The 142,485-nt window shown below is 41.9% G+C and overlaps 8 protein-coding genes, 1 long non-coding RNA gene and 1 pseudogene across 15 annotated transcripts in view; 4 read left to right on the top strand and 6 right to left on the bottom strand.

The window, feature by feature from the left end:
* LOC311273056 (lysophosphatidic acid receptor 6-like) overlaps window positions 1-5,305 on the top strand; it is a 10,914-nt pseudogene extending 5,609 nt beyond the window's left edge. The window contains exons 4-5 of the transcript XR_014624920.1: window positions 2,497-2,873; window positions 4,251-5,305. The product of XR_014624920.1 is annotated as a lysophosphatidic acid receptor 6-like (transcript). The remainder of the gene's footprint in view (window positions 1-2,496; window positions 2,874-4,250) is intronic.
* A 1,840-nt stretch (window positions 5,306-7,145) lies between these two features.
* Window positions 7,146-9,499, top strand: LOC311273008 (P2Y purinoceptor 14-like). Its single transcript, XM_084379842.1, has 4 exons — window positions 7,146-7,166; window positions 7,481-7,643; window positions 7,831-8,081; window positions 8,841-9,499. The coding sequence occupies exons 2-4, from the start codon at window positions 7,494-7,496 to the stop codon at window positions 9,427-9,429; spliced, it is 990 nt and encodes a 329-aa protein (XP_084235968.1). The 5' UTR covers window positions 7,146-7,166; window positions 7,481-7,493; the 3' UTR covers window positions 9,430-9,499.
* A 14,586-nt stretch (window positions 9,500-24,085) lies between these two features.
* LOC311272618 (noelin-2-like) lies at window positions 24,086-57,075 on the bottom strand. Of its 2 annotated transcripts, XM_084379151.1 has the most exons (9): window positions 56,911-57,075; window positions 55,603-55,920; window positions 45,435-45,584; window positions 41,923-42,078; window positions 35,234-35,453; window positions 34,008-34,114; window positions 26,475-26,651; window positions 26,218-26,391; window positions 24,086-24,987 (listed from the first exon to the last, which is right to left on the bottom strand). In XM_084379151.1, exons 2-9 carry the CDS (start codon window positions 55,699-55,701, stop codon window positions 24,667-24,669), a joined length of 1,404 nt encoding a protein of 467 aa, XP_084235277.1. In that variant the 5' UTR covers window positions 55,702-55,920; window positions 56,911-57,075; the 3' UTR covers window positions 24,086-24,666. The 2 variants fall into 2 exon arrangements, with proteins under 2 accessions (XP_084235277.1, XP_084235276.1); XM_084379150.1 differs by lacking the exons at window positions 55,603-55,920; window positions 56,911-57,075 and adding an exon at window positions 52,192-52,732.
* Window positions 57,076-59,769: 2,694 nt separating this feature from the next.
* LOC311271490 (uncharacterized protein) lies at window positions 59,770-100,485 on the bottom strand. 3 transcript variants are annotated; one of them, XM_084377187.1, is made up of 67 exons: window positions 100,395-100,465; window positions 99,778-99,834; window positions 84,413-84,583; window positions 84,207-84,298; window positions 83,828-83,949; window positions 83,532-83,694; window positions 82,409-82,531; window positions 80,827-80,946; window positions 80,603-80,731; window positions 80,454-80,501; window positions 80,023-80,064; window positions 79,805-79,867; window positions 79,648-79,722; window positions 78,906-78,989; window positions 78,730-78,786; window positions 78,050-78,103; window positions 77,663-77,716; window positions 77,478-77,531; window positions 77,333-77,386; window positions 77,194-77,247; window positions 77,073-77,117; window positions 76,584-76,637; window positions 75,648-75,692; window positions 75,324-75,377; window positions 75,190-75,234; window positions 74,468-74,521; window positions 74,295-74,339; window positions 73,514-73,567; window positions 73,097-73,141; window positions 72,756-72,917; window positions 72,622-72,675; window positions 72,473-72,526; window positions 72,337-72,381; window positions 71,407-71,460; window positions 71,224-71,268; window positions 71,084-71,137; window positions 69,982-70,035; window positions 69,809-69,862; window positions 69,615-69,722; window positions 69,435-69,524; window positions 69,269-69,322; window positions 68,896-69,003; window positions 68,578-68,685; window positions 68,432-68,485; window positions 68,286-68,339; window positions 67,986-68,093; window positions 67,815-67,868; window positions 67,648-67,701; window positions 67,501-67,554; window positions 67,361-67,414; window positions 67,132-67,239; window positions 66,559-66,612; window positions 66,354-66,407; window positions 66,213-66,266; window positions 65,928-65,981; window positions 65,736-65,843; window positions 65,592-65,645; window positions 65,414-65,467; window positions 65,219-65,326; window positions 64,794-64,847; window positions 64,644-64,679; window positions 64,498-64,551; window positions 64,057-64,378; window positions 63,775-63,887; window positions 63,503-63,571; window positions 60,565-60,798; window positions 59,770-60,477 (listed from the first exon to the last, which is right to left on the bottom strand). In XM_084377187.1, the coding sequence occupies exons 3-67, from the start codon at window positions 84,534-84,536 to the stop codon at window positions 60,331-60,333; spliced, it is 5,106 nt and encodes a 1,701-aa protein (XP_084233313.1). In that variant the 5' UTR covers window positions 84,537-84,583; window positions 99,778-99,834; window positions 100,395-100,465; the 3' UTR covers window positions 59,770-60,330. The 3 variants fall into 3 exon arrangements, with proteins under 3 accessions (XP_084233313.1, XP_084233312.1, XP_084233311.1); XM_084377186.1 differs by lacking the exon at window positions 99,778-99,834 and having other exon boundaries at window positions 84,413-84,580; window positions 100,395-100,485; XM_084377185.1 differs by lacking the exons at window positions 99,778-99,834; window positions 100,395-100,465 and adding an exon at window positions 97,291-97,596 and having other exon boundaries at window positions 84,413-84,580.
* LOC311271527 (retinol dehydrogenase 8-like) lies at window positions 100,469-106,290 on the top strand. The gene is made up of 6 exons (XM_084377242.1): window positions 100,469-100,582; window positions 103,746-103,907; window positions 104,022-104,201; window positions 104,475-104,568; window positions 105,230-105,413; window positions 105,534-106,290. The coding sequence occupies exons 1-6, from the start codon at window positions 100,477-100,479 to the stop codon at window positions 105,759-105,761; spliced, it is 954 nt and encodes a 317-aa protein (XP_084233368.1). The 5' UTR covers window positions 100,469-100,476; the 3' UTR covers window positions 105,762-106,290.
* Window positions 100,514-107,588, bottom strand: LOC311271532. Its single transcript, XR_014624434.1, has 3 exons — window positions 107,494-107,588; window positions 102,735-102,821; window positions 100,514-100,591 (listed from the first exon to the last, which is right to left on the bottom strand). It is a non-coding gene; the product is annotated as an uncharacterized lncRNA (long non-coding RNA).
* Window positions 107,589-107,596: 8 nt separating this feature from the next.
* On the top strand, window positions 107,597-114,930 carry palb2 (partner and localizer of BRCA2). 3 transcript variants are annotated; one of them, XM_084377211.1, is made up of 13 exons: window positions 107,597-107,667; window positions 107,936-108,027; window positions 108,104-108,163; window positions 108,247-108,421; window positions 108,699-110,192; window positions 110,735-112,050; window positions 112,150-112,302; window positions 112,475-112,557; window positions 112,745-112,894; window positions 112,981-113,097; window positions 113,551-113,638; window positions 113,739-113,911; window positions 113,996-114,930. In XM_084377211.1, exons 2-13 carry the CDS (start codon window positions 107,950-107,952, stop codon window positions 114,207-114,209), a joined length of 4,101 nt encoding a protein of 1,366 aa, XP_084233337.1. In that variant the 5' UTR covers window positions 107,597-107,667; window positions 107,936-107,949; the 3' UTR covers window positions 114,210-114,930. The 3 variants fall into 3 exon arrangements, with proteins under 3 accessions (XP_084233337.1, XP_084233338.1, XP_084233336.1); XM_084377212.1 differs by having other exon boundaries at window positions 107,620-107,720; window positions 108,702-110,192; XM_084377210.1 differs by having other exon boundaries at window positions 107,620-107,720.
* Window positions 114,931-115,936: 1,006 nt separating this feature from the next.
* plk1 (polo-like kinase 1) lies at window positions 115,937-121,330 on the bottom strand. The gene is made up of 11 exons (XM_084364903.1): window positions 120,608-121,330; window positions 119,995-120,163; window positions 119,541-119,685; window positions 119,330-119,423; window positions 118,784-119,009; window positions 118,576-118,618; window positions 118,114-118,211; window positions 117,911-117,988; window positions 117,319-117,473; window positions 116,993-117,175; window positions 115,937-116,861 (listed from the first exon to the last, which is right to left on the bottom strand). Exons 1-11 carry the CDS (start codon window positions 120,968-120,970, stop codon window positions 116,667-116,669), a joined length of 1,749 nt encoding a protein of 582 aa, XP_084221029.1. The 5' UTR covers window positions 120,971-121,330; the 3' UTR covers window positions 115,937-116,666.
* A 3,185-nt stretch (window positions 121,331-124,515) lies between these two features.
* Window positions 124,516-125,458, bottom strand: rasd3 (RASD family member 3). The gene has a single exon (XM_084370260.1). The coding sequence runs from the start codon at window positions 125,382-125,384 to the stop codon at window positions 124,749-124,751; it is 636 nt and encodes a 211-aa protein (XP_084226386.1). The 5' UTR covers window positions 125,385-125,458; the 3' UTR covers window positions 124,516-124,748.
* A 5,454-nt stretch (window positions 125,459-130,912) lies between these two features.
* LOC311266993 (fascin-like) lies at window positions 130,913-138,487 on the bottom strand. Its single transcript, XM_084369765.1, has 5 exons — window positions 137,493-138,487; window positions 134,667-134,823; window positions 134,402-134,523; window positions 133,919-134,089; window positions 130,913-132,333 (listed from the first exon to the last, which is right to left on the bottom strand). The coding sequence occupies exons 1-5, from the start codon at window positions 138,322-138,324 to the stop codon at window positions 132,128-132,130; spliced, it is 1,488 nt and encodes a 495-aa protein (XP_084225891.1). The 5' UTR covers window positions 138,325-138,487; the 3' UTR covers window positions 130,913-132,127.
* Window positions 138,488-142,485: the final 3,998 nt, after the last annotated feature.

Genomic DNA, 142,485 nt, shown 5'->3' with positions numbered 1-142,485 from the left:
TACAACTCTGCCCATAGACTTTACATGATGATGATGATACAGATTTTTAAATTCCTTTTCACAGCTCAAGGAAAATGTGAAACCTTCATGGATCTAAAATTCACAACAGAAAGAGTCATAACTGAACTTGTTTGCATTTCAAGGTGTCCTGTTAACAGTTTTACAGGCACAGTCATTTAATATTTGCGCTCCATGAAGAAAATGCTTTTCAGGATGCAAGACTGTGAGCGGCCACTGGGCAAAATTGGAAGAAAGGATGAGTTGTGCTGCCATATCCGGGTATAATACAAACATGGTATTTGGGCAAAAACCAAAGTATTGGACTAAGAAAAAGTTTTTTACTTGATGAGGTTGCTAGAGGAGGAGTTGGAATCACCAAAGTGAAATATTACATGTAATCCTGTGGGGGCATTTCATTATAATCCATCCAAAGTATTTTGCCACATGTCACCAAAACCTTTGTAGTGTCAGAGTCATGATGGAGACAGAAGAGAAATCAGGGGATCACAGAAGTCATTGGAACTCATCGTCTAAGAACCAGCAATGTCAAAAGTGCTGATCCATCATCATACCTAGTATCACATCAGTACTGATGGCTTGGAGAGGACGTCCAGAAATGGATCAATACATGATGGAAATGGATGCTGTTGGTGTGAACCGAGAAACAGGCCGACATTGTGGCACTGTGAACTGATAGCATGTCCAGGAAGGGTTTTCAGTGGTAACTGTGGCCTGCTCATCAGAATTAGACAGGAAGACAAAGTTGCATCTCAACAGCAGAGCGTGACAATGTGTTGATAAGCTTCTAAGCTTATCTATAGAGATGACGTGCAGTTGAAGACATCACAACCGCAAGTGATTTTGCTGCCATTCTTCCGCTGTAAAAGCAGTGTAGAAGGAAGCAGTCCAGTGAACAGTCTCTCTATCGGACCTCCTCAGACACACAGGTAAATCGATATTTCATCTTCTTTTTTTCCTGTTCTATGGCTTTGAAGATAACATTTTAATATCCAAAAATCGATATCTTAAAATCTTTATTTGACAATTGAGTGGGATGTATGTTCGAGTTGATGGTAATTTGAAACCATCCAGTGGTTCCTCTGAGCGTTATAGCTTGATCTTTTGGTCATGGTCATGTTGTGAATGATTTATTCTGCTGTTTGGAAAAGCATTTCTGTTGCAGATGGTGTGTTTTGTGTATAAGCTGTTCTGTAATTTGGGTTCATCTTGTTTAGATCAACCAGAAAAATGAGTCACCAAGGATTTGTAGAAATTACTTCATCTGTCAACCAGTCGTCAGTTACAAACCAGACTGCAGTCGACGATTTGACTCGCTGTGATGAGGTCGACACCTCTGCACACCCCTTCTTCATGGTAGTCTACAGTCTGATGTTTCTGGTGAGTTTTAAAAGTTCTGATGGCCGACTCTGGACTTTGAGGGAAGGAAGTGACTAGGGGTGTTCCAACAATGGTACCTCACGATTCGATTCGATTTCGATTATGGGAGCTTCGATTCGATTATTGGCCACGATTCTTCGATTATTGCAATTTTTAATGCTTTTTTCCATACAAGATTGATTTTGTCTTCATCTGTGGCTATATTTGTAAATAAATAGCCTATCAATTAACTCAGTTCATCTAAAACTACACTCATAAAGTAAATAACAAGGTTTTTTTAACATTTGACTTGTATTTTTCAAAGACACAAAATATTTTATTTTATGACTATGTAAACATTTGCACTTTGACCTACTTAACTTTGACCAGGGAAAGCTCCACTTGCAGGAGAGCCCCCTCTATTGGCGGAAAACACTGAAAACGGTCAAGCCCTGGATTTAATGAGGCGTAAACATGTGACGTGACGTGGCGTGAAGCACGAAGTTGGGCAGTGATCGGTGACAACAAAGTTGTCTTCAAAATAAGAGCTTTACATTGCACCCCATTGGATTTTAGAACTGGGTTCTTAGCGGGGGGCTTTTAATTTGAAAGAAGCGACCGTTCGTAGCTTGCCGCTACACAACAGCTGACAGTCAGCAGCTACTAGCTGTTTGGTTGTGTCCGCTAGCTGTCAGCTACAGAGACCGAGGAGACGGAGGCATCTCCCGGATCTCAGCGGCTTTCCAGTTGCTCATCTTGACATCCGCGGATGAAGTGATGAACTGACTGCTGTGATCAGCTGTTTCCTGGTTTTAAAACTCCCGGCTGCGGGTCGCACAACAGTGCACGTTATCGACACCTCCGCCAATGTCCCGCAATTGCCGGCACATTGACGCCTCGGATTTAGATAGCAATGGAGGCGGCAGTAAGTGTACCCTCAGAGGCGTCAAATTGGCGGACCAAAACAGACCGCCAATTCGCTGCCTTCTGTCTAAATGCGCGGACCTAGCAAAGCATCGACGTTAATTAATCGATGCCAAACCGTCACGTGACGTATCGCGATGCATCGCCACATCGATGAATTGCACCAACCTCTAGAAGTGACTTATATAAAATATCTTTGATATTAAATTAAAAAGAAACATAATATCTTATGTCTATCAGGTTAAATCCTTTGTTCAGCTAAAACTTTTGACTGTAACTGTGGTAAATTGTTGCCATGCTGCTCACCTGGTTTCTGTGCAGGTCGGTTTATCCCTCAATGGCTTCATCATCAAGTTTTACTTCTGCCGAGCTCAGCGTCAGGCATCCAGCAGCATTACAGTTTACCTGAAGAACTTGGCAGCCGCTGACTTCCTGCTCTGCCTCTGTCTCCCCATCCGCATCACAAAATACGTTAGCACCACCCGCCTGGTCTTCTGCAAATTTGGCTTCTCTGCCTTCTTCCTCAACATGTACGCCAGCATCCTGTTCATGGGATACATCGCTGCTAACAGGTAGGCCAGGTTGGCAATGTGGCATTGTGTGTATACAGAGTGACCTGGCTTTGGCCATGATCCTCTTCACTGAAGTTTGTACAAAATGTTGGGATGCTGCGTAAAACATGAATTAAATATAATGTGTACATTTGCAAATCCTTTTGGGCATAAACTCAATTGATATTCAACAGTGAAAAAAATATTTATCATTGAATGTTTTACCTCATTTTTGTAAATAAATGCTTTTTCCAAATTAAGGACATTCTACCAGAAATGTACATTTCCAATAAAAAAGGTTTTTAATCTAATCTAATATTCTCCTCTAATCAAATCATGTAGTTCAATGACAGACCTTATACAGAGTCTATTAATGTCACTTCCTGTGAGTCATGACCTCAGAGGTGCATGGCACAATTTTTATGTAGTGTCCTGTGTAGATATGACATGACTTGATTTTAATCAGCTGATGTGAATGATAACAACTTTAACTTGTCATTAACTGAGTTTTTTTTCTCTAAATGACAGTGTTTGGCATATCAAAATGATGATAGCTGTATTTCCAGGTCTTCAAGATTTGTCATTTCCAAAAGTGTTTTTAAAAAGAAAAAGAAAATTCTGAACAAGGGCAACAAAATACTGGGAAAGTTGTGGATCTTTCAAAAAACACCTGTTTGGAACATTTCACAGGTAAACAGGTTTATTGGTATGATAGGTAATAGTATCATGATTGGGTGTGAAAGGGCCATCCTCCGAGGGCTCAGTTGTTCACCAGCAAAGATGGGGCAAGGTTCTCCACACTCAGGACACGCAGTGTCCAAACTTTTTTTAAACCAACAAGCTATACACAAGTGGGCTATGGCATAGTGCGCATTTTTACATCGCCATCTGTATTTTCCCATGTTGAACACACCTATGTCTTCGGCTCGCAGCTGTATCTCTGGGCTATGCAGAGGCAGGCAGAGTGTCCGCAGTGAAGGCTGCCCCTCTATACACACCCAGCTAAAAATACTCGGTTTACACCAAGGCAGCATTTGCCACCGGGGTTGCTCATGGAGGTACTGCCTGCTTTTTGGACATCCAGCCCATCTGCTCTGTCAAGCCTAGAGACACTCCAGGCAGTGAACAGTAGCCGGCCAGTCACGATGGAGTGTGACAGTTGAAGAGTGTGGTATGTTTACTGGGAGAACTACAGGTCATAGTCCTGGGTATTAGCACTGCCGCAGAGAGCCGGAGGACAAGCTGGAAAATTCTCCCTTCTGGAGTGAGGCTGTCATGGGACGCACGAGTGTGAGCACTTATAAATGGTCTTTTTTGACAGGAGTTGCAGTTAAACTTTAAACTGCTGAACTTTAAACTGCAAAGTTACGTACTGACGCCCGCTCCTCCTCGCTCCAGGTATCTGAAGATCGTCCATGGAACTGCAGCACCTCACATCCTGCAGACGGTGAGGGCTGCCCACATCATCTCCACTGTCACCTGGATTTTCCTCCTGGCCTGACGAGCACCTACATCATCATGTTATTCCACAGCCTAAAACATGTGACCTCTGTCCCAATGAGCTGTGAAGCCCTTCACAGTGACCAGCTTGCTGTGCTCTACAAAATCATAGACACTTTCTCCACTGTCAGCTTTCTGTTTGTCCTTGTCTCCTTGGTCTTCTTCTATTATAACACCTCACGCAAGGTGTCAGAGGCGCGGAAGAGGCAGTCGACGTCCTCCAGCTCCAAGAAGCTTGCAAAGTCACACAGAAACATGTTGGTGTTGGTCTGTGTCTTCTGCATTTGCTTCGTCCCCTTCCACTTGTTTCGCCTCACCGACATATTCCTTTGGAAGAATTGTTCTATGAGGAAGGTTTCTTATTACCTGATGGAGGTGACCGTCATGGTTTCAACTCTCAACGTCTGCCTGGACCCGCTCATCTACTTCATCTTCTGCAAGTCGTTCAGGGCCCGGGTTAGCTGGAGAGGGATGGCTAGAAACTGATAATTACTGTACATAAAATGCACATTAAAGGGTCTCTGTGGAGCTTTGTGTTGTGCTGGGAGCCAGTCGTTTATGTTAGCGGACTCCAGTCCTAAATGTTAGTTTTGTTAGTGGAGCAGAGAGAGGCACTGAGACAAAACACTCGAGAACGTGCCTAAAGTCAATACTTTGGACTGTCGTGGACCCGAGACTTTCACAAAGAAATCTACAGTCCAGCAGCATTCAACAACTTCATTTTTCATGTCATGTTACATCTGAAGTTTGAGACTTTACAAGTTTAGAGACTTTCAGCCGAAGTCGCTCTAGATCGGGGTATTTCTATACCCAGGAAGTCAAGCTTTTTTCTTTGGCTTCATGTGCCACTGAGCAGCTGAACTTTTGCTTTTTGATTGAACTTTGTTTAAGTTTTAGTTGCTACTTTGTTTTTGGTCCTAGTGACTCATTTTTGGTTGGCTTAGCTTTCTTGTGTTTTGTACTTTCAGCTTTATTTAAATAAAGCTCACTTTTGGTTCCCCTATTTCCTGCCTCCTGTGTGTTTTCTGCGTTTGGATCTTCACCTCGTCTTACATAACCTAACAATTTAACAAAGTATTGGACTGAGAGGTTTTTACCTGATGAGGTAGGGGAGGAGTTGGAATCACCAAAGATATTACATGTAATCCTGTGGGGGCATTTCATTACAATCCATCCAAAATATGTCACCAAAACCTTTGTAGTGTCAGAGTCATGATGGAGACAGAAGAGAAATCAGGGGATCACAGAAGTCATTGGAACTCGTCTAAGAACCAGCAATGTCAAAAGTGCTGATCCATCATCATACCTAGTATCACATCAGTACTGATGGCTTGGAGAGGACGTCCAGAAATGGATGCTGTCGGTGTGAACCGAGAAACGGGCTGACAGTGTGGTACCATGAACTGATAGCATGGCCAGGAAGGGAAGTGACATGCAGTTGAAGGCATCACAACCACAAGTCATTTTACTGCCATTCTTCCGCTGTAAAAGCAGTGTAGAAGGAAGCAGTCCAGTGAGCAGTCTCTCTATCGGACCTCCTCAGACACACAGGTAAATCGATATTTCATCTTCTTTTTTGCTCTTCTACGACTTTGAAGACAACATTTTAATATCCAAAAATCTATATCTAAAAATCTTTATTTGACAATAGAGTGAGTTGTATGTTGGAGTTGATGGTAATTTGAAACCATCCAGTGGTTCCTCTGAGCGTTATATCTTGATCTTTTGGTCATTTAGAAATTACTTCATCTGTCAACCAGTCGTCAGTTGCATTTAAAGAGGGAATCTTGACTTTTGCATAAAGTAGCTGTGTGCTCAGCACTTTTACACACTGTAAACTGAGAATATTTTGGGTTTTCATGACTGTTCCCATCTCATCCTGTGAAAACCTACCATCTTGTTTAATCTGTTCTAAAGTCGACCCTGGCTGCAGAAGCACCAGCTCATGTGGAGGACGATTAGTTTGTATCTGCAGCTACTTTTATCACAGTGAAGTTTTTTGGAGGGATATTGTTCTCACAGTAAAACCCCAAAACCTGACTGTAGTTCTTGTATATGGTCGTACATCTGCACCACTGCCTGCTAGTTCTGTTCATGCTGTCTGACCTCAGTGTGATATTTCCATGTTATATGCAGACAGCTTACCTTTACGTCAGCAGCTTGAAGCAGTTTCACACACCCCAGTGTTCTGCTTTTTTTTGTATTTTTCACACTTAACTCAGCAGCATCCTGACCACAGAGTGAACCGAGAGAACTGACCAAGAACAGCACAGACTCTAATAAATATTACTCCTCTTATCCTGGTCAGTAAACTGCATTAAAGGTCACAGGTTCAATACATTCCTGTTCACTTCACTGCACCTTCAAACTGGGTGCACATTGAGTTTAACTGTAGGGCGCATGTTCACATCTTCCACTCTTCCTTTGTTTGTGTTCATCCTGGTGTCATTCAGAAATAACATACAAAAGTCATAGTGTTTATTTAAAGCATTAGTTAAAAAAGTGCCTATTAAAGGGAAGTTAACATGTGGGTGGGGTACCATAAGTATTTTGTACAACCTTTCTTCAGCATGTCAGAAAAGTGTGTAGAATATCTTTTTATTAATTTTCTGTGTGGAGGACTTTTTGTTGACGCATGATTAAGAACTTTTGATGACAGTAATTAGTCTGAAAATCGAGGATTTTCAAGCATGTCCATGTTACCTTTTCCCCCACATCATATTGGTAGTATGCTCACCTTTTCCGCTGTATACGCAGTGTAGAAGGAAGCAGTCCAGTGAGCAGTCTCTCTATCAGACCTCCTCAGACACACAGGTAAACACTGCAGGTATTTCATTGTCTTTTTTTTTTTTTTTTTTTTACACTTCTATGGCTTTGAAGACAACATTTTAATATCCAGAAATCTATATCTAAAAATCCAAAGTCTATATTTGACAATTGAGTGGGATGTATGTTAAGAGTTGATGGTAATTTGAAACCATCCAGTGGTTCCTCTGAGTGCTATATCTTGATCTTTTGGTCATGGTCATGTTATGAATGATTTATTCTGCTGTTTGGAAAAGCATTTCTGCTTCAGATGGTGTGTTTTGTGTATAAGCTGTTCTGTAATTTGGGTTCATCTTGTTTAGATCAACCAGAAAAATGAGTGACCAAGGATTTGTAGAAATGACTTCATCTGTCAACCAGTCGTCAGTTACAAACCAGACTGCAGTCGACGATTTGACTCGCTGTGATGAGGTTGACACCTCAGCACACCCCTTCTTCATGGTAGTCTACAGTCTGATGTTTCTGGTGAGTTTTAAAAGTTCTGATGGCTGACTGGACTTTGAGGGAAGGAAGTGACTTATGGAAAAGATCTTTGCTATTAAATTAAAAAGAAACATCTTCTGTCCATCAGGTTAAATCCTTTGTTCAGCTAAAACTTTTGACTGTAACTGTGGTCAATTGTTACCATGCTGCTCACCTGGTTTCTGTGCAGGTCGGTTTATCCCTTAATGGCTTCATCATCAAGTTTTACTTCTGCCGAGCTCAGCGTCAGGCATCCAGCAGCATTACAGTTTACCTGAAGAACTTGGCAGCCGCTGACTTCCTGCTCTGCCTCTGTCTCCCCATCCGCATCACAAAATACGTTAGCAACACCCACCTGGTCTTCTGCAAATTTGGCTTCCCTGCCTTCTTCCTCAACATGTACGCCAGCATCCTGTTCATGGGATACATCGCTGCTAACAGGTAGGCCAGGTTGGCAATGTGGCATTGTGTGTAAACAGAGAGACGTGGCTTTGGCCATGATCTTCTTCACTGAAGTTTGTACAAAAACGTTGGGATGCTGCGTAAAACATGAATAAAATATAATATGATCATTTGCAAATCCTTTTGGGCATAAACTCAATTGAACACAGTGAAAAAACTATTTATTATTAATTTAATGGTTTACCTCATTTTTGTAAATAAATGCTTATTCAGAATTAAGGACGTTCTACCAGAAATGTACATTTCCACTAAAAAGGTTTTCATTCTAATCTAATATAGTTCAATGACAGACCTTTATACAGAGTCTACTAATGTCACTTCCTGTGAGTCATAACCTCAGAGGTGTATTGCACAATTTTTATGCAGTGTCCTGTGTAGATATGACATGACTGGCGGAAACCATGAGAACAGCTGTAAAATAAAATATAATGACGCTCATGCCGCTCCTCCACAAATGCAATGAAAAGGACACTGTTGCTATTTTTAAATATCCACCATATTACTGCCCAACCCTAATAATGGGTTTTGTCAACATACAGACAATGAAAAACCTAATGGATTTTAAAGTAGCATTTTCTAGCAAGTCCTATCATGAGTGTGCTGAGCATATCATGTACTTAAATCCTCATCAAACTTCTATTTGAGGGGAGCAGCAGTTAAACTTTAAACTGCTGAACTTTAAACTGTGACTGTAATTTTTGAAAGTTGTGTACTGACGCCTGCTCCTCCTCGCTCCAGGTATCTGAAGATCGTCCATGGAACTGCAGCACCTCACATCCTGCAGACGGTGAGGGCTGCCCACATCATCTCCATTGTCACCTGGGTTTTCCTCCTGGCCCTGACAAGCACCTACATCATCATGTTATTCCACAGCCTAAAACATTTGACCTCTTTCCGTATGAGCTGTAAAGCCCTTCACATTGACCAGCTTGCTGCGCTCCACAAAATCATAGACACTTTCTCCACTGTCAGCTTTCTGTTTGTCCTTGTCTCCTTAGTCTTCTTCTATTATAACACCTCACGCAGGGTGTCAGAGGCGCGGAAGAGGCAGCCGACGTCCTCCAGCTCCAAGAAGCTTGTAAAGTCACACAGAAACATGCTGGTGTTGGTCTGTGTCTTCTGCTTTTGCTTCGTCCCCTTCCACTTGTTTCGCCTCACCGACATATTCCTTTGGAAGAATTGTTCTATGAGGAAGGTTTCTTATTACCTGATGGAGGTGACCGTCATGGTTTCAACTCTCAACGTCTGCCTGGACCCGCTCATCTACTTCATCTTCTGCAAGACGTTCAGGGCCCGGGTTAGCCGGAGAGGGGTGGCTAGAAACTGATAATTACTGTACATAAAATGCACATTAAAGGAGCTCTGTGGAGCTTTGTGTTGTGCTGGGAGCCAGTTGTTTATGTTAGCGGACTCCAGTCCTAAATGTTAGTTCTGTTAGAGGAGCAGAGAGAGGCACTGAGGCTAAACGCTCGAGAACGTGCATAAAGTAAATACTTTGGACTAGAAATCTACAGTCCGGCAGCATTCAACAACTTCAACAAATCATCCACAGACTTGTACAGTCAACTGAGCGAGACGCAGAAAGTCTCATTTTTCACGTCACGTTACAATCTACTCACATATGACCAGTAAAAAAGTGATTGATACATGTAAATTGATACAAATCGTTACATGGGGCCCCTTTAACTTCTTTCTGTGTAATCATTGTCATAAACAGCTGAAAAATATGATTGCACATTATGTAATAATTGCAAATATGATCAAATACGAACAAAATAGTGATGTGAAACATAAAATCTGCCCATTGTAGAAGCATGGATGTTTTACTGAGACCTGGATAAGGTGGTGCAGCTCAGCATTGCCTACAATTTTGCTCAGTGGCCACTCCTGGTTTTCCCCAAAGATCACCATTATAAAAGATATGTCTGTAAAATGGCAAACACGGTCAATTATCACTCTTTCTGCTTTGGTCATTGGCCATTTGGTCCAATAAAATTTGGAAAGTCTAGAAGAGCCACAAGATTAAATCAAAATCATTTAAATGTCTATTCAAGTTAGCTGGTCGCTAAACTAGATGTTTGAGACTTTACAAGTTTAGAGACTTTCAGCCGAAGTCGCGCTATGGGCCCCACGACGAAGATTGGGGTATTTTTTACTGAGCAGCTTTCATAGGAGTATTCAGATTTAATTGCTAGATCCATGGGCCCACTAAATATGTGCAGTCGGGGGAACCATGTAACAAGTTACAACTCTGCCCATAGACTTTACACTATGATGATGATGATACAGATTTTTAAATTCATTTTCACAGCTCAAGGAAAATGTGAAACCTCCATGGATCTAAAATGCATAACAGAAAGAGCCATAACTGAACTTGTTTGCATTTCAAGGTGTCCTGTTAACAGTTTTACAGGCACAGTCATTTTATAATTGTGCTCCATGAGGAAAATGGTTTTCAGGCTGCAAGACTGTGAGCGGCCACTGGGCAAAATCGGAAGAAAGGATGAGTTGTGCTGCCACATCCGGGTGTATAATACATACATGGTATTTGGTCACAAAGTTTTCATTACGATCCATCCAAAATATCTTGAGAGATGTCACCAGAACCTTTGTAGTGTCAGAGTCACGATGGAGACAGAAGAGAAATCAGGGGATCACAGAAGTCGTTGGAACTCATCGTCTAAGAACCAGCAATGTCAAAAGTGCTGATCCATCGAGTAGATGTTGAGATATTTCACTGTGTCAGGGGAAACACTGACCTTCAGGTGGTAGTACAGGAACTGTCTGAACTAATGTCTGAACAAAGCTTCATGGTCCAGCAGTTGTTGAAACTTTTCAGTCTGGATCAAACATGGTGGACCACATGACTAACACATATTAGCTAATATTATGCTGTACCAGTGTAATTGTTTTGTGAAATTGGCTCGTAAATTGACGCTCTGTACTTGAACACACCCAGAGACTGGATACTTCTGCCTGTTCCTGAGCTGCCTGCCCTCTCCTCCTCCTCCTTCTGATCTCCACACCAGAGGAGCAGAGTCAGTCGCTGCTCGTCTTTAAGAGCACAGTAATTGATGGCTCAACTCAAACATGGAGAGGAAATCAAACCTGGTGCCTTCTGAACGATGGCACAAAGAAAAGGCCAACGACAGTCAATCTTTATCCATTCTCATATATTTTTTCGGTCTTTTCTCTCTGTGTCTGTCTGTATTTCCTGTTATCTCAATCTCTGTGACAGCTTGTGATGGTTAATCGGTTCAAAGGAAGAGGAGAGAGGCAGAGAGAGGTGTAGACCATTGTTTTTCTGCCCGGTTTTGTTCCTGTCGACATATAATCCATGTTAATAAATGGCTCTTGAGGTCATCACACTGTAGCCGGAGGGATAATAGGAGAGATAGAGAGGAAAGCAGAAAATAGGTTTCAGCGTGAGTGAGTGAGCGAGCGAGCTTTGAACAGGGTGTATACCTCACCGTTAACCTTGTTTATATTTTGTGTATATTTTTAGATATTGTGGATTTCGGATACCTGTTTATATTTGGGTTTCCTACTTCCTACTGGAACTGCTGCACAACAATTTCCCTCTGGATGATTAAAAGCTCTATCTTATCTTAAGCTGCTATATATGTCGCCAAAAGTATGTAGACACCTGAACATTTCACCCGTATGTCCGAAGACTATCGGAGCTAATCTGATGCCAACAGCCTCCGCTCTTCGAAAGACGGCGTTCCACCACATTAAGGAACCTGGCTGCAGAGATTCTCACTCATTCGGCCAAAAGAGCATTAGTGAGGTCGAGCGCTGATGTTGGGTGATAAGGCCCCGCTCGCAAATTGGTGTTCCAGTTCATCCCCGAGCTGTTGGAAGTGGGGTTGAGGTCAGGCTGAGTTCTTCCACAGCAAACTTGAAAAATCACTTCTTCATGGACCTGGTTTCGTGTGTGTGGGGTCAGAGTCATGTTGTAAATATTTGTATATAGAATATGAAAAATAGAAATTCTGTGTTAACCTCTGCTGTGCTGTTAGTTCAGTCACCCTGCTTAAAGCATTTAAAAGATTACTTTTTGTTTTAAACTTTATATTATTTTTCTTTCATTTGCTTTTGCACTGAACAAAACTGTGACACAACAGAAAAATAAATAAAAAAGATTTCAACCTGCTCCCTGTGACGACCTTTTTACATGTGAGTTAAAGAGTTTTGTAGAATTATGTATCTGGGTATCAGACTGAGGTACACAATCCGAGGATCCATCTCTTCAAGAGTCTGAATCACAACGTCCCAGAATGTGTGTATTTTTATATTTTTATACATGACCATGGAAATATGGGAGTGATCGGGACTAGTCTGAACACATTGCTGCTGTGGGTGTATCTTGATTACTTTACATTACAGTTGGATAACCTCAGTACCAAACACATGCAAAATAAGGACGAGAGAAAATAAATATCAATAAGATGACTTTTATTTAATCTTAATAACCAGTGTGTTTCATATACATTGATCTTGGGCTGTTTTTTTATGTTTTGACCAGAAGAGCTTAACCCCCCCCCCCCCCCCCCCAAAATAATAATTTTATTTAATGATTGGTCGACCCATAAATTGAATAATTTTACTTTTACCTGTAATTTCTGTACATTTATTTGCTGAAAATAATTTTTGATACTTCAGTATATTTAATTTCAGATACTTTAACTCAAGTAATATTTGTATGGCTGACTTTCCCTTTAAACAAGGTAATGTTCAAACATGATATCATTAAAGTTGTGGAAAAAAAGATGTAATTAGATTACAGATGCAATTAGTAAAAAAGGGGATTACTAACAGGATTACACGTGTGTGTTCTTTTGGCCATACTGTAAACTGCAGTATATTATATTATTATATAACTAATTACTTCTTTGTTATTTTTTTTTTATATAATTTTCCTTTTTCTGACCAAACTAAAGTATCACATTATTTTAAAAGATCTCTGTCTCCTGCAAGTTTGTGTCTCAGGTGTCTAAATGTGTGTGTGCCACACTCCCAAAATAAAACACTCAAGGTCAGAGTGTGTCACACGGACCATATGTTCAAATTTTTTTTGGGTTCTCCTTCTTCTTCTGTGCCAAACACCGAGGGCTGGAAGCAGCCGACATGTTGTGCATTCGGTTCGTGTGGTTGTGAATGAGCAGCTATTTTTGTTAACACGCAAACCAACACAGATGAGCTCACATTAACAGATGTTATCAATGAAACAATGGGAGAAACCCACAGCGCTGCAGCGTTCCTCTGCACCACTGGATGGCACTGCTCCTCCTCCCTCGCCACCCAGTCCTTCCTTCACCACTCCCTCCCTCCCTCCTTCCCTCCATGCACTCCTCTTCTCTCTCGCCCTTTCCCTGCGTCTCCTCATCTTGTGTAGGAGGAAGATTAGAATCGCCAGAGAGCACAACGAGGATTACCAGATCGATATCGGAGACAATCTCTTTCTCCCATCTCTTTTACATGGTCTATCCCTCCATTTCTCTCTCCTCTCTGCCTGTGCCACTCACTCGCTCTTTGTGGTTAATTTGTGTTTTCACCCTCTGCCCTTCAAGTCCCTCACTCCTTCTGGGTATGTAAGAGAACCGAGAGAGAGGAAGGATGGAGGGGGGATGGACAGATAAGCAGACAGACCTGCACAAATAAGGAAAAGACAGATACAGCTGAGATGAGAGATTCTGATTCCTTTCACTCAGATGCTATTGATTCGCCATGACCTGCATGCACACACAGCCATAATATGCAGTGCTGTTAATTCATCACACAAACACCGGCTAAGCCGAGGCTCCGGGAGAGATGGCATAACCCATTTCATACACGGACACAGATTCATAGCTGAGTGGCGATGATAAAAACACCTAGAGGTATTTTTCTGTCCTTTCAGACAGACTGAGGCCTGAGGAGGAGAGGAGAGGAGAGGAGAGGAGAGGAGAGGAGAGGAGAGGAGGACACAGACAAAAATAAACACACACAGGTGCACAGATCCATACCAGTTTAAAATAACAAGTGGAACCGAGGAGCCTTGTTTGTCCAGTTCCCGGGTACACACAGAGGTGGTAAATGAAATCCTAGAAAAAGATTAGTCAATAAACTCAGGTAAACACTTATAGATATAGTGGTGAGTGTGTGTGTGTGTGTGTGTGTGTGTGTGTGTGTGTGTGTGTGTGCTTGAGACAGGGGGGTAGAGAGCGACTCATCTTTTATGTATGAGTGTTTGTTTAGCTGCACTTGCAGCTGTGCCTGGGTTACTTCCCATCTCAGTCACACACAACTGACTAATAAACCCTCTCGCCACGTTTGAACACACCACGAGACGCACTCACAGTTAAAACTGTCTCAATGTCACTGTGTTTACTGTACATTACGCGCAAACAATCCCTTCAGAAACACAAAGAAAAGCGTGAAATTTGGTGAGTCTTGATTTATAAAAACGTGAAATGTTTTCATTATGTTTGGTGTGGCTGGGAGTTTTTTCGCCTGAATGGTCTCGCACTTGTTTGCTTGTTTGTTTGTGCATGGGTTTTTGTGAGTAAACAGAGTCTGTATGAGTGTGTGTGTGTCTGCAAGCGTGTGTGTGTAAGCATGTCGGTGTGTGTGTGTGTGTGTGTGTGTGTGTGTGTGTGTGTGTGTGTGTGTGTTTGGCCGCCTCCTGGTACAGTTCTTTCTGGGACAGTGTGCATCACAATCATCTGTTCCTGACCAAACACCCATTTCCTGTGTCCAACTGAGATACAAGCTGGCCACACGGGCATGCACACACACACACACACACACACACACACACGCACACACACACTTCCTTTCTCTCTTACATAATCAGTAAAGTAAAGTCTGCCAAAACTCATGGTCGTATCGGCGAATCCAAATATGAAAAAGACTAATGGGAATAGCACACACTCATACACACACATCAAACATGACTTTACAGATGTGTGTGTGTGTGTGTGTGTGAATCTCATTGATATGCGTGAGTGGAGGCGTGTTATTGGTTCCTACGGGCTCGTTTGGGGCTAATTAGAGAGCGTAATGAGATAAGAGCAGTGGGAGAGGGAGGCGATGCTCTGATGGATGTGAGGAGGGGGACGGCATCTCAATGAAGGGAGACTCTGAGGGAGGGAGAGAGATCAAATTAGAGGATGAAAGGGAACAAGAGGGAAGGTAGAGAGGATGCAGAGAATCAATAATGTGGGCTAAAAGGGAAGCTCGGCGTCCGGGGGTAAATGCTCACGACAAAGTAGATCAACTCGACTCCGCAGCAGACGTGTTCACTTAAACTTCAGTCATGTGCATAATCATTATCAATTATTTATTTTCGAGCCCGTCCCTGCTACTTAACACTTGGAGCCATATGGTGAGCTCCTCCGAGTCTGTCTGTTGGGATCAGATCAGTCATGAAATGTATGTGAAGAAAAAACTTGAGAGGCATCGACTCAGAGGGAACGGGGTGTCATTATGTGGCATCTTAAAAACAGCATGACAAAGAGGGAGGGTTTCTGGGGTATTGGCAAACGGCCTACCCTTAAAAAAATGTACAGAAAAGAGATCATATGTGGTTTCAAAAGTAATTAGTGACATTGCTTGTTATATTACTATATTGCTTTAACATAGGTAAACTTACCCAGCGACAATCTTCTTTGGATCTCGTCCTCTTCTCGTCTCTCCACAACTGTGTCCTGCTCTGAAATCCAGTTGCTGTTGTTTAGCTGGTGTGTGTTCTGCCTCACTGGCAGTAAACATCTCATTTTGCCTCAGTAGCACTGGTTCCACATTGCTGTGCTGCCGTATCAGATGTTTCAGTAATTTACATGAAGTATTTTTCACGGTTGAAAGTGTTTTGCTGTTTGCACAAAAGTTCCCAACAGACCACAGTGTCGCTTTGTATGTGTGTGCTTTGTCTTTTGATTTTAACTGCCCAGTTATGTGACGACCAACCTGCTCATACTGATCGTGTGACAATTCATCTGTCTGTCACGTGACTGTCTAGACCAATCATGTTACTACTCACCTGTCTTTACTGATCGTGTGGTTATCTGCCAACCTATAAATGAGTCCAAAGGTGGCCATCTTGTACTCCCCTGATGAAGGCCTTAATGGCTGAAATGCAAAGTCATGTTTTACTGATGTTATGATTCAGCAGCCATGATTAATTAAAGGCTACTGAACTCCATTTTCCAACCCGAGCAGCGCTCCTTGCATCCTGTTTTTTGACAGACCGCCGTGTTCTTTGCATGTTTGACTGAGACAAACTCACTGAGACATACCTCTCTCCCTCGTCCTCCCTCCTTCAGCATTTTATCTAGTAGCCGATGTGACCTGCCCTGCTCTGCCACATGTATATGTCATTGTACAACAGCCTACCTTGGACAGAAAAACGAATCACGTCCTGGCAACACAGTATAGCTGTGTTACTTATGTAGTAACTGTAATGTTATTACTGAGTTTAAAATTGTTTTCACGGCTGGGGTGTTTATCACAGCACAACACTCGTCACCCTGGGCCACATGGGCATCCTCCTCCCTGAAGTCTTGCATAACAACAAGGGAATAAAGGGAGTACCGGCACTAATTTTTTTCCACTTTGAGCAGTAAACATCACTGAGGCAAAGATTTTTAGCTGCAAAATTTAGAACTGGTAATGTGACAGTTGTCTGAGTTGTGGGATGTGGGAGAACTACAAATTGAGTCTGTCAAGATTTTGTTAAAATGGAGCCAAACACAATACACTCAGAGGCAGGCAGGTAACAGAACAAAACTCGAGCTGTAATTCAACCAAAGCAGTCAAAATCCAGAACAAACGGCAGGCAAATAGGCTGAAAACAAAACAGAAGTAATCTGCAGGCAAAAAAACTAAAGTACGAGCCAGTATAACACAGAGAGCAGAGCCACGGGTTGGAAACAGATGAACCAGCAAAAAGAGATGAGGTGGAAACACAGGAAGGGATTATCTAACGGAACACAGGTGAGCAGGAAAAAAGGCGGAAAAACAGACAAAGACAGGAAGTGGAAAGTAAAAGATGACACACGAGGATAAACTTTCAACACGAAACAGGAAATCACAAAACTAAAACGCAGGATCTTGACAGTTTCCAAGAAGATCAAATGAAAATGTACACCCTGCAGAGTGGATCTGCTTTGCATCCATTTGTAGAGTCCTATAAGCCCACGCAGGCTGAACATTTGTATGCAAGACACAATAATAAGACTTCTACATCATCATCAGTCATCTGAAAAGACAATCCTGCTGTCTGCATTATGTTTATGTTTCCCTTGTGAGTCTACAGAGCAGTGTAGTTTGTTTTATGTATGCATAACGTTGACACTGTCATTTAGGTTTTATTGCATTTAAAATTCATGCTTTGCTTACACAGCACTTAATCTTGGATTTAACTTTCATCCCGATGGACTAAGACGCCCCTAATGTGGCTCCACATATTTGAGGTGATGCCTTTTTATTTATTTATTTATTTATTTTTTGATTGATTAGGTTTATTTCATTGTAACAGAAGAGCGCAACAAAATCAACCTGAGAACCTTTTCAAAAGATGTTTTTCTTTTGATAGTGACTTCTGTAAATTGAGAGAACTGCAGTATAATAAATCCGGCTTTTATATTTACCTGCGTTAAGGTTCAAAGGTTTTCACAAGCAGATGTTTGATTTGAATAAAAAATGGTCTTTGGAGGAGGTCCAGATGTTGAACCTGACCAACAACTACAGAGCAGTGACAAACATGAATACATTGAATGAATAAGCTGTAAAACATAAGAAAAACCCACAGGGGGTCACTTCTCTCTTTTGCATTCATGGTGAGAAGGGAAACCATTAACATCAGCCTCTGATTAGTAGTTCTGAGTGCACAAAAAAAACTACAAAAGTGTCTCCTGTTGTCAAACTGACCTTCATCGGCCTCTGAGTCTGATTTCAGTCCCAGTTCAATCCAGTTGAGCTGAGCCCCATCGCCCATGCTGACTCCACCTGTGATCTGAGGTCCTGGTCCGGACAAACTCTAAGGCTGCTGGCTCCACGGCTGACCAAGCAATGAGCTAATTAGCTAACGGTAGCTAGCTACAGCCAAGGATAGCTAGCAAAGAGCAGCAGTTGTTGGTTATTCTGGTGATTTGCTGCCCCCTGTGTTTTTGGAGTTACCTTTGATTTCTGGCCATATTCTACAAATTAACACACGTTTGCAGGATGCATGCTTCGACCTTCCTGTTTTACACACTAAATGGTAAATGCACTACATTTACATAGAGCTTTTATCCAAAGCACTTCACAGTTTGCCTCTAATTCACCCAGTCACACACTCACATGCACACATACAGTAAATGGTAAACGTATGGTTAATGGACTTGCATTTATATTGTGCTTTTCTGGTGTAAAGACCACTCGAAGCAGTGTACAATACTTGTCACATTCACCCATCCACAAGCACATTCATACACTGATGGCAGGTGCAAAGAGCCGCACAACATATCTCCAACATTACTCGTTCACACACTCACATGACAATGGAAACGGGAGCGATTTGGGGTTCAGTATCTTGCTCAAAGATACGTCGACAACAATTGGTGACAACCACGCAAAGTACAGATCTGACCATCAGGAGTAACTTGAGGAGATGTGGACAGGAGGAGTGACCGACCCTGTGATTAAAAGGACAGCCAGGTCGACCTATATATCAAACTAAATAGTTCAATAACTCTCAAAGCTTCTTCTTTTAATTAGTCTCTACTTACTGAACTGTGTACATGACGCCCAAAAGAAAACTTGGACTCACTGGTTAAAAATAACTTCCATTCGATGTTGAGATAAAACTAAACTGCGTCTGCACTGCACCATCTGTCACACAGGAAACCTTTAAAGCAGATTTTAACCTTGTGTGCCAATTTGTTACTTAACTGCTGCAACGTTTAAGATTTACATCATCGCTACCAGAAAATTCCCAAGCGCCCCTGCAGCCCCTCGGGCTCAGATAAGTGAATTTGTGAATCAGCGGTCTGGTTTGGAAAAACACCTACAGCTACCCACGGAGGTCCCCGAAGAGACGATCCAGGTGACAATAAGTGACAACAGCGAGTCTGGCGCCTTCGTGAGTGCGTGACTGAGCGATGGTTACTTGTGGTAGAACAGCTTGAATTTAATTGGCTGGTTTCCCCCTCCCCAATGTGCTCCGACTTCTATTAATAGAACAGCGTCGAGCCCGGGTGGAACCTGATGCCTCCCTTTTCTCTTTCAGACCTCCACATCCCCTCGTCGCTCATTTACGCCTCTCTTTGTTTTTTTTTCCTTTCAACAAGGAGAGCAAACTATGTGCCACCTCCCTGACCTCCTCCTCATCCCACCCGTCTGTGTTTCCCTCCCAGGCTAGTCTTTCAGCCCGTGTCCTTGTTTAATAGGCTGATCCCTCCATCATTAATTAAACATGATCACAGGCCATGTGAGGCTTCGCGTCCCTCCATCCTCCTCGGTTCCCTCTCTCCCATATCTGGGTTTTATTGCTCAACTAAAGGTTCCTTTCTTATCGCTCTCTCTTCACTTTACCTCCCCTCATTCTGTTTCCTCCGCTCCCTCCTCTGCGCCCCTCAGGTGGTCTCTTTTAACAGCAGTAAATTATTTATCAGGCTGATATCCGCCCAAGAGACAAAGCCAATGGATAGATGAACAGATAGGGATGAATAAATAAAAAGGTAAAAATGATATATCCGGTGTCTACTTCAGCATTTTGTCTCAGGCTGTGTGTGTGTGTGTGTGTGTGTGTGTGTGTGTGTGTGTGTGTACGTGCACTGCGTGTGTGGTGGCTGTCTGTGCATCCCTGTGTGGAATTCCGGCGGGTCTTCCGGAGAAGCACTTCCACGATGCAGAAAATCGGAGCCAATGATGGTGATAGATGGAGAGAAGGGAACCTTGCAGCGGGGACCGTGCCAAACCAACTGGGGCCGAGCCAAAGACAGCAGGGAGGTGGGCAAATAAAGACGAAAGGGAAAAATAAAGGCGGAGAGGCACAAAGAGATGGAGGGAAATCAAACTAAACTGTCAAAGGGTCCGTACAGTCTGTCACCGCACGGTAAATCCAGCAATGTACTCGATTCTGACAGAAAGCAGAGTTAAAATGTGAGACAGCCTGTTACGTAATACGTCTGCAAGGATAGCATCACAAACTGCAATACAAAACATGGACTTGTGCTTCACTGTATGCAATAGGTTGCAATCAGACAATGCTGCAGGAAAAGTTCATCCTTAAGGGTATGATATGTAAAAATGTCCATATCACACATACAATATGTAAAAACAGAGTCGTAGCGTCAGAGGAATTTTAAGGGAACAAAATTTAAGGCTTTTAAAAAATGTTTTGTTTTTTTTACGCAACCAAAAATTTCCAGACCCTCAAAGCTTTTATCATATGTAAATTGTTACTTTACACGTCCAGATAGTCACCAGGATGATGCTAGCTGTTAATGGTTTTGCAAAATAGAAAAACTACTTTGCACATCTATTTCATGAGCTAGGTGCGTAGGAGAGGGACGAGTGGACCAAAAGTTGCGCACTTGCAAAAATACATTTATTTGCGACATTTCAGTACCAGACAAACTGTCTCACTTGCTTGACTTTTAAAGTTCCCGTGAAGTCAAAATTGCATTTTTATCACATACAGTACGTCTTGCTCAGTATCTCACTCATACACCTGTATCAGGCACAACAAAAGCAAAAAAGAAAATCATTTTGAAGGTATTTTGTGTGTTGCTAGGGGACCAGACCTCGCCGATTACAACAACCCAGCTTTATGAATGTATTCCCTTATTTGGGTTGGGTCAAGTTCTGTGGAGAAAATATTTTCACTGTGCTGCCCTCGGGTTGTTCTGTCTTGAGCAGCTCCAGACAGATTGCTTTACTTGTTACTAGATTAACTGCTAACACACTGACAACCAGCAGTTTCCTCCAGGCCGGGGCTGTAAAGCGGCCTTCAAGATACCTGTAGCTTTGCTGCTAAAGTAAGCACTAACTGCTGCTAAATGTAGTTAGCTGCTTTTAGCTTGATCAGCGGTCCTTGCTGACTCAGTCACAGGTTGCCAGGAGCCAAACCTGGCAAGAAAAGCACCTTAGCAATGTACTCTCTTAGTCAAACTGGCCTCTTCTCAGAGGTGGTGCTCTTTTCTTTTCAACAGACACTAATGTGAATGTCACGCGATACAGACGTTTATTACGTTATCTATTTCTGTCACTGCTTAAAATGCGACCTTCCCGCATGAAAGAAAACCTTGTTAAGACGTTTATATAAGCGTTGAAATTATCAGCGTGTTGCCTTATTATGGTTATAATCTGATAATTATAGTTGTTGGAAAGGAAATTAACAGGTGCAGCGGGTTCACACCTGCTCTCTCTCTCTGGGCTGTTGCTGGAAAATTTAGAGATCAAACACTGAGGAAGAAGTCAGCGAGGCAGGCTGAGGAAGGCTGGAACAAATGTCCTAAAATGTTGTGAACTTCACAGTTTATTGACACATGAGATTGGATTTTTCCCTCAGGTGTACGGATCCCTAATGAAAAGTTTTGACTTGTTTTAAGGCATATTTATTTGGGGGTAAAATGTCACCGTTCCGTTAATTAAAAGTCTCAAATTAAAGAAATTAGATAGGAGAAAATCAGTCATGGCTTTCGAGGCAGTGACCCGTACTCGAGGCAGATACACACAACATCATCACAGTCGCCATGGTAACAGAATAGCCACATATAGCTGAGCCTCTTTATTATCCTCCACGCTTTCCATCGACCCAGCGTCCCATCATTAGAGAGATGACCGCCATCTCTTACACATGCCTCTTCTCCTTGTGTATCGGTTCCCTTACATGTCAGCATAACTGTATTTAATTAGTCAATAATTATGTGTGTGTTTTGTTGCTTTCAACCGACAGTATCGACTAATCTTTGGGGACGTTACTCTCCATTTTCAGCTCGTAATAGCCACTTCTATGTAATAATGAGCAGTTTAACCTTTGCAGCTGTGCTTGACCCAAACTCAGAACGATGTTCTGCTCTGAAATCACATCATCTATAACACCGCTGGGATCCTTTAGAAACAATAAAAACCATCATTACCCAAATTAAACTGGCAATTAACACTGATGCTATAAACGTGACGTCAAAGAGGGGCATCTTTTATGTAATGTGACTGTGTGGCTCGTGTCAGCAGTGTGACAAAATTACATTTACTGAAAGGTTATTGGCCTTGCTGGTTATTAGTGGCAACATCCTTTTTTTTCTGCGGTTAATGTTTCTCTGCCTGGGCCTACTTGGATGATATAGCCGTCTATTTGAACCCATAAGACGAGCAAGACGTGTTCTGTATATTGGCTGTTTTCATCATCGAAAGTGAAACACTGATTAGAGATAAATGCGCTGTACTTAGTTTCTCTGAGCACTTGGAAGTCTGGTACGATCATGTCTGAGGTCAATAAAGAGCATCTTCGTTGATGTGTTGTCACACTGTTGAGCTTTGAACTGTGAAACTGTGTTTGTATATTGGGGATAGAGTGTACACTTACCCCATGTTTCATCATTTAAAGATATTATACCCAGGACTTATTATCCCAAATGTTTCCAACAATGTTCAAACCCAGAAAAAAATCCACAAGTTTACTCAAGGTTACGGTGCATTTCATTTGGTTGCCTGTCGCTACTTCCAGGATAGAGAAGTCGATGAACGAGACACGAATAAAACTTTAAAACATTGATCTCACCTGTGAACCTTTGTGCATCTTTGTTTGAGTTCTGTCAGATAGATTTTCATCAGCAACGGTGGTTGTTTAATGCTGAGTTTGTTTTTTCACACTGGACTGTTCACTCACCACAAACATCGGATTACTTTACTGTACATTAGCCGTTAGCTTGCAAACAACGACAGAAAGCGGGCATGTGCATTTTGGTGTTTAAATTCAGGTCAACTCTCACTCAACTCAGCACTCACCAGAGACTCCGGTTCCCTCTCGTCTTTTCCCCTCTCCTCTCTGTACCGTTAAGTTCATGTAGTAAAGCACATTTCTCCTCCAGTCAACAGTACAGGGTATGAACAGCCGACAACGGCGGTCACCTCCATGGAACGCTGCTGCAGTCAAGTTGATAAATACGAGTGAAGATAAATCAACTTTTTAATTTTCAAAGGTCAAAAAGTAATCTCTGAGCTCTCCTCCTCCTGTCAATAAACGGCTCTGGATCAGAACAGGGGTGTTTTTTCCTCAAGGATGTCTGGCTTTGAGCCCGACTCAGATGTAGCCAGTGACTCTGAGCAGCTGCAGGGGTTGTCTGGAGTTTCATTTTTGGGTGAACTAATCGTTTAAAGGCTTAAGTCAGAGAACAAACATCTCCCGCATTCAATTAATGTGTTATTGAATACAGTATTATGTGTGCCCTTTGATGGCCTTCCTTCACCCTGTTTTTTTTGTTTTTTGTCCTCTAAAATGTCTTACTCTTGCCTCTTCAGACCCTGATAGATAATAAAGAGCACCCAAGCTGATTGAGGCTGCATGGCTGTAAAGTACAGATGGCAGAGTGGAAAGAGAGAGAGACAAATTCCCTGGCGGTACAAAGCTCTTTTGTTTTGTTGGAGGTCACTGATAGTCCTGCTTTGAGTTTTGTTTCAGTTAGGTACGCTTTATATCGTCTTTATAGGTGCTCTGCATGACTGGCCTTCGGCATTGCCTTTCCTTATTCTGAGGCTGGATGTGACCTCCAACTCCCTTTGTCTGATTTATACGTTACTCTTGTTCATTTAGCAACATATGTAGTATTTGAGTAACTCTCCTGTGGGTTCTCATTTGTTATTGAGCCACTGTTGTGTGAAAGGTGGAAGCACAGAACAAGACTCAAGCTTACATTTAGTCAATTTTCAACACACGTGAATGTATGTAGAGACATTCAGGTAAAACTTGATGGCTCATTTCGCTGCTCCAAAACAGAGAAGACAACAGTCTTGGCAAAGTTTGACAGTAAGATTTAATGAATGAACAACCATGCTGACTGAACACGTCCACGATCACATCACAAACCCAGAATATCTCCGTGAGGTCCGTCGCCGCAGCTCGAGGTTTGAGGAGAGTTGAAATTCAGTTCACGAGCTGCACTTTTTTTTTTCCCTACAACTCAACCTCAACTTGCAAAATCACTTCTTGAGACGCAAGTGGAATGAAATGCAACAGAATATGGATGAGCTCAAACTGTCTGACTTCCTTCTCTCTATCAGCGTCCCCGTAGTGGAGGCAGTTAATTTTCGTCTTCGCCGTGATGAATACTCTTGTCTGTGACCTTTAGACATGTGTTCGACAACCGTGTATTGTGTCTAGTTATTAGCTCAGTGAGCTCTCGCAGTCTAGAAGTCATTCAAATTCAAACACAGACAGTAGTCATTTTCCTGTTGACATGAATGTCATCGTGTGTGTGTGTGTGTGTGTGTGTGTGTGTGTGTGTGTGCGTATTGTAAGTTGCAGTACCCTTTAATGACACATCGCATCCTCCTCCACTATACTCCCTCTCTTTTTTACCATTTCCTACGTGCTCATCTATCCGTCGCTCCGGATGACGTGAAACAGTGTGACGTTGTAGAGGACCTGGTGTCCGTTGTTCCAGGTGTAGAGCGCTCTCTCTCTGGGGTTGTAGTCCATCATGCTGATGTGGGAGTACTGGTTGTGGAAGGGGATGTCAGTGTACTCGTACGTGGAGGAGTTGGTGTGGTAGGCAAAGTGGACCTTGGCCCCCGCCAAGTGGGAGTTGGTGACGTACAGGGTGCCGCAGATCATGAAGGCCTCCCCTGCGCTGCGCTTAGGGAACCCTGTGTCCCAGCTCTGGAGGACTTCCAGCGAGCGAGAGTCCAGACGACTCACCTGGAGACAGAGAGGGAAGGTTGGTCACAGAGATCACAAGAACATATCAGGTCACGTAGTTTTAAAAAAAATCCATGGAAAACATGGCAGAGATGGATCCTGTTGTGCAAGACATGTGAGATTTTAATGAGAAGAGACCTTTTGTATGTGCCCAGTTATTTGTTTCCTCCATTGATGGATGGTAACTAAGTGCACTTAATTACGTGTTGTGCTGTATTATACAGTGGCTGAATAGGGCAAACAAGCTGCTAATGTCTTGCTTCTCATTAAACTGTCAAATTGATGACTTTTTTTATTTGCTCATGTTTTGTCTATTTGTGTGTTCTTAAGTTGCAGCACATTTCCCCTTGTCAGCCACATATGCATGTGTGTATGTCTGCCTGTGTTTGAAATAGGACCATACGTAGTGTGTTGACCAGAGAGCACAAACAAAGGCATTTTTCAACTGCAAAATGTCCTGAAATAAACAGCAACTTTGTAAAAAAATCAAGCTTGCCAAAGGTTGACGGAGCAGCCATGCCTTGTCACAGTTACTAAGTTTAAATGCGTTTCCATTGAAAAGTTCAAAAAAGACTTGGCTGAGGTGGAAAAGTTGGTGTGTCAATAAAAAACAAATGTGACATGATGCAAGAAGTGTTGAAAAATAGTGGCAAGCAAAAACATCAGAGACTGTCACCTTGAATAAATACATGAAAGAAAACAAATGCTTTTGATGGTTTCTACATGATTTTCAGACATTTGACGTTTAACTGCTCTATTATTACATCATCTTGCTGCACTGTCTTCTTCTAATGGAGGAGAAAACTGAAATGTCCACTAACATTTTTAATTCATCCATCAATCTTTAGATCTTAATCATACACACACACACACACGCACACACATTCACTCATTGGGCCGTAAAAAGTGTAATGAGGAAAATTAGCTCCAAACTGTATATTAAAATCATGATAGGAAAACTGCAATACACTTGCAGCTCGCCGTAATAAATGACATTATTCATTGCAGCAATGTGTCTCTGTCAGCTGTTTAATGGATTTTTAAATACCAGGAGACTTCTGGAAGGTAAAGCAAACCTGCTGACAGCAGAAGCTTCTACAGAAACAAACACATCGGTGGGTTTAGATAAGTCACTCCAAATTAAATTATTCAAATAGTGTTAAAAGCATCTTTATTTTCTTTGCTTGTTATTTTGTTTGGTTATCGCAAGAATGCAGGAGCAGACTTTACCATAATGTTTCCAGCATTTGGGATGGAGGTGTAGACGGCCCAGAGTCCCATCTCATCAGCCATGAGGTCGATGTCGGAGGACCCCCCCCAGCTGTAGGGAAATGTGTTGTTGTATCCGGCTCCACTCAGGCTGCGCTGGAGCAGCACGCTGCGAGAGCGGAAATGGTACTGAACCTGGAAAGAAAGACACATAGATCTCTCACTCTGGTCATTTATTGTCAAACTGCTACCGTTTTCCATTCCAGCCAGTCTCCTACCAGGATGTTGCTCTGGTGTTTGTTGTAGTAGAGTGACCCGTTGTAAACCACATGGCCGGTTCCTGCCCAGGGGTGGGGCAACAGGTGCTGCACAAAGTTCTGCCCCTTTGTGAAATCCCCCATGGTTCTGTACTCCAGCACGCGCCTGCCCTTATAGTAGCCGTCCATCGACCACACCTGAAGGAGGGAAAAAAGGCAAACAGAAGGTTTACCTCCAATCTGAAAACTGAGCATCCATCAAGAACTAAATTCTGTTGATTTTGCAGAGAGATCCATAGTGGCCGCCTGCCGAGCTTACCGGCAACTTGATTAGATAATTACATGGTGTTTTGGTCTTGGCTGATACTCAAACTCTGTCCCTGTTGGCCCCCTGCACAAATTCAGCCAACAAAATCAAGGCAAATCAGAGACAGCAAACCAAACTCCTCGAAACTCCCATCAGAACAGTGGTTGTCTAATCAAAGCTTAGCAACTGTGACTGGACACAGCAGGTCTGTCAAGCTCCTTGTCAAGAGCTTGGAGAGTTGTACTTTCTTAAAATGCTTTTCCTACATCAAAAATACGAACAAAAGTATATTTCTAAAGGTAAGTTGCAAACGCTAGCGTGTCCAGCTAATTAGCTTACTGTTTACAGGGGAAGATAACCTGCAGCTTTTTACATTCCTGCCAAACTTCTTACATAAAGAAGAAAAAACATATTTTTGTAATTTTTCCCTTGTAAAAATGAAACAAAGTTTGAAAACACGAAGATTAAAGCATAAATCTAACCCATCTAAATGGTGGATGAGGCCTTTATTTACCTCAGCTGCAGAGGCGACCAGGCCCTTCACTGGAGACAGGTCTTTATTTGTCATTCTGTCTGTTTGATATGTATATTTGTTCTGATTTTAATAAAAAGCCTCCTTGTTTTCTGATCTGATCTGAATCTGATCTTTGTCACTGCATTATGCCGTTAATACACACACTTCCTTATCTGTTTCAAATGAAAACCTCATAACATTTCAGTATCTGAAGGCTTTTATTGTGAAATAAAAGGCCACTCAGCCTTTCTTCCAATGTTGTCTAGTGGGGACTTGCGGTATTGCAGCAAAAAATGTCCCTGCAGCCCGAACCCCAATACATACGCCGGTGATGTGGCTTTCCAACATAAAAGCATGAGAAATATACAGTAGATCCGTCATCTTCCCCTCCAAACAATCACGCCGTCAACTGACTGATGGGATGGGCTGGATCTGACGTCATTTTTGAGTGATGCGTAGCGAGTGACACATTTTCTAATCCAATATGAACACTAGTGTGTCTGGACTGAGAAACATTTGTAGAAATCTGATTTGAATCGCATTTCAAAAACGGCTTTGGATCCAATTTGCATGAATCGCATCTCATGAATCGTGTTTTTTTTTTTTTTTTGCTGCCTGGACACAAAATCAATCTGGATGGATGATCTGGGCTGGCAGTCTGAATGTAGCCATAGAGCAGTTTAACGTATGCAGCCATCGTTTGCGTATTTAAGACCCTTTTACAGGCCTCTTGTTTTAAAACTAGTCAGCTGGAGACAGAGTTTTCAACCCACACACAGTTAACCTTAATTAGCTTACACTTGCCAGCTACAGCTAATAAAATCTGTTGGATGGTTTTCTCTTTTACTGGCGGTGAGAGAGATCCCTGGAGAAACAAATGGACAGAGAACGAGAGAAGACTAGAGGGAAGAAGAGATGAGATGGGAGGCAAATTGAGTGTCGACAGCATGGAGGATTAATTACCCAAAGAGGGACAAGAGGTGAAATAGATGAAAGGAAAGAGCAGAGAGTGCCGGCAAAAGAGAGCATTGTTGGTGAAAAAGACTCGTTATTCCCTCTCCAAACAGAGAAAAGTAGAGAGAGCAGACGAGAGGGAGCAGATAAAAAGGATTTTTATTTCGTGGGTCACAGAAGAAAATCTCTCCTGCAGTGGCGGCAACAGTTAGTTTGCAGTCGCAATATTTAAAATTCCCATAGAATTAGAAACTTTCAGACAAAAGTAACTGATTGCAGTGATTCTGAGGGACTTCAATAACAAAATGTTTAATTGAGACTCAGCCTGTGGTTTGCAAAGACAATGAAACAGACTGATTGCTTGCTCTTTACTTCAAACACTCTCCTCCGTATCTCCTCTTCGTTTTTACTTTCTTTCCTGCTTCACCAGCTCATCTGATGAGGCTTTCTCCGTTTTAATTTTTTTAAACCGCGTTTCAAAGGAACACGAGTCCCTTTGTTTTCCTGGCAGCTGTAATCTTCTCGCATTTGACTGCACCATTTGCTTTATATAAACAAGCTCCAGATGCTGATTATACAACAAACGGCGCATGCAAGAATGGAAGTGAGTTTTTTTTTTTGCTGTTTCTTGAACTCACACCTCCCCAGTCGGCCTACGCCCAGACTCCCCACAAAGGATAGTTTTGCATTTGTCCTTATAAAGTGCACACATGCTGTGAAGTGATCTCTTTGTGGCACAACTACACTGTAAAAGATAGACAACAAAATATACAGCTGTTCTGTGCAAATACTTGCTCTTACATTCAGAGCAAAAGACAAATCATTGCCTGTGCTTTGTTGTCTGTTTCCCTTCACTTTGGTTGCTTACACACCTGTAGATGAATAGGGAGAGAGCCATAACTTCATAAAAACTACATGTACAGAAACACTGGTCAAATCTGATTTAAAAAAACACTTAAAATGCTTGGTGACTTTGCTCGAAAATAAGATTTAAAACACTTTTTCCACTGAAGGCTATGAAGCTTAGCCAAAGTTCAGTCAGGAAGACTATGTCTTTAAAGCACGCCCTCTAAGTCACAAGCACAGCCTCCCGCTCGCCTTAATATGCATCGCAACCCACCTCCACCCTTTCACCACCTCAACCACAGGTGCCTGGCCATCTCCAGTCAACCGTCTGATAAGAAGTCTTGAAGCTGTCCCACATCAAGCTCCGTTCCTCACCACCAACACCACCAGTGTCTAGGCTCCGGTGGGAAGTCTCCTTCATACTGGAAACACCTAATACGTTGGACTGCTCCACATGTTGACCTACTTCCAGTTGAAGTCGAAGCACCAAAGTCTATTCTTTCTGTTCACAATAAAAAAATATCTTATTTTATATCCACTCACTTGTTTTGTTTTTATGATAAGACTCTCCTGACTGAAATACTTTCACCAGGCACACACACAAGCTTCTTTTATCCAGAGTGCCGCAACGTGATGCTGTCAGCTCAGGCCACCAGAGCACTTCAACAAAAGCCAGTTTAATGTCCAATGTTTGGATAACCTAACCTTTCTTGGTAATCCTGTGCATTAGTGTGATATCCTCCTCTTTCATGCTCATTAGAAGTCCATTTGCAGCCGCACCAAAATTAAAAATCGTATATAATTAATATATTATTATATTTGTCTAATATCTCGTCAGAATATCTCATTACACTAAATATAAGACACAGAGTAACAAGTATCATTTATGTGATATAAAGGGACTTGTTATAAGACGTCACATCTTATCCCAATAAATCTTAACAAATGGATATTTACTTGTTCCATTGGCAGATTTTCTACAAATAAAAGAAAAACACACCTGTGGTTTTCATTCTTTTTGTTTTTCAAATAGATTTTTGAAGTTACATAATCCAGTGTACTGCTCGAAATTACCCAATATGCTTTTTAGCCAAGCCATTAATGTCATTCAGTTGATCGGGTAGGTCAGTTTGTGGATGTAGCACTTTGATCCAGAGCTTAATGGAAAAGTTAACCCAAAAAACAAACACTTCAGGCTCCACTCCTTGTATAAACCAAAGTAGTGTAGTATTTCCAGTAGGTGAGAGGCCATCTGACACAGACACTGTGTGCTACATGTGTGAAAGGTCAATTTTGGACAATGTCTGGACATGATTCTGACTCAAACTACCTGCCGCTGGAACAAAGGTTGTAGATTCGTCCTTTATTTCTTACAATTTAGTCACAGCAGGGAGGGAGCGCTTCACGGTCCGAATGGAGAAGACGAATGATTACAGCAACCAATGACGCTTTAAAAATCAAACCATCTTTAATGCCTACAGAAACCTGTCTTGACTCCTTTTTCTCCCACTCCCTCTCTTCCTTTCTGTTGTTTTTTTGTCCTCGCCTCCGATGTTTCTTTCATCCCATCCTGCTTGTCTGTCCCAACTGTTGTTCTTTTGATCATCCTTCTCCTGTTTCCTCCCTTCCCTCTTTGTTTCTCCCTCTTTCTGTCCACCCCCTCTTTCATTTCCCTGCTTCACACCTCTTCAACAACTGGCCCCATCCTCTCTCTCTCTCTCTCTCTCTTTCTCCCTCTCTGTTTTGCTGCATCTCTCTCTCTCCCTCTCACACTATCAGCAGAGACATCTTGACAGATCAGGGGATATCCACACCTCAGCAGCTGTTCTCAAATACAGCGACAGGTGTGTGCATGCGCGTGTGTGTGAGAGTGTAAAGTATAATGTGTACACGTACACACACATTCACAGATTTATGAGCTAATGAAAATTTCATAAATGCCAAACTGGGACCCTGTGCAGACACTGTAGTCATGGATACCAAAGGATGTATGAGAATGACTTTACTTACAGCTTGTGTGTGTGTGTGTGTGTGTGTGTGTGTGTGTGTGTGTGTGGGTGTGTGTGTGTGTGTGTGTGGGGGTGGGTGTGTTTGTGTCTGTGGCACCAGTTCCTCACAGCCTTAACAGATAACATACAGGTTGTCCAGCCTGGAAATGTGCATGATTTTAATCTGACTTATTTTATTTGAGAAAATAAAATATTTCTCCAGTTGGTGGGCGATGTTTTTGATGCTCGCTATCAGCAACCTTACATAATGACCTTATGAAATATCAAAGGCCGCCAAGGTCGTGTTCACAGACATCATTGTTTGGATTTGTATCTGTATTTCTTCAAAGAGAAAAACCTGGTCGTCTGGAAATTGATGCCATAGGTTTATTATTCTAAGACTATTTAGTATAATAATGACGCATTCAAACAGTAACAACATCTGTCAAAGTCACAAAATCGTATTTACAGCATCCACGTTGCATCTTTTGTTTGTCTTTTTCAATGCTGCTCAGCAGCCAACTCTCGTACAATATACAGTATGACAGCGTTCAACACCAACAAAACAGTGTGCATTGACTAACCTTCAGTCGCAAAGTAAAGAAAGTGTCATTTAATTCATGTTTTGTAAAACAAAGCAAGGATTGTGGGCGATTCAGTCATCTAGAAGATTAAATATGCGACTCTCACTCGTCGGCGCAAGAAATACTAGTAAATTAAATGGGAATCTCAACCATTTTAAACCAGCTTTGTATCACTTTGTTTGTAGTAAATGCAAATAAACAATGGTAAACTTTCCATTTTGCCTGCACCCACAGCCCCCCACATTTTCGCCAGATATTAAAGCTGTTGTTTCAACTACAGATTTTTGTTCAACATTATGTATGTGCGCACCCAAGGACCCGGAGGGTCTCTCTCACTCAAGTGAGGGACGTCTCACCAGAAACTTGATCAAACTGTCTAAACTGGGCAGCGTTGAAAAGGTTTAAACCAAGTTTCTGTTCCTAAACTGCCTGTTAAACTCACTGTTAAGCTGTATTACAATATTGGTTGTTACCAGCCGGCTGCTTTACCGTTTCCTGTTTCAAAATGGACTCAGAGCCAAAACCAAGCACTGCCAAACTCACAGCATGTCACCCATCATCAAGAGTGTTCATTGTTCCAGTGCGGCGCAGTGCATTAAGGTTGTTGTAGGTTTTTTACTGTTTGAGCAAAAGGGAATAGCACAGCCCATTTTCTCTGTCATGTAGCACCGATGCAAGGGCCATCTTTCCAGTACTTCTTCCAGCTAATTACTATTATTTTATTCATGCACACATTTAAATTAGAAATTAAAGAATTTGTACTGAAATGCCATTTGTCAAACAAGCTAAATGGCTACTGAATGTTCATATTTTATGAGCCGCTCAGTAGATTACCATTGATTTTTGGTTGGCCGGTGAAGCAGGCAGTCAACCAGCCACTTGCATATTTTACCAGCATTATGCAAGCAGCTGGTGCTGTTGAGCCCTGTGGTCAAATGCTTTAGATAAATCGAGCATCCGTTACAAATTATGGTAATTCCTGTCAAGTGTTGCGTCTAAAGATGCCATATACGCCTTCTTTTTTTTTTTTTTTGGACAATGTTTAACCATATAGTTTAGATTGTGCTAGTTTCCTGAGTATTTTCTTACTTTGAGAGAAGTCAGGTGATTTGGTCGTTAGCAACATCCCTCGCTGAAGCTTGAATTTAATAACAGCAGCAGCCGGTCCTTTACACCTGCATGGGTTTTTTTTTATCAGGTCAACAGCAACTTAACTCCATTGGGATGATAATGTTGCTCTGTGTCTGCTGAATGTGTTTTTGTAGCCACTCTTTTTCCAGTGACTGTGTACAGGAAAAATGCTATTTGGGCCAGTACAGGAGGATGCTGAATACACTTTTTCAAGCGTGACAAACAACCTGAAATGACTCTGTATTATCTGAATTTCCTCTTGAGGAAGCCTGCAAAGACCTGCTCAATGAATGTGCACAGTGAGCAACTTTCATTCAAATGAATGGGGGTGTGAGCTTAGAACACAGTATCCGGTTCTCCATAAGGCATCCCTGATTTACTGTAAACAGCGTAAGTTTGGAAATTATTTAAAAATCAGCTCTGCAAATGTTTTTTGAGGGAGGAAATGCATCTGAGACATTTATGAGGCCTCAAGGATACACCCAGTGCATTTTTGGTAAGAAACACTAATGGTAAACATAACTGTGTTTGTTTAGAAGAGAACTCCACAGGGCTCCTTTAAGCTTGAAGAGAAGCAAGATAAAAGTGATTTCAGCAGATTACAGCTTTTTATAGTTTCACTGGTTTATTTAGGATACAAATCCAGAGAGAGCATTCCCTGGATTTGTATAAAATGCTTTCCTTGTGTGTCGCTGAATGTCAAACTCAGATTCAGGAACATCTGGTACACAACATTAAAAGAAAGAGACAGGAAAAAAAAAGCTTGCTATTCTTGGGACAGAGATGCAACCAGACACGGGGACCGGGAAAGAGAAGCGCCTCATAACACAACCATCAAACTGTAACAACACTCACACCGGTAACTGGGATACTGCTGCTGTGTATAGCTCCTTCTCATCACCGGGGAGAAGCTCTAATAGGGAACAGGCAAGGGTCACCATGGCGATATAAATCACACCTGGCAACTGGGAGACAGTCGCCTTGACAACTAGCTTAATATGCGCCCACCAAACACTGTGTGTGTGTATGTGTGTGTGTGTAGGAAATGGGTGAAGCGTGTAGCGAGTGAGGACAGAGTGCACACAGCAGTCATGTTAGAAGTAAGGCAGAAGGGCAGAAGAAATACAACAAGAGAAATATAGAGCTGAGCTATCACGTGACCACGTTCATAACACCTGCTTCACTTGTCATGTTCACACACACAGACGGATGCACACGCTGTCCACCTACCCTGCTGTCGGAGCTGGGAATCATGGCATCAGTCATCCAGGAGCCGAAGCGAGACCCCGAGGCTCTCACGGTGATCGGGCTACTAACTGCAGTCAGGCGACCACAACCTGTTAACAAAAGGAAGGAAGTGAAGCGACAATTTGTGTTCATAGTTTCTGGTTTGGAGTGAGTAATGTCGCCTTTCAGGGTCACCTGGACAGCTCGTTTACGCGCAGCCATTGCCTGTCACAAGTCCTAACTCAATTTGAACTGTGAAACAGATGTGTTGCCTCAGAACAAGATGATAAGATTGAAGTTTGGAATAATCTTCTCTCTAAACTCAAAGAAAATGTTTTCAGCTGTGAGTGAAGTTTTCTGAAAGGCTCTTTTTGATACTTTGGTAACCTCAGAGTGATTTAGCAGCAAAAATCTATCCTATGATTATAAAACACTCTTCAGGTTTGAAAATTGGCTGTAAATATGAATCTAGCTCTTTCACTCAGAGTCAACTTTTATTCACACCACTCATAATGGATTTCTTAGCAATTTTTTTTGTCACTGCAGAAGCAATATCAAAACATTCACATACACTCAAAGCACTTCTGCAGCATATACCGCTTCTATGCTGTTTATTCATCGGCTCAATAAGCCCCAGCTATTCAATTTTCATTGAAATATGCCGACCTAACGCAACTTACAGTATGTCTCTATCCTTATGTACGGTTTGGCCTTGTTGCCTACTGCTCTTAAAGCAACAGGCTGACATTGTGGGAAATGCTGTACACTTATTCACTGTCTGTCAGCAAGTGAGATGTGAAAATCAATACAACGTTTATGTCTGTCCAGTAAATGGAAAGATAGTGCCAGCAGCTGGCTAGATTAGCTTAGCATAAAGACTGGGGACAAGGTAAACACGAAACAATCTAGGGGCAGGATCTGACGACCTGTTGGCTTTACCTTTATATAGATACTGATATACTGATACTGGTGAGAGGAGAGAAAATTGAGGTGGTGACATTGTATAAGTGTATATTATTTATAAAAAGGACCAACGTCAACATGGGTAAAGCAGAGGCAGAGATATCCCTACTATTAATCCAAAGTATCAATTTCTTTCTCTCGAAACTCTTTATCCTATCATTCCCATAATGCATTGTGACAGCATCTTCTATCAGACCCTCTCTGCCTGGTTCAATGTCAAAGGCAGCTCAGGTAATACTTCTATTACTGAGTATTACTGCACTTACCGAGTTTGTTCATGCAGCTGTGTAGCCTGGTCTCCAGCAGTAAAACCCTCTGCTGAAGCTCCTCGTAGTCGTACGCTCCGATCTCTTCCTGAATGGCTGTCAGGATGATTGACAAGTTGAGGAGCTCCATTCGCAGGGTGCCCAGTGTCTGCAGGTCCAATCTGTACTGCTCCACCACTGACAGAAGGGGCCGTAGCTGAGACATCTGGCCCTTCAACTCCTGTGGGTGTACGAAAGATGGGAAGAAAATTAAATGAGAGAGAAGATTGGGTCCACACTAATGCAGCTTTCTCTCCTTTGGGTCAGGTAGCTTAGAGTAAACCCACTGCATGCACTGCATTCTGACTACTTCCCTGCGGATCTGTGAAGTCTGGGCTAGTCTAACTGGGAGGAGACCCCAGAGTGGATTCAAGCCATTTTCCATTGAGTTAATTATGTTTCTCTCTAGCCTCAATCCTCCATCCTTTAACCTGTGAGCCGGAAACTGAGTGAGGAGAGAGGAGGCTCCCACAGGACGTAATCTATTGAGACGTTTGTTTTTTTTTATACAGCGCCCCTTCAATGTGAATCTGTTCAGTGAATGGTCAGATGATATGGGACAGTCAGAGGTCTGTTGTGGAAACTGCATTTCTGTAATATTAATGTTATTGGCTGATTTATATTCTGTGGATTAAACAAACTACTTGTGGAAACAAGAACAAAAGAGCCAACTACAGCTCTAATGTTATTCATTAGATGTGTATGATGAACGAATCTCTTGCAACTTCGCCAAATTGTTCTTCATTTATTTTCTCCTTCTTGTACATTCAAAGTGCATTTTGGCTCATTTAGTGAAAAGTACAGTTATACAATCCTATACAGCCGCACAGCCACGGTTATAATTATCCTATAATATCAGCCTGAGCCTGAAAAATCTGACTTACTCTACCAAACTATAGAAATAATTGTCTATCGGTTAGAAACCTTCCTTGCCACTTCTTGTAGGATTTAAAGGGTTCTGACTAATGTAGTCCATGCCCACTTTCTTTTTGCACTTCTGGAGACTGTATCACATATCTTTTGGCTTTGCCCAACACTGAAAGACTTTTGGCAAACTATAATCAAATTCTAGGAACATCCATTGGTATAATAGCAATATTTTGCATGGTACCGCGCGATGTCAATCTCAACCCATGCGGCAAAAACATGACAGTATTTGCTACGCTCCTGGCAACGAGACTCAAATAGAAGGAAAGATTTCCTCCAATTTTCAGTTTATGGATTAGAGATCTTATGCATCGTCTGACCTTAGAAAAAAATGTGTTCTGCTACAAGAGGCTGTGCATTCAACTTTCACACCATCTGGCAACCAGTTCTGCACCAGATGGAAAAGATGGACCCTCAGACATTTTCCCGTTTTTAATGTCAGAATTCAGCGGAGGAGGAAAACAAGGGTTGGGGACATTTCTGCAATGTGCTTCAGTGGTGCAGGTCTGACAATTCCTCTGAAACCATGAAGGACTATTGCACAATGAAGACGGCGGAGACATTTCACATTAAACACTGAAACAAACAATCTAATTGATTTGACTTTTTTGTACTTTCTGGACTTTGGTCAAATGCACTCCAGCTCTGTGTTTTGTGCTGTGTTGTGTTTGGTTTGGCGTAATGTTTTTCTCTTCTGCTCAATTATTTCTGCACATTTGACAGTTGTGATTCTGTGAGTAATTGCCCTCCCATCCTTACCTCTCCTCCTCTCTTCCTCACATCTTTCTCTGTCATATGTGTTGAGAGGAGCGAAGACGTGAGAAAGAGACAGGAAGCCACATTAGCCAAATGGAAAGCATCCCCAGGACATGCTGGAGGGACTACATATTCCATCTGGCCTGGGAACGACTCACAATCCCACAGGAGGAGATGGAAGATGTGGCTGGAGGAAAGTACATTCCAGCTACTCTGCTGGAACTGCGACCCAGATAAACAGCATAAAATGGATGGACAAATCCTTTTTTTCTTTTTTTTTCTTTTGCATTTTGCCTGCCATCCACAGTTTAAGACAGTTCACCCAGAAATGAAAATTCTGTGTTTATCCACTCAAGTCAGGTTCAATTTCATAATCCACAGAACATTTTTGGGGTTTGAGAGCAAAACAGCGTCGCAGCATTCTCCTAAACAACTGAAGCAGATAGGGACATGTTTTAAAATGGAAAATAAAACATAGTCAAAAACATAAAATGGCGATCCCAATGATCCCGAATCGATTTGAAATGGCATTATTGGATGGACAGTCGAGCTTGTGCACCCACTTCCCGCTTTTCTACAGTTAAGATTTTGGATGTAAACAGCATCTTTTCAAATCGATTTTTGGATCTCTGGGTTTTTGGAGACTTGGATTACGCTGGAATAGTCGCATGCAACCATTTTGTTTTTGATTTCTCTTGTGTCTTTATATATCTTAAAACAAGTCTACTTCTACTTCAGTTGTTTAGGAGAATGCTGGCACATGGTTTTGCTGTGAAGCTCAAGAAACGTCATCTGCATGTGGGTGAGAAGGTAATGACTGGATTTGGATTTTCATTTTCACTTTAGTCAGAGCAGATGGAGAAAACCTTTTCTGCTGTTTTAAAAGAAGATCAGCATTTACCCTATGGATTATATGTATGACATGGCTGCATGAGCAGGAGGATAAAGGGTTCTCCTTAGATACCCCTTTTATTTTTTATTTTTTAGCCTCAACCCTGAGATGTCTTCTTACTTTCAAATCCCCCTAAAAAAAACATTTTGCTGTACAGAGAGAGGAGTTGGATTTGATATGGGGAAAAAAAAGAGAAGGATTAAAAGAAGTGTCAAAAGCGAAGACAAAAAACGTTATCATCTCCTCAGAACATCTCATACCCCCGCACGCAAACACAACAACGTATCCAGGAAACAGGCTTGGCAGTCAGTCAAACACTTTGTGTATCTAATCCCTCCCCTGCTATCTTCAAATCAGGACCTAAATGCTTTTCTGACGACGTTTCAAAACATTTTCCGAAGCCGTTTCAGCACAAATTTTTTGTTGACCTTAAATTTGGCTACTTCATTCTCGCTGATTGGTGCTGACATCATGATTTGCATATAAATGTAAGTTCATTAATATGTATTAAAATCACTCTTGACAAAATGCTGAAAATGTCACAGCCTGTTAGATAGTAAACACTTTACCTGGCTAATCCCTCCCCTGCCATGTCTCCTCCTACATCTCCACCTCGCGCTAATCTCTCTCTCTCTTTTATCTCGACTCCTCTCTCTGCCTAACCTTTAACTCCCCTCTAACTTCACTTTGCTCATTCCTCTCATCCCCCACGCCCACAGGGAAAAGTGGTAATATGCCATCAGACAGTTTTTTCTGATTTTCTCCCCTTTTCTCCTCCATCTCCCTCTTAAACTCTCAATCAATCCATATATCTGGTTGTCTTAATCTCTCTGTTTGACCTCTCCTTCTCCATCTTCCTTGTTGTCTTCCCCCCCAGCGGGATGAAAATACTGTTTAGTTATTGATAAACTTACTGTAGCTGCACAACGCATAAATATTCACCAGTTTTGCCTCTCAGTGCAAAGGCAAAAGCTTATGACTGTGAAAACCCCCAAGGAGCAACAAACATGCACACACACACACACACACACACACACACACACACACACACACACACACACACACACACACACACCACACACATAAACTAACTGCATAAAAACTTAAAAACAGACCCCAGAGCCCCGTGATGTTGTTAAGAAAATGCTCAGCAGAAGATGAAAGGCAGAGTGGATTTATGGGGAGGTGGAAATTCTCTTTATTTGGGGAAGTACAGTAAAGGGAAGTCTGTGTGTGTGAATATTTTGTCCCTCGGGTTTGAGTGTGTTTGCAGATCTCGTATGGAGCCTCGGTCCAGGTCATATCACATCTTATGCTTTAAATATTGGATATATTATTCTATAATGAGCTTATACAAGGCATGCCCCTTCAGCTAAACCATCATGGGACCTTATTTCAGAAAAAAAAATATGTATAGCAGTTAATATCATGAGACAAATCATTTTTTGTTTGAATTGTACCATGAATTACACATGATGATTGTCAATTTAAAGATATAATACAAAGCGAATTTGCATTCAAATGTCTATGTTATATATTTGGTTGAGTTGCGTACTTACATTAACCCAAAGGTTAAGGTCAAGTTCACTCAAAGTAACAGTGCATTTCATCAGGTGAGATATAAACACCAGCACCGGAAGTCTGCTCAGCAGATTGCTGCTGAAGTCAGGCTGATTATACATCCACCTTTTAATGCCAAAACTTAAAAATCAATCTCCAAGCTTCAATTTCGTCAGTAAACAGTTCTGGTTCAGAGCAGAATCCGATGTCAGTGTTAATTCCTCAGATCTGGTTTTACCCTCGACCCTCTAGTCAGCTCTGAGCAGCTGAGCAGCGGCTCCTCTCCTTGTTTTGATAAGGAGACCTTTAAAACATCATGTTTCAACTAAAGAAAGTCGCAGTTTGTCATAAAACTAATGTCTTATAAGACTGTGAAAATACGTAATTAGAGAGACTACAAAGCCAACAGTCCCACAAGTAACGTTGTCTCATTTAATGCGAACCAAAACCCAATGACTGAAACCTTTCTCACAGAACTGACTAACTCTCCTTTCACATAGCTGCAGTTGTCATTATGGCCAGATTTATTGTGATTTTCACCTATTTAAATCCTCCATGTAGTTCTCTGAGCGGTTTGACACAAAGCCAGATGGTACTTTACTATCTTTACCACAGAAAAACTGTGCTTTCTTGACTTGCAATCTTATCTTTTAGATCAAAAAGTTGTCTCTCCTCACTGACTTCTGTACTTTTCTGAAGTAAAGTCCCATGGGGCACGTCGGAAGGGGAACGGTGACTTTGCCTCTCTATTTGTAATTTTTAAAAATCCTATGCAGTATGAATGAAACAGGATCAATTCAAGTCTTGAAGTGAACACGTTCGCCTCCACCCTCGCTGAAGAGAATCAGGAGTGAAATATGGTCTCACTGCATCATAAAGCTGTGGCCCTTAAAAGGTTTCTCCTCCTGGTCTGTACTCAGCGACAATAATTCTTCTGTGTGAGGGCCTGCGTCCACGTAATGTGTTCTCAGGAGGGCGCTGGTTTGTCATTGCCGGTCTTTTTCAGGCAACCAATCACATATTAGACTGGATGGGCCTCGTCACCCTGCTAACCAAGAAAAAGGCGGAGAAGCTTGTTCTGGCTGTGTCCGTCTATCTTGAGCTTTATCGGACAAAAACTCATAACATCCTAACAGAGACCGAAAAGACCATTTGTGGGAGCAGATCATCCGTACACTGAATGCTGCCGGTGAGTGTTTTGCTCTTATCACCCTACGTGTTGTAAGCTTGTTGTTAGCTGTGTGATCGGCTCTCTGTGCCCAGAGTGTTCGCTAATGTCAGTCAAAATAGACATGCAGCACTTTTTTCCTCTCACAGCACAAGCACTTCAACCCAGCGCTCCCAGGCGCACTGCCAGCGCTTTTCTGCTTGAGAGAAATGTAATGCGGACATGAGCCCTCATGTGTTATTCCTGCCTGATGAGAGCATCTGACAAAACAACCTTTCAGTAACGCAGTAAGGCTGAGCTGGTGGTTTGCACATCGACAGACATCTAGTCGTCTACAGTTTAAAGTTGATGAAAACTCAAGTTAAATGTGAAGCATGTCCTTACTACAGATTGAAATGTACTCATTGAGATGCAGTTGTGTCCTAGATATCTAAAAACTTTCTCCTCTCAGACACATTTAGCCCACTTTTCACACTGACGTCAAACGACACACAAATCCCCAAATCAGAGCTTCCACGGGAAAAGTTACAGGCAGGTGTAGACAGTGAACAGGGTTTAACTACCTTTAAGTGTCATTTGGAGCCCTGAGCCGCCAATTACAGAGACTAACCCAGCAGTGTCACAGCTGATTTAACCGTTCAGATCATTTGCCCCTCATTCCTCAAATACACAGCCTTTCTTTCTCTGTAGCTCTTGAGATAATCTTCCGCTCGCCTGCTGGTTTGTTGTTGGCACAGACGGATGCCAGCAGCGTCACAGCAGAGAGCACCGAGCCTGATGAGATTAGTACTCCTAATTTAAGAAGTGAAATACATTTAGAATTCCCTAAACAAAAGGCGATACTCATCCGACGTAAATCTTAATCGTATGTTCTTTTCCTGCTAATTTAAAACACAAACACCGAACTGAAAAAAAAGGCATGTTCTACATGAACTCCCTCTGCCTTTGTGTGTTGATATTATGTAAATTTTCTTCATTAATATTGAAATGACAGATGACAGATTATTTTTTTTCCGAGACAGCTCAAAGTCTTAATGTGTGCAGTGGTGCTGCACTTTTGCTGGCACCTTCTGCGCAGAGCTGTGTGACACTTTTACACAGCGGACACGAGGCCACCGAATTGACAGCTTCAAGACAAATTTTGTCTCCTTCATGAAAGATGCTCGCGTGTCTGAGTGCAGGCAGGAAACTTCAGCTTGGCATGCGTGAAATCAATGTTTTCACACCAAAGGTTATGCGTTCCCTACAGCGACCGTCTTACACTGTGTATGTCTGGGTGTCTGCCTTTTATGTGCGTGTCTGTTTGTGTGTGTGTGTGTGTGTGTGTGTGTGTGTGTGTGTGTGTACCTGCAGGCCCTTGGCAGTTAGAGCACGTGGGTTGGCCACATAAGTGTGTAAGCGTCCGTCCACTCCTCTCAGCAGTGGCTCAGAGTCTCGGACATACTGCAGGTCTCTGGATGTCCGCAGGTCTACCACCTCCATGGACTGACTCACATTCTGGACCTGACACACACACACACACGCACAAACAAACACACACAGAGACACACACAAACACAGTTCATATAATGACTGATCATTGTTAGTGTCCCGCATTGCCAGAAATGCTTCTGATTGGTTTTGGCTCTTGTCTGATTGCTGCCACCTGTTATTTGTTCCCAAACACCTGTTGTTTGCCTCCCAATATGACAGCACAGTGATGTGATGGGACACTTAAAGGGCTGTTTCACCCAAATTCTAGGAAGACAGCTTTTCTAACATATACCTCTCGAGGTATTTAACCATGCAGATAGTTTTGGTTTTATCTGCCCTGGAGATATCCATCTGTGAGATTTCTGCTTCCTCCACATTAAAATAGAGATTTAAACTGAATTTTAAGTGTGCTACTTAGGGCATTGAGAGATGGCATTTAGAAACTACTGTGCCGGTTTCATTGGTAAAAAATCCCCAGAACATATGGGGACTATTTATTTTGTGTTTTTTGTTTCAGTTTTAGATCATTTCAAACAGCTTTTCTGTGTGTGTGAATAGAGGTGTTGTGTGACCTAATGAGTTTTCAATTACTGTGACTTAATTATTTGGAGATACTGTCGCAGGTATCTTATCTGTATGTGATAAATCAACAAGATTAAGAGTTTACAGCCGACCTAATGGCTCTGTGAGGCTGTACTCTGCAAGCTAATGGTACTGCTAATAATGCTGATGCTTTCGCAGGTAACATAATTACCCTATTAGCCATCTAAGGGGAAGCCTGTTAGCAAGCTAATATTTGCTAATTAGCACTAAACTCTAAGTTCAGCTGAGACTGATGGGAATGTCAATGTTGTTTGCTTGTAAACCAAAGTACCGGACATGTTCAAACGCTGGCCTAATGATGGTGCTTGAGGAAAAATGGAAGGAATCACCAAAGTTATTAGTGTTAACAGGAGTATGTATCCAGTGGCGAAGATTAATGAAATATCTGACGTAAATTTCATTGTAATCCATCCAAAAGTTGAGAGGTTATTTCACTATAAACTCAAAATATCAGCCTTATGAGGAAAGAAGGAAAGTTAAGCAATCAAAGTCTTCAGGGTTCATCCTCTGAGGAGCACAAATATCTGTTCAAAATGTCAATCTGTCCAATAGTTCTTGATTATTTCCATCTGAACCAGGAGTTTTACACTGCCACAAGAGCCACACCGTTCACGTAATTAAAGATTTTATATTTAGTGGTGCCGGTTTAAAGTTTACAATGAGGACTGTACATTATCCAAATCAGTGGCTGAAGAGGGCCAGTACCAGCAAGATGGTAAAACTTGGGAAAAGATGGGTTAAACTTTTGTACCAGTGGCAGTGTTATTGTCATAACCACAACAACAAATTGAGTAAATGTATAATTTTACAGAACATGCATTCAAAATAAATAACTGGGCTTGAACACAGCATCCCTTAGTGTGAGAGTTCAAGCTCCGACTTGAAGTCACTTCAAATGAGTGTCAGGCAGCTGTGCTCGCAAATCACATTCATCTTCAGAGCCCACACTGAGCATGATTAGCTGTGAAGAGGTCACGTGAGGTGTGGGATCCACATTTTGCAATCCTGATCATGTCAGGAAATGAACTGAAATGAGACAGTGTAGACTAAAATAAACTATAATTAAAGCGTCACAAAATGGTCAAATTATCGTGCATTACGGCATTTTTATGATTATTATTGCACATCGAACAGAGGGCAAAATTATCATTCAAATACAATAATTATGGCACATCTGGTAGCGTTGGCCAGCAGCACCTGCATATTTTACTTTTTGGCTTGCAGCGATTTGTCCAGCCTTTTCTGCCCTCTCCATTTAACACCACCCCAACTTGTAGCGAAGGAAAACCAGCACTTATTTTACTCCACTTCAAGAACTGATCCAAATTAAGGCAGTCACCGACTCCGGACAGACACATTGCTTCTACATTTTTTAAAATGCAATTTTGTAAAGCTGTTAGCACCGCACACAAAATGCACTTCACCTAAATTTTAAATCGGTGGTAGCGGAAATCTCAGGGCCAGATGGTTCAGAAATTGACAAATAAAATCAAAAGAGTTGTGAGCGACTGTGTTTTTGGGTTTTCTCTGTATTTAGCATGAATCAACCGTTTAATATTCCAAGCACCTTGACTCGACAACATGATGCAAAGTCACGCATATCATATCTCCCTTTGAAGGAGCTTTCCATTAGATCCATTTAAGAATGAGATTCTCACCTTGAATATGTTGCGCTCTAAAGAAATAAACACCCTCACGCTTCTCCTCATTAATGCTACAACATACTTCAAATATCTTTTGACACCAAATGGAAAAACAAACATGTGGAGAGAAAAAATCCATTATAAAAATGACCCAGATATTCCGAAGTGATACGCAAACAAACAAACAAACAAACAAACAAACACTCAGGCAAAAACACACCCACTCATCTCCCGCTGTAACACATGCTGGGGAAGGCCGGAGACGTGAAGACGCACGCATGCACGCGCACATTCACACTCACAGCACGATCTAGGTGTCACTTCCAGAGAAATGCTGAGCTAATTAAGATTCATAAATACAGAAGCCTCCCAACAGGAACAGAGCAAGGAGCGATGAGGAGACGTTCAAGAAAGCGTTCATCTACCTTTCTCTTTGCTCATCTTTTTTCTGCGGGGAGAGTTTAAGATGAAACACCGGCAGTGATTGAAAATAAGAGTTATAATCCTCATGAGGTTGTCGGCTAGTTAGGTTCACTTTTACTTTGGCGAGAATATGGTCTGTACATGTCCTGATGTGTGAGCCTCGCGGCAGTGCATGCTTTGGGGAATGTTTGCTGCTCTGATGGTGTTCAATAATTCATCAACTTCTGTCACAAATCACTTTTATTCCGCTCTCAGGACGCACATATACATCGAGAGAAACGTGCTTAGGCAGTCAGTTTTATATCCTCACATAAACAGGAGGCGCATATGCACACACGGATATGAACACATAGAAAATCAGCATACAAATACTCCTATGCAGAGCTGCACCCTACATATGGAACAAAGTGTTTCTTTCTCTCCCATCTGTCAGTGTTTCCTTTGAGTTTAAACTCTTTCGGCATGTTGAATGACTGGGGGTCTTTAGAGGATACAGCTACTGATGTATCAGGGATACATCTGTCAGTGAAACCTGAGTGTGTGTGTGTGTCTGTTCATGTGTGTTTCCACAAGTGTCAAAACAAAGAGACAGTCCAGTGAATATTTCATTCCAGTACGCTGCCTCTCCCCCTTTGCTGCATCACAATTCTGACCACCGAAACATGCAGGGATGCACTCGGAGTCAGACAAACAAAAACAAACACAGAGCACACACACCTGTTCAGTCAGCAGGCGTAGTTGTCGGCTCCGAGGGTCTCGTTTGCAGAGGTTGCGTGCCGGCGCGACCACCGTGCAAACACACCTGCCGTCAGGATCCGAAGCCGTGCTGTACACCTGCCAGCCTTCCTCTGAGCCTGGGTACAAACCCTGCACACAAACAGGCTCTGCGTTAATGATGTCGCTGCAGGAATAACACCTCAGCTGTACTTTAACAGAAGAGAAGGTCAGCAAAGTGAAACGAATTATAAGATTTAATTGTTTGTTTTGAATTTTGTCAATACAGTAGCTCACATTTTTGAGGATACTGAAGCTGTTTCTATTGAATTTAAAATACAGTCAATTACACCAATTACAGCGTTTAAAGGTTACGTTCACCCAAGAAAGAAAATTCAGGCACTGGGTTGAGTAGATAATGACTGACTTTTCAGTTTTGGATGAATTTTTGGATGAACGCCTTTTCAGACTGTTTTATAGTGCTCAAACAAAAAGTCAGTACATACAGTACATACATACATATATAATCAATTAAGTAATTTGTCAAGAACAAATCACAATCTTGCTTATTCAAAACTATTCAAAACCAAATATCTCTGTTGGACTATTGCCACAACCCACTTTTGGTTTTTCTGGCGATTTTCCTCTGACATCATGCTCAGGGTGGGAAGCTCAAATATCGTGTTGCTGTGTTCCAGGTTAGAAGTTGCATAAATTATCATTTCACCACTTCCTAATTGATTAGCTACCAAAAAGACACTGGGGGATGACCCCGTAGCTACTGTTAGCATTCAGCCACTCCCTAGCTATAATTACCATTTGATAACATTAAGCAGCTTTTTCTTTCAGGCTTAAATAAATGTGTCCAAGACGTGTATTGATATTTAAAATGAATTAACACATTTCCTATTGTATCGTGTAACACTATTCAATGGTAATGTTAGCTAGGAAGTTGTTTAATGCTAATGTTAGCTGTTGTTTAGTGGTAGTTGGATTATCAAATATGTGGTTTAACCTTGAAATCTGGCCCAGGTCCCTCCGGGTTTTCACTATTCATTGTCTTTTCCGTCGCTGATCAGTTAAGAAGTTGATAACGATTTGTAAGATGACATTATAAGACTTGCAACCAGAAACACAGCAGTACATTTGTTCTTCACACCCTGAGTATGACATCAGAGGAATCAATATGGTCTACTGGAGCTTGAATAAATCTATAAAGTCTAAAATGTGTCCCCTTCCTTCAGTCCAGTCATTGTGACCAAGATGAACGCACATTAAATGCGCTTCCATCGTGTACAAACAGCAAAAGCTCCATGAACACGAGGCTGTTGAGGAGTAACACACACTGCCTCCCGTAGAGATGTGTTCAAAAAGTAAATATTGGATTACAGTATATAGGAGACATGTGCAGGAATTATTAAACACATCTCTATTTTGATATGAAGGTGAACATGTGAAAGACAATTCAACATTAATGAGCAGTAAATCATGCTGAGCTATTTTAAAGCAAAAACTAAAGTGGCTGCCAAAGCAACATTTCAAAGCCCCTGAAGTGCATGTTTTATTATTTATTTTTCGTGTGAATCTGTTTTTCTGAAGTGTTTTTCAAAGGGACCCAATGAGTCATAGAACTGAAGCGGTTTCTTTTGTGCATTTTCTAACACAGCACACATTCTCTCAGCCGCTCAGCATGTTATTCAGGTCACGCTGTAGTTAGGAGGGTGGACACAAACATTTTCTTTTAAAATGTTTATGTCTAATTCTATCTCACTGGTGAATCTCAGCAGGGTTTCAGGAGCTCCTGACTGGACTCATTTTGTGATTTAAGTGTCCATTTAGGTTTGTAAAAAGGAGAGTGCATGTTTCTTTGCACTTTATTGTTCTTGACTGCACCATAGACATCCGTGTCTAAATTGGATATTTCTCGTCTGCAGCTAAAATCGACTGTGACATCTCCCACATGTCTGTGTCCAGGAAAGCTTGCAGCAGAACTGGAGAGTTTCCACCCTCTGCATCTCAGCCGAGCTGCTGTTCTCCCTGGCAAAAAGTCACTGGCTCCCCAGAGTGCCCAGAAATCTACACAAAAAATGATTTCTACTCTCACAGTCCATACTAATGCCGGTCCATGCTTCTTCTCTGCTCGTGCCATTTAATTCACATATTAGATACAGATTTCGTCAAAATACATTACCTTGTGTCAACAACATCATTTCTTTAACCATAACATTCACCGTTCATGTATAGCTTTGTTGCTTGGATACACTTTTGGTTTGGTGCAATATTTCTGCCAACAAAAAAGATCCCTGAATAATACAGAGATAAATTTAAAAGGTGCAAATTACCTCCGCCAAGAAGGTTATGTTTTCATCTGTGTCCGTTGGTTGGTTGGCTTGTCAGCAAGATTTCACTGAACAGATTTCATGAACCTCCGATGGGTCTCAGCCCAGAATAGACCCCATTAACTTTTGGTGCAGATCCGGTTAACAGGCGGATCCAAAAACAATTTTCTCACTTTCTTTTACATTGTGAAATAGGCTGTTTTTCAACATTTTCGTTAATTTCTCAGGGAATGATGTACGGATCTTGATGTAAAAAGGCACATACTGTATAGGTGGCTGGTATCTATGACTGAGTGCAATTTGATGCTGATCCTATTCAAAAATCTATTATTCTTCTACAAAACAGATGGAGATTACAATTCCATCTGCACTGTTTTGTTGTCCTCGTGGTTGGCTGTTACAGATTGGGTGATCTTAAATTATGTATAAGCGGTTTAAAATTTAGAGCAAGACAGGGGCATGAAGTTTTAAATTGGATAAGGCGTGATTGAATTAAAGGGCATTTTTGAGCCTTGGCGGAGGTATGCACTCTAGTTGGCTGAGTGCCATTCTAGCCTGAGTAGCATCTGAATACCACATTGTTTTGTTACATTATTATCACACCATGTTGCAATTAAAATATGACTGAATTTAGAGTATTAAGATCTTTTACTTTGAAAACCTCGACTTATATGGTGTAATGTCTGCTGTTATCCCCTCGTTGATTCCTAAAACTTGATTTTAAGTTGTTTTTTTAGATGTTAAAGCATTCAATATCCCAAAAACGTATTACTGTAGCTGAAATTTGATCTAAATCTTTACCAAAAAATTCCAACTTGAACCATGGGGCTACCAAGAATGCTTCTTCCTCTTGAATTTAAAGCTGCAGTATGAAATTTTTACATAGAACTCAAAGTCTTTTAGATTTAAGCGATCGCTCACTGAGTTCATACATCGATGATTATGCCTCTGTGGAGACACCCTGCACCAGCACACCTGTAGCTACATGTTTTATCAAAATTCTCGAACTGAAGAGGAGATGCTACACCAACAATGTACAGTAGAGCGTCTTGCAGTGAAACCTAACTGCCACAAGGGAGAGACAAAACTTAAAGCACTAATAACTATGACTCCTTCAGCTCATTGTTTTGATTTTCAAGCCTGCAACTTTACGGTTTTGGTTCACTCTCTCATAGCATTGTTTTCAGCTGCAGCAGGCATGTTTGTTCGGCGACAAACTTAAAAACAGACTATGCCACCCGGCCAGCACCAAACAGCAACCAAAGCTGGTGAACATAGTGGAAATTTAGATAGATTGTTCTCAAAGTAAATTCATATTTAGCAGCTTCTACGTTTGAAATGCTTAATGGACATGATTTACTTTGGCAGAATAAATTCATGTTTTGAATCTTTTGCACCTTGAATAATATCTAAATACCTTTTAAATGAGACCTACATGCACTGGATGTGATTTTCAAGGCTGCAGTACGCAGCAAGACATACGTCAATTGTTCCCTGAGGTCTACACATCGAAACCAAGTCATACCACGTTAAAATAGAACACATGTGAAATCATGGGTTTATTTTGGTGAGATTTAACCAGGTCTTTGGGTTGACCTACTTAGTGTTAACATTTTAGAACAATGTAAAAGTGTGGCTGAGCTCAACCTGACACAAAACAGCCTGTCACTGGCATCACACTGTGAAGCTGCCCTACAAACCGTGAAAAAGAATGACGACAGAGGAGGACGTCGGGAGGATGGAGGCGAGAGAGGAGGTACCAGAAGGGGAGGTGGAGGCCTGGAGGGAAACATCTGATAAATCAATCAGCTGGGTTTGGTGGTGTGGTAACCTTGAAGTCCTGTTTACAATGAAGCTGACGGGGCAAGGGGGGTTTAAAGCAGGAAGACGTGGATGGGATGAGAATGTAAGCATTGTTTATGCCGGCTGCTTGGTGTAATTAAACGGAGGAGGACATACGGCACCTGAGGGCTCATTTCACACAAGGGAAAAAATGATAAAAATCTACTCAGGCAGCTCAGCTGATTATGATCAGTGCAAATACAGAGAGCAAGTAGAGGTAACAGCTAAATTCCTGCAAGAATTGAACAGATAGAGGCAAGAAAAGCTATGACAGCATTCGATACTGAAACAATAGTAAGAAAATCTAAATGTGTCTGTGATCCCTCCTTGTACCCAAAGTGGTGCTTCAGATTCATGCCAGGGGGAACATGAAAGGATTATGGAGCAGTTCAAACTAATTTGAAAAGCAAATTGATTTAAAAAATATATCTTCTTATTGACTGCATATCACTGACTGAGAGAGTGTGAAAAATGGTTAACAAGCAAACAGGGATTTTTAACAGCTAAAAGTAAGTGATAGATGTTTAGAATAAATAGATGAAAATCATTATAGATAAACGATTGAAATATAGCTCAAAGTAATGTACATTTGTTAAAACAAATAGCTTAAAGTAATGACTAAGTGGCTGGAATAAATATATCAAAGTGATAGAGAATGGCTAAAACAGAAAAATATAGATGAAGGGATTATTGGTTGAAATACTTAGTCAAAGGTCATGGTTTCGTAGTTGTAACGAGGGAATGGTTAAAAGATATAGCAACAAATGAATGGTTGAAATAGTTACAGCTAAAATGTACTAACAGGTGTAATCATTAGTTAAAAGTTATGTAATAAAGTTATGTTGAAATAGAGACAAATATTGGAAAATTGGTTAAAACAAGAAACGAAAAACTAATGGAGGTTAAAGATTAGGAGGTGTAATAGGTAAAAGTGAGGAGGAAATGGTTCAAATAGATATCTACAAATAATGAATAAATGGTTGAACTAGTTATAGTGATTGAAAGTTTTTGATTCACATTTAAAATTGTTAGCTAAAAGCTATTGATTAACAATTAAATGCGTTTGCTAAAAGTTATGTACTAACAGTTGAAATAGAGACAAGTAATGGAAAAATGGTTATAGTTGGTTAAAAGTATTGGATCCATCACTTTTAGCTATCTAGTTTAACAGTAAAAACCTTAAAACAGATATTTTACAGCAATTGATACAGTAAATGTTTGAAATTGTTAGCTAAAAGTCAGAGATAAGCATTTCAAATAGCCAAGTAATGTAATGGATATGTGGTTGGCAAAGGATAAAAGAAATAAACTAACCTGACAATTACACTTATGTTGTACTAGAATATGGGAACTATTGATGCTAAATAACATCCAGTTGTTCAACTGCACAGATTTTTAAACTGGCATCAATGACGGAGCGCTCCAGCTCCTGACAAGCCTGTGAGGGTATCACACACACACACAAAGGTTGAGAACTGCTCATCTAGCTCACAGTTATACTCACGTCTACCTGATTTACACTAACATGACAGCTTGAGATTGACGAGATTCCCTGTCTATCATCACACAAAGAAGCAACGCTGCACCTCTAACACCTCCATCTGTTCCCAGCCAGTTCCTGTGTTTGTGTGTAGGCGTCTACTTGCATGAGACTGTGGGCACTTTGCTGAACTTGCAAAGTGCTGCCACACAGCAGCTGTGAGGTGCCTCACGAGCCAGAGGACTAAATCATGCAAAGCCCAAGAGCGCACAAATACACACATGCAAATATACTCATAGACAGTATATGTACAGAGCGAAGGGACCTGTAAGTGCAGTGGTCCAGCATCCACACGTGTGGGGTTGCCAGGGTGTTGCTAGGGCAACAAATTGCTGGCTGTCCCACGGGTGAGTCAGCCTTCCCCGGGAGAAATATCACCCCAGTAAGTCACAGAGCGAGCAATCTTATTACCCCTCTGCGTGTGTGTGTGCATGTGCGTGTGTGTGTGTGTGTGTGCGTGTGTGTGTGTGTGTGTGTGTGTGTGTGTGTGTGCGTGCGTGCGTGTGTGTAGCATTGGCTGCATACTGTACACGTTCTTCTTTATGACTCACATCGACAGAAACGGTTATATATTTATATATCAGAGCTATTTATTCCTCATATTTGCATCACGCTTTGCTCTATTTTCGGCGAGTGTTTTTTTCTTTGTGGTTTATTTTCTGCTCCAATTTGAATCGATCAAACATCAGCTGCATGTCGGCTAAATGTTCAGGAATGTGTGGATCCCTAAATTAGCCTGCTGTTCAAGGTGTTTCGAGGTGTTTCGCTGCAATTCAAAAGGAGCAATTTCATGTATCAAATGCGACGAGTGTTACATTAGAGAGATTATGCAATTATATCTGAGCGAGTGGGTGTTGATGTGTACAAAACAGCTGACTGGAGCATGTGAGTGTACACTGAAAAATGATAAAAAAACATCTGTGCTGGTAAACTGACTCCTACAAATTTCAGATAATGTGAAAGATGAACTTCTGATCACAACAAAGCAATTGTTTTTGTTTTGGAAAAATAACTCAGAATACATAAACAGGGTACATACACTGACGATCCGCTCATGTGTGCCATCAGGGGAGATGATGGTTCCATTGAGTCCAACCAGCGATGGCAGAGTCTGGGACATCCAGTTAGTTACCATAGCCATGGTGCTGAGCACCGCGCCAATCTTCAACATGGGAACACTCATCCTAACGCGCACACATTCACACACCGCACACACAGAAACTCTGGCTCTCACACACAGTCCAAACTGTTGACAGCAATCATGCTGGTAAAACGTGCACACGCTCAAGACTTTTCGGCTCCACAATCCAAAGTCGGTGCTTTGTGATAAAAACACACAGCTGGGATCGTCCCACTGCTGAAGTCTGCACTCCTACACTGCTACAGGTTAGAGAATAAATCCTGGCGCACAAGACACTTCAGATGCCTCCATATGAAGACGCATAAGGTCCAAACATCCAGCGCTCAGCTCAGGCTGCAGGAGATGCTCCTGGAAACAGCTGGTTAGGTCCTACTGAGCTGTGTGTGTGTTTCCTGGACTCCTTCCTCCTCCTGGCAGTAAGACGCTGTGGCTGAGCCAGCGCTGCTCTCTCATTTATCCACTAACTCTCTGCCTCTCCCTCCACCCTCCCTCTCTCTCTCAGACACACTCCTCCATCTCTCCCTCTCACTCATGCTCTCACCTATTCTTCCATTTCATTCATCAACTGAACATATTCCCCTCTTAAACAGTATTTGCTTGAATGAACAAGCAAGTACAATGACACAATCTCAATAAACATTTATCCTTTTTTCCTGCTTTTGTATTCTATTTTCCAACCCATAACCCTTCTCTCCTTATTTCCCCGTCCTCTTATTTTCCATTTTCATCTTTATTGAACGCATTGATTTCTTTTATTCTGTTCATTTCCTCCTACTTTCCTTTATATTGATTAAATGCAAACGTCTACAAGCAGGCACAATGCTCTGGACTGACCTGTCCCTGGTCTGTGTGCATCTGTGTGTGTGTGTGTGGGTTAAGTGTATATTTCATTGGCACTGCAAACTGATGCAACACTGCCACCATGTGGCCTGCGATGCCCGCTAACCTCATGCTCAGTACGCGAGCTGTTTCCCCCCCCTGGATTTGATCAAAATTTGAGACGAAGTACAAGATGTTCTGAAAATGTTTTGTTTGATCTGCGTCTGCAGCGTTTCTATGGAAGCAACAAATTCCCATAATAAAACCCAGCCAGTGTGCCAATACGGCATTTTGTAGTGTTTGTGTCAACCTGTCCAGGGACTGCAGCAGAAGAGGAGCGAGTGGGAGTGTTTCCATTTCAATACTACACACTGTACTCAGCATATAAAGAATATGCCTATAGTAATTGTCTGGACTGGTTTTGCAGAAGGTTTACAAAAATGCAAACGGTATAGACGCTGCCAATTCATTTTGCAAAGACACAGAAAATGTTTTTTATATGGAGCTGTTTATTGAATCTACTGACTGTTTTGAATCAGTGTGGATTGAAATGTGTTTTTTTAGAGCTGAAGCAATTATTATAAGTAACAATATTTTTTTAATCAATCACTGAAGTCATTTTCCAGCTTTTGAACTGTGATAATTTGCTTGTTTTTTTTGTCTTTTCTGATTTTCACTGTTTTTTTCCAAACATTTTATAAACCAATATGATTAACTAATGGGATATCTGTTAGATTCATTTATAATGAAAATAATTTTTTAGTTATGTCTGGAAAAAAAATACAAGCAAAACCTAAACAATTACCATTTGTGAATCTTCTTCTGTCTCCAGTGAAATGCTTGATTATTGTGTTGATTGTGTTTTGTTCTGACCTTATAACAACCAAATGTGTAGGAAAGTACTGAAGTGGTATCTATTCCCTTTGCACACAAACTGGGCGTCTACATTCGATGAAGATGATAAAATCCAGAAATCATCATAAAGCACAGTTAAAGCTGATTTTTGAGTCTTCCTTTGAGACACGACCGACTCATCCTACAATCCCAAAGCCCCTTTAATACACCGAATAAAGAATTATTGTGATTTATATTTCAGGAGCTGTGGCATATTGGTTAAAAAGTCATTCATGCATATTTTCTGTTAAAAAAAAATCCAACAACAGAAATTAAAATAGACTAATGTGGGACTTAGAGAGATTGTGCTGTATTAAAATTAAATGTACTTAACCCTGTTTTACAACTATAGACACCAAACAGAAGTCATTTTTACTTGACATCAGTTCAAAATGTTGATTACTGTACAAGCATGTCTCATAAAATTAGGGAAAGTCATGAATTATCAAGCTATCGCACCATATTAAGGCTGTTTTTTGAGCTATTTAAGAGGGCCTCGGGTGTTCAAGACCTCCGACATAACATTGGTGTTAACAGCTGATTGTGTGAAGGTGCTTCTCATGGTGCTATAACAAGACGAGCATCTCTCTGCTGCTGGAGAACACGGGTGTTCCCGGGTTCACGCCTCGAGCGATTACGTGTTGACAATTTAACTAAACAACACTAAATGTTTTATCGTGCCTTTGTTCTCATCAGCGGTTACATGCTCACGCTTTCTTGTCTCAGTGAAGAGCCCCCAGGACACACATGGATTATACATAAAACGCCCTTCAGCGAATACGTTGAACTTACATGAATATTTCAATCAGCAGCACTTAGGGGCAACACAGTCGTCTGGGACACGGGAGGCACAATAGAGCTGACATGACAACTGAGCAGTGTGACACACCTTCAGGGAATTCATGGTCACTGACTCAGGTAGCTGCCTCTTTGCATTTTTAGGAAATAATATTGCTTTCTTATACGGCAAAAAAAAAGAAAAGACCAAAATACCCCAAAATTATCAGCCAAAACAATGAGCCAGGCACATTAAAACCCACAATAACAGATAAAGATGAGAACAAAATCTGGTTAAATACATTTATAGACTGTGTTTCAGGAGTAACTGGAGGGGAAGTGTTTGGAAGATGCTGGCAAGAACTCCTCTGGCAGCAAATTTATTTATCTAATCCTTTTTATGCTCACATTCATGAAGCATTTCATTTCTTTGGACACATTGTAGAAAATGCTGAGAAAGATCTAATACATTTTAAACAAGACGTGTGTTTTGGGAGATATGAATGCGTTTCACGTGTAAACAAATGCGTGCTTTAAATATTGGAAATAAAGGAGCCAATAAAAGTGCTGCCAAAGTGTGTATTACTCCCCAAACTTTCTCTGCGCTCTGAAGTCGAGCCCAATATTTACAGTGAAAAATCGTCATCTGACAAAGAGAGGCTTTTATTTCCCCAGAGGACGAGGTTATAAATTCTTCATCAACTTTATCCCAGTACATCTGATCTAAAGTTAGAAAGCTACAGTAATTCTGGCTTGTGTGACACACTTCACGCTCCAACACAGAGACTAAAAGTTGGCGAGGGCACAGTGTCTTCTTACCTGACACGAGCAGAGAGTAAACAGCAGCTGTAGCACCCAAAGGACTTCAGGTGGACCCATCGCCCTCTTCTTAACCCAGGTTTGTCTCACCGCAAGCATAAAAAAACAAAAGACACGCCGTGACCGCCCAGAGACTCCGACATCTACTTCAGGGACCACTGGGGACTGTACGCCGCCCTCAGTTAGCCTTGGGGTTACGGACTGGTGTAGTGGTCAGGCTGGAGTGACTGAATCCCCTCTGGCTGTGGAAGAAGAACACAGTCCTGGTGTTGGCTGCATGCTGAGGAGAGCCACTCAGGCGCCAACTGGAGAGGACAACTGTCATAGGTGAAAGAGGGGGTGTAAGAGGAGGAGGAGGAGGAGAAAAAGATGATTATGTGTTACGTCAACACAGGCAGTGGATTACACTTTGTTAACAGCCGTGTGGGTGCACGAGTGACAGATTGCATGTGAGAGGCACAGTTGAGTTTGGCCTCCTGAAGTCACGCTGGGTAAATCAATCAAAAAGCATCAGTTATGTTAAGAGTCCAATAATGGACCATAAGCATATGGCTGGGTATCATTTGTGCATTTTAAAGGTGAAACAATTACATTTTCAGCATTATGAATTTGTATAGAGGCATTTTCCCAATCTTACACATTAAACAACTGATTGATCAATAAAATAACCAGCAGGCGAACTGACAATGAGAATGAATTGCAGCCTTACATGTTTTGCATATTGTATCAGCACTTCTATGAATAATATGTGAGGCTGCAAGTCATTTTCGGTTCACTTGACAGTTTTTTATAGTAATTGCAGTGGACACATTTCAGCCATTACAAAAAAACATTCAGTTATAAAGTTGTTTGGGGTATTTATTGTAAAGTAATTCAACTGGATAATTTTACTTTATTTTAATTAAACTTCCAAATATTATCAAACGATATTGTAAATATTAGAGTATTTCACTTATGGTGCTGTAGGCTAAGCTGTGCCTAAACTAACACTACTGCTAGCATCTTCTGGGGGGGGGATGCTAACGTTCTCAGTTAGCTAGTTTAGCTACATGCTAATCTTTCGCAAAGGGACATTTTAAAATAATAATTCGACCTATTTATCGTTACTATTGGCACCTAATGAGCCAAATTATTATTTTAACTCAGAGAACTATAATATAAATATCTTTCCATTCAGTAGTTTCCTTCATATTTCTCTCGTTCCTGACCAAACATTGAGGCTAACGTCAAGATAACGGCTATCGTCAGCCACACCACCAACCGCCAGTGGCTCCAAAAAAATGAAAAGATAAAGCTTCTTCCTTTTACCTTCCTCCTGGACTTCACATTATCTCTGAGGACACTGACATCCACAGTATCTCGAAGTCCCCTGACAGAGAAGGAATAAAATATTAAACCGTGTTGGATACGCTGCCCTGATAAAGGTTGGGTTGAAGCTCAAAGAGTGCAAATATGCAGATCCCCATGCCTGCTCCCACTCCGGGTGTAGTTAGCGACGATGGGACTGACTTTCATGTCATGCCATCTATATTTCATGGCTGAAAATTGGCGGCTAAACATTACTGGATGAGCTGCCTCACCTCATTAAAGTTTCAGCATCAGTGGAAATGTCTGTGTTAGATGTACTGCAGATGTGTCAGGACAGGGAGAGGAGCAGGAGGAGGGGGAAGAAGAGATAAGGGTCAACAAAAGAGGTGAATAAGAGAGGACTGAGGCAGGGAGAGAGGGTATGAATGGTTTATGCTCAGGCTGCAGGGCACAGTGAATACAGAATAGGAGCATAATTTACACACACACAATCGAGGGATGGCCCCGGCTTCATGCCAACCCTAAATCAGCTCTCTGCAAGACATCCAGCTCCGAAATGTAACTTTAAAAAGCCGCACAAGGGCTTATTTACTTTTTCTTTGAAATATGTTGTCTTACAGATAGTAATTGCCTTTATTTCAAGCCATCCTGACAATTTAAACTGCCCTTGGAGTTGGTTCAAAATGCAGTTGCCGGCCTTTTAGCTGAAACTCAGAGCACATTTCATTTTTATCATCCCTCCACTAGCCTTCAGTTGCTCGAATAAACGATTTTACTGATCAATTACGAGGCATTAAATGGATTGAACTTATTTTTTGACAATTCAGGATAAAGGTGCTCATGTGGCCATTCCAGGTGTATCGTCATGTCACTATATCGAGTGCAGAGAACCTTCATCAACATATTTCGAAATGTACGTCTTTTAAAAACTGCTTTTAATTGACATGCAATATGTCGTCATCAAGCACCCCATTACCATCTATAAAATGTCTTATTAATAGTAGAAACAATAGTCGACAGCCATTGTGGCGCAGCTACATGCTAGCATGCTCACAAGGACAATGCAAATATACTGATGTTTAGCAGACTTGTGCTTTAAGTTCCCATATTATGCTCATTTTTAGGTTCATACACCGTTTTCCTCATTCTGTCCGTTGCTGCAGCACCTCTCCTCACCCTGTCTGAACACTCAGTTTCAGTGTCTGTCTCTCTTCCTAACCCTCTCCTTAAAAAAGCCCCGTCTGCTCTGATTAGTCGGCTCCCACAGGCCTGAGCAGGCACCACCCGCTGCGTTTACAGATCAGCTCTGCAGGTGTTTTTGCAACCAAAGCCGCACTGGTGGCACGGCTGAGGGGAGCGAGTGTAAAGTTGTGACATCATAAACTTACAGACGGACTTCTGACTCCAGGCTGTGTGCAGATTAAATGTGAAGTCATCAGTTACATACCAAAGTTAATGACAATTAGCGGTGTACTGGTTCTCCAAATCCACAATTCGAGTTGACTCCAGATTTCAAGGATTTTAACCACTTTGCATTTTTTGACAATGGAGTCCTGAAGATTTCTTCTTAAGAGATAACAGCTACATGGTATTGTGTGTTGAAATCACCATATCTCTTTGAAATGCACCACACTGAGGCCATATCGTCAAATCTAATTAATTTATTACCTCCGCCAATGAGGTTATGTTTTCAGCCGTGCCTGTTTGTTAGTAGGTTTGTTGCAGGCTTACATGAAAACTGGTGCAGATCTGGATCCAGGAAGTTTTCCTTACTTTCTTTAACATTGTGAGACACGGTTTTACAACATTACTTTATCAGGGAATTAGGTGGCATCTATCTACAATTAGAGTACAATCTGATGTGGATAAATGTGACTGTTAGGCCGTGGCGGAGGTATACGCTCTACTGATTGCCTTTCTAGATTAAAATTCTTCACCAGTGAATAGGGAACAAATTTAAACACACACAAAAAAATAAACGTCACTTTACAACAACAGCGTGTGAAGAAGCACATACAAGTGGTTTTGTTTTTCTGTGGACACAAGGCAGACGTACACAAATAGGTGAAGAGAGAAAAAAAAATATTGGGAGAGTATATTTTGATTTTGATAACTGAAAGTGAATGTTTGATTGTTTTTTGCAGTTCAGAATTGAAATTGTGACACCCCTAATGACAATCCATTCAATAGCTGTTAAGACTTTTAATGAAAAAAACAAAAATATGAAATAATATCAACCTTACGCTGACGTTCAAGAAAATGGGGATCGCTTGAATCAGTGGGGTTCATGGTGACCGTGAGTTTTCATGGCAATCCTTCCAATAGTAGTCAAGATATTTCAGTCAGAGTTTCAGCCAGTCGTAGTGGTAGACCGACAGTTATTACCATTTCTAAAAATAGCTTAAAATTGACATGCATTATACTGTAGCCAGTGTAGTCACCCACCCCGTTACCATGGTAAGAAAAGAGAAGCATGATTATAAGGACAAACAGATCAAAGTGCAGACCAGAGAAGAGCACACTGAAGTGAGCTCCAGCTGAAGGTTCATCTCTCTGCTCCTCAAGTCTTCTTTCTGTTGGCTTTGTTTAACAAAATGCAATCAATCAAACTAAATCTCATCGTATTAACTTAAATGTACACGATGTACTTTTATTACAATATGTTACTCAGTCACGTCCCCACACAACTATGCATAGAAAGACCTCGAGGCAATCATGTACCACAGTTTGGTTTGTTATGTTGAAAAAATATAAAATATGGCTTCACAATATAAAACAAAATGCACTGCCCCAGTTCCCTTTTGTAATGTACTCCGCGAGGAGCTACATAATAGCACCGTGATGAATAACACTCCAATATACATCACATAATAGATAATTATAATAACAATATGACAACAACAACGAACAAAAATAAACACAACAAATTGAGGTTTGATGATAACACAGGAGATGGTGGGTGAAGGTTTTTGAAATATGGTATTTTTGTATTTCTGAAGATGATTCACTGTTCATACGGTTTGGAGATTTATGTACGGGTATGTATAACTGAGAATAGAGTGCACAGATCAATAAATGCATGAACAGATATGGATGAAACTGTGATAGCACCACACTCTCCTTCAAAGAGAAATGACATTAGAAGAAATGTTTGTGACGGAGGAAATGGTTTTTACAGTGAGTACATGTGAACTGCTTTGTGAGTCACTTACGAGATGAATCTTATGATGCATGAATCAAGTGTGAGTGAATGAACGTCTGTATAAAAGATGAAAGTTTAGATGACGGAACACTGGTTTAGGTAAATCAACTTATAAATATGTTGCATCGGGTAAGTCTTGAATGTAGTTTTCTCCCTGCATGTAAAAAGTGTCCATGGCTCTTTTTCCTATTAAATTACTCCTGTTCCCGCCGGCCTGGTTAACCGTTGAAGCAGACCGGGCCGACTTGGAAACCAAACTTCTGGTTCCCCTTCCCAAAATCGGACACAGCCACGTCGAGGATGGGGAGCGTGGTGGACAGCGGAGCATCAAATTCCAACACTGTCCTCTCTTGCCCTGAGCGTGTCTACGGCAGAGAGAGAAACACGATCGAACACTCAGAAATATGATTTGCCTAAATGTTCACACTCAAATTTATATCTGTGTTACTCACCTGACACCCGTCGTACAGCGCACTGATGTAATGTGCGTTCTCATGCGTCAGCTCCTCCCCGTTGCTGCCTCTGAAGCGGAGTGCATGCTCGTGGCTGAAGGTGGCGGTGTGCAGCCAGGCGGCGGAGTTGAGGCAGTGGTAGGTGAAGGTCTGCTTGGCTGTCGCGCTTAGCAGCTGCAGGAAAGTCAACTGGACCACGTGAACTGGAATGCTGTCCGACCCGGAGTAGGAAAACTGGAGGAAAAACACCAGAATAACACACACACATAAACATACAGGTAGTACACAGAAAGGTAGGTGTGTATTGTTAATTGTGTTTTTTATCACGCCTAAATTTAAAAATGCAAATCCCCTGCATCGTTCTCACGCTTAACTGCAATTCTCCACCTGCCCACCAGATGCCCTCAGACTCTCCCTATCAATCCTGGTCACCTGACTCCAACACCTGCGTCTCAATCCCCGAGTCACCCTGTCAGTATACCAGCCAAATCTGGTGCCAGATTGTAAATGTTGCTTTGTACTTCTGCTTTCCAGCCACCTGAACCTGAACCTGAGCTCTTTCTGTACCTACCTGCCTTTACCCTTTACCTGCCCCGTTCAGGTTAATCTGGGGATTTTCAACTACTTCTGTTTGGACTTGCTACCCGTGTCTGAAGGCTTATGTATAATCCCTTTGCCAATAAATCACTAAATTGTGTCTGTGTGCCCAGCTGTCTGCATTTGGGTTCGTTTACTTGCTGCCTCATACACACCCGCACACAGCAATATGAATGTTTGTACCATACTGCAAGGTAAATGATCCAATATTGCTGAGACATTTAATTAAAAAAACAAAACTGTCAACCTTCTGGTGGCATAAGACACAGAGTCTTAGAGGGATTTATCCTCTGAAGACCATGAATGTCTGTAAGAAACTTTAATGCAACCCATCCAGTATTTGTTGAGATGTTTCAGTCGGGACCAAAGGGGTCCCTAAAGCTATGCCACTAGGAAAATTGATGCATAGATTTGAATGGGAACTGCATGATAAAAACAATTTGCACACAACCTCGCTCACTAGAAAATGATGGTAAAGAAAGGTATAAACACCGCAATCTGAGGATCTGAAACAGATACAGGATGAATAATGAAACAATACATGTTTAGTCTAATAAAGTTCAGGAGCTATGATTCAGTGTGTGGATACTCTGCTTTACCCAAAAACAAAGCCTGCTTCTCATGAAAAGGGGTTGTGAAGCTGCAAGATCACTTTTGAAACAAGGTTCAATGCCAAATGACAGCTTTTGTCAAAACCTGATTATAATGAAGATGTTAATTATCACCATCACTGTTAAGTTTTTTTGTGAGCCTCTGTCACACTTGTTGATGCAGTTGTCTTTATGAGGGCACGTTTTTCAAGGCCACAACCTCTGGCTTATTTTTTAAAAATATTTTTAAAGCTTATAAACTCCAGAGGGGACCAGCACCTGTTTTTCTCCTTTTGCCAGAGCAACACATTTCTAATCTACTCCTCGCCCAGAGCCATCTTCACACAGAACTCCTTGCCAGAACTCACCAAGAGCATTTAGTGTGCTCCTCAGGAAGCCCTAGGAGAATTCTGGACGGCAGACTGCATCTCCATCTTCACGGGCAGACTTCCACCAGTCTCCACTCTTTAAATAACACTTTGTCTGCTCTGGTGGGAACTGCAAGCTTTTTTCACTAACCTTGATAAGTGGAGGATTTTATTGTGGTAATTGTGACTCATCTGCTGTAACAAGCGCTAACTGTAACATTTCTTTTGCAGTGAAGCAACAAAGACGACCCCTGACCTGCTACCTGTCTTTGTATAGACAGTTTTGTTGGTAAGAACACATGACCAAGCTGACTGCACCACCACCAGTGGAGTTTCTCCATACACGTTCTGGCTTGGCTTGAGTTGGTTTGATTCGGCACATTGGCCGGGTGTGGCAGGGATTTCCATTACAACAGGTGTGTCTTTGACTGATGACACGTTTGCCTTGTGTGGTGGTCAAAGGAGCCACTGTAAGAACTTTTCCTGCTCTGCTAACAAAGCTCCACTAATTCAATCTTAAATAATTTTTAGTTCCTATAAATTCTTCATTTTAAAGCCCTCTGTTATTTAGTTATTTAAAAGCTTTTGTTATGAAGCAAAAATCAGGAAATGTTGCATTTTCACCAGTAGTTACATAACAGTTAAATGAGGTTAAAACAGGAGAGAAACTTCAAACCACAGAGATTCAAAATTACTGAGAACTGAACACAGACACAAGTTGCGTCCCACCACACAGCCCACTTGGAGGCGGGTTGGGCTTGCTTCGGGTCTACTTCGAAGACGGTCCATCTGGGGGCATGACTTTGGCTCTACTTGGCGTGGTAAAACCATTCATGGAAAAACAAATCTCCATGGCTTGGTTTGATTTGGCGCAGCCAAAAGCGTCAGTGGGAAGAACACTCGAGGTTCAAACCTCTAGTCTACGCTGTAGAGGACGGGAACTTTACTCCTACCCATCAATGAACCCCTCGTCATTTATCATTACAGTTAGTGACGTTGTCCTTTCTATAAAAGAGAAAAATGACTTTCTGCTGCACTAGAAAATAAGCTGAAACCTGTTAGTCAGACAGAAAACTTTCCCCCCTGTAGCAGCTCTGATACGATCTGATTGCTGCCAGATCTCTTCAGTTGATCTGATGGTTTCGGGCTAAATAATACAAACTGAACAGTTTTGTAAATAGTGTCTGCCAAATGTTTTAAATGCTGCTTTGAAAATGAAAACTTAGTTGAAATGCTCAGTGCCTTTCTGTAACTGACAAATACCTGTTAATTAGCATGCAATCAAATGTCCCACATTTGCAGCACTGTTGATAACTGTGATTTTCTCTTCCATGACACACACATTGGCACAAATCAAAAGCATGCACAACCATCACATTATACCTGTTTTCCTTTCCTGAATTTACTGTACCAGGTGCCAGACCTTTCCCCTTTCCAGGCTGCTAACTTCACCTGATGGAAAACCAAAGAAAAAAAAAAGAAACAAATCAGCCTCAAGTTCACTCAATCAACACACAAATGATGACTCATGTTTCATCTCTTTCTGATAAGTCATTCAGCTTTTGGCAAAGGCTCCTGTTAGCTTTGAACATTTTATCAAATGCTTATTTATAGGTTTAGTGTGTCTTTGTGTGTTTTTCTGCATGAAAACTAACCGACTGGAACTTCTTGTCAGGGTACAGACATGTCTCTCCTTGTGCAGTGAAGTTGCAAAACACCTTGAAGGAGTCTCTATGGCAACCCTGGTTTGGATCTATCCAGTACTCACCTTTAGAGGCAGAAAAACAGAGAGGAGGATAGAGGGATCAAAGAGACACAAGGGTAATATATCTGTCAACAACAAAAACACCAGAGAAACATCACACAGATATAGATAAGGATATGCAGGCAGACAGCTGTGATAATAAAATGTCAGGACACACAAACTGATAAAGTACCGTTCGGGAGCCCGGGGCTGAGGAGCCAGAGCTCTTTGCAGGTGCGGGCAGGGCTGTGGTACGTTCCTTGTGGGTTGCGCAGACCTTCCACCTCTACTTTCATAGAGGACAGAGATGCAAATACTTCCTCCATGCCCTGGCCCTCCTTCTCCTTCATCAAACCGTTCTGCTCCTCCTGGTCCCTCTGCATCCTTTCCTCCTCGCCTCCATCTGTCACCTTCTCCTCCTCCTCCTCTTCAAGCGCAGCACCATCCACAGAGTTGTGGTTCCTCCTCCTCCGTCCCCGCTCTGGTAGAGGGGACATCCCAATTGCTGGTGATCCCTGAGGAGAAGAGAGGAGAGGAGAAACAGGTGATGAGAGCAGATCCATAGATTAATAGTTTACAGTTAGTTGTGAGGTATTAACAGTTGTATGGGTGTTGAATCTACAGCAGAACTCACTGGTGGTCCCGGAGGTCCTGCAGGCCCATTGTCTCCTCTGGGACCAATTGGACCCTAAATACACACAAAGCAAAGGGACCAGTTTAGAGTGGAATAAGGCTCCAACTCCAACTCTCACTTATTCAATAAGACAGTTTCACAGTTACCTGGTTTCCTTTAGAGCCCTTTGGACCAATAGCACCCTGTGAGAGAGACAAAGAATTAAAGCTGAGAACAAAATCCCATTGACCCAGATGATAATAATGGTGATGTATATTTTTGTGTACTGTACTGTCAAGATTATCTTGTATACTCACAGACAGACCAGTGGGGCCAGGGGGACCGTGGGGACCTGGTGGACCACCTGCACCCTGATATCAAACACGAAAGAAACAAAACTGTCAAGGCAGAGACAGAAAGTAGATCTGCTGAAGGTAACTACAACAAAATTCCTTGTTGTTGTTGGGTCCCCATGAGAAGATCTTCTTTCTCCTTGTTGTAATCAGCATTGTCCACTCGGCACATTGCTTATGCATGTAAATCAGGCCTCAATCTGAACGATAACTTGCAACAAGGACAAGAAGTGTCACAAATTTGATTCTTGATTCTTTTTTAAAGAAGAATTAAAAAATGTCAACAACAAAACCACAGTACGCAATTCAACTGAATTTTGTACAGGTTTCCTTCTTTGCCTGGTTTGTAATCCAGGTTGTGTTTATCTGTTTGTGTGTTTTTTCATCACCTCATCTCCTTTTGGACCCGACTGTCCCTGGTTTCCTGGCAGTCCTCGGTCGCCCTTCTCTCCAATGTCTCCTGGTGGCCCGATCAGACCTATTAGACCACCATGACCCTGCAGAGATGACGCCAATGAGCTTAGGGTCAAAGTCAAACCAAGGTCAGAGTGAATGTTTATGTACGTATGTTTTCATGCACGCACCTTGTCTCCCTTCTTGCCATGGTCTCCCTTTAGTCCAGGTAATCCTGGTGGACCCTGCGAAGATTAATTTACGTTTTAATACTCCATAAAATGTCAACAAAATCATTACTATTCTCTCTTAATATCATCTGCAATAGTATTTTTCTTTTTATCTACTTCATTTGATCAGTCATCTTACCATGGGACCTGGAGGTCCTGACTGGCCAGGGGGTCCATTTAAACCCTGCTCACCCTGAGAGAAACACACACAGACAGAAATAATTAAACCTCTATCTTTTTTATGCTCCACTTCCACTGCTTCAATCTCAAGTCTGTGACCTACTGCAGGGCCGGGGATCCCTCTTAAACCTTGAGGACCAGACTTCCCAGGGTGTCCTTGGGCACCTACAGGTCCTGTCTTCCCTATGGGACCCTCAAAACCGGGAGCACCCTGGTACAGACAAAGAGCAGGGTGACCTTCAGAAGCCGTGAGCGTTCAGATGTTATTATTCAAAGAATTGTTTCTAACTCTCACCTTCGCTCCTTTCAGTCCTGCCTTTCCTTCCTTCCCTGGTTTTCCCAAGTGGCCCTGAAGAACAGCATTTTAAAACATTTTAACCTGAATCTGTCATACGGATGCACTGATGCACAAACACACACTCACACACTCACACAGAGAATGCATTAAGAAAAATACCCTCAACTCCATCCTACTGGGGTTAGAGGGTTCAATTTGTACTTAATCAAATAGAAAATGAGGATTCTGAGTGCATCAAAGGTGCATGCAAGCACCGACACGTGTAAACAAAAACACACAAACCCTTCGGCCTGGAGGTCCAGAAGGTCCAGGTTCTCCTGCGGCTCCTGGTGGCCCCTAAGAAATATAAAGAAACTGTTATACAGCCAGTATGATGACAGCATCTTTCATGTTTTATGAATGAAAGAATCTAATTTTACTTACAGATTTCCCAGGTTCTCCTGTGTCTCCTTTAGACCCTGACAGACCATCCACACCCTAAAGAGGAAAGAAAAATGGTTGGTAGAAGAAAATAGTTAAAGACATCTTTGTGGCATCATGAAACCTGAATACATAGCGATGTGCTAATGTTGATACAAGTATGTGAAGAAGAGAAAGAGGAAGGTAAAGAGAAAGACCAGGCACTCACATTGATTCCAGCTTCTCCCTGCTGTCCGAGATCCCCAGTAAGACCAATAGGACCCTGAACACACATATAGAGAGAGAGAGAGTCAGAGCTACGGTTGTAGCTATAGCCTTATTTAGTTATATAAAATACCAAGTTAAATTTCAAATATGTCAGTTCATTAGAAGGATACTGTGATGGACTGCAACAACAGCTTCAAGTGTCTGAAGATGTCCAAAGCCAGAGTGCAGATACTGTGGTTTGCTTTGGCTTTTAACTCTTATTTTGTAGATTTTAAGTCTAGTTTTGTGGCAGAATTAAAATATTTCCTGGCATAATAGTTTTCACATCATACAAACAGGCATCAAAATATCAGATTCAGTGCTTACTGTAGCTTTTACATTCTAACCAAACATGTGATCACTGAGTTTAGCCTTTCTAGGGCAGTGTAGAGTAAATATGTTACAGTACAAGAAAATTAAAGGAAAGTGCATTGTACAGTATGATGCAGGTTCGAACTATAGTTTGGTGTTGCATTGTATTGTGCAGTAAATAGCAGCACAATATTAAAGACAGGGTTTTTGCTATGTTTCTTACAGCATTGCCCTTGGCTCCATCCTCCCCTGTGGGGCCCCTGGCTCCTGCAGGACCAGCTGCTCCGGGAAGGCCTGTATCTCCCTTCTCTCCCTGGTCTCCTTTTTCTCCCTGAAGTAGTAGAGGAACAGAGTGAGCAATTAAAAGGGCTGCAGCAGAGAAGCTTTAAAACTGAAGACAGTGGGAGCACATTTGAAGATGTATTTGATCAAAAGAAAGCAAACACACTCACCAGCCTTCCTGGAACTCCGACTGAACCGGGGTCACCTGCCTCGCCATCCTCCCCCTGAGAGAGACAGAAACTAGTATGTAAGAAATCCAGACACAGTTTGTTTTATACATCCTGTTTGCAAAAACTATCAATTTCTTCACCTTCTCTCCAACAACACCTGCTGTTCCTATCATCCCAGGTCGGCCAGTGGGTCCCTGCACAAGACAGAGGAGATCACAGTGTTTCTTCAGAAATCTAAACAGGTGGTTGACTAACTGAGGATGCATAGATATTACTGTGAGACTTACCAGTCCACCAACAGGTCCTTGAGGGCCAGTGGGGCCTTGTTGACCAGGAGGACCCTAAAATCAGTTTTGTAATGTGGGAGAAATAACAGCATTTTATTAATTTGTGTAAATGAAGGAAACATGAGATGTAACTATGGGACAGGTGTTTGAACAGGATTTAAGCTCACCATGAGTCCCACATGTCCACTCTCACCCTTCTCTCCTGGCAGACCAGGCATGCCCTAAAACACACAGAGGATTAGAGGAATAAAGTAAGCAGCTCCAACTTTTCTCTCTCTATTCAGAAGACATGACTGAATAATCTATAATCTGCGCCCTGACTGCTGAACAAATCTCACCTGTAATCCCATTGGTCCTCTACCGCCCTTGAAGCCGCGTAGTCCCTCATCTCCTTTCGGACCGTACATGCCCTGCTGACCTCGGGGACCCACCAGTCCATCTACACCCTGGTACACACAGGAGAGTGAGGAGTGTCAATGACTTTTAAATGATGTGTGTTGTTTGATATATCTGGCAGAAAGGCAGGATTGATAACAAAATGCTTTTATCATTTGGACTTTTTGCCTACTCATGCGTCTTTTAGTTTTTGAGACAGTTAACAAAGACAAAGCGAATACAAAGAGAAGTGCAAGACTGACCGGAAGTCCAGGCTGTCCAATGAGACCTTGAGTGCCAGCTGGGCCTGAAGGGCCCTATGGAGAGAGAGAGAGAAGGACATTGAGACATAGTTATAGCATACAGTCCATGTTGCCATGTCGATATAGTTCTCCAGCTCAAGACTCACTGCTTCCCCTTTGTCTCCTTTGCTGCCTTTCTGTCCGGATTCTCCCTGCTCTCCCTGTAGACACACACAGAGGATACGCAATTTATGGCAACAGTACAAACAGACACAATCTCTCACTCTCACTCACTCACAGACCCACACTTTACCTTATCCCCGTCATCTCCTGGAGGTCCTGCCGGGCCCGTAGCCCCAGGCATCCCCACAGGTCCCTGTTCTCCATCTTGACCAGCTGGTCCTATCGGACCTTTCTCTCCCTGGAAAACATTAATAAGTGTCATTCTGCATTCAAGCTTGATACAAAGATAACAAACATTAAGAAACGACTTATCCTAATAGATATTTCCTATGTGGTTTTCTTTCCATCGATATTGATTAAAATGTTGTATAAATGTAAGTATGAAAGAGTGTTAATGAAGTTAATAGAGGAAGACATAATAAAAGAACCACAAATAAGATGTAATTACAGGTTCGCCCTTCTCTCCCATTGGTCCAGGTCCTCCGATTGCTCCGGCCCGACCAGGTTGTCCGATGGCTCCTGCTGGACCTGAAGGGCCCCTCTCACCTGTCGACCCCTAGAGATAAGAGGACAAGTCGATCCATGAACTCGTTGGCAATTAGAAGAAAAGATGCATAGAAAAATGCTGGAATCATAATGATGTTTGATATCTGTTTCAATTATAAGACATCCCTGCAAATGTTTGATGTGAATTTGTTCAGTTGAAATTAAATGACCAGTCTCACTGGACTTAATACAACATTTTCATACATTTCATAAACAAAAAAACAGACAAGCCCCTCCTGAACCAGAAGTAACCAAAACGATTCTCTGTAACTCACTATAGCTCCCGAGGCTCCATTAGGTCCTGATCCTCCTTTCAGACCGGGAGGTCCCTGGAAAGATCATACACAATTTAAAAACAATGTAGCTTATGATCAGTCAAAATATTAATAAATTCAGTAGTTTGTGGGGAGTATGGTGTGTGTATATTCATGCGTGTGTTACCATGATTCCAGTGGCTCCTCTGCTCCCCCTGAACCCTTTCAGTCCTGCAGGACCGTTCTTCCCAGATGTCCCAGGTAAACCTGGATCACCCTAAAAATCACACACAAAACATTGCACAATAAAAACATGTATGAGATGACAATGATCAGTGTTTATGTGTGATTGACTGTGTGCACTCACCTTTCCACCTTCTTTCCCAGCAGCCCCAGGTAAACCATGCTCTCCAGGTACACCTGGTGCCCCTGGGTGACCGCGGTCCCCTGTTGGACCAGATTCTCCTGATTTGCCCTGAATCACACGTAAGTGATGGGGTTAATCACACCAATACAGACACAAAGCACAAGGCAGGAGAAGCATTTAATAACAGAACTCACCTGTGGTCCCACAACACCCATGGGTCCTGGAGGTCCCGTCTTCCCTTGGAATCCCTGCAGTCACAGAAAGAGATGGGTAGAAAACATATTCTGGTGTGTGTGTGTGTGTGTGTGTGTGTGCGTGTGCAGTTACTGATGACCCTTTCAAAACTGTGAAATTTGACCTCACTCACCGGCTCTCCTCTTTGACCTGGGTGACCTGGAAGTCCGTCCTTCCCAGCTGGACCCTACAAACGCACATACACGCATGCATACAGAACCACACAAACACAAACACAAATGCCAAGATAAGACATAAAGTGAAGCTCAGGATAAAACTGACCTGCAGTGTTCATGTAAAGTTTAAAGATGAGGGGGAAAAATGGTCTGCGAGTACTGTTGTTAGATTTCACTCTGCCAGAATTTTATTCATTGAGCTGTCAAATATTCAAATGCAAAGTCGGGAACTGTCCCCTGCAGGCCACTGTCGGTGATTCATAGCAGCCTTTGACTCGGATTTCTTTTCCGGTGCGTTCTCAGCCAGACAGAAAATGACAAAGTACAACACCTGAAGCAGTATGAAATATTGGCACAACAACAAAATACCACCGCCAGCCAAGCCAAAATACAAAACATATCTATATATATTTTACAATGGCAATCCCTGCCACTCAACCTTTCACACATTGTTTCAGGGACCTGTTATCTGCTAAAATCGAATACTGACTTAGAGGTCAAACTCATCTGTTTGCTCAGGCTTGGATCCCATAGAAAATCTATTCTTCTAAGATTGTGCTTTCACTGTGAAGGGCTGTAGATACATATTCTTGTCACTTCTTTTTCCTCTAAATAACTTTCAGGTTTTAGTCTGGATTTCAAGTTTTTTCTGCAAGTTACATCTGTGGTAAATTACATCTAATCTAGTTAGCGACCTTCCTGTTTACCCTTGCTTTTAAACAGTTTTCTTTGATATCAAATGTGTCTCTCGTGTGTGTTTTTGTTTGTTTGTGATCGTAGAAAGTGACAAATTTAAGGAAGACACAAAAAGGTTCATGTTTCATAATGTGTCGCCCGTCTCTAGACTTGACATCCTATGTAGTTATTAATATTAAAGTAATGGACTTAAAACAAGCTTTATCCAAAATTTAAGCATTTTCAAACCTTGAGAACACCACTATGACAAGTGTTTTCAAAGATTTCCAGCACATATACACATCCTGAAATAAATACCAGGACTGATTTATTCATTCTAAATTTGTGTCTCTGTGTGTGAAAGTCTGTTTTGTCACAACTCACGCTGGATCCTTTAGGTCCTGGCTCTCCATTCCTTCCTTGCGGCCCTTGAGGTCCCTAAAACAACATAACCATTCAATGTAACAGGCGATCAGTCAACTGATCAATAAATCAATTTCGAATATTGAAAGTATTTGTCTTACCCTCTCTCCAGGAGATCCTGACGGCCCATCATGTCCTGAGGCGCCCTATGAAAATGGAAGAGGGAGGAAGAACATGGAGGTGGTGATGGATTTAACTGGTAAAGCACAGCTTAAAGTGTAAAATTCAGCCGTCAACAATGACTGACAGGATGTTACTATTGGCTGAGAGGAGAGTCAGCTGACCTTTTCTCCTGATTTTCCTGTAGGCCCTTTAGCCCCTCTGGAACCTCGTGCACCCTGTTGTAGAAGAAACATGAGTGAGACCAAACCCAGGACAGCCATGGACTTGTACTGACCCGACAGAAGGTGTCCGGTGACTCACTATACAGAGAACTTACAGGAGCATTGTGATTTTAAGGTGATGTACACAATGATGAAGTCTAACATAAACACCATATCTCAGGTATATTGAGAAAAGTCTTGAAAAATATAAATTGTTCCATGATTGTTTTGGTAATTTGGGGGAAGAGGAAACAAGTTGCAAACACAACAAGCAGTTGCTTACTTACACATCCAAAAGAGCAACATTAACATTCATTTACAATCATCTTTCCAAGCCACTTGACTATTTAAGTCCAACATTCACTCTCTTCTAGCTCTGTTTCTGGTCTCCACATTGTCTTTGAAGCTTTAATTAAAAAACAACTGCCTACTGCGGCCGACAACAACACTACGAGGTCAGCACAGTAAATCGAAACCTTCAATGCAATACACAATATCACCTGATCCATTATTACTATAAGATAATTAATTATACCTGCAGAATGTAAAGCAGCAGTGTAGTGATGTTAAACTCGTACCTTATCTAAATAGGTATGTACTTGTGCACTGGGTAGTAAATTTGATCTCTGTCATTTTAATCCAGATACAATAAACTGACAATTTGAATTCAACAGCAAACAATATACTTTAACTCTTTAGTACACTGTTAAAGCCATGTTTTAGCTCGCAGAAAAAACAATCAAAGAGTCCCTCCACAAGAAAACAAAAGCTAATGGAGGGGGCTGGACTTCAGCTCTCTATCCCTCATCATCTGACTCACCACAAACATCTCACCCTCTGTACAAGTCATTACCTACTGAACTTGGGAATGTTTTTAGACACAGCACTCACATTTGGACCCCTCTGGCCTGCACCTCCTGGTTGTCCTGCAGGACCCTGAGTAATACAACGAGAGACAGAGCTTTTAATGGAAGAATATGATTTCCAGACATAATATCATCATTATTTTAAACACTCTTCTACTCACTTTCTTCCCTTTCTCTCCTCCAGTTCCCAGTACACCAGGAAACCCATCAGAACCCTGAGGAGTAGGAAGGAACACATATTCACTTTGTTTGAACGATATCCACAATATCAGTAATATCTTTACATTCATTAAATCATTGATCATTTTACCTTCGGCCCCTGTCGTCCCGGATATCCTGGCAACCCAGGAACTCCAAGTTTACCCTAAAAACAAGATATGGTGTTTTTAGTATCAATATTGATCAATATTGATTAGCATTCCACATGCTAGCCTAGCTATGTACCTTCTCTCCCGAAGTACCAGAAGGGCCACCATCTCCTTGTGGACCCAGCTGGCCTTTTGGCCCCTCAGGCCCATCTTCTCCTCGGCCACCTGGAGCTCCGTTGTCTCCAACGTCCCCCTTCGCTCCCATCTCCCCTTTGGCCCCTGGGAAACCATCCTCTCCCTGCAGGCAGAATGAAATGGAGGAGAGTGAACATCCAGTTTACCAGACTAGATGAAGTCACAGATGGTAGTGACAAACAGCATGCATACTGCAGTTGATCTCTGGAGGTAATGCAATATTTTCAGACAACAAAACATCCCCAGTGTGCACAGACTCTAACATGTTTGTGTTTATCTCACCTTTTCACCTTTGCTTCCCTTTAATCCTCTGATTCCATCTGCTCCCTGTGAAACAGGAGAGGGAAAACAAACTGGAAGTCAAGATCAAAACAGAAAACACATTACATAATATCGCTGGCTGTTCAAGGCATCTTAATGAGGGGCAAGCATATCAAACTGCTGCCGTGCTTTGCCGTTAAACCTGACTGTTATCGGTGAGAACAATAATGATCTGCTGAATTATTTGGCCTGGAAAAAGTTAACTTTTCTACAGCCTTATTTTCAGACAGTCATACTGTGCATGTTATTCTTTCATTTTATTGAATATTATTTTCTCAACCAATAATGGGCCAAGAAATAAACCATGTGATATTAAAACCAGAGGATCAGTAAAACCAGAGCCACACAGCAGGAATATTTCACCTTTGCATTTCTTACCTTTACTCCTCGTTGTCCAGGATATCCAACAGGCCCCTGCACTCCCAGAGGACCCTACAAATGAACACACAAACATTAAAGGAACAGTTATACATTTTGGGAAAAATGCTTATTTGTTTTCTTGTTGCAAGTTAAATGAGCAGACTGATAGCACTATCATATCCGTCCATTGAATATGATGCTTTGTTTAGCTTAGCACCTAGACCGGCTCTTCAGTGCGAACAGCAATAGGTTTGAATTTTCCCATGCTCCAAGTATAATAAATGCACTTAATTTGCTCTAAAACCTTTACTGCAGCAGGTCTGCCAGGAAACAAAGGACATAAAGTGAGCTCAGCAGGACTTTATTGTTGCTACCACTCCACTGGATTGCTTTTCTTTTAACATACAGATCTGGTTGTATGCTTTGATGTCCCATCTCCTCTTGGACAGTATTGTGTTTGTACCCACTTCTGCAAATAATTTTTTCCTTTGATGGACAACAGAAGTCTAAAAGTCTGACTTTAGACTGGGAAAACAGGGGGAAACAGCTACCTTGGCCCCACTGAAGCGTAACCAAATCCACCTACCAGCACCTCTTCAACTCACAAAGTAACAGGTTAAAACATGTTTGTTAAATCAGTCAAAATGACAAATTGTGTTTTTTACAGAGAGCTGGGAGTCTTGGCAAGATAACAAGTAAGCAAACCTCCCACACTGCCAAACTGCTCCTTCATACCTTCTAGTTAACTGCAACAATAACACAACATGCATTCATTGTACACAAACACCAGCAGACCTACCGGCAGTCCTTTTTCACCTGGAGTGCCTTCTCTGCCAGGGTGACCCTATTGACAAGAGGACAGTATCTCTAGTTAGGCACATAGATGTGATGACAAGATTAGGATAAGGGAAAAAGTAATGCATCATGTCAATAAGACTCCTCTGATATACACGAGCTCAAACATGTACTTACTGGGGGCCCGTCGTTTCCAGGTAAGCCCTGCATCCCTTTCTTCCCTTGAGGCCCCTGTGGAACAAAGGTAAGCTGGTAAATCTCAACTCCTTTACCCCGTTGAGAAACGATGTATCTTATATTAATGTCCTTGTTATAAGTGCTAGTTATTAAGTTGTAAGGCCTTTATAAGTCCTTAAAAGATGCTTCTTTATATTATTATACATTAATAAGACCAAATAGACTTGTATTTGCTTATAAAAGCATTACAAATACATTCACTGAGTTTAACTTACTTACCTATGCGATTGTTGAACCTTATCTAGTATTTTTTGTTGCTTTATCAAGATTAATACATACTTTATTATGTGTTTATTGGCAGTTAACTATGCAATTATTGACAGCCAACTTTGCTTTTTGCAGCAGCTGGATCTAAAGTGAGAGCAGTGCCTTATTAAGGTTAACAAATCCTTTATTATGTACTTATTAACAGTTAACTATGCTCTTGGAGCTCCCCCATTTGGAGTGAGCACTGAATGTGGTCAAAGATTGATAAAATGTGAATAAAAAAATATACTTAAACACAATAACAAAGTGGTGAAGCATGAAGACACAAAATAGTTTTTTGTTGTTTTTTCATCCCTTTCATAGACAATGTATTATAAAACATAGCCTCAAAAAAGCCTTAGACAGTTATGCTTATTATAAGGAACTTACCAAAAATCCAATTACAAGTGTCTTACCTTCTCTCCTGGATGCCCGACTAACCCCTGAGGACCAGGAAAACCCTGTAGGAGAGATGAACCATTAGTATTTCTGTGCATGCATTGGTGCAGTTGAGTTACATATATTTATAGTGTCTATTCTCTGCTCGTACCACAATTCCAGGGTTGCCTTGTTGTCCAGTTGCTCCGATGTCTCCTGGTTGTCCCTGTGATGAACAGGAAATTATGTAAAGGGAAGAGTTTTGTGCAGACACATGAACAGCTTCATTCCAGGATTAACAAAATCGACCACACACCACGTTACATTCTCCTCTGTTATATTATTGTCTTATTGGTCGCACGCTCCTCATCTCATTCTTGCACTTGTCACTTTAACATATGTGATCTAATTGGAAAAAGGCCAAGACACGTTCTTTGAAAGCGTGCACACTTGGTTAATAAAACATACTTTGATTCTGTTTTTTCATTATACTCACTATGTTTCCCTTTGAACCTTGAACCCCGTCGATTCCTCGAATGCCCTGTGAGGAGAGAAGGAAGACAGTTAGTGAACAGGACTAGTTTTTTCTCCTGTGTTCTTCAGTAAACTCGTGTGGCCTCTACAGTATATCAAAAACATCTTGGTAAGCACAAGAGCTTGATATTACATAATGATAGGACAGAAAAGGAGCTGCATGCTGCATTTATTAATTCCCTTGTATGGTTTTTATTTTCTAGCTGCAGGTTTTTGTGTCACATTTTCTTTTCCAGTCTGACTAAAGAAAAGCTAAAAATGAGGTTGCACAGCTGACTCTCTTTAATTTAGAAATTTTCCTCCGGCTTGTTAGATGAGTCTCTCGGGAGGCCAGCTAAATAAAACAGAAAATTATGAGCCACCTTGTTGATTCTGGCTCTACCACCTCCTTGCTTGAGGCATTTCACGCTCAATTAATCAACACCAGGCACAAATATATAAATATATTTTTTTTACTAAATAAGAAGTGCTTCATCTCTGTGCTATCAGATGGTCGTAAGTGCAAACGTGTGTTTTTCGACGAGTGCAAACACACTGTTAAGTTATGCAAACTAGAGAGAGACTGCTTGAGGTGTTTGAAAATTTTTGTATTTGGCAGAGAGAGAGAGTCATTTTCTCAGATGAGATAAGAATATGGTAACATCGTGTTAACAAATGGAGATCTGCAGTTACATCGTGATAAGATATTATCTTAAGGTATCATCTGATAGTGACACCACAGCTGGATTTATGTTGGTGGTGGGAAAGAGCCTAATTTTTATCTGCATTAATAAACACAGAGGCGAGATAGCAGATAATTACTGGCATCTCATGGGTTTTACTGTTGTCAAGGGTAGAGATTAATGTGTGTGGCTGAATGTTGGCACACAGTTACACAAAACTTAAATTTCACACTCACAGTCCGGCCGGGTGGACCAGGACGACCTCTGGGCCCATTCAGACCTCTGGAACCCTGAAATACACATCGCAGTTACATATAATGAGATATAATTGGAGGTAATTGAGAGTGTGTACCCTAATACTTCTACTTCTCATGTCATTTCAAGCAATGTAAGGCTACAGCCAGCAGCCAGTGAGCTTAACGTTTCATAAAGACTGGACACAGTCCTCTTAAGCAGTTAAATCAATATTACCTTTGAACAGAGCCACGCTAACTGTTCCCCTGTGTGCAGTCTTTATGATAAGCTAAGCTCACCGACTGATGATTGTAGCTTCATATTTAATGCACAGATATGAGAGTGGTATCAATCCCTTCATCTAACTCTCAGCATGAAAGCAACAAGCAATATTTCCAAAAATGTCGCTCTTCCATTAATTTTAAATGTGATCTTCTATCTATACAAATATATACATTGTGTGTGTGTTTTGATTGTGCATTGACACTCACAGCATCGCCTGGTTGTCCTCTTGGTCCAGATGGCCCCTCAGAGCCCTGTGAAAAATCACAAACATTAATACATCCTGAACATGCAGAAACACAAAGCGATGTCATCATGAATACCTCTCACCTTCTCTCCTGGCTCTCCTGCAGGACCTACAGGGCCTGGCTTACCCCTGTCCCCCTGAGAAAATACATACATGGACGTTGGCAATGAGTGTCATGAATTATCTGATAAATCTGCTCATTCAATCAGCCAGATAGCTCACTTTATGTCCTTTGTTTCCCGGCAGACCAGGCAAGCCGTCAAAGCCTCTATCCCCCTGAGAAAGACAAGGAGGGTTAGTTCCTATTTTAAGAAGACAGAGCAGTCAGTGAGTGAACAGTGTGACCGTGACATAAGTTCCTCTTCACCTTTCCTCCAGTCTCTCCTATCGCACCACGGGTCCCATCTTCACCTGCTCGTCCCTAATTAACACACACAACACAAAAAAAATCAGATAATGATAGATTACTCATTGACATAGTGTAAATGTTCGAGAAAAGACTATGACAGCATATTAACGGATTAGACTCAAGACTGCAGTAAAGAGTCTCACCATTTTCCCAATTCGCCCGTTCTGACCTGTGATACCTTGCAGTCCTTGAGGACCCTGGAGAGAAAACAAAGAAGTCCCAGTGATAAAGAGGTCACTTCCGGGTAGACAAGTGGCTGTTGATCTGCATTACAAGGTATGTGAAATCTGCAAACTTCTTGTGATTTTCAGCAGTAACTGTAATGTTTCAAGTGATATAGCCAAACATGGTGGTCCGACCTATCCATCTGTCTACTGTCATTCATAAATATCATCGTAAAAAAAGAAAATTAAATTGTTTATAAGCTACGTGACGCAGGGGGTCTCTACATGGACATTATTGTAAACCAACACTGTGATTGGTTCTGTACAGAGAAGTGAGTGTGTTGCCATGACAACCAGCTGACTTACCGCTGGCCCCATGTCTCCACTGCTGCCCTTCAGCCCAGAGGGACCTGGTGCACCCTGGGAAGGAAAAACTTTGAATATTTAGTTGTCCAAACGATTGTTTCGTACTGTGTGAATCTACATTTTTTTCACATTGTCAGCGAGTACAGTACCAGTTTAATCACTTATGTTAAGTAATGTTCAGGTTGCGTGGGTATTTAGAAAATCTTGTTACGTTACTTGAAGAAACATATGTTTTCTACTAATTGGTAGAGTGACAGTAGCATGACCAGCCACTTAATCTTGAAGGGAAAGAAGAGGGGAAAGGAAAACCTTTTTTGAAAAAAACATTTTGAAAAATGTCAATCAAGATGACATCCTCAAATGTCTTGCTTTCTCTTCAACCTAAAAACATTAAATTAATTGTGATAGAGAAGTAAAGAAACCAGAAAATATCCACATTTAGGAAGCTGGAAACAGAGAATTTTGACTATTTTTCCTTGAAAAATGACTGTGTTTAATCGGTTATCATAATCGGCGTTTAATTTAGTAATTGACAATTAATCAAATTTATCGATTTATTGTTGAAGCTATACAGGAGATTATTTATCCTTCACCTGCGCCTGTATGTCTCCTGATTCACTATGACATTAAACAGCAGACTATACACATTTACATTTACAAAATGATGGGATCTCACTCACCAGTGGTCCTGGTCTACCCCTGAGGCCGAGCGGCCCTGGTGGTCCCTTCATTGCCAGCTACAGGAGGAGGCAGAAGGAGGAGGAGGGAGTCAAACAGCAACACACACACTGCAGTAGGTCTATAATAGCTCCGTGTGTGTTTATAATGTGACTATAATATTTCACATGTTGTATACCTTGGTCTGCTGCAGGATGGCCTGAGCCTGCGCCTCCTGTGCAGAAACCACAGTACCTGTCTTCGGATCACCACCTGACTGGAACTGCACACACAGAGACACACACGTGCACAAGATGCTTTTCAGTCAAACTCAATACCCCACCTAGTGGCCAATATGTAGCACTGCTATTACACTGATACATAAAAAGGTGCAGACATGTGAAAGGAAAAATCTGAAAAACATAGCAGAGAAACATAACATGCAGGTGATTCCCCACAGGGAATGACAGGTTTATGAATGGTTTGAGGAGTATGGTGTTATTTTGTGAATCATATGTTATCACTGTCACAATCACCTCAGATGTAAACATCAAATTAAGTCAGGAGATCAGTAAATTGTGTCTTCTGACCACAGCTGACTGATATGAAACAAACATTGGGCCAAACACATTCGTCCAGGACCTCATTGATGAGCTAAATTGTATGTTTGGTTGATATTTAGTTTGACACCTACAGTACATAAATCATATGTGTTCCAGGTATGCAATCTGGAAAGTGAAGTGAGGGGCAGGTGATCGTCTAACTTCTGAAGCCAAACAAACTTATGTAACAATCCTGAGCAAGCCCATTTCTCAGTTACAACATCCACACATTCCCATTCACCCCGCGGCTCCGTTAAGGGTTATTAGGTACAAATAACTGCCATAGCAACCCCACTGCAGCTTGTAAGGCCTCAGGCGACACAGAAACATCTCCATTACCGGTATGAGCATGATGTTTCCTGGGGGGCCTGGTATCCCATCAGCTCCGTTAAGGCCTGGTCGCCCTGGAGGGCCCTGAGAGGAGAGAGGAGGACAGTTATAGAGAGATGCCAACAAGTGGTGGACACTCACACAGCAATCTGAGGATGGTTCTCACCGGCTCCCCGGTGTCTCCTCGAGGTCCTACTGGTCCTGTGATACCAGAAGGTCCTGCCTCTCCCTGCACACATGGACAAAAAATATTTGATGGCATTACATTTCTGTATTTAAAGCAACTACATCTGTGTCTGTCTTTCCCACATGTACATTTTTTTTTACCTAAATACTGAAGAAAAATGTGTTTCAATCAGATGTCGAGCAGCAAAGTTTACTAACCTCCGGTCCTGGAAGCCCATGTGATCCTGTTATCTGCGTTCCCTGCAGAAATTTAACATAAATTCACTTTTTCTCTGAGGTGTTTGGTTAACCTGTAACCGTTAATACAAGTTGTATAATTGAACACAAAAACTTTTTTTCATTTAAAAAAAAAAGGCAAAACTTCCAGATTCATCACTGTTGTCCATGTCTTAAATTATTTTCCCAAATCAGGAACTATCCAGTCAACCAACCATGCAAACAATGAGTGAAAATAGTACATGGATGGAATATCTGATGAAAGAATAAGTAAACAACACTAAGAATTTCACGAGACGTTTGATGCCTTTCTTCTTCTTGAGACTCGATGCTGGTAGCACGTTTCAGTCGGTGTTCAAAACATTTTGAGGACCAAAATCAAGCACGTGTAATGGTGTTTTGTTTTTTCTCACCGGTCCAAAAAAGCTCGGCTCTCCTTTCTGTCCTTTTTCTGGTATATCCTAGATAGATATGGACATATGAACAGCATTAATGTAGATGAATGAAAGGGTTAGTTTTATGTCCTTTATCCTTTATGTGTAACTGATCATTTGGATGGTACCTCTGCAGTAAGCGAGAGCTCCCGTTCTCTCTCGGCCGGTCCGTAGCGCTCGTCGTATTCTTCCTCATATTCATACTCGTTCACGTGGTAGTAGTCTGTTGTGTTGTCATAGTCTTCGTACTCTACGATCTGTTCAATAAAACACACGCGAAGATGAATGATGAGAGACAGAATGAGAGACACAGAGCCAAGCTCGTGCTGCTGATCTCCCTGCTGAGTCTCACCTCATACTCGGTGACATTGGGACCTGCAGTCACCGTGGAAACAGACATGTCGTCATAGAGGTCACTGTAGTCAAACTCCTCAAACTCCTCCACAACATGTTTCTTAGGAGCTCTCTCCACCTGAAGACCGTAAAAGAATCAAAACAGAGTCGATGTGTGATGTTGTACAACATTTTGTTTGAGCTCACATAGAACATTAAAATCGATTAAAATAAATAATAAAATGAACAGAAATGTAACTTTTTGACATGATGGATGCCTTTTGAGATATGAGATTCACTACCTCTAGTAGTCCTGTCTGGCTGAGTGCTCCATTACATGAATTATATCATGAAAAGGCCAAGAAATGCTGGGCACATGCAATACATGGCACGGCTACAATGTAGTATTTTTAGCTTAGCTCCTTCAGGATTGCCTGTTCGAGCATGATGGCTTCATCTGAGTTCAAATTCCATGTTTTCCGTTGGCTTCATCATCCTTATTGCATTTTTGGTGATGTTGCAATAAAAAAACTGAACACACAAAAAAAAACAGGATTCCTGGAGTGTTTTGAGCTATAAGCCAGATGATGAATCAAACAGCAGCAGCGGAAAAGGATTTGAAACCTTTCCCAGGAGTGTGGAGCATTGGCACAGAGAACCTGGAAAAGTGTATTGGATCACAAAACCATGTAGTGTGTCTTACTGTGAAGAGCGAGGGATAAAGAGAAGAAGAAAAAATAAGTAAAAGAGAGAGAGGGAGAGAGCTAAGTAGACACTAGGAGCCTTTAAAGGTGTATAACTTCATTTTAAAGTGGAAATGTTGCATCAACAGGAAGGAAATTAACAACTGGAGGCATCTCAAACTGCAACTAGTGGTTAGATGTTAGCGTTTGCCTGTCAATACGATCTGCAATTTATATTCAAACAGTGTTGAGCTAAACATCTGATTATATGTTTACAGTTTTACACAGTTCTGTTTCCTGTTGTGTCATTTTAACGCCACAAACGTGCTGGAAAACAAGCAACATTAAAAAGCAGCACGGAGGCCAGTGACAATGTTACGTTGGTTAATCTTTGATTTCCGTGACTCATGTTCCCATCACTTACAATCAGAGCTGGAGATGATAAACACCCCTGACTACTGCAGAATTATTTGATCAGGTATAAATGTAGACTGTACCCTTCCCCACTGAAGACAAACGGCAGATGTTAGTGGGATTTTTGTCTAGTGTGACGGGGGTTTAACTCAGCATGCAGTGAATGTTTCTTCACAGCCCACAGTAATGTTTAAATTTATGTTACCCAGAGGATTATCTAATGTATATACATGGCTGAAAATAATTAAACCATTCATCTTGTTGTCATATCTGCCTTCCAAACTGTCCATAAATACCTGTAATAGTTTTCCTCTTACTAAATGAAACCTCGGGGGCTCCTTTACCGTTAAAGTGACAGTTGGGATTTACAACATTCAGCACCTGAGATGTCTTGCGGCGTGTGTTATGTGGGGAATGGGCCATGTGGACTTTAACAGAGACTTTTCCACGTGGTTTAAGTATCTCTATCTTCCCTCTGTGATTGGCTATTAGAAGAGGACTTACCTCCTCAGCCTCTGTTAATATGGTGTTGTAAGGCAAAGGCGCATAACAGTCTGGGATGTAGTCCTGACAGTAGGTCTCTGCCGCTCTGGGGTCATCGACGATAAGCAGCTGCTGGATGTCTCCCTGTGTCACAATAAAAACACACACACACAAACACACACAAATCTGTGACTCTACGTAAGTGAAACCATATGATCACCACATGAAGTGGCATCACATTACGGATGTCATCACTGGTCTTCACTGTACAATATGCCATTAATTATACGAATGACCTGTCATCTGTCTCCTGTGTCTTTATCTTTGACTGTATGTGTTCATTTAGTCAGATCAAAGTGGCTTAACAGGCTGGTTTTTATCGTTGCTATGCACTTAATCGTCTCCAGAGCTTCAATCTCAAGTGGCGCCAGCACATTAAGTCCACAGGCAAGACACAAACTCTTTCTCTCTCTCAACCTATTTTGCACAGCCACACACATGGTAGGGAGTCCAAGCCAAACATGGGAAGGGAGTTGCTCAGTTAAACAGATGGACCACCTGACAATGGACTGAAAAACAAAGGTCATAGTTCACATTTGAGATCTGTCAAAATGGCCTCACAGTGTTGAGGACATAACAGAAACAGAACTCATTAAAGGTTTTACACAGTGACAGATTTTAAGGGGATTTTTCAAAATTTTTTTAGCAGGGCAGCAGTCAGAGAAGATACGTATTCAACTGCATCTACTGGCCTAATTATTTGTCAGAGGTTTTATGTGAGAATGCATTCAAATCCATCCTTAGGGTAGTGGAAAAGCTGCAGTACATCCTCACAGCCACTGGAGGGCAGTAAAGGGAGACTAGCCTCTCTGTCTATTCATTTGTCACCATTTGATGTAGAAATCAAACAAGCAGCAACAAGCAAAGACACTTCCTTACCACACACAAGGAACTCTTCCCATTCTTTGTAATCTTTGCCAAGTCTTTGGTTTTAATTAAACCCAAATGAGTTGACATGGAGGTGATGATGTTGGTTCTTACCCTTTGATAAGTGCGATGTGCATGTGAGTTTCACCTCCACTCACATCATCTGACAGACACACACACACACAGGCACAGACAATGCACACACTCATAGTCCTACCTCAAACACGCCTTCGTCCAGCAGTCGTGTCCCAAACACAGTGACCCCATCAGTGCTGATGTGGGGGTCGAAACCTCTGAGCAAGTCCAGGGTGTCCAGTTTGACACAGTCCAGGTACAGAGTCACTGACTGGCCCTCCACACTGTAGGCTACTCTGTGCCACCTGGCAGGAAGCAGAGAAGAAGAAATTCAATTTTCGAAAAAAGGTTTTGTGTTTTTAGAATCCAGCAAAATAATAAAAGGTTATGTGTATTGAATGTGTGTGTATGGGTGTCTCTGTGTGTGAAGTTACCCACTTGCCATCAGCCAGGTTGATCTTCCTGAAGGTGGGGTAAAGTTCTGGAGGTGGCTGACCCTCATGGTCCTCATAGAGGAAGACAGGAGAACGGCCAATCTCCAAACCCAGCTGCTGTGTGCCCTGAGAGACACGTAGGACGAAAGCAAAGAGGGATGCTGGGAAAAATGGCACTACTCGGGTACTCGTGCACTCTCACTGAAGACATTGCAACATTAGTCTTTCACAAATTTCAGCATCCATTCTGCTGAAGCATCTCAAGGGAGTTAGCTTTTGCTCAAGGTCAGTCTTATATGTTAATATGGTGGATAAAAGTGATACAGAGTTGTTAAATATTTCAGAACGATGAGTGAAAGTTAGGTTCCAAAATCCTGATGTACCTGTGAGTCGTACAGCGAGAGGAGAAAGACCTGAGAGCTTTTCACAGCTCTGACTGTTGTCATCACTGAGAAATTCATCGGGAAAGGCGAATCTGGAAGGAACACACATATTAGAGCGAAGGCTCTCAATGAAAAAATACATTCATACAGTTACGTTATTATGCACTGTGTCAAAGAAGCCCACAGATATTTAAATTAAAACATACAAGGGAAGAGTTGCTTGGTGGGCGCGCTCAGTTGAATCTTCTTGTCGATCTTGTAGGAGAGGTCCGTCTCCTCTCGTCCCTCCCTGCTGGTGCACAGTCCTGCCTCCAACGACACGCCCTCCATGTCCTCTGACAGCTCCAGGACCTTCAGGACATCAATAGGATCGGCTGCAAAGAGACAAGAAACAGTATGACTGAGATGATGGGTGGCTCTGATGATCAGCTATTCTTCTGTAGTTCATAAGGGGGTTCACCTCACGAGTACCTTAAAGGTTGTTAAAGTTGTTGCCTCATCTAGATTGTCAAAATCAGTTAAAACGTTAGCCATGAGTTTGGAAATGAATCCTTGCTGGCAGTTCCTAAAGGTAAACTAGTTAGTTAGTGAGACTTTATTGTCCCCAGGGGGATGTTCTTTTTCACAACACTGCACATCAGCTTTGCACACATCATCCCACAGCAATGATAGACGGGAGTACATGAAGCACAGCACAACATCACACAACAACGACGAATCATTTACACACCAAAATATGTAAATATAGGGCCCAGGTTTAAGAATACTGGAATTACCCTGTAATTTGTGAGGCTATCCATGCGTGCACAGAGCACTTCATTCAAGTTATAAGCTTCCAAAAGAAAAAAGCCAAATTTATTATCCTTTCAGACCCCAAAGTGACCTGCACAGGTCTCTCCAGAATCACACTCTGGTGAGCACAGGGATTTGCTCTGCTTCAAGAAGCAAGTGGGAGACATCTGACATGGTCACACTACATCCTCCTTCATTTTCTGCTGCCACTGAGTTCCCTGCTTCCTGTCCTGAAAGAGCCTTAAGGCACGCTTCCTTGGCCAGCCCTCTCACCCCATCCCACTTTTACAAAGCACCTGTGGGAGCTTTAAAACACCACATCAGAAGCAGTGACCGTATGTAAAAACGCAGAAAACAAAGAAAAACAAGAGAGCTGCTTTGACCAGACACACTCATGTATATAAGAAATAAGATGATGCTAATGAGTAAAACTATGTTTTAAATTGCTTCTTAATGATATCGTTGGGCTGAGATAATTTACAGTGGGGAGGAAGGTCCATAATTTTGACTTGGGCACAGACAAAGCTTTTTCACCAGCTGACTTTTCGTTTAACTGAGGGATATGACACAGGGAAGATGTCTGGGTGGAACCAAAGTATAGAGAAGAAATAAGGGCTTGGATAAGAATCAGCGGGTCTGTAACCTTTGTAATGACAACTGTCTGGGAGGTGAGAATCCCGTTTTGTTTGAGTGAAACCGTAAGGGAAAATTACTTGCCAAAGTATCATTTAAACAGTCCACCATCTATATTTAAATTCATTTTGTTATTACAGTTGGATAAGACTTTAGGTGCCTTCTTAAAGACTCTTCTACTTTTGTTAAATTCATTTATGTTGTGCTTCATTCATGCCGGGTGCCGCTGTTCAGTTCAGATTGCATGTATTGTTAAGTGTTTGTGACTCAGAATCCCAGCAGCAGTGGTGGGATGGTGGAGTCATGAGGGCAAAAAAGACTCGATTAAAACCTGATTGACATTATCTCATATGATGGTCACTTACCACATGAAACAATGCTTTTCTACAGAGTTTATTGCTAACTTGAAGCAGACGTACTGCTGCTATGGTTACCTTTAGTTTAACATACTTGCCCACTGATTTAGAACAGTGGTGGACAAAAACTACATTTGATTGGTGCTGTTATACTTGTTTTAAAAGCTGCACCAATCAATTTAATGTACATTAAGAAGGAATCAAACCCTCCATGGAGATTTTAAGCCTCTTTTAGTTCAAAAAGCTCTTATCAACCTCTTTTCCAGCCCAGCAAACAGTCTTTCTCATCAAAAAAGCTCTAATAAACTAAACTAACTAACCACTACCCATTTCCTGCGCAGCACCTAACAACAGACAAAGTAATTAACAAGCCAATGAAAGGAAGGATTTTCTTTTGCAATGGTATAAATACCCACACTAACTATTGTCTCCAAATATACACTGTTTGTTTTTGTGTGACGTTACCGAAGTCCTTATGTTACCTCTGGGACATGTGGGTGATGCCGGCCCTATAATTAAGAAACCTTATAAACAAACTCATGAAATTCTTTATCAGTCAGACCATTTACTCCCTCTCTTGTTTTCTCTCTCTCTCTCTCTCTTTCTAGGACACATACTTGTTGCAGAAGCTTGGTGTGGTAATAAAACAATTGCGATCTTGGCACTGTAACAAGAGTCTGCAACACACAACAAAGACTGACACCAGGGGGCAATAAAAAATACATGTGCTCTGACAATGATTCAGCCCGAGAGCACACACACACACACACACACACACACAAAGCAAAAGAGAAGATGCAGCCAGAGTTGTAGTTTAAGCAATAATACTTTGCATATGCACACATTCCTTTGAACGCTGTGGACACAATGGTCACAGAGATCTGTGAGATGGACTAAGCAGGAAAAGATGGGATCTAAAAGACGACAGGGGGACAGAAATATGCAACATACTGAACGTGAAACAGCAGAGAAGAGGAAATAATAGGTGGTAGGGGAGAGGAGAGGAGAGGAGAGGAGGGCATGCCTCTACTGGAATGGCTTCTTTTCACACGTATTTCAGGGGCTTACGTAAACCCTCCATCTGCCGTACACCTTTCAACACACACGTGCACACACGTGCATGTGCATGCTCACAAGAGGTTGGCATAATGTCTAAGTCTGAGTGCCAGATGTATTTGTCGCCCATTTTTTCGGTTTGTCCGTCTGTTTGTCCATCTGCCTGTCTGCCAGCCTGCCTCCTGGCACTCTGTCTGCTCGTAATTTCCATGTGCAGGGCATCATGTAATTAAGTGATACACTTAGTAATTACCGTGCAATTAAAACTTGTAGCTTGAAGTTGCTTTATACGGGATAAAATCAAAAAGCTGACATTCTGGAGTTTTGTTTACAGTGATTCTGCGCCGATTGGTCACCGCAGCTTCAGTGTTGATGATCTAATGCACAATTCAAAACATAGTCTGAGTGACCACAAAAATAGAAACACCTGTGCAGTGTAATGCTATACAACAGTTACAACACAGAGATGTTTGGTGTGTTGATTCAATTCTGTGGCACAGTTTGAGGATGCCTTCTGTGGTTGAAACAAGCTGTTTCCCCCCTGCCTCCAGTGCATATGCCAAGCTAAGCTAATAAACTGCAGCTTCATATTTATTGTACAGACATGTGAGCGGCATCAATCTTCCCATCTAAGGGCCTCCACAGTGTCTGGGCCGTCAGCATCAGCAGTCCTAGTGATTGCAGTGTGTCCTGCACTGTTGCTACTTGTCTGCAGCTGTCAGCCGTTTTTTGTCCAACTGAGCGTGTAGAATTTGAGCCCGGCAGTGAGAAAAGTCACTCTGATTGGCTCTTTAGCTAAACGAATCATTGCACAAGAAGATAAATTAAACAAGAAAAAGGTAAAGCCCCTTCGGCCTGTCGCTGCAGTATTCATGATTTGAACAATTTAGCGCGATTTCTCCTGATTTTTTGCCTCCGCTTCTTCACTAGTGCCATTTGCAACTTTTTATCAGCCATTTTCTTAATTAGAAGAGCAGTGTCAAAAAACATTGCTTTATCATAACAACGGTTTTTATATTCGCAGTCCCTACAGACTACTGCTAACTGGTGGTATGGACATGTATTTCCTCTTAAACAGTTGACTGTCAGCTGTAGTCTTGTCGGTTTGCAGCGACAGTCAACCTTCATCACTGTTGGTTTGGTGTGTCTGGGCTCTGTTTCTCTTTTCTAGTCAAATGTTAGCATGACTAGCTGTTAACATGCTTTTCTTAGGCTACAAGGTAGCTCCTGGTGATAACACATGTTAGAGCGACGATTAGACTGAAGGCGACACCTCTCCTGACACTCATAAGCAGTGCGTACAAGAAGAGGGGTTTAAGTCATACATACCAACAAATGATCGGCAGCACTGACATCTGAACGCAGCAGAGGACAAGACGAGACATGGAAACTTTGCTCTTACTCTATCTGCCCTTTAACACAACAGGCAATGTTTCCCTAAACTGTTGATGCCTTAGTATGTACAAGCACAAAACAACATCCACAAGATACACACAGGGAAGCAGATCATCTCTCTCTCTCTCTCTCTCTCTCTCTCTCTCTCTCTCACACACACACACACACACACACACAGGGTACATAGAACGTGCTGTACACACACCAGTGTGTTCTGGTCTCCATCAGTTGCTGCTGTTAACCTGAGGCTCTAAACTTTGGTGAGAGGGGCACCATGATCAACATGCACACACATGCAGAACTTGTCAAATGTAAGCCTCAACATAAAGCAGAGCGACTGTAGTTTGAAGAGAAAAATCCACAACAAGAAGGAACTATTTAACTACAACATTAAAATAGACAGAGAGATAGATAGATAGATAGATAGATAGATAGATAGATAGATAGATAGATAGACAGACAGAGAGACAGACAGACAGCATTCAGACAGGTTTTAAACAAACTGCCAGGTTAGCCAACAAGGCTGACAATAAAATAATAATTTTATTGTTAGCCACGGCCAAAAACAACAGATCGCATATACTTAAACCGTGTTTACCGGTTATGCTACCGACATATCTTTTAGTTTTATTGCTAGATACACAAGCTGCTCCAAATAACATCCAATGCACCTGGCACTTCCTCAGAGCTCTGACTGGACTTGCTCTGGTAGCTCTGAGTAACTGAAGATACCTCCACCAGACAGAAGAGAGGCACCATTATCAGTATCATTTCCATACATATGCATCTCCTTTTTCCACAAATGTTGAAAGAATTTCAGTTTACAATATTTTTAAAAATAACTAAAATTATAAACAGAATGAGAAAACAATTGCAATGATCTGTGTGTTTTGTGTTGCAAAAATATCTGAAGTTGGCATGCTAACCAACTTGCCCTGGCTCGTCTTGGTCCAAAGCCCCTGTGCCAGTGATGTAAACACCGACACTTCCGCTAGCTGCACAGCTAACTGAGCTAATGGCAGCTATATACTTCCCAGCAGTTAGCTGTGTGCTCAAGTGATATGTTGCCCCCTACTTGTTCTGGGTATGATTCAATCCTGATTCTCTCTCTCAATGCAGAAAGGGCTTTATACTACTTTTTCACACATGCATTCGTCTCCCCAACACCTGTAAACACACTTTAATGTGTGTGTATTTTCCTTACAGCTGAACCAATCAGAGGATGAAACATAGCAATGTAAACATGAGGTTGTGTTTGTGCTAAAAGCTAGGCTACTTCTTCTGCTATGTTTTAAAAGAATGCCTGACACTCCGGGCCAATCAGCTGACCAGGCGACCAGGAATTTTCCCGGTGCTCCAGATGGCCAGTCCAGACCTGTTAGTCAAACTTATTTCGAGGTGGTGAAGTGTAAGTGGAGGTCATTGTCTGTTAGCCAAGATCCATTTCTGTTACATACAGGACACACCAGTGTGTGGGGCAGCGAAACGGACGCACAGGTACGAACAACACACTGATACATACACACGCAAACAGACAACTTAAAGGACACCATATTGGATTTTCTGGAAACCAGATGTGTGTCTGTGTTTGTGTGTATGTGTGTGTGTGTGTGTGTGTGTGTGTGTGTGTATGAAGAATGGGTAATGTTTTTGTGCACAAGTGTGGTTGTATGTATGTTTGTGATTAGTCTGTCATTAACTCAGTAACGGCAAAGAATGCAATAACACGCCTTTTGCAGAAACAAGAACTAATGTTTAGTCGAGCCTCCTAAACTGCAACAAAACACAGACAGATAGACTGACACACACACACACACCACACCAGGGTTCAAATCCCCCACACAGGATTTGCCCCAGGAGCATGTTATTACGGTCCTGCACCTCTTTTACCTCTTTCTCCTTTAGCTGTTTTTCTCAAACATCTCTGACACGGCCCTCCTCAGAGACACAACCAAGAGAAAGATAAAAAGAGGGAGATGAAAACCAGAGAGGAGAAGAGACGAGAGGGAGAACGAGTGCAGAGGGTAGAATAGGATGGAAGCGACCATATGTTTTCTTTCCTCCCAGTTCAGCTGGCTCTGATCAAAGAAACACACTGGATAGGCTCTCCTGCTGTCTGATACACACATACACTGTGCATACCATACACACATACACACACATGCATCTATTTAGGTGAGACCTTAACATCAGTGATGGAGCGAGGGAATAATACGTGAGCAGACAGACAGAAATTCTAAGACTCTGTGGCACTCGTGTCAAAAAGAAACATCATTATGACATCTCATTCAAAATCTTCTCTCCTCTTGATCCGACTGAACAACGAAGGGTTTCACATATCCATTCCAACAAAATCATTGTTCCTCTCAAGCACAGATCAAAGACTACGTCAATATTTGTCAGTCACCGGGCTTCTCCGACAGCTACACGTTGCTTTTTGTGGCTCTGTGCTCTGTTATTGTTGGGTGTTGCATCATTCAGGGACTTTGATTTCAGAGAACAAAGAATGACCTTATTTCTGACATAAGACACATTTATGGCACACAGACCAGCTCTGCTAGAATGCAAAGTGTATGATAAATTTTAGGTTTTAGGCTACTGGTGGCAACTGTGCACGTTAAGGTAAGTTAAGGTATCACCAAAGCCATTTCCTTTTTTTCCTGTGCAATGCGCGTCTCTACCAAATTTCATGGCAATCTATTCATTAGTTGAGTAGTTAATTCATTTCATTTAATAGATACAAATATCAACCTCACGGTGCCACGAGATGAAAAATCAGGTGACAAAAGTCATTAGGCTTCAGACTCTCTGGACCATTAACGCCTGTGCCAAAATGTCATGTCAATACATCAAGAGATTGTAGGGGTAATTCTGTGAAACACACTGACTAATAGACGGCCATTTTACCCTTCAAAAAATTGCTAATGAAGACCTACGAATGTGAGTTACAGAAGTGTAACTGTTGTAAAAATTGTACTCAACAACTTACTTCTCATATAAATCAATAGATATCAACAAGGTGGTTTCATTGCTTTAAAGAGCTAAATCAGGAAGTTGTTTGTGTTCATGGGTTTTACTGCTTTTTCCATCAAAACACATTAAACACTCTGAACTAAAACATTGTAGTCACTGAATCATAACACAACCATGGCAAACATCCAATTACAGTCATGTCTACACACTTTTACAGCCCCAATCTTTTGTCTTCATTGCATCAGACTGACAATTCTGTTCCGAATGTGTGTTCTGAGAAGCGCCTTCAGGAATTGGTCTAATGGACCAGAAAACCTAATTCAAACAACTCAGCTCAAGTTTTCTATTACAAGAACCATTGCAAAAACTTTTCCAAACCTATCATTAGTGCAGGCAACTCCACACATGTTGTTTTGTTTAGTTGAGAGGGATGCCTTATCCCCCCTATGCTCCAGTACAACCTGACAATAGATCAGACACAAGCAGCAGATGGCTGTTGTTTTCTTTCACCTGCATTTTGTTCTTTGGTAATCATACAAGGACACACACGGATACAGTCTCTCTGTCTCTCAGGATGCTCCTGGACACACAGGGGTGCATGAACGGACACAATGATACATTAATTAATTATATAGAGAGAACAATTCATTCAATTATTGAGTTATATCTAATTTTGGACTTTTTTATGTCTTTTTTGTCTCTTGACAGAATCTCCATCTCAGATTCTGCCCTCATTGTGTCCTTGAAGTTATTTAAGTATCCAATGTATCTTGGAAGCGATTTATTAGAAACAGGCTGCAGCTTGGCAGCTTGGCTGTAGCTCTGGTGAATATAGCTAGTTGTAAAACTATATGAGGACCAACAGCTCTGACAAACAAAAGCACCATTAACACCTTAATTCACAAATATTAATCTTTAAGGAAGTAGGGGTAAAGCACTTGACCACCACCTCCACCACAACGTGGGTCATATACCTGCTAGTGGTGCCTCCATCTTGGTTGTCCGTTTCAAGCAACTCAAGTTTCTCTGACTGAAGTTCTTCAGAGTTTTTAACTTTCAGTCTTCATCAGCAAAAAAATTAAAAGCTGAGCTAGATACCAGGTATATCTGGTAGCGTTTGAAAGCCGGAAGCTGCTGAGGAATCATGTTCATGTTATTTGCCCAAGCAACTCCTACTGGTTGGTCAGAGCACCTGTATGGAAACATGATTAGTCAATTAGCTGGTTAAACGTTGCTTTCCTCATTAGTCAGCACCAGATACGAAAGTTAGTTGAACTTATTAGTATTAATTGTTAATGTTATTATTATTAATGTGCACATTTATATTACATATTAATATAAAGTGCACTGAAATGTCATGACATCCTTGTTGTACATTGTTATATAAAAAAAACAAACACCTGTTATAACAGAGATGTTAGAGACGTGATACTTTTGATAAAATGTTTAAGCTTCTGAGTGTTTCGTTACTTTTAGACTAGTCCACTGGTCTAAGTTTAAACTTTCTTTTAAACATGTGGGAAAACATTCATTAGGAACCTGGAAACTTGTGAACCTCTGCACACATCATGGCCATGTGGTGAAGCTTTTTGTTAGTATTTTGAATACTAGCATTCATCTCACTCTCCAAACAATCACATTGTCAACTCATGGAGCAGACAAGTTAATTCGGATGGTTGTTTTCTCTTTGGTCTTCCACACCGCTCTCCTAGCAGCAGCATTGATTCTGCTCAGCCCTTGCTGAAGCGATGCACTTCCACAAGTCTGGACTAGGACTTGAGTCTGGACAAAAGACACTTTGAAATCCTACATGAGTGGCCAGAGCATCTGGACCGAGACGCATTTGTAGAAATCTGATTTGAATCGCATCTCAAACCACCTCCAAATGTGGGTTTGCAAAAATCGTATTTCATGTGGGTTTTTTTGCTGTCTAGACTGGAAGTCTGAACATAACCTGAGTGACAAAGGATGAAAGCAAAAGTCCAAATTGGGGATAAAAAGGCCAAAAATGTTGAAACAAGACTTCAACATCTTGATTTAGCTATGTTAACAAGCTACTGTAATATATTCACTATCTTAGCTTACCATGTTAGCACGGTAACATTTAATCATTGGCATAAAAAAATAAAATACAGTGAATAAGTGATTACAACTCTCAAATCTTTAAGAGGACCTGAAGCTGCTAGCGTTGCTAAATATGGATATTTCCACTCTGAGTCACATGCGGTAGAAAACTACTACTGTTGTGCTTCTGGCCATATCCCAATCTGTGATGTCACAGCAGGTGTTTCCCATCATCTGTCTGATCAAAGACACCTGGTTTTATGTTATTGAAAGGGGTGTGACCATTTTTTTAAATGTTCAACCATTTGTATGCAGACCCATGCAGGTGGCAACAGATTTTTTTTTTATCTTTAATGTTCTGCTAAGGTTAAAATGGAAAGCTTTGCTGTCGAGGCCTGACAAAAAGAAATATAAGCAACACACATCGGAGGCGGGTATCTCCTACTTACAGATACTTCACGTGTCGACTTGGCTTAGAGCCGCACCAGATACAGGGTGCAGATCTTAAACCAAGTCTAAATTTCTCATGAAACTGCATGCTGATTCTATTTTTTTAATTATTTTCCTGCATCAACACAGCTCAGAATATAGCAGGAAGGCTTTCAACTAAAGACATGTGGATTCAGCTTCATTACATTGGTAACCAGGTGATTTTCAGACTCGAGACTTGAGTATCGAATACCTTGAATATCTCAAAAGCAATAAATAGCGAGGGTCAGGCTTACAGCTACCTGAACACATACGTTACGTGCTGACAGTGAGCCAGGTAAGACACTGAAGCACCTTAGGCCAGACTATGACATGCTTGACCGTAACTTGGCCACATTGCTCAGGTAACTATGATCATAATTCAAACCCAGCTTGCTGACAGCCAGGTGTGTGACCCTATTTGACAGCAGGCCAAAAATCAAAAGTGACGTATGTAACTGTAGACTGTAGACAGTTTCATAATGTGTGTTATGAAACAGTTTGCAGCTGGAGAGGACTGTGAGAAGCAAATATTTTACTGTGTGTATGCATGTGGGAGTGTGTGCATACGTTTGTTTTTCTGTCTGTGTGCTTCTCTCTACAAGGAGGGTTATTTACAAATAAAATCTGATTTACAAGGACGACGTCTCTGACCGCCAGGTGCAACAGGGTTCACAGCCTGACCCTATTTTCCCAGATGACCCTAAAGGTCCAGAGTTCACATTAGTCACTTCAGTAATGACCTTCACAGACAGTGAGGTTTGAGTCAGAATGTCTGAGTGTTATAACATGATAAATGTGGATAATAATACTGCAACAAAGTCTAAAAACGTCTGTTTTGACTTTGTGTTAATTATTCTAAGTCTTTGTTTCTTAATATATCCCTGAAACATGATCAAATAACCTATAAAACGCACCTGGCAGGCAAGTTTTCTTTTAATCCTCAACACTAAGCCAGGTAGTTAATAATGATTTAAAAGCTATTGGGACATAACATAAATACTTTTTCGCTTTCTCAGCATCTTCTCAGACAGAGCAGGTGGAGGCAACATGGTGGAGTCTCTGCCAAGTCACCTGCACGCTGACTCTTTCACTGTGAATTACTGAGGCTGTCCTGCATAAAGCTGGTGGATGCTGACTTGCAAATAAAAGCCATTAAATGAAGAAAACAACAGATTTAATGAAGGTGAAGGATATGAGGGATGTGTGGCTCAGCCTTGAGTTTTTAAAGAGTTTTTCTTGGTTTTTCTGAGTGCTTGAAATGACTTGAGAACTGTTGATGTGGTGGGCTTGTAAAGCTGATGAGGAAATCGTATGTGACTGATTAAACAACCTCATCTCAAACGCCATTATCTTTATCAGCTGATGTTATCAGTGTTGTTTCCGAGGTCAAGAATAAACTTTTAAAGGAAAAGTTTGACATTTTGGGAAATACTCTCATTGACGCTGAGAGTTGCCTAGCAACCTCATGATTCCAGGAAGTTACTGCATTTGACCGGGACACCACAACTTCAAACAAACAAGACATACAATGTGATTGTGTGATGTTTAGAGGTGTTGGTAGGCTGATTTTGTTACAGTTGGACAGAACCAGGCTGTTTGCCCATTTCAAGTCTTTGTGCCAAGCTCAGTTAACTGACTGCTGGCTCCATTGGAATCGATAATCCCTTCTAACTCTCAGCTTCTGTTTGACTTAACATGGAAGAGAAGTCCTTAAAGTGCTCAGAAAAAATGCAAATTAAAGCATCTTCAATTCCAGGAAAACTGGCAACTTAATCTTCTGATGAAGATCAAAAAAGCTTGACAACATCTTCGAAATGAGCCATGAGGTGAGACTGTTTTGTCAACCACTGTTTTCAAGGTCAAGTATGAACTTTAAAGTTCAACAATACGTGTGATGTTTGGCGAAAAAATAAAGGCTCAACTGGAAAAACTTTGCTCATCTGATCTGCCTTGTTGCTTCAAGGGTAACTCCACCAATTTTACACATTAAAGTGTGTTCGCAGGTCTTGGGGAGTACAACTGTGTATATCAATAAAGTGGTATAATCTGATACATTGTCTCAAATGATGTCACTCCGTGGCGAAGTTGCATTGTGGGTAATGTAGGCAACAGGAAGCAGAGTGCAATATCTCTGGTTCTACCATATCGATTTTGATCATTTGTTTTCAAACTGTCCATAATGAGTCCAACAGTGTTATTGGAGTGCAATGCTAGACCAGTGGACTGCTTCTCAAAACCTGGTGCCTACATTACCCACAATGTAATTTAGCCACTGAGTTAGCTAATTTCTCAGATTACCTGCAGCTTCCTCTGGAGTCACACAAGGTGTTGTACTACTTTTTTCACATGTGCAGTCGTGCTCCACAAGACCTGTGGGCACACTTTAATGGGTAAAATTGGTGGAATTACCCTTGAAGGCCCAAGTTAAACAGGATAAAGCAGTTAGAACCGACAAAATGTCAGGTTCTTAGTGTTTCATCATGGTTCCTCAAAGGTTTGTTACCTCATAAGGGAGTACTTACTGTAGTTTTTATGGTGTCATTTTCTGTAATTGGAGGATAAAACATCATAGACCTCTATAAAACACATTGATGCCACTTGCACTTGACCTGATAGACATCATGACCCCAGGCCCTAAACCACCCTCCTCGCGTGTTTCCAGTGCAGCTCCAGGGGCTGCTATACGTATCCAAGCGTTCCCAGTAAAGTTCAGCACAGCTCACTTTAATTTGCCTCAGTCTGTTCCCCATTACCCAGCTGTACAGCTTAAATATCCTGTATGCTGCTGTATGAGATAACAGACTGATGCAGCAGGTATGGAAGAACAAGTCTAGACATATAGACCTTTCAACTGTCTAGCAAATGTGCAGTGGGCTCAAGGAGCCCAGAACAAGTTCAGTTCAATAAGCTTTAAACCTGCACGACCTGACATGACAAAGACACCTGTCAAAGTGGAGACCCGAGCCTATTTTTCTGGAAGTTAAGTGGAAATGACTAGGAGCCATTTTTCAGATGGAGGTGGAGGTGTTTTTAGAAACTGAGCCATCTCTGACAAATCAAGTTCACATCACCAAACCAAAAAAAGTCTAGATGCACAAACAGTGAGTGTGTTTGCTGGACTGGATTAAGATGATGTTAAAAGATGAATTAAGGATGACTTTTAAACTTGGCTCAGGAGGGCCTGAGGGGCAGGTGGTGACTGTGATGTGACAGTCAGAGGAGGAGAGAGAGAGAGAGAGAGAGAGAGAGAGGGAAGAACAGAGGAAGCACTGACTAATTAATTTACAATTACAATTATGTGAACAAAGACGAACAAATAAAAAGTCCTGGATATTTCAGCCTACCTGCCCTTGAGGTGTAAAACACCGTGACGAGCAGCAACAGCAGCCACGTCTCGCGCACTGAGCTCCATCGATCCATCATATTGCATTTGAAGCTATCGATAACGGCGGCAAATTGTTCCCTCGTGGCTCCCCCTGGACACCTGCAGTCACACGAGCCCCGGCACTGCACTCGAGAGCTCTAGGAACTGCCGCTTCGCGCCCGTGCGTCCGTCTCAGCTTGCGCTCCAACAGCTGGCAATTAAGAGCGCGCGTGCGTAAAGGCTGATTTAATTGGTGATCAATGACATTGAGCAGCCCGTATACGCTCCTGCTCTCACTGCTTCCTCCTGGATGGACGGATGAAGAAGGAAGACAAGCGGACAAAACAAATCTATCAAAAGGTCTTTCCTCCTTCACCCGCAGAGAACTTTCCTCACTTTCTCTTCCCTCCTCCTCCTCCTCCTCCTCCTCCTCACCCCCCTCTCTCCTCCGGGGTGACCCCTCCCTCCCCGGAGACTCCTGGTTGAGGCTCGTGGGGGCTGCACAGGAACATAATTACCGCGCGTGTCACTAATAGCATCATTATTTAAGTGAGTGATTTAAGGGACTGTGTGGTGTCTATCTGCACGCACGCACGCACCGGTACTTACACATTATAACACTGTAAGGCACATGCGCACGAGCACATGTGCAAAACATTTTAATGTTTGAATGCAGGCCTGCCAGCAAAGTTTCTCTCTATAGGACCTGATACAAAACACCCAACATGAACAATGAAAGCTTGTGCCACATGTGATTTTCTGCTCTCTCTCTCCACACACACACACACACACACACACACACACACACACACACACACACACACAAAGCATGCTAGGACAGGACAACGGTGCTGCCCAACTAATAAAAATATGCTGCTGCAGATTCCAAATTCCAGTGCCTGTCTGTCTTTGCCCACACACTCTTCAAACACACACACACACACACACACACACACACACACGCACACAGATAGATAGCCTATGCCATATTCTCCCTATAGTCCCAATAAACTAAATACTCTTCCTGCCATCTACTTCAAGGGATTATCATTCTTTACCGTTAATGTGGAAAACTCACAAGAAAGCCACGGCTCACTGGGAGGCTTCAGAGATTTTTAGGGGGTTTTGGGATGTTTATAGGGCTGACAAGAACTCAGGAGCTCAGTACATGCACACACATGCATACATGCACATGAATACCTATATGAGCCTCAGGTCTCTCCTGTCCTGCTATAGCTTCCATTCACATCAGTCTTTATTGTCTACAAAGAGATGCGTAGTCGCTATTTTCTTTTCTTTAGTTCACTAATATATGACCAAGACTTAGAAGGATAGTTTGAACAGGAGCAATTATACAATTATGTATAATCAAATCACATCCAAATGTGTTTATATGGTACAGTAACATATTATATACATTAAAATATATCATCAACATGTATTTAATTGGAGCTAATAAAGATGCAAGGATGAAATCTGTTTTCATCTAAATAAATCTATGGAAATAAATACAAGAAGACAAAACTAGGTACATTGACAAAACATCAAGATAAGATAAAAGATAAGATATGATAGATAAGATAGAACAAAATCATCAATCATCAATAATCATCAGGCTGCTATGAAATGTGCACGTAAAGGAGAAAGTTAGATTAAAAGTGTAGGTTTTTAATGGTGTAGTTTCATGTGAGTCTTAGGAAGGAATACTTGTTCTTCTTGTTGCCATTTGGTGCCATCTTGCAGCAGCATTTGTAAAAACTGCCATAGCTTGTCTTTGTGAAGGTGAGAACAAGGTATAAATACTTTCAAGCCTGTAACTAATGAACTGATGATGCACAAAGTTTTTGGGGTTTTGTGAACGCACTGCATTGAGAGAAACAAACATATGGCATATTCAAAGTCAAATGTAGTTAAATGTAGATGATGTGTTTTGAGATAAAGACACTGTAAATGAAGTGTACAATAATCATTAGATGTTGGTGTTTTGGAAACAGTGCTGTTTTGGTAACAGAAGTAAATTGCATTCAGACACACGTACATACTGACTGTTTTTGAAGAAGAAAATAGATTCCAGGCATATTTCCAAATGCCCTACCCCCGGCTTCAAGAAGGTTGTTTTAAATATATGACTCCCAGCTACAGTATGTGTGTGTGTGTGGGAGAGAGAGAGAGAGAGAGAGAGAGAGAGGAAGAGTGGTTTTGTACTTCTGTGTAGAAGTATCCATATTGCAATATATCGTATCGGTCCTCTTGCGATGTGCGTATCGATGCACTGGAGCCAAATGCTGATATTTTTATTAAAACATGGAGGCTTTCCAAACTGATTTCATTGACAATTTGACTTACCTGAGTCACCACTTCATGACCTTGTGGTGTAAACTTCTGTAAACTTAATTTACACATATTAAAAAGAATTTAGTTGTATTCAGACCACACTAAATGCCCAAGGGTGGTGTGGCGATGTGGGAGGGTCACTCCATAGCCGTGTGTGTGACGTGTTGTTACCCCCCGCTGATTAGTTTGCCTGAAAGAGAAGATGCTATGTTCAATAGGCCAAATAGCCTGTCCCACTACTAACCCGTTCTACTCTGCTTCTGATCTGCGATCATGCCTCTGCCAGGTCAGCAGGTAGTATTCATACTCTGTTCCTTTATGTGTGTGTGTAGGTATTCTGTTAATATTGTGTAATAATAGTTAAAAATAAAATAAAGCCAAATAAAAAACATCCACAGGGATCATCATGAATACAGTAGCCAGATTTTGTTGGTGTTGAAGAAGCAACTTCATTCAGAGTGCAGTGATTTAAAGGGTAATCATATTGACCACTGGGTGGCGCCAACTCTCTTCGAAAAGCAGAAGCTTACATTTGCAGACCAATATTCAACTTCAAATTGGTCCTTACAGTCAGGAGATCTCCAACTTTAATATAATGCTGGGTTTACTTCATGGATTTAATAAAATAAGAAACAACCATGGGACCAAGTGGGACAACTGACCATGAACCAGTTAGATAATCTCAGCTCTGCACTCAGTCCATGTGACTCTCTCTCTTTCTCTCTTATCCTCTTACACTGTGGCTCTCACCTCAAATCACCACTCATCCTACAGAGCTGCTTGTCTGCTGGCGTCTAAGAGTGACAGCAGAGCAGAGAGGCAGCAGGGCATCATGGCGAGTCCCGGACAGAAAGTGGTGCTGATCACCGGCTGCTCCTCTGGTATTGGTCTGAGGATGGCTGTGATGCTGGCCAACGATGAACAGAAGCGCTATCACGGTAGGTCCACTGTGGATGTATGTGTGTGAGAGAGGGAATGTATAATTAAGAATCCTGCCAAATGCCAAAGGATATAGACAAGGAAAATAGCTTAATAATAATAAATACACTGTATTTATGTATGGTATATTTTACATTATGTACCCTTCATAAACTTCCTGTCAATATCACTCCTTTACTTCTTCTGCACTGTTTACACATAAGATGCTTACATCATGACTGATGTATGCATAAGAGTATTACTAGTCCACATGATTATGTAGATTAAAGCCACTGTCTCTGTTTCTGTGGGTTTGAATACACAACAGATGGGTGATTTCCATCGCACTTAGACAGCTTTTGCAGTGGTTCAAATATAAAAGCCAAATTACAGCTAAATCTGAACCAGATGAAACGAGGATCCAATTCAGGCACAGACATAACAACTAAGAATCAATAACACAACTGTCTGATTAAAATTCTGATAAATGACGCAAATTCAAGGCTGTGTGCTCTCTGCTCAACCCCCAAACTCCACAGCTAGTAGTAATTCCTCTCCACACAGAGAGGTCAGAGGTCACAGAGGGGGTAGACTTTATCGCAAACATTTAGGCTACCAAAAAGCTTTGTGTGATAACATTAGCTTTCATTGTTTTTATAGCTTTCAAGGCTTTTAATTAGGACAAAAATAGATCCTGGACATCCAACTAAGAGCCAATCAGAGACACCCAATATGTGCCATTTTGTCATCGGAAATGGTTACATCTACATACATTATGATCAAGAAAGGTTTGCTACATATTTCTTTGGACATTTCAGTGCACCCACAAAGTAAGAACCTAAGATTGCCTGGAAAACAGATCACTAGTACTTAGACAGAAGGCAGCTTACACAACTCATAAATAGACTCATCACTGAAACACAACTTTGCCAAGTTTAACCACAGAGAAATGAAGTCAAGCAGAATCAGAACATGCCTTATCCAAACTGAGGCTTTGTGTTCGCCTCAATAGGGATCCTGCAACTACTCATCTGCTGCAACCAACTACACATTCTCCTCCTAAGCAGATTTAACGTCCACACAGTCTATATTTAACATAAACTACACTGTTTTACGTACATTATCCTACATTAAAGGTGCAAAAAGTGATTCTGGAGAAAGATAGTTGATTATTATGTCTGGCCAGCCACCATCCAAGTCAGGAAGTCAGTATTTTACAACCCGTAAGTAAATAATAAAGTTGGTTGCAAAAGGGTCAGAAGCCCTATCAAGTGAATATGGATTAATTTGTTGCCATATTGAGATCTTTTTTACCCTTTTCACCTTTTTTAAACCAATCTACAATTGCTTGTGGCTCACTTTAAGGATCATGTCAGTGTTTTTTTCATGTGTAAGCCCGATAATGAAAACTAAAATCACGTGTTGGAGATTTTAATGTTTTCGATCTGCTGTTCCAGGTGTCCATTGGTTTCTATTCCATTTTCATGCTGCTTCAAAGTCAGTTACATTTTCGTTTTGTGCTACAGCAGTGCAGACTTTTTTTCAATCTACATTGCACTAACAATCAATGATAATATAAAATTGATTTATAAAAAAAAAAGAAAAAGCATGCAAACTTACAAGACTCAAGAAAGTTTCCCATAACGAAATTAACAGGGAACAATACTTTCCTCTTTTATCCAAGAAGCTCAAATGTTATATTCAGTTTTTAGATTAAAGACAAGCCTCAAGCTCAAGCTCACACTCATGTCTCTGATCCTAACTTAACCTTTAGTCACTCTTACATGTGCGCACATGTAACACCAGACAATGACTAAAGCCTGACTACAGCCATACTTAGGCTAATTATTGCCTGGCTCACTGAGCTCCATTGTGGGTGACAGGCTGGTGAGGGCTATTCCTGGAAGAGGCAGGTGGTGTGAGCTCCACAGAAAGACGCTAATACTAATATGTGAACTGGCTGGCTGCTGTAACACGACTGTTTTAAGGACAGAGCAGCTATATTTGGGCTGCTTAAGTTATTTTCATTACAATGAGTATCTTAAGCACGGGCTTCTCCATTGTTGTTATTTCAGCTAGTTATGCAGAGAGTGAATTCAGGAAAAAACAGGTTGAGTCAGGAAAGGGATGACTGTGAATAGTGTCCTTTGTGTGTGTACCCTCCATTCTCACCTACCATCCCCTCTGTCTTTGACAATATTTTTGTTGCATCTCCCTCCCAGCTTTTCATGACCTTTACTCCTCTCTTTACGTTTGCTCCTATGACAGGAAATGTACATAAAGAGAGGATCAGTCAGGATGGAAATTCTCTCCTAAAACTCATATACTGTATATATAAATGCACAGAAGTCTACTCAACATTAAGGCTGCACCAACAATTATTTTCATGATTAATGGAGCCTGGAGTAGTCTTCAAATTGCTTCTTTTGTCCAACTAACAGTCTAAAACCCAAAGATTCTTAATTTACTGTCATAAACGACAACGAAAAGCACCAAATCCTTGTTTAAGAAGCTGGTAATGATCGACTAGTTGATTACTTGACTAATCGTTGCAGCACTACTGAACAAACCATGTTGTTTGTGTTTATGTGTGTATCTTGTGTGTGACTATATACAGCCTAAGCCAATGAACTCTGTCTGACTCGGGGGTAGGAATAATGTCTTTTGTAACCTAATTTGCCTGGGCAGGTTGCCTAATCAGGCATGCCTATTTAGAGCAGCAGCCTGAAGGGGTAGTGGTGGAGCTGCAGGTAGGCAGGGAGTGTTACATCCATTCACAAACTCACACTTGGAAGCTGCCCATGGAAATGAAAAGAGCATAATTATACACAGGGCTATTGGCCAACAGAGAGTAATGCCTGTACACAGGTCAAAAAAGCCATGAGGATTATCCAACTGGGATGGAAAGATCTCCAGTTCGAAGTCAGTGTGGAAGTGCTACTCTTTTATTGAAGTTGCAAATGGAAAAAAAGATTGTTGAGTTGGTAATTAGCAACACTTACAAAGTACAGCTGAGGCCGATAGGGATGGCATTATTTATCATGGTTATAGCTTGCCTGTTTACCCTGATTACTGGCATGACAAAACAGAAGTTTTAACAGTTAAGAAAAATCTCAATAAAAGTCATCTCCGGACACTCTTCTCAATTCTTTCTGTTTTTCTTTCTTTTCCACCTGTTCACAGTCATAGCAACGATGCGTGATCTGAAACGTAAGGATAAGCTGGTGGAAGCGGCCGGGGATGCTTATGGGAAAACTCTTTCTCTGGCTGTACTGGACGTCTGCAACGATGACTCCGTCAAACAATGTATTAACGGCATCAAAGATCGACACGTGGATGTCCTCAGTAAGTGTGAATCCTCATTGTCTTGGACAATGCATTGCTACACAGTCCCAAAGTGATATTGATTCCATAACTTCTTCCTCGTCTTCTTTGTTTCCTTTTTACTCTGCTGTGTAGTCAATAATGCAGGTATTGGCCTTGTTGGTCCACTGGAGAGTATTCCCATCGAAGAGATGAAGAAAGTGTTTGAGACCAATTTCTTCGGGGTGATCCGCATGATCAAGGAGGTGATGCCTGATATGAAGAAAAGGAAAGGAGGACACATCATCGTTGTCAGCAGTGTGATGGGGCTGCAAGGTTAGCAGACAGATGTTTGACTGGATGAGTGAAGGGAAAGGAGGCTGGGTTGGGGGTTGAATGGTACAGGGATAAATGACAGGTTTGTCAGCTTCAGCCTGATGTATGGTCGGGCTGATGATGGACGAATGGAAGAGTGGGTGGATAACTGAAGAAAGAGTCATGGAGTTGAAGTGCTACTGTATGTCTTTACAAACAGGGATTTGTCTACAAACACTGAAAAAGAAGAACTGATCTATTAAAATGTTATTGTTATTTACTGTGTTTCTATAGGTGTGGTGTTTAATGATGTGTATGCAGCTTCCAAGTTTGCTATGGAGGGCTTCTGTGAGAGTTTGGCTGTGCAGCTCTTGAAGTTTAATGTCACGTGAGTGTCATCAATGCTAATTCTGTCATTACTAACAAACCAATAACGTGAGATACAAAGGGCAATGCTTCAAATTATGATTAGTTTAAGTACTGATACTTTGTTTAGACTGCTGAACATGCTGTCTGTCACTCGACTATTTTTTCTGAATAACAGTTAGAAAAAGGTTTTCTGTTTTGCTAGCAGCTCTGGCTGCACATAGTCATGTGAGCTAAATGCAAATGTGAAAACATTGAAGATGTATACCTTGTTAACCATCTAAGTTGAGCATGTTGGCACTGCTAACATTTGCAAATTAGCAATAGACACTGAGGCTCTTCAAACAAGAAAGTAATCCAGGCACTTCAGATAAAAGACAATTTTAAAATGAGGAAGGAAATACTCAAAGCATTTACAGTAGCCAAATCATTAAAAAAGGGAACATAATTCTACCACTGTAGGTCAGGTCAGGTCAGCTGTGAGAGTGTGGCCTCATTGACGAGGACTTACAGTGGTTAAAACATGCTGGCTTTTTAAACAATTTAGCCACCATAATAAAGACTTTGATATTTACTTCCTGGTTTGTTAGATTTTCTAATATAACTCTACCTCCATCTTACCACGCTCTGTTGTTGAGTTCCAGTCTTCTTATGTCTCCCCTTTGCTTTGTCTCTCTCCTCAGATTGTCACTGATTGAGCCGGGGCCAGTGCACACAGAATTTGAGGCAAAGATGATTCAGGATGTGAAGCAGAAGGAGTATCCTGGAACTGATCCTGATACGGTGCATTACTTCAAAAATGTCTACCTTCCTTCTTCTGTTGACATCTTTGAGACGCTGGGACAAACGCCTGATGACATCGCCAGAGTAAGTTCACAAGCAATCTGTGACTCTGGCTCACCGTCTCTTATCCGTCTGTCTGCAGTAGCCTGATTACAAATCTTGTGTCTTTGTCTTTTGTCCATCCTCTCCTCTAATTCTCTGCAGTGTACCAAGAAAGTGATTGAAGCCAGTCGCCCGCGTTTCCGTAATCTGACCAACCCACTGTACACTCCCATCGTAGCACTGAAATACGCTGATGAAACTGGAGGCCTGTCTGTCCACGCCTTCTACCACATGCTCTTTAACCTGGGTCCTCTAATGCACGTCAGCATGACTGCCATGAAGTATCTCACCTGTGGATGTCTGAGGAGCAGGACAGTTTCACCAAACTAGAAACTCGTGCAGCAACATGTAGACAAATATGAACAGACCATAGTCTTGGCTCAGATTGTCAGAGGGAAAAACAAATACAGAAATTAATGGTGTCAAAGGGTTCAGAAAGTTTTGTGACCTGCCATATTGTATTGTAAAAAACAGTCCTATTTTCTCTTCTTTGTATAGACCTTGTAGCTTATGAATGTAGATACCAGTTCAAATACTACATATTCTATCATTTGTTAGCCTACCCAGAGTGCCAAATGAGTAGAGTTTGCAAGTATGTACTGTAGCCTGATTTCATCTTTCTATCCCCATCAGTCCCACACAATGTCACATTTCATGTTGTTTTAAGAAGAAGAAGACCTACGTAAAGATAGTCCTACAAATTGTTTATTTGTAGCCCATGTTTTTGCATCTATGTACATATTTTTCAGATTCTGTCTGTTTATTGGAGCAAGTATTTTGGCATTAAAATGTGTCATTTATAACTTGTTGTGTTAGTGCTTCCTGTTATATTATAATATTTTATTGGCAGATATTGGCCTATATCAGTATTGGCCTATATGTTGCCTGATATTTTCCGTTATAAAAACGTTCTTTTTAGAGATTAAAATTCCCTGCCTCTATTACATATCTTTATCTTTCCAAGTGTTTGAAAGCCACATTTGAAGGATCGTTGTTAAAAATCTGTGTGTCGGCCATGGACCTATTAATTATATAATGGAAAAATCCCATTAATTTCTATGAAAGCTGCTCAGTGGCGCATGAAGCCAAAATGATTCAACTGTCTTCCACATTGTGGGGCCCATAGAGCGTGCTCAAATTCTGACATTTCATGGGGGTTGTAAGGCTCAAAAAAATGTATCAACCGTTTTACAGAAACTTCTTTCACCATGGCTCTTGAATTTCCCTCGGGATCAATAAAGTATCTATCTATCTATCTATCTATCTATCTATCTATCTATCTATGTTAGGAAAAAGTCATTTTGGGCCCCAGTGCATCACATGATGATGTAACTACACAGTTTGGCCTCCACGAAAACTGGCTTCAAAGCCTGGTGCACATCCTGGGGGCCTGGTATCGGCTAGTATAGCAATATTGGACATTTTTACCTTCTAATATTGGTATCAGCATCAGCCCACAATCATCTATCATTCGATAGATGCAGAGATCATAAAGAAAAATAGTTCATCTTAGTGTGATTTCTAGATAGTTTTACTAAAGATTATTGATGTGATTTACAAGAGGATCCTTACTATATTCTTTCCTCATCATATAGACCCTGTCTGAACAGGCCATGCAGCTGTTTTTACCCATGTTAGCTGCATGTGTGTACATTTTCATGATCCTAGCAAAACCAATGCTAGCTGTGTTCCTGGTTGAATGTATTTATGATACCTTTAAGGGGTCAATAAGGGACCTCATGTGGTGCTTTGGAAAATTGTTGCTACAAATGTGAGGTAAATGTCATTTTTTGTTGGGCAACAAGAGAAAAATATTACACTAACTTGTGTTGGGTGACAGGTTGAGTGTTAGCAAACGGTTAACGTTTAATGTCAGCTAAGTTACCTTACTACTAAGTTACTCAAAGAGGAGTGATGAACTATTTTCCAGAAATGTTCACATGTTTGGCATCCTACACCAATTAAATTTTATACATGGAAGCATGCTATTGAATTTGGTGGCATTTATGAAACCAAACTCAAGTAATGTGTTTCAGTTAACTGGTCAAAGCGAGTTATTTACCTCCTCCACCACCAGGCGCCATCATGGATCCATGGGCTCCATCCGTCTGATCGAAGTATCGGAGTTCCACTGCTCGCGCCTGTTTGAGGGAGTCGCGGGAAAGTGGAAGTGAATCGATAGTCGCGTCATCGAACATCAAAATAAAGTTTACACGGACGCACCGGCGGTGCTGCTGTGAGTCTGAATGAACTAGCCACATCCATGGGCAAGTTTGTCATTTCAACGAAGTACGTGCGTTTGTGTGTGAAATCCTCTGTTGTCAACTCGTTTAACGTTAATGAGATCATTAGTGAAGTATGTGTACGAAGTTGGAAGTATGCTACTTTTAGCTTTTTAGCTATGTTAAGCTAACGTTAACGAATACGCGACTCTTCACCAACCAACACAACAAATGTTATATTAGCCGTGCTACAGCTATGTAACGTGCATGTGGTGTGTTAAGGTCGAGTGAGCAGGATGGAGAACAATGTGAGAGATGTCCTACACTGTGAGGAGCAGCTGAGGACTACACTTTACTGTGATGACAAGGAGAAGGTATAGTACATTTGTCTGCACACTTAACCTGTGTCTTCTGACTGCTGCTGACATATTGACATTTCCCCCCACTCAGCTTCGTAGGAAGTTGGTGCTGTTACAGAGGGAATACCTGAGGACAGCAGAGAGACTTCAGGTAAGAGCAAACTCTTTAGCTTTCCTTCTGTAATAAGTCCAGTGTGGAAATTCTGTGTCTCATAAATGTTGATCTGCTCACAGCGTGCCGAGCGTTCAGAGGCAGTGAAGAGACATGTGAGGAGCAGGATTTCCCAGCAGAACCATCAGGACCAGAGAGACCCAGAGCTCACACCCAAACCTAGTCAGATCCCACCTTCACTGACACTGGACACGCAGAATGGGATAACCTCAAATGTACCTCAGGGACCCACTGGAGGTGAGTCTATCATAATCAGTTGTAAAATACAGATAGTTTTTCTCTTCCACGGTACAAAGTTGAAGGGAGGATGATAGTCATATATCATGGTGCCTAATTTTATAAAGAAAAGAATAACATTGTTATGGATATAAAGATGTACACACTCATATATATCCCAAAACTGAAGACATCTTGTAATATAGTTGAGATAACAATGTCATTACTCTAAGAAGCAAACATTGTTTTGCCTGTAATAACAATGCAAATAAAAATGTATACATTTTCTGATGTCCAGCAGATTATGAGATGTCCAGGAGGAGCCCGGTGATCAGGTTCCTGCTCCCCTCAGATGCTGCTCTTCCACAAACTCCAGATCCCAGCCACGGTGACGCTAAAAGTCACAGACCCAGTCCTGCCCTGCGCCTGAGGTCACGACGCAGCCGCCTACGCTGGGAGAAGCGGACTGCTGAGGGCGGCAGGAGCACAGACAACAGTGAGGAAGGACTGGAGCAGTGTGAAAGGACCGAGACTGCCAGAGCAGAAGGAAGCGAAGAGAGAGTCGAAACAGAGGGAAGAGAGGTTGTGAATGAAAGTGAAGAGCTGTTTTCCGGTCCAGATTCTGAGTCTCCCTCCCTGCTGCTTACACACTGGAACACCTGTGGACGAACTGAAACAGGAAATATGGAGGGAAAAGAGACACAAGGAGGGCAAGAAAAAGAGACTGAATTGAGAGCTGAAGGGAAAAAAGAATCAGAGATGTCCTATTCACTGCTTACATGTGGAAGCCCTGAAGGAAGGGGACAGGATGGCTCACAAAACAAAGGAAAGGAGATTGAGGGAGGAGATAAAGGTGAAACTAGCAGAGGAGACAGTAATGGACAGTTTTGTGAAGACAGCAGTAATAAACATACTGAACAAAATGCAGCAGAGGGGATAGAAAGTGAAAAAAGTCATGATAAATCAGTTGAAATAAAAGAAGAAAAAAGTGAGGTGGTTGGAGGACAGCATGATGTAAAGGGAGTGGGTCTCCTGGACTCCTGTACCTTAGTGGAAGGGCTCCTTTTTCCAGCAGAGTACTACGTGCGAACCACAAGACGTATGACATCATCACAGAGCCAGCCTGACATGCAGGCCGTCATACTCTCCCAGCTGAGCATGGGACGACCTCGCAGGAGCCGGGGCCGTGGCCGTGGCCGTGGCCGTGGCAGAGGGTTGAACAGGCACACGCACAACAATGAGCGTTCAGATGAACACTCTCAGACAGATTTTTCCCTACTGACGACCGCATCTCCGTCTGTAGGACCTCGTATGGAGTCACAGGTTGCTGACACACCTGCTGAGCTGAACAGTCCGAGCTCCAGTGAGATTTCAGATCGAATCTCAGCTTGTCAGATCGACACGGATGCTTGTTTTTCTCCTACAGTCACCACTGCTCGTCCAGGAAGAGGCAGGAAGAAGAGGAGAGGTAGGGGCAGAGGGAGACCTCAGACCCCTCGATGCACCCCTCAGCCAGACCTTGGACGAACCTCAGATGATCCCCTGCCGACCAGCTCCCAAGTCTCTTCCTCCCCGTCGCTTGAAGGAGCTGATGGACCAAAGACCTGCCTCACTCCAGGAGAAGCTGTTCCAGTGCCAGACGACTTCCAGCCTGCAACCATTCAGAGCGCAGCTACACAGCCTTCTTCCGGAGGCAATGGGGCTCAGTGTAGCACTGCCTCTGGACATCAGGTCTATCCCATCTTTCTGAAGAGCAGTGGCAGGACGAACAGCTCCTCACAGACGAGCAGATGTAAGTCTTGTACTGTAACTCTATATGTGTGTGTCAATTATAGAGACATTGGATGAAGAAAATATCTTTGGCTTGCTAAGATTAAAATACTTTTTACCTCAATTTGGTTTGGATACATAAAGATGTTATGATTAAAAGCTAACTAAGTTATTTTTTGTCAATTGATGTTAAAATGTCAAACATTTACTGTTTCCAAGAATTTGGCAGGTCAACAACAGCTGTTGTGCCAAAGAAGTGATTGTCTTTTCAGACACTTTAGGGTGAAACACTGTTAGCTCATATTTTGGGCTGTTTTGATTAATCATTGAGAATTTCATTTTGGACTTTTGGCTGGAAAAAGACTCATTTGGAGCAATTTTTTTGACATTTTATAGACTGAATGACTTAACGATTAATTGTTAAAATGACTGATAAATAGAAAGATTAATTCATAATTTAAACAATCATTAGTTGCACTCCTAATAGCTCTTAGACACTCAGAGCATCTTACTCTCAAACTTAAACAATGCAAGTGAAATGTTCTTTCTTTTCATGTCCTGCAGGCACAGAAAGCTGCCGATCTCTCCTCCTGCCCTCCTCTCCACCTGCACAAACGTCTCTGCTTCCTCTACCCTCTCCTTCACCCGGCCTGATGATTAACAACCCGATGAACTTTGACATCCCACAAGACTTCCATCTCCCTGATGACCAGTTTGCCTCCCTAAAGCTGCACAAGCTTCGCCAAGTCGCTGTGGAGTCAGGAGTTGAACATTTTACATCGCCATCTTACAACACACGCAGGAGCATCCGGCACACTGAGACTGAGACTCTGAGCGGTGACCCAGTGATGCCTCTTCCACTCCAGCTCAGCCTCACACCCACAGTCCCTCATTCACCCAATCCCACTGAAGCAAAACAAACTGCTGCACAATCCATAGACCTCCAAAACCTGTCAAGAGAACACAAGCTTACAGGTAAATTGACGAGCCAGAACTTAGCTGGAGTGGAGTGTCAAACTGACACCGTCTCAACAGAATCTGTGTCGGTTGTTCAAGATTGTGCGGCTAACTGTGTCGATCAATATAAAGAGAATGATCCTGTGAAGGATGATGTCATCAGTCAGTCAGATGAACTCAAAATAAAAGAGTCTTCTGTCACTTCATCAGAAAAACAACCAGATCGTCCTGGTTTAGTCCTTCCTTTGGAGGATCAGGGGTCTACAAACCACCAAAGAGAAGACAAAGCTGTCATCAAGACTCTTTCCTTTGAGGAGTCTTTTAACACCTGCACCTCTGTACAGACATGTAATGACAGTGAAGCTCCAGGAGGGTCTCCTGTGCAGCATCTGAATGCAGAATGTCCTGATGAAGAGTTAAAAGAATCATCTAAACCCACCACAAGTCCTCCCAGAGTAAATCAAAATCAGGACAAGTGTCCACCGCTCCACAGTGTCCACTCCCAGCTCCTGTTGAGCCCTCCTCTGGCATCAGCACCCTTCATAACCCCACACCTGCGCTCCTCTGCCCTCCTCTCCAGCCCCACACTACCCTCACTTGGACTCACCCCCCACCCTACTGCCCTTCTGCTGACACCCTCTCCCTCTGCCCCAGCTCTCACCCTGCCTCCTCCTCATAGCCCATCCATCAGGGCCCTCTCTCCTCCAGCTCTCTCTCCCTGTCCATCCTTTACTTCCCTCTCTCCCAGCCCACCCCCATCTTACCCTGACGGTCAGATTCAGGCTTCCCCTGAACAGATCCAGAGGGTTGAAGTGGTTGATCCTGCTGCCAGCGTCCAGTCAGAGGGCTCAGGCGGTCAGGTGGGCCTGAGGATAGAGGAGACAGCGGAGGAACACGTGATGAGCTGCACACACACATTAAAGGTAGAAAGTTTCACTTTTTGTACAATTCAAAATGAATGCTAGTCCTCAACATAAAGTCTATAATCAAAGTCAGAAATTGAAATGTGTGTGTGTGTTCAGGCCCCAGCAGGAGGCTGCCTGGTGGATGTGTGCTGTCTGCTCGGATCCTCAGGTGATTTGTGTGTAGCAGCAGCTGGAAAATGGGCAGTGTGTCTCTGGAGTCAGACTTCAGCTTCTAAATGGAGCTTAATACACACCTGGGCCTTCAATGAGGTGAGTGTGTGTGGGTCGGTGTGCATGCGCTAATACGTTCATGCGTATCAAAGTTATGGATCGATAGTTTTTCTCATTTATGACTCAAGGTTGTTCCGACAGAGATACCAGTATCAGAAATGCTGCCATCACTTCCATCATTTTAATGATTAATTTCTCTGCTTGTTTACAGCCAGTGATCAATGTCTTTCCTGTCCCGGATGCTGCTGGGCTGATTTGTGTGACTCTGGGTCAGTTAGAAATCAGAGAAGTGAGGTGAATACAACACACACAGTCAGACTTTGGGACATGTGTTTAAACATTTTCAGCTAACTGTGTTTAAGCCCAGTGCTAGACTAAAGACATTTTTAAATGTACATCTCTAAATGTATTTATGAACATTAAAACGCTTAAATGTTTCAAGTGTAAATAAACTCTGTGTCTGTTTTGCCCATGTGCACAGGATGCTGTCGTGCTCCAGCCTCTTGCAGGTGCTGCTCTGTGATGGACTTGTCCAGGCTGTTGCTGGTGTGTCCAGGTCCAGAGTGGTTACCTCCTCACACTCTGCATCTGGTTCCACCCTGCAGGTGTTGACGCTGTCAGACAGTGGAAGGTAACACAGAGTCGGTGTTGTTATTATTCTCTGGTTAAGTTATGTTTTTATTGCACAGATATCACAGTATCTCATCTCACTCTCAGCACACAGAGCTGTCAGCCTCTCGTGTCTCCTGGTGTTTGTGTCGGGGCCCTCGCTCCAGTGGACGAACTCTCAGATGCTCTGATCGGCACAGATGAGGGCGGATGCCTCTTTGTCTGGTAAGCAACATTGTAATCCTGTGGTTGGTTCGCTTGCTTTCACACCACAAGATTTTGACATCAAAATTGGATTTGTCTTTTAAAAACTAAAAAATATGAAATGATAAACTGCAGAACTCACTTTGCTGAAGAATTAAAGCTACTTTTTGACACATTTTAGTTCATTTTCATGTACTGCAAATGCTGATCATGGGTTCAGTGCTCGACTCATTTTACTTTTTATTTCAAATCAAGACCATCACTGTTATGCAAGATAACTTAGTCCAGGATTGACAAACCTGATCCTCAAAACTGGGAACAGAACAGGATCACTTCAGCCTTATAACAGCATGATAGCCTTGAAATAGTTGAATCATATTTTAACAGGGTCCAGGTCTTTAAACTGACCTTCAAGTACAAACATTAAACACTGTCCTGAACTTTACAATTGAATGTTTTTTCTGTATAAAACAGGAATTTAAAGACTGGACAGCTGCTGCGGAGAATCATCCTCGGAGATGTTTTATCACACACAGCCTGTCTCAGAGGATACTCCTCCTGTGTAAGTCTGTTTGCTTTGCTTGTAAGTGGACTGCCTGTTGACATAAGATTTATCAGCTGATGTTACTCCTGTGTGTTTTTGTCTGTATGCCGGTGCACAGGGAGTGTTATTTGTCCTGCTGCAGCATCAGTTGCTCAGCCCAGAGGAGGAGGAGGAGGAGGAGGAGGAGGAAAGCAAGAAGACCGCCCTGCTCTCCTTGATCGCTGTTAACCCTCTGAGTGGAAAATCTGTCCTGGCTACTCGTCTGTACCCGCCCAAAGCCTGGTCAGGCAGGTGAGATGACGGCTGATGGAAGACGAGTCATATATTTATGCGTCTCTGAGTAAAAGCACTGACATCAGTCTCTGTCTTCTGCAGGCTGTGTGACGCTGATGTTAACAGAGGCAGCGTGGTGGGTCTGAGTCAGAGCGGTTGTGTGTGTGTGTGGGAGCTCGGGCGTCGCGGGGCCTCCAGGATGGTGTTGGCTCCTGAGAGCGAAGGCTGGCAGTTGGCTCGGTGGGGGGAAGGAGGTACGCTGCTGACTGGACATCATAACGGAGATGTTACGTTACACTACGACAGCACGAGTTAGACTTCACTCTTCCACGAACATGAGACTCTTTGGTTACTTTTTGAAAAAAAAAATCTCTTTCTGTCACTGTATGAATGTTTACATGAAGATTTTAACATGGCCGTTGTTCAGAGACACCTTTTAAAATCCTTAAATGTGACATTTGTTTATTCTACCTGATCCTGAATGTGAGGATTTGTGGCCTATCTTAACATTTCAGCCTGAGGAAATTCAGCTTTCATGTGCAGGAGTGTCTCTGTAACCTCCATGTCACCATATTACTAAGTCAAAGACATTTAAATACTGTAAACTGTACATATTCAACAAGTCATCGACCTGCTACTAAAGCCTTATGCAGAAAAGAGACTGAATTGTTAAAGGTGGAGTGCTTCAAAATTATACTAGTTTTCCTCCAGCCTTTGAAAAAGTCTCCACTCGTGTTTTTATAGCGCTGGTATGACACACTGAACCTCTTTCGATGTTGGATTTTCACATTTTAGACCACTTTAACCCCAGTCTGTAAACCAACATCGAGTTTAACTGCTGCCGTTTTGACTGTTCCTTACAGTGATTGCTTGTATATATTGTTTATATTTCTCATATTTAAAGAAAAAGAAGTGTTGCCAAAGTTTGTTTTTATAATTTGCATTAAACATTTGTGAAAAAAAAAGTTTTTCTTAATTGTCAAAAGGGCAAACAGTCCCTTCCAGATTATTATACAAGAATAAATGTACTCATGCAAGTTTGCTGTGTTGAATTATCCCCCACATGTAAGTATAAAGCATGAACACATGGTGTAGGTCTGCATAAACCTGCCAGCATTGCCCTAAGCAAGGAAGTGAATCCTTGTCTCACATTTTTGTAATGTCAAACATATGAGCATCACCTAAATACAGTTCAGAATTGCATTTTTTAACAACTTAAAACAATTCTCTTTACTAAGTTCACTTTTAAAAACTCTTCACACAGCATAACAACAGGTTATGTCTTTGATGGTCATCCTGAGACATAAAATAAGTATTAAGGAGTCAGAATTGACACTTATGCTACCTCATGTATAACCGTGTAAATTAAGGTGTAATGGCTATTTGTGTCCACTAGGAGGTGCCAGAAGATTCTGATTAACTGACTTTTTGGCACTCAAATCATTTTCAGACTGCATGGCAGGGTACTGTAACTTAGTTACTTTACACAAAGCATTGTCTACTAAAACATTATCCTGCCAGATTCCCTTCATGGCTCTTAAGTCAAGCTCCTGAGATTGTTCAGTTAGGGTTTGCATGAAATGGTGGGGGTGTACAAAAGGCAACATACAAGATCTATTGTCTAAAGATAATAAGAACAAAAAGGTAGAAAATCCAGAGATCTAGGTTGGGAATGCCTACATTATTTTTACAAAAAGCTCCTGTAGAAAAATACTGCCTGTCAATTATTTTAGTTTTACTAGTAAAAATGTTCAGTTCTTCTAAATATTTAAACATGCAGATAGTTTTACTTGCTACAAATAATCCCTGAGGCCAACATGTGCACTGTGGGATTCAAGAAGCTCAAGATGAAGCATGAATATAAATGTGGAAAATAACCATAGCTGTTCCATAGATGTGATTTATTTTTATTTTTTTCCATTTGACTGGTTTTCAACCACTGTTTAGTAAACCAAGAGGGAACTTTCAACTGCAAATGAAGGGCTTTTTTTCTGCGATGTGACTGAAACATTAAACCACAGTAACTTTTTTCGTTCAGGAGAATCTTTATTAGGACGAGTAAAATTAAACCATCTGTACAACACATATGCATATTCAGCAGTATGTACAAGTTTGTACATCTTGTTGAAACAGACAAGACATCTAAAATAGACTTTTAAAAAGTGTAAAAAGTAACTACAAGAAAAATGTACATTATGAAGACGTATTAACATGGTCCACTTCTCTACATACAACACAGATAAAAACAGACAAACCAGAGAAGCAGACCGAAGAAGCTTTTTACATCCACACAGCCAGTCTGAGTCTCAACCCCCGCCACACATCCGTCTACTCAGCTTCAGGTTTAAAAGCACCACCGATACATGAACAAATACAAACATGCAAAAATAATTTTGGTGATGATTAATCTGAACACAGGAAACCTGTAACGTTCATCTTTTCCACCAAGACTCGTGATCAAACAGGGTCAACCCGCCTGCTTTGTTTTCAAGATTACTTCAGCATGAACAAGAGTGAAATTAATCAAGAAAGTTCCTATTAACAGAAGAAAATGGGATAAAAATCAGTGGCTGAGAGACCGAATTTTACAATTCATGCACAACAGATAGTAGATTAACTGTCATTGTACATGTCAAAGCCTGAAAGATGACATAGAAATCATTAAACTACAACCAGGTGAATTTAAAGGTCTGTTCAGTCCTCAGAGGCTGGCAGACAGAAAGAAGTGGCCAGTGATTAAAGACAGAGTGATTGAAGAAGGCGTGAAGGTGGTCTATTGTGCAGCAGATGAGGATTTGCTGTCCAGCAGTTTCTCCACCATGAGCTTGGCGTAGCGAATGCGGCTCGCCAGCTCCTTACTGCAGCCGAACTCCTCCAGCAGAGACAGCTTGTAGGTGCGGAACTCTCGCTTCTCGTCGATGTAGGTCACTGCACCCATCAGCGGACACAGGATCAGCTTGGTGTGGTCCTGGCAGAGAGAAAACGTAGGTTCAGGATTTGTGTACAGGGCATTTGAGACGAGGGAAAAATTAATTTATGCTAATGTAAGACCATTTAAAGAGGCTGGTGGGAGAGGATGTGATGCGTTAGGTGTCTAACCTGGAAGAAGTTGATCTGAACGGTGCCGTTGGTGAGGTGCAGGACGATGGCGCTCTTGGTCCTGAACCAGAGGGAGAGGTAAGGCAGTCGTGCCAGCTCGTCTCCTTCCCGACGTGCGATGTTTGCGCCGGCCTTCAGAAGGTGCTCACTCATGTAGTTGCGGAAATATTTCAGCAAGGTTATCTACAAGGGGAAGAGAGAACAAGTACATGAGAAACAATACTGTGATAAAGCATTAAAAAAAAAAAATATTAAAAGACTTGAAGCATCATCCATACAAAAGTTAATTAAAGACACAAGAGGTAAATGTAGAGTCAACTACTGACCTTCTTGGTGAGAGCAGGAGGGTAAGAGCGCACGCTGAGGTAGGATTCAGCTGTCGTCTTGTCAATGTACTGCAGACTGTCTCCGTCAGCGTACATGATCAGACGTGTGTAGTCGTTGAACAGCACGCCGACGCTGTTGTCACAGAGCTGGAAGCCTGAAATGCACAGTTGAAACTTCTGATAAGGATCCCTCAAGTTAAATGTATTTTTCCTCACAAATGAAAATGTGCTTTCCTGCTATTCCAAGTCAAAATGTCTTGCTTATTTCAGCCAATAGATTTTTTTTCTTTACAGCAATAACTGTCATAATAATTAATAATAATAATAATAATAACAACAACAACCGTAAACTGACAACCATTTGTCTTTTGTTCCACATTGAGGCCAACCTTTATCTGTTAGCTACATACACATGAATTATACAGTAAACTAATAAATACATAGTTTGCCAAATTAGTGCTCATTGATGTCCTTAAGAACAGAAATGACTAAAATAGATGATCTTGCTCAATCTGACTGAATAAATGACAAAAAGTTATAGAAAAGTATAAGCCTTCTAGCTGTAGATGTGGAATCAGAGTCTTACTCTTACCTAATCCATACTTGTCAGAGTAGTCTACCCATTTGCTGATCCAGAAGATGGGGATGCACGCAGGATCCTCTGCCTCTTCTGGAAATACAGAAACAGAACATCTCTTTGTATGCGTGACAGGAACAGAGAGAATCAACACCTCTAAAATGCTCAAAATGGAAGCTAAAAGGATCTGTCAACTAAATTAATGAGTCTGCACTCACCTTGGCAGATGACTGCCTTCTCAGAGGGCTTGGCAGCAATGATGCTGTTGAGCTGCTGCAGCAGATCCTTCAGGTGGTTCTCTGCTGGCTCAGCCTCCCTAAACAGAAAGCACAAGTCACAACATTTAACTACAGAAAAACCCAGCTCGTGGCACAATGTCACAAAGAAAATAAATTAATAAATTCTGTGAAATTTCATAGGTTGTCTGATCAGGATGGTTTGAACGAGAGTTGGATGAGGATATTCAGTCGCTGGTTGCATTGAACTCCTCTAAACCACCAGTGCATGTCCACAGAGCTACAAGTTACAAATACGTTTGCCTAACCTAGATGGAAAACTACGTTAAAACAAATTGATAACTTAAAGTGAGCCCAACAAATCCAGAAGGAAATACGTTTTGTGCTTAAGCTATAAAATAAAGTGAGCACTTCAATCTCTATCATCGTGCAAACATTTCTCACCTTTGCCCAGGATCCTCCTTCATATCCACCTTCTCTGTCCCTGCTAGAAAGAGAAAACCACATCATGAACACTCTCGCAAAGCACAAACTAATCATATGAATAAACTGCTGCCTGTCCATAACCTAAAACAAAACTTTAAGTAACATTTTAATTATTTTATAGACTAATAGCAAGACATACTCAGTCATTTCCTGCTGAGACCATTACCATTGTTGTTAATAGCAGTCAGCGGGCGTCTCTGGTTGAGCTCCATAGCTGTGGCGGGGCCCATGGAGAACCGTGGGGGCACAGTGAGGCAAGTAGTGGGCAGACGGGAGGGGACGTAGCCGGATGTAAAGAACTCGTCCGCTTGCAGCTCAGCGACGGTGGGCCTCTGGGTGGGATCAGCGTGCAGCATCCGCTTGATGAGAGTAGCTGCGGCTGGGTTGATGTGCTGCAGAGGGAGATGTAAAAAAAAAAATCAAGTTGTGAGAGGAGTGAGGAGCAATTCGGATGGGTTACACCTACGAGGATTAATTAAATCCAAGATTGGTTTTAAGCAGAATTTAGCAAAACTGGGTTTAATATGAGTAAATGCAGATTTAAAATTAAGCAGAGCTCTGTTGCACAATTAAAAAGTAATCTCCATTTAGTACAGTCAAATCTATCTAAGTTAAACAGTTTAATCAATATGAGATGCTACATATTAAAATAAATCACATGAATAAAATACATTTAAACATGAACATTATGTGCTACATTTATCCATCTTACCCAGGGCACAGTGTAGTTGTTTTTCTTGATGCGGTTGTAAGTCTCCTTCAGACAGGAGGTCTCAAATGGGGGCTTACCCACCAACAAAGTGTACCTGAGAGAATAGAGACAGTTAGCACATTGATCAGTTGACTAAGTCGTGCAGGAACACTGTTTTTGTTTTTTCCGAAGCATAACTGTTTCTCAGGTGTGCTTGTGTGTTCAGACTTACAATATACACCCAAGTGACCAGACGTCCACTTCGTAGCTGTGGCCTTTCTTGCAAAGCACTTCAGGTGCAATGTAGTTGGGCGTTCCACACAAGGTCTTCTTCCTCTCGCCATCAAACTCGATTTTAGTGGCCAAACCAAAGTCCCCTGAGAAGACAGACAAACTTCAGTAAAGCAGCAAACCAAAGAAAAATAAAAGTTTCAGTGTTAACTACCAGGACACATGAATGCTCTTCATTCTGTCAATTTTCCTAGATTGAAAGCTCATTTGTGTTTTTGATCCTCGTGAGAAATTTCCCCACCAGTTGGTGGAAACCACTCATCCAGGAAGTATGACACATTTCTGAAGCCAGGGCTGTGCTGTGTCATATCCGTTTTTAAAAAACAGGACCAACAGATTCATTTGTATGTGTTGATCAATGTTACAGGTTTTTCATATTGAACAGATCAATTTACCTATCTTGACCTCCATGTCATCATTGAGGAAGATGTTTCCCAGCTTCAGGTCTCTGTGGATGACCCTTTTGTTGTGCAGGTACTGGACACCCTTGAGCAGCTGTGTCATATAGTAGCGAGCCTCAGGCTCAGTCACAGCCTTACGACGCTTGTGCAGCTCCAACAAGGACTGAAACACAGAAAAGAAAAAAATATTTGAGTCAAACTATAATGAAAAACGTAAGACCAAAGCTGTAACCAATTCTCTTGCCTTGAAAGGGCCATTAAGGCAATAATGCAGTGTTGAGAGGGGTGTAATGTGAAAATAGTTTGACTCAAACCCAAAAAGCCATCAGATTGACAGGACAATGATTCAAAATATATGGAATGTGACCAGGGTAGCTTAAAAAGGAGAAAAGGTTCATAAAAACTAACAATTACTAGTACAATGACCGATTTAACGTTGAAGTGTTGGGATTCAAAGGATCACATTCAAAACTCCCTTTGCTTTTCTCGCAATTTAAACTGCCTCCACTGGGAGAGGCAGGACAACGGAAGAGACCGCCGTGATAACCGTTGGCCCCAAGAAGTGTGCTAACTGGAGAGATGGCATGCATTTTCCCCATACACTCACCCTTCTCCTGCAGATTTCCAGGACGACGAAGACAAAGTCGTCGTCCTCGAAAAACCCATGAAAGCCGACGACGTTCGCATGGTCGAGACTCTTGTGAATGGCGATTTCAGAGGTCATCTTCTCCCGCTGGTGCTGCTTCAGGATCAGGGACTTGGGCACGATTTTTCCGGCGAAAACCTGCTTCGTCTCCATATCTGTGATTTCGTAGCATTTGGCGAAACCACCTTTTCCGAGGAATCGTCCCCTCGCGTATCTTCTCATGGTGCGTGGGTCAACCAGAACATCTGGGATTTCTTTGAGAGGAGCCGATTTCGGGTCGACATGTGCCGACGGATTCGCCGGCTTTGCAATTCCTGCACTCATTTTGGATCAAAGTGTTCTTCGGCGTCTTTAAAAGAAACGTTAAAAACTCGTCGTATCGATAATAGCTGTAAGGGTCAAACTATTGTAAACCCTGCCTCAACCGACGATGGTTTAGCCCTGGAGGCTAGCTTGCGCCTATACACTTGTGAATTCAAAAACTACCGTTAACCACTTTTGAACGCGAACGTTATTCAAACATTTGATTCAGCGATAAAAATGCAGTGCATGAGAAGCTTAAAATTCAGGAAAAACTTGCGGCAGACATGAAATTAATCGCCGGACTCGTCCCTCGGTGGTTGCAGCGTTGTCCCGTCCTGCCTTTTGACAACAGTCTCAGATACAAGTTTAAAATGCTGCCTCGGTCGTTATGGCGCCCTCTGATTGGTCCGCTCGATTTGAATTCCAAGCGGTGCAGCAAAGCATCCTGGGAAGATTAGTGCAAAAATAGCCAATCGTTGAGCGAGAAAGTCGTATTCTGCGGTGTGATTGGCTGAATGCCTGTTGCCGGTCGCTCATCGTTTCCTATAACTCGGTACTGACGGGAAATGTAGTTGGAGTGGTATTTAAATCAACAAACAGTTGTTTAACACACTTTGATGATCTTTACTCAACAAAAAGTGACGATAACTGTGCAAAATCTTATATGTAACTATGACTTAAGCTCTGCATTTAACATTTAACTCAAGTAAACACCTCAGTTTCAAAACGTAGGCCTGTTTGACGATGAAAGTGAAAGTTGACTACTTTTTCTGAAGAGTAAGTTGGTTCAAGGAGTTTCCAGCCTGCTGGTTATCAGTGGTGGACTGCAGCTGTTATCGAGTCCACCACCAAGTGAAATGACTCCTCCTGGGGTACAATTCAATTAAAAACTTTATATGTTGCAGACTCGTGGTTCAGACAAAAGACAAGACATTGCATAAAATAAATTACATACAAACATACAATGAAAGATCATTGTTTAGAAATATATATACATTATTGTCTTACAAAGAGACAGCTGTACCAATGTATCCACAACTGGGACTGGTCGTCATGTGGTGCTAAACCTTATGTTTGATAAAACCAGGATGATTTCATTTTATGACACAATAATAAGGCGGCAAATAAACTGACTGTTTTAAGATGCGCTTAATTTTGTGCTGCTACTTTATACTGTTACTCCACTATTCGGTCAGAGTATTGTGTCATTTTTAATCAGTACAAGTTACTTTTCATCTAGTTTTTTTTATATATAAAACCTATAATGACCTTATTAAATGTTAATCTACCCAACAAGGGAATAAAAGGTGTTGGACCTGCTTACATGTTATTACACCAGTGTGATTCAAACATAGGCCTGCAGCCCAGTGTGTAATAATATAACAGTGTCAGGCTCATTCTGCCTCTATATGAGTACAGCACTTTTACTACTTAAAGTACTTTTTGTGTTTTTACATCATCCTAAATAAAAGATGGGATACTTCCTCCATCACCACTGGCTTAACAGTAGATTTTTCTGAATGTGACGTTCAGGAGTTTGTTTTCTGGTCAGTAAGGGGCAGCATTTCACAAAAGAGAGGCACATGGTTAACTTGCATAACTACACTACTCCAACTGTTACTATCTTGGCCTATCTTTTAATTTACTCATATTAATACTTCTATTTCCACTAACATTAGAAGCTGGGTACTACTACGACTCCTACATATTCTGCAACGGATAAAAATTATCATGGTCGTCGTTACCTCAGAACAGGGTGCCCATACAAAAAGCTTATACATTGATATGTATGTCCTAAATAGACTATGCAGTAGGCCTGCTTCTGAGCCAGTGCATGTCATTTGAACTTTTTTTTTTATAGAAAGATTATATTCTTATAAATGACAGAGAAAACTGTGCAAAAAGTGTAAAATAAATTCACTTGAACTTGAATATATGATGTCATTTGACATCTTCACTGCAGCACATACACAGTAGCTTTAGTCTTTTCATTTAGGTCACTGCTGCAAATATCTTCCTCAGCCTAGCAATAGATTCGATGGGCCTCATCCTTTTTTTTCTACAGCCATTGTGTGCTCCCGGAAGCACTCCTCTTCCCTATTGATGTTTTTGCGCCCACGACAGTGTTACATCTCTTTTCAGTTGCCGATTATAGACCTGACATGGGGATAAGTAGGGAGAGGTAAGAGGAGAACAAGTGGATGAGTGGAGAAGAGATGAGTGGAGTGTGTTCATTCTGTGTTTTCCACTTGACCATGTGTTTGTTTGTGTCTATGCGTGTGTTTCCATCCTAAACAGCACGATGTGGCTTGATGCAAATAGAGGAGCTATTTTTACAAAGCCCTGACTGATATAAATATTCCTCTCCATGCATCCATTGAGGCCAACAAAGGCAGCACACATTCATCAGTAGAGTGAATGAGGAAGAAGTAATAAGAAAGAAAAAGCTCAGGCTGTGGATTTATTTATGAACCCTGGACCCAAGATGACAATTTGAAAATGTGAAGTCTAATATTTTGCATTTGTCTTTAGAAATAATTACGTTAATAATGCAGTAGGGGGACCAAACCCAGGGCCAGGATCTATACTTCCTGAAGGCACCATGGCAGGTTAACCAATGGTTAAATTACCTCTAGCAGATTTTAAAGACTATAACTGCTTGCTTTACTTCAACCAGCTACAACATGAAATTGCTGGATATACAGTCATGTATCGTTGATATAATCTCAGAGGTGGGGAGAAGTATTCAGATCCTTCACTTTAGTAATACCAGACTAGAAAAATACTCCACTACAAGTAAAAGTTAATTAATGAGTAATTCAATGAGTCAAAGTCATTCGAAACTCAGATAAAAGCAGTAGTATCTTAAGTAAAAGTAGGCATACGTTTGTATTATCAGATACATTTACTAAGAGTATCGAAAATAAAAGTACTTATTGTGCAATAAAATGTTCTCTGTCAGTGTTTCACTATTATATGTGGATTAATATTACTGCTGTATTCATGTGTATGCTGCATTTTACTGCTGTAGATGTTTAAGGTTGAGCTCACTGTAACTATACTTTATACACTCTCGGGTAGTTTACATCTACAGCATGCACCATATTCTATAAGAATGTTATATGTTTGTTGTAGGCCCACCTTTAAAAAGTCAACTGGTCATGAGCTCGATAAAAACAGCCCTGTTTTCAGATTTGTGATGATGCATTTTCAAGAGCATTTTGAATAGTTTATTTAGCGTAAAGGGGCGCTTTGTAGGTTTGTTTAGGCATAAAGAAATCAGTTAATGAAGATCTTTCTCTTCTGATTAAAATGTCTTCCCCATAACTACATAGTGCACCTTCAAGAAGTCAGAAACCTTTCTCAGCACATATAGGAACTCTGCAGATTTTTTTAGTGTTGGATTTTAATAAAATAAAAAGGGTGCTTACACTGTTTAAATTGAGTAAGTCAACTAATAAATAAGCCTATCTATTTACGATTGAGGTGTAGTGGACTGTAAATGAATGAAACAGTATGGACACAAATCACAATAAAAAAATTTATTGACATGAGATAAAAAAAAAAAAATGTACACAAAAATGTGAATCTATAACATATAAAGCGATCAAGGGTCCCATTAAACTAAAAGCAACGTTACTGTCTTGACTTTCATTGGCAGTAACATTTTATTTGGTTCATGGGGGACCTTCTGTCCAACTTCCCATCTCTGGACAAACAGGTAGAGTACTGTGATGACCAGCAACACCTGAACAGGTGCAGTCCAGCTGCAGAGTCCATCAACAAACTGAAACTGTCCTTACGACAGGACACAGCTGTTGGTTTTCTTCAGTGGTGGTCTTCTCTTGACGACAGGTGTGGGCACCGTGTCTCTGCGCCTGCACACCGCAGGGCTCAGCCGGTGCGGCGGGTCCACCTGTTGCAGCAGCGCGCGAAACACTCCGACCGTGTTCCCACCGGTGCGCGCGGACGCCTCCACGAAGTTGGCGTCCCAGTCCTCCTCCACCGTGGCCATGACGTCCGCCGCCAGCAGCATGCGCCCCTCGGCCTCGGTCAGATCTGCCTTGCTGCCGACCACGGTGATGGGCGCGCCCTTCTCGCCCCGCAGCTCCAGAATCTCGCCGCGGAGCCGCCGCACCTCCTCGAGGGAGCCGGGCTCGTCCACCGCGTACACCAGGGCGAAGGCGTCGCTGTGTCGGATGCAGAGCTCCCGCATGGCCGGGAAGGGGTAGCTCCCGCTCGTGTCCAGGATCTCCAGACGCATCTTCCCGGACCCCGCGGTGTCGTACTCCAGCACGTGAAGCTCCTCGACCGTGCGCGTGTACTTGCGCTCGAAGCGGTCGTGGAGGAAACGGTGGATGAGCGCGGTCTTACCGACCCCCGCCGCCCCGAGGAACACCAGCCGGACCGTGTTGGGACGCCCTGACACAGGCATGCTGGACTGACGTGTGTGACCCCCCCAGACCTCTGAGTCCTGACTCCTGCGGTGGTACCAGCAGCTCTGGTCTCCTCTTTGAGCCTTCATGAGTATTTATAGGCTGCCCACCGCTGCTCTCCACCCATAACCACCCTCCCTCTTTCCCTGTCTCCTGCACGTGGAGCACGATTCATAATTAAGCCCAGTCCAGACTTAAGCCTTAGAACATGCAGCAATTATAGCATGTAAACATACAATGATTTAAGGTCTTTATTGTCGACAGTCACCTGTCATAATATTATTATAACAGAGACTCAAACTGGCCACACGAGCACATGCACTTGTTTACATACCCTTGAGTCATGAAACTTCAACCAGCTCTGCAGCGTTACACCTGGAGAGCAAACACAGTCATCTTCCCACAAAGAGTTGTGTCTGAATGTGCTGATAATAAAGATGGCATGAAAGATATTCAGATAATTGGGACTTTGTTTGCTTTGTGGTATAAGTAAAACTACAGCAGCTTAAAAGTAACAATTCTCACTAATTCACATTATCAGTGTCAGACCATTAATCGCCTATGTATTATTTATTTCTAATACATTACTGTGAACAGCATCTTAATGATGTATGTGGTCTCGGTGCGGACAGCACCATATGTACTGTTGGGTGGTTTAATCTGTAAGGCATGTATATTGTAGCATACAACCTTAACCTGCAAAGCAAACAGTAATATTTTCATTTTTTCTGCATTACAACATTGAGACGACATACGTACAACACAAAGACATAATCAGGCTAAAACAGCTGTCACATGATATTTTCCTTCAAAATTTAACTGGCAAGAGACAACTTTTTGCTTTAATGGATCATTTTTTGAAGTAAATACTGATTGCATAGTGTAATAGCTGTAGAAGAATGACATCTTCCGAGTATAGATTTTTTCCCTATAAACCTCACTTTCAATAGGCTGTTCAGTCTGCAACAGGGCTTAACGAAGGACGAATTACAGCACTAAAGAAGCGCGTCTGCCAATGTGCACCCACAGCAGGAAGAGGCATTGTTTTCCCCGGTCGCTATCAGTGAAACAACTGGTCTACCTGTGGAAAACCCTGCTGATGGAGGAGGTAAAAAAGCGAAGTGGGAGAGTGATAGAAACCGAGGTAAAACCAGAGAGAATGGGCAGGCATTCACTCGACGGAGAGTGCTGGTGTTGTGTCAAAGTCTGTTACCCCGCTGATATGTGTTTCCTCTTAACACCAGAAGTCAAGACGGTTCAAGACTGGAACTCTTTCTGCTCGATCAGTAAGTAACAAAACCTGCCAACTTTTTAATACAACCGCATGTTTTCCTCTGCCTTTTCATAGCATTAAGATCAAGATTTCTAGGTTTCTTACGGGTTGTTTTTGCTTCGGACAGTAGCCAGGCTGCTAGCGGTATAGCCACGTTGCCAACGCTGTCTTTGCAACAGCGGCACCAACAGTAATGCAGCAACAGAGAAACACTAAGATGGCAGGAATGTGAGAAGTTGTCTGTGTCCGCTTTATATTTACAAAACTAGCAGAGTAAAACAATTAATGAGAAGCTGAAGTGTTGACCAAGTGCGATATAAAATTATTGGTAAAAATGCAAATCCAACAAAAGCAATCATCTCTGACAATGTTGAATGTATGAACAGATTAGGAGTAATAACTATTTTTATAGTGCCGTTCAAAAATCAGAGTGATAAAGTGCTTCACAATACCAAACAAGATATAAAGCCAGCTAATCATAAGTGGCCTACTGTATGTACAAGTCTTTGTATTGTCATATCACTTATAATGCCGTGCATTAATACTTAGTGACCCTCACTTTATTTGCATTTCATTTGCCTCATTTACTTCACTGGTTTCACTCTTGGTCCATTATCCACACATGTTTTTTTGTTATTTTGTTCCAGGGAACTCACAGCCTGAAGTCTGGCAGTCATAAAGAAATGGTCGTTCATGCACACACAGCCAAGGTTTCAGACACGTGCTGCCATATTTACACCAGGTATGAGTCATGGAGGTTTCTCTTAAATGAGCTCCCACAGAGATCTGCTGTTTGATAAAAACACAATGTCTCTTAGATAATTTCTGCAGCCTTCTGTTTACTGGTCGAGTAAAGCACACCTGCATGGATTTCTTGAGAAGCACTTAGTGGTGTGGTAAAGTCAAACAGCACAGCAGATGGGCGGCAAGAGAGGGAATTGGAAGTACCTGTCAGATTGGTATGAGGTCATTTATATGGTTCTGGAGAGCCTCTTTCTCCTGAAGCGGTTCATTGTTGTCACAAGATACAGAACAAAACTCTCTTTCTGTCTCTTGCTGACTCAGTGTCTGGCTGGACACGGCTATCTGTGGACAAACAGATACTCGGATAAAACAAATAATGTGTCAATGTGTGCGTGCGTTTGGGTGCGTGCATTAGTTTGTTCTATCTCTTATCGCTGCCCTTGAAGAAGGTCAGTACTTCCTGTTTAATATAAGGGAGCAAATAAGACAGGAACAAATGAAAAAAGAAAAAAGAATAACCTGCTGACAAACTAATATGAGCCAGTGGTTGCAACAGCACGTTCAGCACATGCAACTGACACGCGCCCTCTAATACGGACCTGTTCACTGCTGGTGGCACTGCAGGTAGGCCTTGCTTCGGCATGAATTGTAGCATTTACGTCCCTGTTACAAAGCAACCACTTGTCATGCATCTGTTTCTTTGTAGTCTAATTCTCAACATTACTGTCAGGAATGTAAATACTCTATTACATGTATAAAACAAGGTCAAAAGTATGGGGACACCCAAGCATATGTAACTGTTGAGCATCTCATTACAAAAGCCACAGAGGTGGAAGAAGTGTTCAGATCATGTACTTAAGTAAAAATATCAATACCATATAGAAGAAATACTCTATAAAAGTAATGCGTTAAAATGTATACTTGAATAAAAGTAAAAAAAAAAGTGTTTACATCAAAACATAACAGATACTGTAGATAAATAACAAAGATAAAAGGTAAGTAAAGTTATCAAATAAACATTGTGGAGTAAAAAGTATGATATTTCCCTCTGAAATGCAGGTGAGTAGAAGTATAAACTCGCAAGACCCTCAAAATTCTACTTAATCACAATACTTGAGTAAATGTACGTAATTACTTTCCATTACATTTTCCATTTCAAAGCTACGGTCATTAATATGCTGATAAACAGCCGGCAAGCTTTTATTTTTAAGATTTTTAGGCTATTCTAAAAAAATTAAAGCTAATATTTAAATAATATCATATAAAATACTTTTGATAGTTTGATAGTTATTATTAGGGTTTGAGGCTTTCCACAAGATTTTTGGAACAGGCAAGTCAAGTTCTTCCACAACATAAAGTTTTCTTTGTGGCCTCGCCATGTTGAAACAGAAGAGGGCCTTCACCGAACATAGTTACAAGTTCTATAAAGTTGGACACACGATATTATCTAAATCATAATTGTATATAATTTGTTAACAACATTTTCTCTCAGTGGAACGAACCTAGATCATGAAAAACAGAGGAGTCGACATACTTACACAGGGCATATAGTTCACATACTGAAATAAAGCAACATCATCTTTACATTACCCACACTAGAGGGCAGCAGTAGACTCATTAGAACAACATTACACTGCAGTGGGTTTAGGACAGTTTGGGAGTTTAATCTGTGGTGAATGCAGGAAGCATTACATGTTGGCCAGACAGTTTACCCACCTCTGTGGTGGTCCAGATGTAAAAATCTCTATTATTGAATTGATTGTCATGAAATTTGGCACAGACGTTCATGGTGCCTAGGTGATGAAGTGACTAGCATAACTTTAGACTCTCAGTCTTGTTAAAGGTTCATTTAGCCTAAGAGGAATACTTCTGAAGATTAATGAATATTTTTTTACACAAACATGAAAAGTTTCACCCAGCAGAGTTTGCATAAGCTCTTCTGATGTCACGGTTAAAGGACCAGTGTGCAGGGTTTAGTGACATCTAGTGGTGAGGTTGCAGATTGCAAGCAAATTAAACGGCCCTCCTCTTCCCCCCCTCATCAATGCAAAAGGGCCTCTCTAGAGTCAGGGTTTGGTTGTCCATTCTAGGCTTCTGTAGAAACATGGTTGTTCAAAATGGCGGACTCTCTCTGCAAAGGGCTACGGTAACTAGAAACATTTTTTTCAGGTGATTATACATGAATGAAACCATAATTATGAGTATTATATTCTATGTCTGCTAAAGGAGCCCCCTAAATCCTACAAACTGGCTCTTTAAGCTGTCGGAGACCCATTACCCTGCTCCGGACTCTTCTTGCAAGTATAAACGCAGGTGAAAAAAAAATCTGTCCCACTTTTCATGTTCGACAAAAAACCTTTTTGCTCCACACCTCCTCTTTTCATCTTCCATCTCATTCGTTTCCTGCTTTGTCCCTTCTCTGCTTATTATTCTTCCTTTCTTCCACTCAAGTGCCTTATTAGCTTTTTCTGGCAGGGAGATTTGGCAGGACATGGTCATTTGCTTTCTCTTACAGATGATAGGTTCTGCACACAAACACAGACTGAGTGAAAAGACACGGGGATGGGAGTATTATTGCATTAGTGTGAGCACAGTGGAAGCTCCAATTCATTTAAGGCACTATCACATGTCTTTGCTTATCTTGAGTTTTTTATTTACAAAGTCCTCCTTCAGTCACTTTGCCTCTGAAGAGCCTGAGAGACCGAGGCTTAAACTATTATAAGGTTTATTAAGATTATTGATCCGTGTGTGTCTGTTAGATCTCCCAACATCCATCGTCCTCAAACTCCCTTCTTTCCATTTCCTGTTACCATGGCAACACGCAGAGATCCTGCAGAGAATGAGGGATGTTTGTTGGCCCGTTCCTGTCCGTCTGTATCATAACACACATGTAAAGTTGTGCACACATCAGGATGACTGTGTGTGTTTTTTTAAATTTATTATAAAAGAGGAGTAGAGCTGAGTTTCCTCTGCAGAAGGACACAGAAAGTAGAGTAGGTTACCTCCCTCCACCCTCGCCTTCCTTCCTCTTGTACAGTTTTGGCTCGGCGAAATCTCAAGGGGACATGACGCAGCCGCTTTCTTCCTTCTCCCGCAACACAACATTTTTGCAAAAATCATGACAATGGATTTTCTTATCAGGACAAGATGGTTGTTGGATAAACCCTGAAAAGTCAGCAAATTGAGGCCATGACGCTTTGAATCAAACCTACTCAGGTTTAATGGGAAGAAACATGAAACCGAGTGCAATAGTGTGGCTTTTTGAGTGTGTTTAATAGCTTTGGGGTGGAGATGGAGCTCTATGACACTAAGGATACCTTATAGCATCAAGTAAATGTTGGTTTCGGACTTTTAATTTGATTTAATGTCAGAGAGGTTTTCGGCCCTCGGAGAACCCCTACAGCACAGTCACGATAAAGCTAGGCAGACAACTGGAACATCCATATATTCAAACTGGACAAATATAAATTCCCAAAAGTAAAGATGATATACAAATAAAAGAGGAGAAGGTTCACTGTCTAGAGGGAAAACTTTATTGAGGGTTTTTGCTCCGTCGTCCAGTTCAAATGTAAGAACATGAAAAAGACAAATGCTCTATGGAAGGCACCGACACAATAAGAGCCAGAGAGATGACTGACTCCATCATTGTGTTTACACACCAGCAGCAGCAGCACCCGAACTAAGGCAGACATTTCATCACAACAGACATGTGCTTTTAGCTTGTCGCAGTTGGAACAATACATTATTGTGCAGATTTAGTCACAGTTGGAGTTTGTGCTTCTATGACTGCATATTTGTTAGTGTTTATGTGCATTTGAATGTGTAACAACTAGGTCTCACCGACCGATCAAACTACGAAAGCTCCTTTCACCCGTCCTCTCCTTTAATTTGTTTCCTCTCAGATTATAATTGCCTCAAACGGAAACTTTTGACTACTTTCTGTAGATGCATCTGTCTATATACAGATTTAGTCTGCCTGTACATCTTACTTAGAGTGAAAGAGGAATACTGGAGAGGTGCAGTAGGTAGCATACAGTCAAAGAACATGTAATACCTGTCAGCCACATCCAAATTCTTCCTTTACATCTTCAACATACTTTTACACTTAAAGTTTAAATGGTTACTATCTGTTTTGTAGCATTCAGTGACAAAGAAAGCCGTATTTACAGCAGAGACATGTAAATCAGTAACATCCCTTTATCCGACGTGTGTTATGCTTTATAGTTTGAAAGCGAGCAGGAGATGAAAGCAACACAGTAGAGCCAGCAGGACACATAGCAGGAGAAGGTTAGATATTGCAAGTTATGAGTTATAGCATTCACCATGTTTGTTAACACCAGTAGTTACCACAGATAGGCACGACCAATAACAGTAATCTTCCTGACACTTGTCAGGTACAGCTTGTGTAAATTTGACTGGAAGTCAATCAAACAACCACACTATGATTCATTCTTTAAACAACAAGTCGATGTCCAGTAAAAAGCCCGGTAAGAAGAGATAATGATTGAGAGATAATACAAAATAAAACACCTGTAGTGCTTTGGTGCCATGACTTCCAGTTTATCAGCTTCAACTTCCACCACACATCCATCCAGACAAATTCACAACTACACACACACACACAGGCACTCACACATATGCAAAAAAAAAAAAACAGCTACCTACAGTATCTATTAATAGTTTGAAGCCTTGTGCCAGACGGTGGAGAAGTCCGCCTGCGCCTTCTCAGTATTCCCAGAGGGTGGCGCTGTCCAGGGAGTCGACGCTGGCCTTCAGCCCTCCGGCGTGGTCTCCTTTAAGGTACTTGCCCCCCACAGCAAAAATGGCCATCTTGTTGAGGTCGCAGAACTCAAACAGGAACTGGACAGGTGTGGAGCTGCTGCACACCACTGACGTGTCGTCTCCAACACACCAGTACTTCCCCTGGGAGTCTGGACAAACAGCACATACTTTAATGAAGCATCACTCACACACCATGCAAATAGCGCTGGGTGATATTTTTACATATTCAAAGTGACGGGTTATGTAATCAAACTGATGCTCTCTGCATTTAATATCAGTTGTTATGGTAACGTTAAGGGTGATGTATAAAAAAGCAAACTAAATGTTACATGGCTTTTGCTTATGTTTAGGTTGCTGGTAACCCTTCATATAATGGGCCTTTCATAGGCGGAGGTTAATAGGTAAAAAGGCCCTTATAAAATGCTTATTAACATTAATAAGACTATGTAAGTGTTAATAATAGCATAATAAATGTTTGTTGAGTTATCTAGCTTACCTTTTATGTCATTGTTAAACCTTTACTATACTTCTTATGCTTTATTAAAGCTGTAATTTGTAGAATATAGCCAGAATTTGAAGGTAGCTCCAAAAACAACTGCTGCTCTTGGCTAGCAATCCTTGGCTAGCTATTGTTAGCTAATTGGCTCATGCCTCAGTAAGCTGTGGAGAAAGTCATGCAATGTTCCCCTCAACTGGATTTGGCTGCCTGACGAGAGCGTGAGCCTGGCTGGACACTGAACTGGGACTGAACATGGCCTCTATGACTGACTGAGGTCAGAGGTGATACAGCGGCGTGTAGAGCCAGAATATTTTCACATCTTCCTCTGTGAATTGAGGATTTATCTCAACCAAGCCAGAGGTGATTGTAGAAAGACAGACCAAGACTTGGCTGATGACTCGCAATCAAGCTCGTCTTAGTTCGGTAAAGGATGGAAACTTGATATCAGATGGTGTACGGCTATATTTTTCTGGTTAGTAAGGAAAACAGAAGTAAGAGTATTTCCTTTCTTGACATTTTGTTTATTTTGGTCATTTATTACGCTAACAGCTGACAAATATCTGAAAGCCGAAACTAAGGAGGGCTATTGGACAGGGCGGGCCTTGGCTAGCTGGTTAGCATGCTAACTTCAGCAGACATCTCCGCACCACATTACATAGACGTCTTTGACATAACGTCAAGGCTGTAGTTTCTTCAGACAATGTTGATAATGTTATAATGCACTTATTAACATTTTTTAAAAAATATTTTAAGAAATGCAGCGGGTGCTCTAGGACACTTACATAGTCCTGTTAATGTTAATAAGCATTTTATGAGGGCCTTCTTACCTACAAGTACCTTTATATAAATCATCACCAATTTGCTTATCATCTACATCACAATCATCATCATTGAGAGGAAAGATGACAGACCCTATTGATTCATTGTTCACTCCTAAGTAGGCTTTTAAATGTCTGACAGTTGCTGATCCATTACAGCCATAATATTAGTCCCATTACATGTTTTTAATATTGATTTTCTTTTCAGAGGGCTCACAGGGCTGTGATGAGCACACCAACACAAGAGCAAATAAGGACATCTTACAAAGGATACATCTGATTTGCTCCTATTGACATACCCACACAGAATTATCACCTGCCCCCATAGATCAACGAGAACTCTGTGACTTGTAGTAAATAGGTTAAACATGCAAGAACAAGTATGTAAACTCATCTTCTCTTAAAGAGTTTGCCCACCTTTGAGGGAGTAAGCTCCGTTGTTGAACTCCAGCTGGAAAACGTCGTATGACGCTCGGTTGGAGTCCAGCGTCGCGATTCCAGCTTTACGAGCGCCGATGAAACCATGCTCCCCACGAAGGACGATGATTGGACGGTTGATCAGCTTCATCAGGAACTGTTCAGCCTCCCCTGAAGAGACAGGCTGGTTAGGTTTGTGTCAAACAGATTCAGTGTTCGTCTTGAAGCTTAGATAATCATGACCCATAGACAAATTTGAAGATGCTTTGGGGGAAATGGGTCCTTGGTTGGTTGTCTTTCCTCTTTAGGGATGGAGAGAGTACTCAAAGACGTCCTAGTAGTGAAGGATGACACTTGATTTAAAAACAGAATCGTTTAGAAGCCGGATTTTTCTACCAAGACCTCTGGTAATTAGTTATTTTCCACTCCTGCTCCATTTTCTTGAGCTCTCCTCAGTTCAGAAACATTAGAAACTTCACTGACCTGAATTGTCAACAGTAGCAGCTAGCTGCCCGTTCTTCTTAGCGATCACAAATTTGCCGTTAGCTGCACGCACACACACACGACCATCACGCCACTCCAGTTCAAAGAAAGTGTTGGCCGACCTGCGACAGACATGTTTACAAACTCAATGAACGAATGTAAAGAATGGGTATGTATGACATAAACTGTGTGTGTTATTTTACATTATGTAGTGTGTGTGTGTGTGTGTGTGTGTGTGTGTGTGTGTGTGTGTGTGTGCGGTTACTTGGTGGAGGCAGTGGACTGCAGTCCTCCACTTGGTGTCAGAGTCCAGTATTTTCCAGCGGCGGTTCTGAAGGCACACTTCCTGTCCTCACGGCTCATCTCCATCTGGAAGACTTCCTGGTCTCCTTCCTCGTTTTGATTGGCTGACAGGTCCATGCCTAGAAAAGTGGGGCAGTCTGCTGTCAGTATTCATTTGTCTCTGGAGGTTTTCCTCCTTGTCTGAAACTATCCTACCCTCTAATTTATGAAGGTCCCCAGACCGACTCTTAAAGGGACAGCACATCCTGAACTCTGTGTGCCCAGCTGTTGAAGGTGTGGCTACACAGTTTTGTTGTATTATGCCATGTACACAGGGGATGTCCTGAAAGGTACTAAGTATGCAAGTTTTTCCAAATAGGAATAACATTTGATTTGCAATCATCAGTAAAGAATTCAACATGTCTCGAGACCAAACACACACACAGGCATCTATGTGTTAATGCATATACATGCACACAAACCTACAAACCCTTGACAACCGTGGCAAATTTCAGCCTCATAGATAGACAGATGTGGTTGCTACAAGATGGACACAGCTTTGTGGACCAGCGAACTAATGGACCAACAGATGGAGACATAGCAATGAAAAAAAGGATTCTGCTGAGTTCAAAGAGGCCTCCCAAAAAAAGGGCAAACATGGCAAAATGGTGTGTGTGTCTCTCTCTTCTACAAAGTTTGGTCATGTGACGTGAATCCATTTAGAAGTTATGTACCTTATTTTACCCATTTTTATAGGATAACTATTTGCTATGTAAAGATATAGTGGAGTAAAGACGTCCTGAGCGAAGAGTGACATCACACTCCCTCTCTGTGTCTTGTTATTGATAATAGTTGTAGTATTGAACTTCTCTGTGTTTTGTTTTGGAGCTGATCTGGCCGTGCCCCGGCCCCGTTTATAGACACAGCGGGGAAGGTTGTGTGTGTTCTGATTTATGCCACTTTTGGGGACAAACACCAGAGTCAAGACCCCATTTGCATGAAAAAAAAAGAAAAATATGCAGACTTGAGCTTCAAAGCACTTTCATGCAAATGCCGTCTTGACTCTGGTGTTTGTGGCACAAGTCAGAACACACACACAAACACACTCTCCACTAGTTACTGGAACAGATAAAAGCCAATATGTACATCCTTTCGCTTGCGTAATGTACTTACATCATCACTAGACATGAAGGAGGTAGAGAGGGTTGGGCGCGTGGCGAGCGAAGTGAGAAGGGAGGTGTGGCCGACACGCAGGTATTTTATTTGGCCTAACATGTCGATGCTGAACTGTGACCACTCGTGGTGCTCAATTTGGCTTGAGAAGGTCTTGAGGAGTACCGCTGCATGTTAAAAAGTAGTATAACGCCCTTTGAAGCTCCAAAAGAAGCTGCATGTAATCTGATACATTACCTCCGGTGATGTCACTCAGTGGCTAAGTTGCATTGTGGGTAATGTGGGCTCCAGGTGGAGTTAGATCAAATTTCAAATTTTGCATTGCAGGTTGCAATTAGAGGTTGCAGACTGGACGCCTCACCCTTCCCTAACAAGAATGCAGGAGAACAACATGGGCTACAAGCAACACATAAGGTCCTCTCTAGACTCAGTCTTTGGTTTGTCCATTCTGGGCTACTGTAGAAACCTGGCGGTGCAACAAGGCGGACTCCGACCAAGAGGACCCACTCTCTTGAGATAAGAAGGTCTCATACTAAGGTAACGTAACACAATTCCTATATTCAGGCGATTATACAGGAATGAGAATATAATACTCCATTTCTGTAGGTAATCTGAAATCCTACACACCAGACCTTTAACACAGCTTGGAAAGAAATTGTTCAAATCAAGAAATCGAGACAAGAGATGCTCTCGCTCTTCATTAAGATGCTGACACAAAAACCTATTTTTTACACTTGAGCTGCTGCTGCCTCACAAAATGCCTGTGCGTGCCCACACAGAGAAGCACGGGTGGTCCTTTAGTAATGATCACTGACTGTATTTGCAGCACCCTACTGCATGTCTGTTAGCCCGAAAGGCCTCAACTTCAATGAAACACAGGTCACAAGTCGCTGCCCCACAATGACCTCAATTTAAACAAAGATTAACTTGCTTCTTCTTCCACAATCCATCTCTCCTGGAATGCACACACACACACACAAGATCTCTGCATGCATTAAACCATAATGCCTGCATGGGGACACTACAGTATGCTGTCAATGATCGGTCCCATGTGCACGGCACCGACCGAGAGGCATCAAGACAAAGAGGTTTCATGTGGCATACAGATCCACATTCGGCAGGACCGTCTGAGTCACACCTCCCTCTTTGTAGCCTGTTTTCTCTGCCTCTCCCCACCATTTTTTTTCCTCTTTTGTCTCCTGAACAAATCCCTCCTCGTCTTTTCTGTCTTTTCTCAGTCTATTCTGAGATAAAGAATGATGGATAACTGCAGACCGACGCTGACCCTGAACCAGCAGCCACAATGCAGGGGTAGAATTACTGCAGAAAAATGTTAAGCTAGGCAGGGACAGGCCAAAAAAGAGAGAGGGAGGGGGGAGAAAGTGAGAGCATGATAATGAAAAGCACATGGTTTGAGGAAAATGAAGTAACAGGGGTCTCTAATTCTGGTCTGCTCTCTCTCTCTCTCTCTCTCCCTCTCACACACACACACACACACACACACACCAAATCCATGCAACAGCTGCACTGAGTGTGAGCCCAGTTATGCAGTGACTTCATCTGAATACTGAAATATGATTTTTTATTTTTTTTCCTCCCCCCCTCTCGGCTCTGTGTGGCTGCAGCAGAGCCTCACCTTGCCTCGTGGACACGTTTTTCTCGTTGCCTGCAGTCAGCACGACCTGCGCGTGGCTGCGCTCCAGGCCAAACAGTTCATCCTTCCCCACCCGGGTGCTCTTCCCAGACTTCATCGTGCCGGTGGGGCCCGTGGGCGCCAGGTAGCGGCCGTTGCAGTCGCGGAACGCCACTTTCCCGGAGAGGAACTCCAGCATGTAGCCGGTGTCCTTGTCCGTTTTCGTGGACAGGCTGCCGTCATTGCGCAGGAAGCGGTTGTCAGAGGTCTCCAGGTGGTAGCGCTGGTCTCGGTAGACCAGTGTCACGAGCGAGTCGAACCCCCAGGGAATATCCCGGTTTATTGACACCTCCTGCCGCTCCCCCTGCGCGCTCAGGTGGGCGTAGCGTTTGCGCGCAAAGCTGTACAGGTTGACCTGCGGGTGCACAGCCAGGTGCACGCTCCACTTCTCTGCCGGCGAGGCGGTTTGCGCAAAGCAGGTGATCCGGTCCTCGCTGCCGCCGAGGTACCGGCCGTGGGGCTCGGACTGCAGAGACCACCGCCCGTCCTCATGCGCGGTGATGACGAAGCGGCAGTCTTTGCCGCGCGTCTCGCTGTCCGCGGTAACGTTGCCGTCTTTGTCCGTGGCGAGGTAGCGGCCCAGGTGGGAGAGGAGGAACACGACGCTGCCGTCCTCCCCGGTCTGCTCCAGGGTCCAGGTCTGCTTCTTCTTCAGGCTGCTGGCCGAGGCGTTGATTTTGAAGCCGAAAGTCTCCGCCGTCAGATACTTCCCCGCGCTGTTGATGAGCCCCAGAGGGATCCGCAGCAAGTCCCCGTCGGCGCCGTTTGCGGACATGATTGCCGTGTGTCAAGAAGAGAAAAAGAAAAAAAGATGCTGTGCTGTTTGGAGACACGGGTGGACGGACAGAGAGGGAGTGGATGTGGGGGTGTTTGAGGGAGGGACAGAGAGAGAGAGAGAGAGAGAGAGAGAGAGAGAGAGAGAGAGAGAGAGAGAGAGAGCAGCTCTGACTGATGATGATGATGATGATGATGATGATGAGTGTCCCCTGACTGCAAATCCAGACTGGAGCTGCAGGAGTTGCAGGACTGGGAGTTTTGTTCTGTTAAAGCAGAACACGCCCCAGATACAGGCAGAGGAGCTGAGGGGGAGATTACTGCAAGCCCTGTTCACCTACACACACACACACACACACACACACACACGGAGCCAATACAGTATGAACCAAACCACAACTAATAACTAATTTCCATCATAGCCCCATTACCCTCCCGTTCTCCCTCCTCTAATTGAGATCTGCTCAGCCTCAGTTCCACATGGATGGAGCCATTCACCAGCTGACAGAACAGTGTCTGTCTCCAGGGCTGCGTGTGTGTGATCGGTTGGCCATGAGGATATTGAGGGAAAGTTTATCAGGAGCCCTTGGTGTGCACAGAGTCCTGACTTCAACCCAATCCAGGACCTCTGAGATGAGAGATAGAAACACACCAAACAACTCTCTGTCTGCCTCTCTTCTCTCTCCTCTCTCTACCTTTACTTGCCCCTGGTGGCATCTTGTCATGGTAACGTATGTGCGCTGTAGGGGGAGAGGGTATGTATAACGTTTTCTCCCCCGCCCCCTTCTTTCTCTCACAAACTGTACAGTACACTTGGACACTAATCACATCACATTTAAGCATTGCATTATAAGCCCTGGTAGTAAGCATGGGTAGAGCTGTGTTGGATTTCTGTCTGCAGCAGTGCAGGTGATGAAAAAAACAGAAGTCAGACGTCCACAGTTGGGTTTCTGTCGTTTCCTGACCTTGTGATTTCACCCGTTTCCGCCCGCTGGTCTGGTCCGGCCTCGGCTGCCCTCTCCCCTGCACTCTCCTGTCTGCACACCCACTTTTATTTGTACTGCAGAGAGTCACTGGCTGCGTGTTTGTCTTTTCCTTACACCTCATACAATAATATTAGCAGAGCGATGCAAATCCCCATGAGAAGCCAATTTATCCAGTTAAGCCCTTTAAGCCATTCTGATGAATCTGATTATGATGAGTATTGTACAAATCTGATTAGTGTGTTAAAGAGTCTTTACAAAGTAATCTGCCTCGGTGGAACAATACCAGCGGAGCGATGCTCTACCAGGGATGGGATATAACTAAGTACATTTACTCAACTACTGTACGAAAGCACAATTTTGAGGTATTTGTACTTCAACTCCTCTACTTTTTGGAGGCAAATATTGTACTTTTTACTCTACTACATTTATTTGTTAACTTTAGTTACTAGTTACTTTGTAGATTAACAGGTTTGGGGAGTAACAGAATACATGTAACGTGATTACACAGTCAGTCAACTGTTTTCCAGTAGAGTTACATAAAGAATATGTATTTTTACTCTGGTCTGAAGTGAAATCCATGTACACAAGTGTGTATTCATACAACAACAAAGTTACTTGTTGTTTTCTCCAGAGGGTCCAACTTCCTTTTAGGAAACATGACACACATTTCTTCCACTTCTTCCTGTTTTACCGTTAGTGGAAATTCTACACTAAAGGTCACAACACAAGGTTCTTGAAGCTCAAGCATACTTATTTACATAAGTTTGCACATTTTCATGAAGTTGTCAGTACATGCAAATGCTGTCCTGCAAAGCCCTTGGGATATGCGGCGTGTCAGTCCACTGAAAATAAACTGTGACAACACTGATGATTGATTTACCAGTTGTCACATAACAAGTGAAAATGACAAACATCGCGTGAAAGAGCTTACAAACTGTTGAGGTTTTGTTTCAGATCAGTGTGAATTCAATACTTTTTGGGGGATTTTTTGGCTGCTATCCTTGGGCTCTGGTACGATTGGGGACTTATCGTCTGTTTTGACATTTTTAAGATGAAATGATGATTCAGTTTGGTTACTTAATAACTGGAATAATTGCCAGTTGAAGCCCTCGCATGTTGTCAACTGGACATTCAAATATAAAAGACGAGTACCAACAGAGAAAAACATCCCATGTGCCCATTTTGACCAAATCCCAGATTAAATGAATATTCACTGAAGAGAAGAGGCAGGTGAAGGGCCACTTTTGTTCAGTCTCTTGCTTCATGATCGACATGCTGTATGAGATAGGAGTAGATTTCTGATCTAAAATTCAAGATTTCTAGTTTCTTTTCAAGTGTCGAAGCGTTTCCCTTTTGCTGCTGCTGTGAAATATAAGTGCATTACTGTAAGTCGCCAGGACCGGGGATGGAGGATCAAGAGAGCATAAAAAGCACAGAGTAAATGTAAAAAATGACATTGTTTAAAACTTTCACAGTGTTTTGTGAGTGTTGAACCGTTGATGCAAACAGGCCAGGGGTCTGAACGGGACTGGTGGTTGGGGGTAGGACTTGGCTTCTGTTTTGAGAATTGGATGGTGGACAGAACATGAAAACTGGGCTGGGTCAGCGCTTGTATAGGAAGTGTGGAGGTGGGGCAAAAAAGCTGGACTGGGCCTGAGCTGCTTGATGCTGGATACCTCTCATCTCAGACCACATCGCCCCCCTCTGGGCCTTCAGAGTACATCAGCAAGGACGTGGATTTTATGATTTTACAGCAAAAAACAACCTCCCTGATGTCAAACCCAAGTACAAACTGACAGACTGACTGTAATCCTTATGTTTCTTCCATTTTGAGTTTCCTCACCAGATCCTGTCTGATCCTGAGTCCTGTCTAATTCTGCCTTTGAGCAAGGCACTGAAGATCTCATATTTAACCTGTGTGATGTCTACAACACAATCTATGCCTGTTTCACAGCAGACATTTTGACTTGTTGTGACAGTGCACAGCCCACAGGTGTCACTAATAAAATGAATTAGAGCTTGGAAGCAGCTAGTCAACTATGTTATTTAACCTGTGCTGTTTGTACTGTAACATATAAAACTGTCGCCTGTGAAAAAGAAATATAAATATACAGTCTCTTGATTTTATTTAGCTAACTCAAGGACACTGGTGTTTCTATTTTACATTTATTTGATACATTTATCATGTTATAAGTGTGGTAGAGTTAATGGAGTAAGTAATCGAGAGACAGGACTGTCAGGGAAACCAGCAATAAAAGTGACAACAGTAAAAAGACACGTGATGTTCACTGTGTTAAGTAAGTATACACATGATTTGTGAGCTAACACATGAGCTAAAATTGTTAGTGCACACCCCATCTGATAGGATGCACCAGCTCAACCATACATCAAGAGTGTAAATAGTGTTTTTTCAAATTCATTTGGGATTTCAGGGTTTTCCAGGGATGTTTTGTGGACTATGAAACTTCACCTGACTTTCCTTCATGGGGCTGAGTAGACAATGGCTAAATTTTCATTTTGGGGTGAACCCACCCTTTAATTGGGAAAAAATTGAATACCAAAATCGTTACATTGGCTATAATAGAAATGATGACTCCCTGACCTCCAGGAATCATGCTGTGTAGTTTGACGCTCACTAGGTGGCAGACATGCTGCTTCTGCCATGCAACAGGTTACACGCCTCACATGCAGTTTGCTGTATATGCACACACACATAGAAAGGACAGATGTAACCTGGGGAAGATTTTGTCAGTGTGGCGACTGGGCTGTCTGAGGAGATCACTGAATGTTTGAATTTCATCATGAGGTCAGTCACACAGGAATACAGAGACCACATCCATAACATAAATGATACTCACACTGTGAAGCTCAATTTTTCATTATCAGGTGGTGATTGTGCACACAAGCGTTGATTGGAGTGTTTGCTAATTCACACAGCTGATGCAATGACTATTCTTCTCTAGATGTTGACTTCTATAAAGCCCTTTAATAACACCTACCAGCAAAGGTGTGTATGATAATGACAAGTTAGTTTTGTATGTGGTGAAAGCATGTTTGTTCAGTGTTATATTCCCACTATCTCTGCAGATGTGGTTGTTTTATTAAAGCCAGATGTTGATGTCATTTTTCTGGGATCACATAAAAAACATTTTGTTGAGCCAATTTAACTGTTTTGC

This window comes from Pagrus pagrus, assembly GCF_965226575.1.
Source record: "Pagrus pagrus genome assembly, chromosome: 2".
NCBI classification, from domain to species: domain Eukaryota; kingdom Metazoa; phylum Chordata; class Actinopteri; order Spariformes; family Sparidae; genus Pagrus; species Pagrus pagrus.
This window is presented reverse-complemented; position numbering and strand designations above follow the sequence as displayed.

Coding starts and splice junctions, on each gene's coding strand:
- LOC311273008 (XM_084379842.1), top strand. CDS start 7,494: ATGAGTGACCAAGGATTTGTAGAAATGACTTCATCTGTCAACCAGTCG. Junction 7,644..7,830: donor TCTACAGTCTGATGTTTCTG/GTGAGTTTTAAA, acceptor GTTTCTGTGCAG/GTCGGTTTATCCCTTAATGG. Junction 8,082..8,840: donor GGATACATCGCTGCTAACAG/GTAGGCCAGGTT, acceptor TCCTCGCTCCAG/GTATCTGAAGATCGTCCATG.
- LOC311272618 (XM_084379150.1), bottom strand. CDS start 52,335: ATGAGTGTTCCCATGTTGAAGATTGGCGCGGTGCTCAGCACCATGGCT. Junction 42,079..45,434: donor TACGCCTGCTGACTGAACAG/GTGTGTGTGCTC, acceptor TGTGTGTGTCAG/GTCCAGAATGTGAGTCAGTC. Junction 26,652..34,007: donor TTCCCAGCTCCGACAGCAGG/GTAGGTGGACAG, acceptor TCCCTCCTTCAG/GTGTGGTCGATGGACGGCTA.
- LOC311271490 (XM_084377185.1), bottom strand. CDS start 97,369: ATGATGGATCGATGGAGCTCAGTGCGCGAGACGTGGCTGCTGTTGCTG. Junction 69,863..69,981: donor CAGGTCAAAGAGGAGAGCCG/GTGAGTGAGGTC, acceptor CTGTGACTGCAG/GGATTCCAAGGGAAGACGGG. Junction 68,686..68,895: donor TGGGAGAGAAGGGCGAACCT/GTAATTACATCT, acceptor AATGTTTTCCAG/GGAGAGAAAGGTCCGATAGG.
- LOC311271527 (XM_084377242.1), top strand. CDS start 100,477: ATGGCGAGTCCCGGACAGAAAGTGGTGCTGATCACCGGCTGCTCCTCT. Junction 104,202..104,474: donor CAGTGTGATGGGGCTGCAAG/GTTAGCAGACAG, acceptor GTGTTTCTATAG/GTGTGGTGTTTAATGATGTG. Junction 104,569..105,229: donor CTCTTGAAGTTTAATGTCAC/GTGAGTGTCATC, acceptor CTCTCTCCTCAG/ATTGTCACTGATTGAGCCGG.
- palb2 (XM_084377211.1), top strand. CDS start 107,950: ATGGAGAACAATGTGAGAGATGTCCTACACTGTGAGGAGCAGCTGAGG. Junction 112,558..112,744: donor TTAGAAATCAGAGAAGTGAG/GTGAATACAACA, acceptor CCATGTGCACAG/GATGCTGTCGTGCTCCAGCC. Junction 113,098..113,550: donor GGCGGATGCCTCTTTGTCTG/GTAAGCAACATT, acceptor TGTATAAAACAG/GAATTTAAAGACTGGACAGC.
- plk1 (XM_084364903.1), bottom strand. CDS start 120,970: ATGAGTGCAGGAATTGCAAAGCCGGCGAATCCGTCGGCACATGTCGAC. Junction 118,212..118,575: donor AAGGAGGATCCTGGGCAAAG/GTGAGAAATGTT, acceptor CTTTCTGTTTAG/GGAGGCTGAGCCAGCAGAGA. Junction 116,862..116,992: donor TTCAGATCAACTTCTTCCAG/GTTAGACACCTA, acceptor TCTCTCTGCCAG/GACCACACCAAGCTGATCCT.
- rasd3 (XM_084370260.1), bottom strand. CDS start 125,384: ATGCCTGTGTCAGGGCGTCCCAACACGGTCCGGCTGGTGTTCCTCGGG.
- LOC311266993 (XM_084369765.1), bottom strand. CDS start 138,324: ATGTCCGCAAACGGCGCCGACGGGGACTTGCTGCGGATCCCTCTGGGG. Junction 134,524..134,666: donor CAGTCCACTGCCTCCACCAA/GTAACCGCACAC, acceptor TGTCTGTCGCAG/GTCGGCCAACACTTTCTTTG. Junction 132,334..133,918: donor CGGAGCTTACTCCCTCAAAG/GTGGGCAAACTC, acceptor CTGTTTGTCCAG/ACTCCCAGGGGAAGTACTGG.